General features: G+C 44.7%; 1 protein-coding gene, 1 long non-coding RNA gene and 1 pseudogene across 4 annotated transcripts; 1 reads left to right on the top strand and 2 right to left on the bottom strand.

The window, feature by feature from the left end:
• The first annotated feature begins 11829 nt into the window (after window positions 1-11829).
• Window positions 11830-13824, top strand: LOC308588403. The gene is made up of 2 exons (XR_014008715.1): window positions 11830-13301; window positions 13368-13824. It is a non-coding gene; the product is annotated as an uncharacterized lncRNA (long non-coding RNA).
• Window positions 13825-15874: 2050 nt separating this feature from the next.
• On the bottom strand, window positions 15875-108876 carry SRC (SRC proto-oncogene, non-receptor tyrosine kinase). 2 transcript variants are annotated; one of them, XM_081196330.1, is made up of 14 exons: window positions 105448-108876; window positions 56140-56215; window positions 47980-48225; window positions 47268-47367; window positions 44439-44456; window positions 32681-32779; window positions 30048-30151; window positions 26319-26468; window positions 24245-24400; window positions 23871-24050; window positions 22988-23064; window positions 21651-21804; window positions 21174-21305; window positions 15875-19114 (listed from the first exon to the last, which is right to left on the bottom strand). In XM_081196330.1, exons 3-14 carry the CDS (start codon window positions 48215-48217, stop codon window positions 18906-18908), a joined length of 1617 nt encoding a protein of 538 aa, XP_081052456.1. In that variant the 5' UTR covers window positions 48218-48225; window positions 56140-56215; window positions 105448-108876; the 3' UTR covers window positions 15875-18905. The 2 variants fall into 2 exon arrangements, with proteins under 2 accessions (XP_081052456.1, XP_081052457.1); XM_081196331.1 differs by lacking the exon at window positions 44439-44456 and having other exon boundaries at window positions 105448-108875.
• LOC308587733 lies at window positions 84356-91426 on the bottom strand (annotated as a pseudogene). Its single transcript has 2 exons — window positions 91410-91426; window positions 84356-85025 (listed from the first exon to the last, which is right to left on the bottom strand). The product of its transcript is annotated as an uncharacterized misc_RNA (transcript).
• Window positions 108877-115072: the final 6196 nt, after the last annotated feature.

A 115072-nucleotide genomic window follows, 5' to 3' on the forward strand; every position in this document is an offset into this window, starting at 1 on the left:
ATGAACAAATATTTTCATCAAGCCCCAAACTTGAAGGCTTAGTGGGCAGCAGAGTGGGGAGAATTAGCTGATTTCACTTGCATGTTTGGCAAAAACTCAGAGTGGTAGAGGAAAAGAAAAGAGGGGAGGTGTTAGAAAGTGGCAATAGGTGGTCAGCCATGTAAGACTGACAAACAAGCAATAACAAAATAGTTTGTAATGTAAGCTATTAGAGGCAAGTAGGTTTTGAGGCCTCATCTCAAAAATGATATTGTAGAATTGGAACAGGTTCAGAAAAGCACAACCAAAATAATAAATGGGATTTGATTGCTATGAGTAGGAGGTGACAAGAAAGAAGTGTATAAAATTATTACATTGTATAGGGATAGGGAAAGGCTTTTCTCCCTCTTACTAGAACTTCTGGACACTTGTGGAAGCTGAATGCTGGAATATTCAGGGAAGCAGGGAAATACTTATTCACATAGTGTAAAAACTCTGGGATTTTGCCCCCACAAGAGGCAGTGATGGCCACAAACCTGTATGGCTTTGAAAGAGGATTAGACAAATCCATTGAGGAGAAGACGACTATCAGTGGCTGCTAGCCATGGTGGCTATATTGTACTCTTGCCCATACTGTACTCTTGCATACGGCCGGAGCAGTATGCTTCTGAATACCAGTTTCTGGAAATCACAGGAGGAGAGAGTAATGTTGGGCTCAGGTCCTGCTTGTGTGGCCTCTGAGAACAGGATGCTGGAGCAGAAGGCCACTCACTGGCCTTGATCCAACAGGGCTATTCTTATCTTCTTAATTGCAACAAGGAAACTATGATGGTAAAATGGGAAAAGAGTCTCCCTACTGCTTAAGGACTTGCCTATCTATTGCTCCTGGGCTATGAGCCTTCTGTTCCAGTTAGGTTATGAATTCACCCCCCCATCCCTCACTGTCCTAAAAATGGCTAGATGACAGACCTGCTTCACAAAAAATGGTAGTGACCTGAAACTTCTCAGCATGTGAGGGGGGGAAATTGAAGAGCAAAAGGCTGTTGCTATTGTTCAACAGCGGGGCCTGGCCTGTGCACTTCACTCTCCTCCTTCCTTGCTTTTTCTCCAGCTTGTCACTTTCACTTTGTATTTGGAAACACTCCACTTGATGGCACAAGCTTGCCTGCTGCTCTGCAATTACACTGACAAGCTAATGTGCCCTTTGACTCAGCCTGTGGAGGACTCCCGTGAGGGGTGTGACAGGCAGCGATGCAGCCAAAAGCACAGCAGACACTTCAAGGCAGAATTTTTAAAAGCATGGGAGGGGGCACAGGAGCACGGAGGCACAACACTTCTGCTCTGCTGCTCTAGTCTCTGTCCTTGAACATTTCAGTTAAAAGGCAAGGCTTTCAGTGCAGCCCACTAAACCCTTCTGTAGACACTCACTAGCATCCAAAGAACTGTGAAACCAGTGTCCTAAGAGACTTTGGCTATTGGTTTTCCCATGCAGGAGCTTTCCACGGAATGCCGTAAAACAGTTATTGGACTGCATGGCTTTCAAAAGCAGCTTGCAGGATGGGAGTCAGCTGTTAAAAGAGAAGAAAAAAGGTCAACATGTTTCACTAGGTTAGTTGTTTTTTTGTTTAATTCTGGCCCACATTTTCACATATACTCCCTATCTTTGGCTCTGCAAGAACTAAATCATCCTAGGTCCCTTCCATCCCTAAACCTGCCACTTGTGCCTTCAGCTGCCCTTAATTTTGGAAGAGTTATTGCTGTTTTCACTCCTTCATAGCCGTTTCTTATTCCTGAGCTGTAAAGGTAAAGGTAAAGGGACTCCTGACCATAGGTCCAGTCGTGACCGACTCTGGGGTTGCAGCGCTCATCTCGCTTTATTGGCCAAGGGAGCCGGCGTACAGCTTCCGGGTCATGTGGCCAGCATGACTAAGCCACTTCTGGCAGACCAGAGCAGCGCACGGAAACGCCGTTTACCTTCCCGCCGGAGCAGTACCTATTTATCTACTTGCACTTCGAGGTGCTTTCGAACTGCTAGGTTGGCAGGAGCAGGGACCGAGCAACGGGAGCTCACCCCGTTGCAGGGATTCAAACTGCCAACCTTCTGATCGGCAAGTCCTAGGCTCTGTGGTTTAACCCATAGTGCCACCCACATCCTATATGTAAAAGTCATCCCATATGTAAAGCTGTAAAGGTAGGGAGGCACAATTTAGGTTTAGGGGTTTCTTGCCAGTCTTCAAGCACCAGTGGTAGCACCAGCTTTCCTCTTGTGTCTCTAGCTCCTAGCCATGCCAGGTCAGATTATTTGTCCATCTAGCCTAGTATTGTCTACTCTGACTGGCAGCGACTCTGCATGGTCTTGGGTAGAGCTCTTTCACAGCACTTCTTATCTACATTTGTTAATGCATGTTTCTGCATTCGATGGGACTGGTGAGGTTTATTTAGCTTTATCATAGGTAATGAAGGAGTGACTATTTTAATAGGGCAGCTCTTTACAAGATAGACCATATAGCTCAGGGATAGGCTTAGTATGCTGAAAGTCTTTGGTTGTGTCCCTGACGTCTCCAATTAAGAAAGAGTGTCTGTGAGTCCTGAACATCTGCTTGTAATTGGAGTACTGATAGGGTACTCTGTCCTCAATGGACAAGTAATTGGACCTGGTATAAGGCAGCTTCTTAGGTTCCTATGAGCAGATGTTCCTGTTCCAGGATGAGCTGCACAGTGCAGTACTACACATTATGCTTACTTCAGGAAATTTATGAAGTATGGAAATAAAGTATGTGTGTCTGTCAAACATCTATTTGTCTATACAGATCTGTGAAACCAAATTGACTGCTAGCTCTCACAGTTTGTGAAGAAACTATTGCTGAAGCAAACTGTATTAGAGGGACATCTGGTGGCAGAATATTGGTATTACAACAAACCATATGGAAGGGAGAAGTATGCCCCTTGTCTCATTTACGGTAAGTTTCACTTCTCTAGTGAGCTCAAATCACTTTATATGTGGATCCTAGGAGTGGGGGGGGGGGAGTTGTCTTGGAAAACCACAGAGCTAGACTTGTTTGGCTTCAGCAGCAGAGCTGTCTGATATTCTTTTGGACCTTCGTTGTGTTCTATTCCACAGGCTTTATACGACTTAACAAATATTTTATCCCTAGCACAGGTCCATATGCTGCTTAAGTTATCTCTCCCCACTGTGAGGCTGAGTAGCTCTGAAGGTAGCGCATGAGACTCTTAATGCCAAGGTTGTGGGTTTGAGCCCCACGTTGTGTGAAAGATTGGACTAGATGTCCCTTGTAGCCTCTTCCAACTCCTCAATTCTCTGATTCTATTATTTTAGTTGCTGGGGTGCTTATTTGAATGCTTGGTTTTATATCCCTTTTCTGTTAACTTTGCTTTCTTGCCATGCAAGAGAATGTAATGTAACTGAGGACAAGGACAAATAAAATCACAGTGTCTTCTGAGCTCTTAGATGCCTGCTTTCAGAAGTGGCCTTTGCAGCCACAGTAACACAGCTGATCAACTTCTTGTAGTGTTGCCTCTTGCTCACCTTAAGTATTAAATTAATTGGTATCATGACCTTCTGTGTCAGGACTGATAGCCTCATTAACACATCAGCAGCCTGACTAGTAAGCTTGAGTGAAATGAGGAACGATTCAACCTGAAGGACAGGACTGAGGAAGTTGTGGGGAGAAAGAGACTATTTCAAATGACTTTTGACTTGCAAGCCTATAAATGGGTCAGTAAATGAGAAGTCTTGGCGCTGTAAGCGAATCTGAAAAGGGGTGTAATTGCAAGTTCGTGTAATTTCCATTGAGTTTGACAATTTAAGACTGACAGCCAGGCTGCCTGTAATTGTAGGCCTAGTGTTGTGATCTCACAGATAGGAATCCTGGAGAATCGTAGTGAGATGGTAAACTTGTATCTTTCCTGTACTGCTGCAGGTGGATGCTCATATCACTGAAAGCTCCTCAGTATCAAAATCCCGTCAATGGAGAAAACTAGATCTCAGTGAAGGCTTGGAGAACACTGCTCTATATGGAAGATTTTAAATTTATTTATTTTGCATGGGGAAAACATGTTTTAGAACTACACTGGGGAACCACCAGTGTTCCTGGCTTACAACTCCCACCATCTTTGAGCATTGCCCATTCTCGCTGGAGCTGATGGGAGTTGTAGTTCAATGTCAACATGAGCTGGGAGCTACAGGTACCCACTCTGCACTCTGATGGGCTTCAGAAAGGGTTGGCACTATGCCCTTGTGCAGCACTGGCCTTGTTTACTGCAGTATCTTCTGGCCCTCTGTGAGTTCTTCCCACACGGCTGATATACAAATGGTTCCATCTACGCTTTGCAATTTCCCCTCTGTTGTCATGGCTCACTGCTGCTGACTAAGAGCATTCTCGTGTTCAGGTTCTCTCTTCAAGATACCTCCTCCCTTGCCATTTCTCAGAACTGTTCAGCAGACCATTAAGGCTCACTAGAGATCAGCATGCAAACTGACTTTCGAAAGAAAACAAAAGCCCTTCTAAAACAATTGTTTAAAGCTGTCATTGTCTTAAAAAAGGAGGGTGGGAGGAATTGTTCTCACGTAATTGGAATACTAAGTTATAGCCATGGAAACAGTATTTAAAAATCAGTAAGCAGGGTCAAAACAAATGCTACCCCCATTTCCATCATTAGAATATACCCACTCTTCAGGCCGGGACGCGGGTGGCACTGTGGGTTAAACCACAGAGCCTAGGGCTTGCCAATCAGAAGGCCGGCAGGTTTGAATCCCCGCGACGGGGTGAGCTCCCGTTGCTCGGTCCCTGCTCCTGCCAACCTAGCAGTTCGAAAGCACATAAAAGTGCAAGTAGATAAATAGGTACCGCTCCAGCGGGAAGGTAAATGGTGTTTCCGAGCGCTGCTCTGGTTCGCCAGAAGCGGCTTAGACATGCTGGCCACATGACTGTACTCCAGCTGTACGCCGGCTCCCTTGGCCAATAAAGTGAGATGAGCACCGCAACCCCAGAGTCGTCCGCGACTGGACCTAATGGTCAGGGGTCCCTTTACCTTTACTCTTCAGGCCACCTAATATAGGATGGCCCCTATTTTCTGAAAGGATATACTTGGGTGGTGGGGGTGGTTGCTGTTACTGCTTCTTTCCCTTAGAATCATAGAATTGTAGAGTTGGAAAGGGACCCCAATGGTAATATAGGTCCACCTCCCCTGCAATGGAGAAATCAGAGTTAAAGAATCCAATCCAACATCTGTTTAAAACTCTAATGGACCTCCACCACCTTCTAAGGTAGTTCATTGCACTGTTGCACAGCTCACACTACCAGATAGTTCTTCATTGGCGTATGGAGAATGCCACTTAGTTTGAGCATAGCAGCTCCTGGGAGACATTACCTGCTGCTGAGCCTGCATCTCTTTTCTCCCTCAATAAAGATCTTCTTACATTCAGATAAGAGTCTCTATCATCATAGGCTGGCCAGGAATCAGGACAGCCCCCTTCTTCAGTATAGAGCAGGGGTGGGAAACCGGCTGTGACTGGTGAACCAGATGGTTATCTTCCCCACCCTTTATGGACCAGGCCTGACAGGTGGGCAGAGCTTCTGGCAAGGCCAGAAGTAGGGCATGAACACAGTAGCCCTCTCCTGCTTTTGTTCCCTAGCAACTGGTATTCAGATTCTGGCTGCTTTTGATCCTTGAGGTACCTATAATAACTAGGGCTAAGAGCCTTATCCTCCATTTAGCTTAACCCCTTTTAAACACATTGACGCTAGTAGAAATAACAGGAGACATTCTTCCCCATAAGCAAAGTTCCCCACTCAACGTGTGTGTGCGCACGCGCACATGCATGCATGCACACAGACACATGCACACCTGTACAGTGCAGAAATTTATAATTGCATGTATCTGCAGAATCCCTACAGAAATAAATAATCCAACTCACTTGTTCATGTACAACATAAGGAGTTGGAGATCTGCTAGACACCTCTTTTGCTTCCGTGATCTCAGGCCAATAATTTTTATACCCTACCCCTAGATTCCAAAGTGATCAAATACTAACACAAACAGCAAGATTAGTTAGCCAATTAACATAATCCCCTAAAGGCACATCAGCCAGCTCAGATCTAGATTAGCAACTGTCCTGACCTGTGGCTGATATATTACTATGGTGCTATGTGAAATGAGGTCAGTAGGCTCTGGGGCTGGTGGGGAGTGCTTGGAGAGGGGAATATGCAGTAGAAGGTAAGATCTGAAAGTTGAATGTTTGGCCACTGAAAGAAATTCTACTGCTCCCATTTAGCGGAATGTACAATAATGCTTTTCACACTACAGAACCAATGTCGTATTCAGCAAACAACACCCATCTTCCAGCCAGAAGACAAAGGATGAAGATGTGAATTAGAAACTCCTTCTGTTCATGTGTTCCACTATTAGCACAGAGGTGTGGAGGTCTTGAATGTGTAGACTGCCCCATCCAGGTCGAAACAGGGAGCAGCAGATCCATTTCCTCCAAATAGATGAGGCCTTGGATGTGAGGCATTTCCACCTTTGTAGCAGCGCACTTAACATCCATATTAAGAAATTGGAGTGAGATGTTGCCATTGCACAGCATTATATTGTACGTATTTGCAGGGTGGCTGGGAATCAAGAGCCTTTCCAAATGATTTAAAATAAAAATAAAAATCCTCCATCAGTGAGATGTAGACGTTGGGCAGGACCTGTTCAGTACCAATACTGTAGTCCCATGCCCGCCAAAGAAATGATACAATTAAAGAAAACTTTTTTAAAAATGGTTCCTGAAGTGGCAGAGTGGTGCATGGTAAGGGTAATGGCTTTTTAGCTGAGATTTTCATATTTTAAAACTGGCACCAAGTGATTGGATGAGCACTTGTACTGTGCGACCTCAGCACAATAATAATAATAAGTGGACAGAAAAAACTAATGCAGACACGTGTATTTACTGCACTAAAACTGATGGTTCAGTGGAAGGTATTAGGAACAGGGATGGGAAACCTGTGGATCTCCAGACATGGGCCCCCCAAATCAATAAATATCAATAAAAAATACATAGCTAACTGAGGTTCTGCCGCCGCCCCCCAAACAAAAGGCCTACCCTCCCAACAAAAATCCTGGCTATGCCCATGCCTCTAGATGTTGTTGGACTACAACTCACATTGTGACCATTGACCATGCTGACTGGGGCTGTTGGGAACTGGAGTCCAACCTTTGTTTGGAGAATGCAGTTTCCGCATCCCTGAACTATAATATATTCCACACCACCCTCCCACAGTATAGTTTGCTACTGTCAAGAGCAACAACCGATAATTCCTAAGAAGCCTCTGAATTGCAAAGAGTTTCATGGTGGTTAAGGAAAACCTTCCTTATGACATCTCCTTTAAGAGACAGCTGTGCTCAGCATTGTGCCCTACTTTCTTCCCAGCCTCATGCTGCCTCAGTGTTTTTTAGATTTCAGAGGAATAATGGCTGGCAGAAATCTTCTTTTACCTTTTCCCCAGTAGAAATGGATGCACCAATTAAGCAATCAGTCCATGTGTCAGGGACTTGCAGGGAAGATGTTGCTGAAGAGAGAAATTCCCTTTCATTTTGTAAGCTGCTTTAAAGAGGGTGTGTAATACAAAATATTAAACATTTTAAAAAGGAGTATGACTCACTTACCAGCTTGGTAGATCAGAGGAACAGGGGGAAAGAAACAAGCTGGTGGAAGTTTGGAAATCAATGGTTGCAAACTGAGCAAGTAACAGGGCTCCGGGGCTTGGTGGCTTTTCAGAAGTGAAGCTTTGTACAGAGAATTATGTATGAAGTGCAGCATGAGCGAACGATGGCACATCATTTGGTGCCTTGATAACTATACGAATTTAAACAAGACAGAGCTGCCTCAAGGCCAATAGAAGTCAGTGCATTAGTGAAGTTGGCTAGAAATTTCCTAGGGGCCCAAGGAAATGTATGGGGGTTCTCTTGAACTCCTAAGCTGATTTGGGTGTGGTGGAGTAGAGGCAGGAGAGATGGAAAGCCCAATTGCATAGTGGAAGCCCTTGTGTGGGCTTCTAGTGGGACTGGTCTGATGAGATGAAATAACCCAGATGTATGCCACTCTTAACAAACCTAGACAATATCTTAAAAAGTAGAGACATCACCTTGCCAACAAAGGTTCGTATAGTAAAAGCTATGGTTTTCCCAGTAGTGATGTATGGAAGTGAAAGCTGGACCATAAAGAAGGCTGATCGCTGAAGAATTGATGCTTTTGAATTATGGTGCTGGAGGAGACTCTTGAGAGTCCCATGGACTGCAAGAAGATCAAACCTATCCATTCTGAAGGAAATCAGCCCTGAGTGCTCACTGGAAGGACAGATCGTGAAGCTGAGGCTCCAATACTTTGGCTACCTCATGAGAAGAGAAGACTCCCTGGGAAAGACCCTGATGCTGGGAAAGATGGAGGGCACAAGGAGAAGGGGAAGACAGAGGACGAGATGGTTGGATAGTGTTCTTGAAGCTACCAGCATGAGTTTGACCAAACTGCGGGAGGCAGTGGAAGACAGGAGTGCCTGGCGGGCTCTGGTCCATGGGGTCACGAAGAGTCGGACACGACTAAATGACTAAACAACAACAACATGCCACTCTTAGGGAAAGGATGCAGATATAAATGTGAGATATAATACAGTGGTACCTCGGTTTATGAACAGTCCTGTTTACAAACTATTCAGTTTATGAACGCCGCAAAACCAAAGTAGTGTTCCGGTTTGTGAACTTTAGCTCGGTCTACGAACGGAAGCCAAACAGTAGAAGGGCACCGGCGGCAGGAGGCCTCATTAGGGAAAGCGCACCTCGGTTTAAGAACAGATTTGGTTTAAGAATGGACTTCAGGAACGGATTAAGTTTGTAAACCGAGGTACCACTGTACAGGCAAGATTCTGGACACCTACATCTAACTGACCCTCTTTGGTTATCATGCTTAGCAAAAGGTTGACACTTTAGAGGATGAGGGATGTAATTGGGATTTTTTTTTTGCACTGTGACTGGGCACCAGGTGGCAGCAGGCAAATACAGAAGCAGAACTGCAGGGATCCAGAATCTGCATTTTTAAAAGAGACAGATAATCTCAAAAGAGCAGTTTGAACAGGTAAAAACTTAGTATCAAGGAAATTTCAAGTCAGGTTTCAGCCATATGGGGTTGTAGAACACAGTACAAAGGAGAGCGCCCTAAAACCACAACTTGCCAGATAAGGCAAATCACACCCGAAAGATTTGGTTAAGGATTGAAAACCTGTGGCCCTCTAGATGTCAGAACTCCAGCTCCCATCAGCCCCAGCCAACATGACCAATGGTCAGGAGTAATGGGAGTTGTAGTCCAGCACCATTAGGAGCTCCACAGGTTTCCCATCACTGGCTTAGGCTATTATTTTTGATGACTTGGAGGTTCTTGAAAGTGCCAGAAAAAACATCTGATCCAGCTTTTAAAAATCTGGCATGGCACTTATATTATGTTTCTCCGGGCCTGTCAATATAACACAGAAGCAAGCTCATAATTGTTTGCCTATATGCAGAAATCTCTGGCAGTGGATGAAGTTCACTGACTGATTGAGACAACCAAGCAAATGTCATTCTCTTCCCATGGATTCTGTTGCTGCAGGCTAACAGGGTTGCCTGCACTTTGCAGTCTTGATATATAAAGCAGATGTGAAAGGGTAGGCCAAGATAAGACAGAGCGAGCTTCTGGCCCCAAAGCAAATGAGACATGGTGATGAGAATTGAAACCAGCTCCAGCCACAAAATGTTGGTGTCCTGAAGAAGAATCTTTGCAAAGCCATTGCTCTTACACAGAGAAATGTTTCTGTACTCAGGCCCACCCGGCTTTGCTATGGAATGTGTGTGTTATATGTATTTTGCATGTTCACAATGACATTGTGCAAATGCAGCAATTGATACCTGGTAGTGACATAATTGATACCTGGTAGTGACATAATTGATACCTGGTAGTGACATAATCCTGAACAAATGAAAAGTAGTAGTTTTAAGTTACAGGAGGCAACAGGAAGCGAAACGAGACTTCCAGAGGCAAGGGAGGGAAACCTCAAGCTTGTTTCTTACCCACTACCAGAGGCGCACCTAAGCTCCCTTGCACTCTTGGCAAGGGGCTGTATCAGCGCCCCCTTGTCCCTTGCGCTCCTCCGCCAAGGTGCCCAGAGAAGCCCGTGTATCTCTCCCGGCTGCCCAGAGCAGTGGAGGAGCAGCCTGAGGAGCACATGGATGGGCCTCTAGCCAGAGTGGGTAAGTGCAATTTTTGCATCACATTGGGCCTGTGCCCTTGGAAGGGGCCAACCTAGCCAACCCCCAAGTACCCCCTTGCCCACTACCCAGAAGCAGATGTGCTTGTCTTGGCAGCTACTTAATGAAATATAGATACATTGGGCATGGAAGCACAGAAAATCTGAAAGTGCCTCGCTTGTTATGTACATACTTTTTGCACTCAGCACATAGCAAGTGATCTGTGAGATCACTTTTGTACTTCCACCACCTGCAGCAATACCAGCAGATGATCCTGTGTTTGACTTCCAGGTTGAAGTGTGCGCGTACATGCTTATATTAAGTTGTGAAGGCCAAAGCACACCACAGGTACATTGTGAGCAGTGCTACATTTGCCTAACCCCATAATGATTTATAATTTGTTTGGGGGCGGGGGAGGTAGTGTTTAAAACACCAGCAATGCTATGACTCCTGGTACCTTATACAGAATTCATCTAAATACATCCTATTATATACTGTGCACACCACAACCTCACCAGCTTTCCCCCTTTATCAACGAGTAGCAACAGTTCTCCTGGGCCTTTTGACTTTTCTCCTCCTGTTACTTCTTCCATCACCAATGATGATAAATGTGCAGCTAGCTTTCCCCAACATTGAGTATCCAGGCCAAACTTCAGCAGCAGCAGCACCTTCCTGCTTAGGGACCCAAAGTGATTGTTTAGATGCCCTACCAATGGTGGTGTTAGCCATGCAGAGGATTGCCATTTCAGTTTCCAGGACAGAGGAGAGAGCTACACATTTCAGCGAGCAGGAGCTTTTCAGCAAGTTTTAAAAGGCCCAGAGATTCAAGATTTAAAGTGCAATAAAGTGGTTTAGGTTGAGATCAGTTGTTGAGCTTATGATGCATATTACACACACGTGCACACACGCAGCAGAACTACATTGTAAGTACAGATCAATTAGTTATCCCTTTTTGAAGCAACATGATTTGTGTTTTTGGCATGTGTACTAAGTACATAAGTCCATTACGTTTGAGCTGCACTCCTCTACCTACTTTCCTAGGAGTAAGCCCCACTGAACTTAGTGAAACTTACTTTTAAGTACAGTGGTACTTCGGGTTACAGACGCTTCAGGTTACAGACTCCGCTAATCCAGAAATAGTACCTCGGGTTAAGAACTTTGCTTCAGGATGAGAACAGAAATCGCACGGCGGTGCAGCCACAGCTGGAGGCCCCATTAGCTAAAGTGGTGCTTCAGGTTAAGAACAGTTTCAGGTTAAGAACAGACCTCCGGAACGAATTAAGTACTTAACGCAAGGTACCACTGTATACACATATAGAATTGCACTGTTAATATTTTATAAACATTGTCACTCAGCATGTAGAAGCAGCAAGCTGAGGTGGCCAAAAACACAGATTCTCTTTCGAGCTTTACAAAATCGTATGTGGTCAGAAACGTCATGGGGGGTGGCATCCCAATGATGTCAATATGGACTTGCATGACATTTGATACGGCAGGTCATTTCTCTCTTTGAAAAGCAGGGGGTTGGATTAGATTACACATGAGGTCTCTTCTAACTCCACAATTCTATGATTCTCCCTCTCTCACCCACACCTGTGTACCATTTACTTGTATTTAACAAAACTGCAAAAAAAATGGAAAGGAAAAAAGACATACACCGCTGAATTAAAAAAAGGACTTTCATCTCCATACATTTAGCAATTTTATTTTTTTGATAACATTTTATTTTCAAAAAAAGAGTTAAGTAGTCTGACACTAAAAAGGGAGGGGCGGGAGAAAAGGACACAGAGAAAAAGTTGATTACATTCTCTGCATAGTTTTCTGGAGATTTTACAAAATGTGTGCAGTCCGTCCCCCCCAACACACACACACACAATTACATTAGCAGAAGAAATCCGTGTAAGGACTTGTTTAAACTTCATTCAGCCAGTGCCAGAGCCTCCCTCTGACAGATTCACACATTGTGGGCTTTAAAAAAAACGAAGACATGAATAAGGAAGAACAAGGCCAACACAAGAAGCTCTCTTAATGCTTCCTTCAGTTCATGAGTTCATTGCAAAGGTCAGGCTCTGATCTGAAGATGGACTCCAGTATACAAGCTTCCTTCCTGTGTACCAAAGTCGCCTATGCCATGCATGATGGGCGGGGGAAGACGGGGAAGTTCACACAAGGGAATCTTGACTCATTTTTCTTTGAAAAAATTGTGTGTGACAAAGAAGAAAAGTAAGATTAAGTACACTGTTCATTTAAATTAGTATTCATAATCATTATTGCTATACCAAAAGCAGAAGAGAAATCTGGTTTTAAACTGATCTACTTGTCTTGATTTTTTAATATAAAAAAAATGTACATACTTGGAAAAAAGGATTCTTTATACATTAATATCTATATATATTATATATACACACACGTACACATATGCACACAGAGACTGGTTTTAGCTCCTACACTGAAGCATTTCCCAGTTAGGTATATGTTTCGTTTTGTATTTGTCAAGAAGCTGTTTCTCCGTGGTGGCTGACATTTAAAAATAAAGTTATTCCTTCCTTCCATCTCATCAGAAGGGGTTTCTTGACATACTTGAACAGAAACAACAAATCTGGCATCTCCTTGGAGTGAAGGATGCCACACACCCCATCACTCCGGTAAAACAACTGTACCAGCTTGTACAAAAAAACAACCCTGGTCACATAATTTGAATACCCCAATGTAAGTCCGGCTCACAAATGAATGGTGCTAAAGAACCCCCCCCCCCCAAATACAGTAATATTACACCATGAGGAAATGGCTCGATCACAGATTTAAGAGACTGGATTTTTAGGTCTAGTTCTGAGAGGCAGAAAACTTGCATCTAGGCTGCACTTTGTAAATTGCAGGCGGGTCATACGGTCAACTCCCCCCTTGCACAGGGAATTAAATATCAGAAGGGATTTAGCCTACTCCCCACTTTAAAAGAGTTTTGTAGATGGATTATTTTTCTTTATTGTAGGGAAAACCTTGCAATCATATGAGCCCTTGCTGAGTTCAAAAGTGGCACAACCCAGGCATGATTTGCTCAGTTCAAAAGTGGCACAACACAATTTGCTCAGTTCAAAAGTGGCACAACGCAGGCACGATTTGCCGATTTGCCACCTCAGTTAGGATGGACTAGTATAGAAAGCGAACAAGACTAGAGGGAGCAGCATTTCACCAAAAAATAAAATACAAAACAAAAGGCTGTTTCCCATGCGGGCTAATTGTCAGCCCACATTGGTGTTCCAAATAACCATGCTTTAACAAAGGAAAGTTCTGATGTGAATTCAATATACACTGGCACACTGGAATACTAAAAAAAAAGGCTGAAGGGGCAAAGTCCTTCTCAGTCCTGGATGTGAAGGAGGTACAAGGGAATGTTCAGCTTGGCAAAGGAATAGAAAAGAGAACAGAATGTTTTGAGGTTTGGGAAGGCACAGTCTCCTGAATTCCCAGCTTAGTTCCTTTCTCATTTAATGTGGCATGTTGCTGAAGTGGTCCTCATAGGAGCAGAATTTGAATTCAATACATCTGAGAAAATTATTATTATTATTATTATTTAAAACCCAGCATATAGTCTTTTGAGTACATATGGAAAAAAGCACGCATAAGGCATATTATGAATAAGCAGTGTAGAAGAGATATAGAAAGGCAGGGGGTAAGTTGCTGCCCTTTATCTGTACCTCCTACAACGCATTGGAAAAAGGAAAGCAGACCCTGTTCCCAACACAATAAAAGTATGCATTTTACTAGAAGTTCTGCAGGAGGTGGGGGTTTTGGCATATAACAAAGCAATTGTTTGAAAGTACAGGCACCTAAGAGAACCCATGACTAAATTTTAAACACTATTGCTATGATGCACTGAGCATTTTGTGGTTCTGAGGTACACACACTTACTTGGCATAAGATGGAGATTTGGCTCAGTAACCTCAAAAAGATACTGAGGTCTGGTCTTCAGCATCATAAAAACTTGAATCTGGACTTTTTGGGAAAGGAGCTTGTGCAAAATATGGGAACTCAGCCCCATTCCATGTCCCTTCTCCTGCCAACAGGCAAGGGTGCAGGACTGAGTGGCGGGGAAGCACACAAAATCTTGTCATAACGTCATACCATTTTTGGTGCCTTCTCAGCTGTGCTCTATCTCTGGCAGAAATAATCTCTGGTTGAGTCAAGTTACCTTTGAGGTGGACAGAGGTCCTCCGTTCAAAAACTGTGGACCTTTCTCTTTGAATGAGATAAGAGGTATCAAATCTCCACTTTGGACCTTTCTGAGCAAAACCCCGCCCTCCAAAACCCCTTTCCCAGTCTAACACTGAGCTGATAACAGCAGCAAAAACATCCTGCTCAAATGAGATGGCAAAACAGAGAATGAATGAAGCAACAAGACACCTACTTGTCTAAAACAATTAAGTTCTTGGAAAGCCAGTCCTGCCAGAAATTGGTCCCGAATAAGGGAAAATCGGATAAATGGAGGGGGGACTCTGCCCTTGGAGGTTTTTTTGGGGGGGGTTTTTGGCACATTGGAGACCTTCCAAACTTTAGGCATGAAAAAGTAAGACGACCAAGTGATGGCACGGCGACAACAATGAATTCCAACTAAGTACAATTGCAACAAACATCCTTATCACTTTTAGGAGTCACATGCACTTAAATCAATATCCAAAGCCACTGAGCAACAACTCAGAGGACTCAAGAGCTATATACAAAGGGGGAAGGGGCTATTTTACAGCTGTTAAGAAATTCTCCTAATAAAAAGTGTGGTGCACTGCAGAAGGGTTTTCTGTAAATTAGAAGTAACCATTGCAACAGAAGGCAGATCTATTTGCATATCGCTTAGAAAGGGTTTTGTGGATGGTGGCAGGCCACATTGGAGAAAACTGCGGAACTGGCGTTCATTACACTTTCTCGCTCTGCAGTGTGACGATGGCAAGGTTCCACTCCAAACATGGGCCAAGGGCTGCTGTTCTCTGTAGGAATAGGGCTGTTTCATGGACTGTAGGCTTGAGACTTAGTGGCAACCATAGGCCTCAAGCCAGAGAGTGTCAGTCATACTTGTGGCTGAACAAGTTTAATTGGTTTTAATAGGACTTTAAAGGTGGGGAGGGACGGCTAGTTCTCTATAGATTTGGGATTTCCAGTAGAAGTGCTAGATATGGAATCATTCAGCTATCTGTCTTATGTCAAAGGAAGCAAGTTTAACTATTTGGGTTCAAACCTGGTCAAATGTTGCTGTATATATTTGCACAGAGGCACTTGGCTCTAGTCCATTAATGTTTTGGTAGAAATCATGGAATGCCCAAATATAAGGGTTGTAGCCAATGCTAGTCCTACTCACAGCAGACCCATTGAAATTAAGGAATATGACTAACTTAGGTTCATTTATTTCATGTTCCTTAATTTCAGTGGCTCTCCTCCAAGTAAGACTTAGTTGGATAGACAAGCACACTGCATTTTGTTGAGGGAGTGACAGCTGAAAGCTTACCTTGAGTGACCAGGAGACCCACCTTTCACTAGTGAGAATTTTCTGACAAGATGCTGCAGCAATCTTGTTGGTTTTAAAAAAGTTAAGATGCTGAAGCAATCTAGTTGGTTTTTTTTTAAAAAAAATTAATCAGCCTCAACTCACAGCCCACACAACAGGCACTTTGGAAAAATCGCCCTTTCAGTCCCTTTGAGGCTGTGAGTCTGGGATGCAGTGTGTTGTCTGTAGAATTGCCCTAGTTAACAAATCAACGTGGCTCCAAGTCTGAACTCTCATGCCAGCTCCTGGAGTGCATCTCAGGTCTCCCCTAGCGTGATGTGCACAATTACTCCATCTGCCCTTGGGGTGCAGATTCCTTGGCCTAACAAGCGCTAATGTAACAGGCATGCTCCAGCCAAGTCCATTGCAGCTTTATATATTTTGCTCCTCCGTGTGAGTGAAGGTCATGGAGTAAGGTCGCTGCAGCACCAGCTGCTGATGGGACTAGGTACTGGTGCCCAAGTCTCCATCTTGTTCGGTTCCTTGCTCTTTCCCAAGAAGGGGCTGATTCTGGCATCTTGCTGATTTTAAAACAGACTGATAGTTGATTCTAAAAGCTTCCCCCCTCCGACAGTGCAAAGATTGCCAAGTTGAATTCTGTTGCATATGCACAAGCTGAAATGTAAACTGCAACCAGCTGCTCAAATGCCAGCTGCTGTTAAAAACAGCTCCTGATGTGCAGCAGGATGGATATGAGTATGGAAAGCTCCGCAGGATATGTGGAAAGTGACAAGTGATCAAGGAAGAGACTGCACAGGGTGTGATCCAGCAGAAGTCTGAACATCCATTTTTAAGGACTTTTATGGCCAAACTATACACTGAATGTAGTTGCATATTTCTCTTCTCTGACATTTGCTTTTTTGAACTGAAAGCAGTTTATTGTGTTGTGAGTTTTTAAGAGAGTAACACCACATGATCTGTATCTACCTGCACTTCAGCTTAACCATTTTCCTCCCAGTCTCCCCTCCACTCCGAATCAGCTCGGGAAGGGGTAATTTTAACTGAAAGACAGCCAGAATGCACAAGTTTAAGCAGCCCTTCCCCCTAATGCTCCTTTGGTGAAACAAACAGCCTGGTGGTGACTGCCTTTAGTTTACTAGAGGAAAAAATACAGGCAGTGGAATGTAACATTCAGCTTGCTCATTAGTACTTCACAGGGTTCAGCTACTGTCCTCACTTTCCCCCACTGCTTCAGCCAGTAAGGCTTTAAAAGATGGAAGGAAGATAGAAGAGGCAAAACAAGGACATTTGGCATGATTTGTACCCTAGGAATAATTGGGACTAGTTTTAGGTCATAACCAAATCAGAAGCATAAACAGGGACTTGCATTTCTTAAAGGATTGCTCTGTAGAAGGGGCCTATGTGGAGATTGCAAGCTCTTATCAGTAGTTTTAGAACAGGGCTGGGTTAAACCCCTGCCCGAAAATTCTCTCCAGCAAGGGGTCGTCCTGGGGATCATATAGCGCTGGGAAGCAGGTTTAGTGAGGGAGGGTTTTGCAGGGTTCTATGTACTTTGCTACTTTCTTTGTTGGGTTTGTTCTTCCCCGTGTGCATCACTTGCTCACATACTGTATGGGAGAAGGGGGCTGCCCTCAGATGGCAGGGCAATGGAAGGCCTCTTTACCCTGCCTGAACCAGAAGTGCACCCACTGTGCTGATGCAGCACTGCAGAGCAACTTGTTCAGCTGAAGTTTGCCCAGCAGCAATATTGTGCCCCTGCGGGACCAAGGAGCCTTGGAAATGGTTAAGATTAAGATGCACTGATGTGGAAAAGAAAAGGAACCGTGTACTTGATGAATTCTTAAAATGCCACGTGGAAGACTTTTATTCCCTGGGCTAACAGCTGGCATTCAGGGGACTTACGACCCAGGTGGAGTATATCCCTTCTTGCCAGTCTAAGACATTTCTGTTCATAATTTCACTTTATTAGGGTTGAAAGGCTAGGCTGGAAGACAAGCCTGCAGTCCAAGAACAAACACAGCTCTAAAAAATGCGCAAGCCAACACTACCACAAGCATCAAAATTAAAATCCCTAATCAATTGCAGAGTATGACCTCCTCAAGAAGTTCCTTCAGTTCAACATCAAAGTAACCAATGTGGTGCCCTCCTAATATTGTTGGGCTACATCTCCCGTCAGTCCCAACCAATACAGTCAATGATCAGGCATGATGGGAATCGTAGTTCAATAAAATCTGGAGGGCACCATGTTTGCCATCGCTGTTCCAAGGCAAAGATGAACCAAACCCTACATCTGAACTGCAAACCCAGCACCCTGAGTCCTGTTTCTTCTATGGCTAAGAGCAAGTGCACCAGACACACACAAGACAAGACTGGGCGGACAGTGACACATCCTCAGTGGCCCAGAAGAGAACAGTGGCAGATTGTACATATATACACATATTAAAAAAAGAGGACCATAAGTACATGGAAATGTGACATGTTCCAAATATAAGCGGGCTGCCATTTTTTCCTGGAGTGAAGCAGTCAGTCCAACTCCACGCAGTGGGATTTGGATGGGACAAGGAAAGGGGAAACTGTGCTGGTTTCAGACATAAAGGAGAACAGAAGCCATATGAATTTGAAAAGGCATAATGCTGTAGCATCACCACTAAGTCAATCAGAGATGACCCAAGTGCTTTGAAGCCATGCAGCCATGAAGTAGCCCACATCATCACCATCAGACGCAGCATTGCCATGTTCTTGCTGATGGATGTGAAGGATGGTTTGGAGGGAGGGCAGACTCCAGAGGGCAGGCAGCCCACAGGAATAGGATCCCTGGTTTTTATTTGGCCTCTTCTCTTCTGGAAGAACTTGGCTTTTCTGAAACCCTGTTTTTCTGCACCATAGCCAACTTCATATCAAAAAGTAGAACCATGACACTGCTAATTTATGACCTATTGAGGCCTTAGGTAACCCATAACAGCCAAGGGCACCACATTTGTTTAACAAAGGGCCCCCCGTACCATCCTCAAAAGGAAGGGCAAATCAGCAGAACGAGGAAGAGACCCTGGCAGGTGCTCCAGACATGTTTCAAGTATGGCTCAAAGTCTCTCGCTTGAGCACATATGCAGTAGGAGCAGCATAGAGTCTTTGGCACTGAATTCTGTTCCCAGATCTATAGGTTCTCGCCTGGCTGATATTGAGGCTCTGTTGATGTGAAATAGTCCTCCAAGAAAGCTTGAAGGTACTCAAAGGTCGGCCTTTCCTCAGGATCCTTCCTCCAGCACTGACACATCAGATCATGCAGAGACTCTGGGCATTCTGGTGGGCAGGGCATCCGGTAGCCTCGCTCCACTTGATCAAGCACTTCCCGGTTCACCATACCTATTGGTAACAAAAGCAGACAGGTGTTCAGTAAACACTACTTGCATGTAAGTGTACATACATGCATACCACTCCTGGATCCCATACATTATCACTTCTCAGAAAAGGAGTATGCAACCTGGCTCTTCAGTAGAACAGTTTAGCCAAAATATACAGAAGTGTTGCTAACAACGTATGCTCCTGTTTACTAAGTACAGTTCAATTTGCATTACAGTGGAGCGATTTGCATTACAGATTTAATTTGCATTACAGTGGATGCATCAGAGCACTCCTGACCATATGTCAGGAGTGCTCTGATGGTGTTTCCTGCTTGGCAGGGGGTTGGACTCGATGGCCCTTGTGGTCTATTCCAACTCTATGATTCTATGATTTAAGTAGCGTTCCTAAAATCTGGCATCAAGCAGAGAGGGGGAGCCTGTGGCCCTCCAGATACTGGACTCTTAACTCCCATCAGCCCCAGCCGGCAAGGACAACGTCCAGGGATGATGCAAGCCCAATAACACCTGGAGGGTCACAAACTTCCCATCTCTCACACAAAGCCTGTTACCTTTCTTCTTCTCCTGCCAGCAAACAGAGAGCTAGGCACTAGCTGGGTATGGGACGCAGGGATTTTCCCCATAGCCCAATCTTGTAATGTGTTTGTAACATACGGATGTTTTTTATAGTCTGTAGAAACTAGTTTATTGTTTATCAAACTTCTCTTGTATTTATTGTCATTTTTCTCATGCTGTAGACCACTTCAGGGATTTGAGCCACCCATAATATTACTGATGTGGAACTGAACCATGAATAAAAGGGAGTGGTCCCCCCCCCCCCGGGTATCATTTTGCAACAGTAATATATGAATGGGGCTTCAGAAGGAAAGCAGAAGTCTACAGAGGAATTAAAACTCTGGAGAAATCCATTTCCCATGAGACACTTGCTGATTTTGTCTCCCATAATTGCAAAAGGTCTTATTGTTGGTGTATATCCTCCACAAATCATATATTAGCTTTCTTTTTCCAAAGCTATTAATTAATTAAAATCTATTCTACCTGACTAGTGTCCATGCACCACTCACAATGACGTACAACAATTAAAAATAAAAACACAACCAAAATATATTAAAAATGCAAAGAATAGGATAAACCAAGGTGGTTGGGCGAACCCACAAGTCCATGGGCTGCATCTACTCTACCAAACCACAGGATGCAACCTCACAACTTTTATTTCCTGATCTAAACAGCATTAAAATGCTCTGCTTCCTCTTTAAAGATCCTCTGTAAAGAACAGGCAGAGGGATTTTTTTATCTCTAGTTTTGGAGCTCAGCAACACACCACAAAGATCAGACATACATTTCCACAGAGTGTTGGAGGTGTGGGTGGGTAAATTGCTGACTTTCACTCTTAAAGAGCAGGCAGGCTTTATCTCTGATATTAGCACTGTAGGAGACAGTATTCTTCTGCCTTGGAGATCCTTGTCCCTTTCCAAGTGAATGAGTAGTTGGCTATAGCTGGTCTTGTGGCCCCTTTGAGCACCTGTAGAAAGACCTACCATATTTTTCACTCTATAAGACACACTTTTTCCCTCCTAAAAAGTAAGGGGAAATGTGTGTGCGTCTTATGGAGCGAATGCAGGCTGCGCAGCTATCCCAGAAGCCAGAACAGCAAGAGGGATCACTGTGCTCTCTCTTGCTGTTCTAGCTTCTGGCTTAGCTGCACTCTGTCCCTTCCCCACCTCCCACAAAAGCCAGCAAGAGCCGCGCTCCCTTTAAAGAGCCGCATGAAGCGTGTGTGCGGCTCTTGGGGGCTTTTCCCTGAGGAGGGAGAAGGGCAACCCGTCAGTGACGGGCTGCCCTTCTCCCTCCTCGGGGAAAAGCCCGCAAGTGCCGCACACACGCTCCATGCAGCTCGTGAAAGGGAGAGCTGAGCAGAGCCTGGGATGCATACAGGCTCTGATCAGCGCTCCCTTTAAAGAATTTTTTTTTTATTGCATTCCCTCTCTAAAAACTAGGTGCGTCTTATGGTCAAAGTGTGTCTTATGGAGCGAAAAAGACGGTATAGAAAAAAACACACTTACCTGGATATGGTACTCGGCCCTTTGTGGCCAGTTCAGTCAGCAGTATTCCAAAGGACCATACATCTGACTTGATGGTGAACCGGCCATAGAGAGCAGCTTCTGGGGCAGTCCACTTAATGGGGAATTTAGCACCTGAACAAGACAGACAAGCATATTGTAAAAAAAACCAAACATATATTATTCAGCACACACAAAAGGAAAAAATGAAGGATGTCGGCAACTAAGTCTTCCACTACTTCTGCATCATTCACCAGCAGTAGCAAAAGTGCAGGAATCCAGGACATAGAATCATAGAAATGTACTCAACAGTTTGTCATGTTGGCATGAAGGCTGCCTTTTCACGTTGTCTTGATAACGCTTCCTGCTTTTGGAATGCGGGGCTTTTACTCTGCATTGCTACCCAGACTTCTTCCAGCTCTGAAGCATTAACTAGTTTGCGGCTGCTTATTTCTTCCAAGTGGAAAGTGCAGCTCATACCTTGCCTTGCTGTGTATTCATTGTCCTCAATCAGCCGGGCCAGTCCAAAGTCAGCTACCTTGCACACCAGATTTTCCCCCACAAGGATGTTGGCAGCTCGGAGATCTCTGTGTACGTAGTTCATCCTCTCCACATAAGCCATGCCAGATGCAATCTGGAACAATCCCAAACACAAAAGAAAATCAGTGTGGTGGAATAGTTAAGGTAGAGCTTTCTAAACTGTGTTGTGACACATTAGTGTGTCGGCCGCAGTGTGTAGGTGTGTCGCACGAATGCTCCCCACACTCCTCCTGGGCTGGAAAGGGTTAGTTTAAAAGTTGGCTAGTAAAACTGAATTACCGAGTCACAAAATGATGCAAAACTGAATTACTGTGTCGTGAAAGGATCCATGTCCAAAAAGTGTGTCACCAACTTGAAAAGTTTGGAAAGCTCTGAGTTCAGGACTAGGACTTGGGACGCCAGGGTTCAAATCCCCACTCAGCTATGAAGCTCGCTGGGTGACCCTGGGCCAGTCACTGTCTCTCAGCCTAACATACCTCGCAGGGTTGTTCTGAGGATAAAACAGGGAGAAGGAAAACTATGTACACCAGTCTGAGGTCCTTGAAGTTCAGGTGGGATACAAATGTAGTAAAAAATATACATTATGAATTTGCTTGAATGATTATTATGATCTGTCAGAGCTTACCCATAAAGCATTAGTCAAATCAGCCAGCTCTATTCAGCCCAGGGTTACCAGGATTCAGGTAACTTATGAAGATATAGACTAATGTAGTAAAGCCGTGTGTGTGTGTGTGTGTGTGTTGTCAAACCAACCAGCAAAAGCAATGAACTTGGAGTCAAATGAGCCTACAGTTCTCTTGAAAGTAGAGGGACTGAATAAAGCTAAACCTATGAAAAATGAAGTATTTGTCAGTCAATATCATGTGGGCTGCCTATCCTGCATAGCTGCTAATGTGGCACTGGCTGAAACAGATGTTCACCAGCACTCTGTCTCAGCTGGCGCACACAGAAAATGAGATATGGGAAGAGGCTTGAATGCCACAAAGGGAGAGAGACATGGTCAGAGATCTTATATTGGTTTAAAGGAAACCAAAGGGCACTGGAAAATGCTTCCCCAGTAACACCCCCTCCAACAGAAAAGCAGCATGTCAGGGAGACAGATTTTACAACAGCTAGTTGTCTTGCTAAATATTTGTATGCAGGGAGATACTATTATAGGCAAACATGCAAAATAGGCAATCCTCCACCAGCAGCCTGGAGTCATACAGATCTGGAAAAGCAGCATCCTACAAGCCTACAGCATACGTAGATTGGCTCTTAAAGCATGCTACACTCACCTGAGCCGCCATATCTACCAGTTGGGGCAGCCTCAAGTACTTGCCCATCTCCCCTTTCAAGAAATCCAGGAGGCTCCCTAGAGCAGAACATACAATTGTCAGTGATTGAAGTTGGAGCAAGCCCTAAACCCTTGCAGATGTTTTCCCTCTGCAGAATTTGCAGCTGTTTCAATCTCACAGAGCAAACAACACAATTTAACTGAGCCAACGAGCTGTTTTTTAAAGAGTGTAGAAAGAATTTAAGCCTTAACAAAAACCCTTCATTAGTTTTTTCTCACATCTTGATTGAACTGTAATTTACACTCCTCAAATGTTGCAGCAACATGGGAAGCAAGGGCTGAATTGTAAGTCGGTGGTTTGCCAAACAATCACCAGGCCTCTTCAGTGCTTATTCTTATTTATTAAATTTGTTAAAGTCACTTTTATCTTGCCTAGAGCAACCCAAAGCAACTTACAAACAGATAATAAACCCCACACAGATACAATAAAGCCACACAAACAACTGCGTAAATCCATTCAGCCCACATCTGTAACACATCCATTTGGTTATGCCAGTCATGGCCAAACTTGGCCCTCCAGATGTTTTAGGTCTACAATTCCCATCATCCATGACCACTAGTCCTGTTGGCTAGGGATGATGGGAGCTGTAGTCCCAAAACATCTGGAGGGCCAAGTTTGGCCGTGCCTGGGTTATGTGAATCGGTGCTTAGATGATGCCTAATTGACAAACTCATTTTCCATATGCTGCCTGTTCTGAATGATGGGGTAAAATGTTTCTGCTCCCAACATTAGATTTCTAGCCCATTTAATTCTGCCCTTTCGGTCTGAGGGAGAGAACATCGAAACAAGGCATCCTGTACACTGCCCTTAATACATTGCTCACCTTTACACATGTATTCTGTTACAATATAAATGGGTTCCTCCGAAACCACAGCATAGAGCTGCACCAGCTTCTCATGGCGCAGCTTCTTCATGACCTGTGCCTCCTGCAGAAATGCCTCTGGAGACATTGTCCCAGGTTTCAGAGTCTTTATTGCCACCCTGGTGGTGCCATTCCAGGTCCCTGGAGTAGAAATATAAGTAGATTAACAAGGCATCTTTTTCACTAATGAACACTTAAGCTGGTAACATGCCTCCTACAGTTTGTGCAGCCAGGGGCCTTGCCTAATTTCCCCTTGCTGAAAGACATGGCCTGAAACATGCCCATCGGACTAGAAGGCGAATTTTGTGGCTCAGGTACCTGCTAGAAATCCTTACCCATCCACACTTCTCCAAAACAGCCTTGCCCAAGCTTCACCTCTAACCGCAGTGACTCCCGGGGGATTTCCCAAGCATCCTTTGCCAGACCTTGTGTTTGAGGCTTGCTGGTTGGGCAGACATTGGTGAGACGATGACACAAGCCATCTGCATGTTCTGGGGAAGAGGAACATAGATATCACAATAAGGCATAAGAAACATCACTTTAACTGAAACGTGTCTTAAGAATATGGAACTATTTATCTCCTTCTCAAACCCAGTTTAAATCTCCTTGAGTCTCTATTTCTTATACTCTCTCTGTGTGTGTGTGTGTGTGTGTGATTTTTCTATATAAAATGTTCTTCAAATCCCAAGGAAGCACTTAAATGGGACAAGCACGGGACAAGCACCAGAACACTTTCGAAGGTGTCTCAGACTGCATTTCCTATAAGGATTCATTGCCCTACTTAATTGTTCTACCTAACTCAGAGAAAAGAAATTGCAAAAAACAGTAATTTCCCCAAAAGAGCCTTCTTAGAACCAGGTTCCTAATGCCAGATACTGACTCCAGTGTAAGAGAAAGAAACTTATCACAACCTCAGAAGCACTATCTATGATTCATCAAACATCTTACCGTGCTAAGAAGTGAAAGATTTTAAAATCTTAAAATACAGTTATGAAAGGCCGATATCTATGCCTTGGTCTGATTTCATACTGATTGCCCACCAGAATTTCCAGGTTGCTGCCAGAATCTTATAACCATTTCATAATTGCCCACAATTCTACATTATCAGCTAGAAGTCCACATTGTTGGAAACAACTAATATCTTGCAGCTCTGAAGACAACTGAATGGATGTTCAGTTGCGACTCACTAAGTGGCAGGTCAGCTTAGGGCCAGTTCACAGCAAACAATAATCCCATAATTCAGTTAGGAACTGCATATTTTCTTGGATGCATGATCAGAACCATCTATGTCTGAAGACAGAACATCATCCATAAAGCTGCCCAGCTTCTTTTCCCTACCATCTCGATTACCAAATGTAAACCGACTTTCTTTTTTCATCCCATCTCTCTCACTATTTACCATTCTTCACCGTCACCTGACAATCACTTCCTGTCTCTAACACTGTGCCAGTATCTACCCAAGTCAGAAGTATCCAGAAAATATGTATCTTTCCAACTTATTGTCTTCTCCAGCAGAAACCTCTTGAAAGGGCGCACCTTGTTCAGTCTTGCAATCCTGCTTGATGCCAGGCAAACTGAGATTTGTGGCTTTGTGGTGCAGTGGCAGCTTGACTATAATACCATTGCAACCTTTTGATTTCATGAAATCATAGAACTCTAGAGTTGGAAGGGTCCTCAGGGTCATCTAGTCCAACCCCCTGCAATGCAGGAAATTCTGCCCACAGCCGTCCCTGGGTGGGCTCGAACCACCAACCTTCTGGTTACAAGCCAGACACACTGATGCTCAAGATCATGATGGATCAGTCTGTTTAATTATCATGGAATACAGGGAGCCAATATAAGGAGCCAATATGCTGTTTTATGGTAGTGGGTGGCAATCTCTGTAAGTACATATGGTGCCCATAAGATGCTGTCCAAGCATGTTCACTTTTGCATTTTAGTGCAAGGTACCTTAGACCAGCGGCGTAGCATGGGTTGTCAGCACCCGGGGCAAGGCAAGTAATTTGCGCCCCCTAATCCCTAACCTGCTGCCGCTGCCAGCTTCTTCTTGCTGCTGCCTGGTCTGGTCTGGTGTGGTTCTCTCCTGCTCTCAGCGCTGCACTGGGCGGCCGCTGCACTGTCCCTCCCCCAGATAGTCCCTCGCTCTCTCTCCGCACCGCACGCCTGGCACCCACCCCCTCCACAGTGGGCGGCGACCCAGCGGCTCGGATCGGATTCGCACAGCCAGCACTGCAGTGAGAGAGAGTGAGTGAGCCAGGTAGGGGCAGAGAGCTGCGAGTGCGCCCCCCCCAGATGTTGCGCCCGGTGCGGCCGGCCCCCTGCACCCCCCACGCTACGCCACTGCCTTAGACAGAGCCTCTGTATTCTGCAAAGAAATCCTGCATTATTAGAAGCCGAAATGGCACTTACTGGAGTAATAGGCCACCAGTTGCTGAAGACTGCTGAACTGTGTGCGGGAAGTGATGTAGAAGCCACCGTTGTCCAGCTTGCGGATCTTGTAATGCTTCACGTTGAGTCCCTTGGCATTGTCAAAATCTGAGACAGAGAGGCAGTAGGCACCTACCAAGAAAAAGCGGACACAGTTTAGGATTGGGTTTAAGAGATACTTTGTAGCCACTGCTTAGCAGAACTGACTACCAAGAGGATAGCGTCATTCATTATTTCAAAGGTTAGAATAAAATATTAACAGTGCTGCAGAAGTTTAGATCAATGTTTCCCAAACATCAACGTCTCCACTTGTTTTTGGATGACAACTCCCATCATCCCTAGCTAGCAGGATCAGTGGTCAGAGATGATGGGAGTTGTAGTCCAAAAACAGTTAGAGACCCAAGTTTGGAAAACCCTGGTTTAGATGCCCAAGGAACAAAGAAGAAGTGAAGGACTGTAGCTCAGTGGTAGAGTCCCTAATAATAATAATAATAATAATAATAATAATAATAATAATAATAATAATAATAATAATAATAATATATTTATACCCTGCCCATCTGGCTGGGTTTCTCCAGCCACTCTGGGCAGCTTCCAACAAAAAGACAAAAAATACATTAAGACACCAGTCATTAAAAACTTCCCTAAACAGGGCTGCCTTCAGGTGTCTTCTTTGCAAACCAAAGGTCCCAGACTCAAACGCTGGCATCACCAGGTAGGTCTGGGAGAGACCCGCCTGAGATTCTGGAAGTACGTTGTCTATTAACATTGACAGTACTCAGCTAGATGGACCTATCGTCCGGCTCAATAAAAAGCAGCTTCCCATGTTCCTGTGTAGCATATGCATATACCCTGATTCAGCCAGCACGGATGCGATATGGTCCACCTTGTAAAAAATGAGAACAAAGTACAGTACAGGAAAACTAATATATTAAAAACCTTATCTATTCATCATTTCCTTGTGGCGCTTTAGGATGGGGAAAATGTTGGAACACACAGGTTTTCAAGGAAGCCTCTCACATGTCTTCATGACATGTCCATGAAAGGGAGCTGGTGCTGCCGTCAGCAGGTTAGTAACATCACAGCAGAATTCACACGAAGGGAGGGGGGCAGGATGCAGAGTAGATACCTTTGAAGAACAAAAGCAGCTGGCAAGGCCAGGTCTGTCTAATTATGGCCTCCAGCTGGCTCAGCCTCCACTCTGATCCTGTCAAACTTCAGCAGCTAATTTGTGCAGGGTTAACGTAAAGCTCAGAGACCTTTGCTGCAGCACCTCAAGGGGAGGGAAATAGGTACTGGCAGCAAATCTATAGGGAACTGTGCTTTCTTCCTGTATTGCTAATGCTATGCACCAATTATATGGGGAAACTGCTATTGCATTAACACCCAAAAGCTGACACAAGTTCTGTGGAAGCTAGGATTACTGGGCAAAGGTTTTCAAAACACAGGACAGCAGCATTTTTGAAACTGGCTTTTAAAAAGAGCTCAGTCCTCAATTTCTTGTGTGTTACCCGCAACACATTGACTGCAATTAATAATGTGAATGAACTATTTAGTACCTGAATGGGATATTAATGTTCTGTAAAGTTTAAGGCCATTAGTAAAGCATAGTATTACGATATTAACTCTTCCTCTCCTTTGGCTTCTAGTATGCTCCTAACATCTGGTCCAGAGGGTTGGGGGGGGGCCTCCAGAGCAGATGGGAACCCCCTCTGGAGGCTGGGGGGAGGGAGAAAAGAAACTGAAGCTTCTGTTGTGCAAATGAGTTTCCTTAGAGAGTGATCCCTGTTAGGAAGACAAATACCTAGCTAGGTACCAAAGACATCCTGGCCACATTGGCTGCTGCTTTTGTCCTCAATGGAATCACCACCATCCCATTCCTTCTGCTCTGTGGCTAGCCACAGAGTGTCTCGCACATCACACATTATTTGTATGTCAGCTCCCAACTTTAGTTACAGGCAAAAACATCTACAACATAATAAACCACCAGGTTACAGAGGTTGCATGAGCAAAACTTTCTATGCAGAGATAATTGGCAACAGCACCAGATACCCAGATTCTGAAGTGAGAAAAAGCTGAACTCTGCAACCTGCATGAATTATTCAAATTAAGCATGCTTTCCCTTATTTTGTTTAGGTTTTTATGCTTCTACTAGTCATGAGGAGGAGCTAGGGATCATGCACAGCACCAAGGCCTTCCTCCAACACCTGGAAATCTTATTTAGCCATTTCTCCAGCTTACACAACTGAAGAGGCGCTGCTTGCCCGTTCTCAAATCTATTCTCACATCCATGAGAACTAGAAGTTAGTTTCCTGGGCTGATCGCACACAAGGATTTTGTATATATGGCACTGGAGATAATTTCAGAGAAGAGCAGAGAAATCTTGAGTGGAATATATTGAACAGAATGTGGCTGGCAGACATTCTGTCACTGCTGAAGTAACCATGCCTACTATATCTCCAGTGCCTCTCTCCTCACTCTAATAAATATCTGACCTGTTCACAGCAATGATGCTTGATCCCTCCATGTGCTTATGCCCATCTTGACATGCCAGTCACATAGGACAGAAATGGGAAGAGCAGGGCAAAGGACATCCACAGCTAAACTCTGCTCGCATGGCTTTTATTTCTGGCACGCGTGTGTTGCTACCACCAACTGGTTCCTACAATGCCACTCACACCCAAGCACAAACTTCATTAAACCGCTCCTATAAACGCAACAACAAACTGCCCCTGGCAGCAAGGATAGGAGGGAACTGCAGAGTTCCTTGTTGCCATTGGTTACCCAGCTATTCCCAGCTCAGTGACCCAGTTTCAGCACCATTCCTTTGTAAAGAGGACAGGCACAGGACCAGAATCTCTGTTTACGTTAGATATTTAAATCCCATCCAGTTCTCCACCAATCAAAACAGAACAGGGCAGGAGTCAGAGAGAGCACTGCTTGGCTGATAGAACAGACTATGGATAGCATACAAGGAGAGAGGGTGAGGGTGAGGAGGGGAACATGGACATAGCAATAACACACACTCTTGGGTTAAGATACCTGATATTAAGAGTCTTGGGCCAGAACGAAAGAGGACCAGGGGACTGTACAAGCTCTAGGGCTCCGGAATTGAAAACTTCCAATGCTGTAAACTTCCAATCCATAATTAAAAGTGAGTCCATGCACATTTGTGGCAGCTATAACGTTGAACTGCCAGCGTTACTCACCAATTATTATTGCTTGTTCTTATCATAGTTAAGTATCTCAAGATAAGAGCCCAGCTGGGGCAAGTTCATACTAGCACTCTGAACTTTCCCCAAGTAGTTTCAGCAGCCCAAGGCCGTCCATATCCTTGTGTCTGTAGGCCCCTCCTCGCCCTCCCTTTGCAGCAGAAATACCTGCACTTGGAAGCAGTTCTTTAGTGCATCTCTGATTGAGTCAAGACGCACACCCAGAATGGCGACTCGCCCAGAAACACACTTCATTGATCATCTGAAGCCACCTAATTCTTACACCTGCTAAAGTAAGTCTTTTGGGCTTTACTTCCCAATTTAAATTCGGAAAGAAAGAATGCACTTCGGCTGTCAGAAGTTTAGGAAGCGGTCTTTTAAGAACATGGAAAACCCAATACTGTCCCGGATGCAAGGGAAGTGAGCTCTGAACACCAGCTTGTTCTCATAGAAACTGCTATTTCAAGAGATGTTAACTTTCTTAATATATTGCCATTACCTTTTGTTGTCTCACTTTCTCTTGCCAAGAATGTCCCCCGGGGATTCTCTGGATTGAGTAGTAACCGTTCTGACTCTCGGCGGGTTATCTTGCCAAAATACCACCTACAATAGTGGAATACACATGAGCATGGGAGAGATCCCATTTTCCCAAGTTCTTCCAGTCACTGTTAACTTTTTTAAATACTGAAGGATCAATCTTCTTATTAGCGCACAGCTTCTACATGGCAAGTGCCTGGGCCAAGGGTTTTTGACCAACAGGAAGCAACACTACACACTTTTCTTCTGAATGTTCGAACTGAAGTGCTAAGCCCTCATACTTTGGGTCAAGAGCTTGAAAGTAGGGCTCTATAAAATATAAGAATAATTATGACCTCCCCAGGAATACCTTGCAACTCTGAAATTAATTAGTAGGTTCAGGACAGACAAAAAAAAAAAAAAAGTGCAACAATGCATAACCCATATGTGAAAAATCACGGTCATAAGATGTGATGAAAACCATTGACTCACTTGGCTTTAAAAGAGGATTTTAGACAAATTCATGGAGTATAAAGGCTACAATTCCTATTTCCAATGTTCAAGTATGAATGTCATTGCTTATGTTACCAAAATACCACTGCCCACAAACAAAAGAGGTATTGTTAGGCTTGGGGAAAGGTTTGTAGAAGTAACATATCATTGGGGGCGGGGGGGGGAGAAACTAAATGGGGGAACCAAAAATGTGCAAATAAGGACGCGGGTGGTGCTGTGGGTTAAACCACAGAGCCTAGGACTTGCCGATCAGAAGGTCAGCGGTTCGAATCCCCGCAACGGGGTGAGCTCCAATTGCTCAGTCTCTGCTCCTGCCAACCTAGCAGTTCGAAAGCACGTCAAAGTGCAAGTAGATAAATAGGTACCACTCCGGCGGGAAGGTAAACGGCGTTTCCGTGCACTGCTCTGGTTCGCCAGAAGCGGCTTAGTCATGCTGACCACATGACCATGAAGCTGTACGCCGGCTCCCTTGGCCAATAAAGCGAGATGAGCACCGCAACCCCAGAGTCGGCCACGACTGGACCTAATGGTCAGGGGTCCCTTTACCCTTTACAGTCAATATAAAATGCTGACTGACTGTTGGGGGAAAACTGGAAAATGCAAGTTGTGGGAGAATAAGATTGCAGTTTTCTGGAGGAAGGCACTGCATAGGAACACTCCACACACTGCTTGTGGGTTTCCCAGAGGCATCTGACTAGCCTCTTCCAAAAAAACAGTACTAAAATAGATGGACATTTGTTCTGATCCAGCAGAGCTCTTTTTACGTTCTTACATAAATCACTTATCCTAGGATAAAAGATGACATTCTGAAATGCACTAAATTTTGCCAAGGGCTGCTAGATTCTTAACTCCTTAAAGCCTGATAAATATGTAAACGCCAAGGCTGAAGGAAGCTCATATGTTTTCATGCCAGGAAAACATTGTCCTGATCCATGGTTCTGTGAGAGGCATCTATGGGCCAGACAAGGCCTCAGAAGTGTTAAATACTCATTCTACAGTGTTTCTCCAAGAAGGGCCTGATCATCTGCAGCTCCTTTTGTACACACTGTTTCTTACACGGGGGTAATATCAGTGGGGGGGGGGAGCATTTTGTATGAAGGAGTTTTCATTTACAGACTTTTATTCCATCTACAGATATTAAGCTAGATCACTGGAAAGTCGGGGGTTCATCACCACAGTTTTCTAGATTCTCCTTGCCACAAAAGCTGCAATGTGAAAAACAAAACCTGTTCCAAGCAGACACTTCACCAAAATGTCATCCGAGGATTGGAGAAATAGGCCACAAAGTCGGGAGGTGTTTCAAAATCCTGTGAAATTTTCCTGGACGGTGTGCAAAAATGTTGAAGATTCTGAACCCATTTTAAGAAGCACACCGGTATCATGGTAGCACTAATACATAAATGCTTATTCCACTCTAATGATAAATGGTAACCTCCATGTATAAATGAGTCTTTATAGCTAACAAACCATAGAGCAAGCTCATATTTTTTTTATGGTCATAAACATTTCTGTCAAATGCTAAACTGCCCAGAAGTTCAAAAATTTAGTACCTACTAGTAAAGTGGAAATATCCAGTAGTGCACTATCCAAAAGTGACTTAGTTGGAAAGCAAACTTCAGTATTAAATAAACTGAATAGCTTCAGTAGGTACATGCAGGACATTAGGAACTGTACATCATAAACAGAACTGAATGGTACGAAAGATTCATTGAGGGCAAAAATGGCGCTGAACATCTAATAGGAAGGCAAGACTAATCATATCTTAAAGGCCAGCAAGTTAGCAATACACATCACTCAATTACTCCACTCTTGACCACTGAAGTTGGCTTAAAGCTGTATGAGTGAACTGATTCAACCTCAGAGCATTGTGTCCAAAGTGATACGAGAATTCTAGATACAGTGTTCAGTCTGAGACCACTCTTCCACACAGCAACTAAAGGATAAATACATGTGTGAACTATCCTACTGACACAAAGTCAGGAATTATCTGGGGAAATGAGGGGTGCCCCTGACCGTTACGGCTAGAAGGCTTGGGTTAGAAGCTAGAAGGCTTGGCAGAAGCATTGCACTGTTTATCAAAACTATCTGAAATATTTCAATTACTCTTCAGCCTGGATGGAGTCTGAGGGTGCAACATAGTTACTGGGGATGTAGCCTTTCTGGCCAGTTGTGAGCGAGTGAGCCAGCCACCAGTCTCCTTCCCTGCAAAACACAAAACAAAGGAATATATCAGTGAAGACAAAATAGGTCAAATTACCTTCCCAACTCACTGGCATCCCCAGACTTCTCCGTTGATTCCAATCCAGCTCCTCTTGACCCCACTGCTTAGCCTAGGGCTAGTCAAACTATATACTTGTGGCTAGTCAAACTGTATACTTGTGGTATACTATGTTTCCTTGTGGGTCAGAATTCTGCAACCCATTTGGGGATGTTGAAACTCAACAAAGAAGTTGGTGGTAACCAACAGTTTTGTGTGTGTGTGTGTGTGTGTGTGTGTGTACACATGAACGTACTTCCTGAACAATCTTGTCCCTCCCCTCGAAGCTAATCAGTAGGTAATCCCTTTGCTTTTCCAAAAGGTATAAGAGAAAGCAACATTAAATGTACAGAAAATACATACAGTTTATGAAATGTTGTTATTATTTATGTTATTTATGTTAAGGCATTTATATCCCACCTTTCTGAATAAAAATTCTGCCAAGGTGGCTTAAGCATAAATTGATTCAAATTTGGTAGGGCTGCTGGGAGCCAAATCTGATTTGCACTAGAGATGCTTGAGGAATTCAGCCTTTGCGAATTCCTGCACAAATAACTTGGGGTCAATCTGCAGGTTGGAATTTTGCTATTCGTTGTATTTTGCACTGCTCCAAAAGTTGCAACACTGTTCTTGGACATGTAAATGTCTCAAAATACACTTTTAAATATCTATATTCTTTCAAAATACATTTACATACGTATTAAAATGCATACTTAAATAAATATTGAGAGGATTTTTTAAAAATAAAAAATAAAAATCAGATTAATGTGGAAATGAATCAGAATGGAATTACAGGTGGAAACCATGCAAAAGGGACACAGACCAAAATAGACAGAAGTGCCCATTCCTAGCTTGCAGAACATGGATTGGCCATCCTGGCTTAGACAAAAAGAAGAGGATGTTGATTAAATAAAAACCTATTCACCCAACAAAAACAGTTTTGCATGATTTATGTGATATATTCCAATCAAACAATGCAGGATTTCTTTGCAGCGAGCTCTTCAACCCATGACTGGAGTGCTGGTAATGAGGATAAGTCAAGCAAATAAGGTGGTCTCCATAGCAACTGAACTGTGTCATTATCTGAGATTCCACAGCTGGCACCTTATTAGTTTGGTTAAATGACAAATAACACAAGATCCTTTTAAATAAGGAATTTCCTTACTTAAAAAGGCATGTCAAGTACCCATTGAAAATACCTTTGGAGCCATTTGAATCTGAACCAAATCTGGCTGCTGTATGAAGCATTGGAAGTCCAAGAAAGCAGGGTTGGGAATGGGGAGGAAATAGGCACACAAAAACAAAACAAAACAAAAAAAGAAAAATTGTGATAATAAAAAGGGAACACATAGCTCAAAAGCAAAAGTTTTTTAAAAAACGCACAGAGCATAAAGCAATACTAGGAACATAACATTAGAGTACATACATGCAGCCCAGGGTTGGTGGTGGGAGAGAATAAGAAATGAAGGAGAAACCATATCCTAGAAAAGGACACAAACATGCTGCATCTGAAGTCGGTAGACAAAATGCTACTTGGTTGGATAAGCTAAACTATGCAGTATAGGTAAGGCAATGTAGTCTGAGGATTATGCAACCTTCTGAGTTGCACAGAACTCCTCCATCAAGCAGAAATGTAAAGGCAAAGAAATGTGAAACACACATTTAACAAACTTAGCTTTAGTCGCTCTCAGTAGCTTTAGTCATGGGCATAGTCAAGGGGAGGGAGGGGGAGGCAGCCGCTCCCCAATCAAATAAATAAATAAAAATACTTAACTAACTGACCAATTGTGTTGCAGATAGCTTGGTTCTGCATCCCCCCCCCAACATTGATTCTGCTTCCCCCTTCCCATCCAACATAAATCCTGGCTATGACCACGGGTTTAGCACAGGCATAATGGGCTGCTCTCTTAACAGTTTGGAGATCAGAAGCCACTTGTGATCTCCTGCCCTCCCCTCACCACAGGCAAATTGCACCCCTCCTACCTAAAATATCAACAGCAACATTAACTAACATTAAGGTATGTGTCTTCCAAGGGTTCAGTCCTCCCTACGAGGCTGAGACCACTTTATAGGGAATTAATAAATTTCTTATTTCACAAGAAAGGGTGGAGTCAATGCACAATTCTACAGCCTGCTCCAAATTTTTTAACCATGGTTGTAAGATTGGGGCCATTATGTCTATTAACCAACTGCTTATTGGAAAAGGATATAGAAGAGATCAGAACCGAGTAAAACATGATGTAAGGAAATGTATCTTAGAAGAAGAAGAAGAAGAGTTTGGATTTGATATCCCGCCTTTCACTCCCCTTCAGGAGTCTCAAAGCGGCTAACATTCTCCTTTCCCTTCCTCCCCCCACAACAAACACTCTGTGAGGTGAGTGGGGCTGAGAGACTTCACAGAAGTGTGACTGGCCCAAGGTCACCCAGCAGCTGCATGTGGAGGAGCGGAGACACGAACTCGGTTTCCCAGATTACGTGACTACCGCTCTTAACCACTACACCACACTGGCTCTCATCTTACTTTGCAATTCTACTTGCAGCCTAGGATTCGCTGGGCACACATGTTCATACCATGCTGGGTTTTATCCAACTACATTATACTTGCAGTAAGCAAGTATAGAAATCAATGGACCTAAGTAAGTCATATCTGTTCTGAGCAATGGCTACAACCCAGTGACTTCAGAAGCAGCGAGCTCAGGCTCTTACAGAAATTGTAGCTAGCAAGACTTGATTGAGAGGATGTTCAAAGCCACACTCCATCACTCTACCAAATTATGTAAAGCTGCTGTCTCTCCTAGAAGAAACTAAGTCATGCCAAACTGCAGAAGTGCTGAATTCTGAATGGTTTATTGTGGATTTAGGAAAGCAGAATAAGTGCAATACCCACACAGGAATTTAATACACCAAATATGTTCTGGGCCCAGTAGTGTCAGGTAAGAAATCTGAGTCTCTATCTGCACCCCACACAGGACATAGCACTGTAAATGCAATATATCCTGGGGCAAAGAAGGTCAGAGGGTGAAGAATGCAGGCAGGACTACTCCCCCCCCCCATCCCAATCCCCAGGCCTGCATTCTTCTTTTCTGTGCTAAAATGACTAAGCCCCAAAGCACTCCTGGAATGTCCAGGTGGCTTGGAATGTCTTTATCTTGCAGAATTACACAGAGACTGCCACTGGCAAGGAGGCAGCGGGTGGGAAATAGTTAGTCTAACTCTCCAAAATGCCTGGGAACGGATAAAACTGTACTCTCCAGTCAAGTGCCAACCTAATGTTTCTTCCTCCATAGGTTTCTGGATTTTACTGACTCTCCTGTCACGGAATTAACTTTCTAAACAAAAGGAAAAATCTTCCCCACATCCTGGGAAGGTATAGGAAGGATTATATATAACCTTGAAAACAAGCCACATTATGCATCACCATCAAAAGACAATCAAATGCTATTCCTCACATTCTCTCACAGGTTTTTAAGAAGCACGAAGGAAGCTCCGCAAAGTGAGCAACCTCTGAAACTTGGACACATCATATGACACTGAGTCGGACCACTGACCTATCTAGTAGCCAGCAACTGGCAGCAGCTTTCTCAAGGTCTAGTGGACAACTCCAGAAAAACTAGTTTGGGGGAGCCAAGTGGTGGCAAAGACAATTTTTATGCTAGCTATTTTATCACACTTTAATGGCCACCTGCAGTTCACTGCAGGTTTGTTATATCTGCAAAGTGATATGCAACTGCCATGAGTTTGCCTGGCATCATCCATACTCAGGGGCATGTGGAATTGTACTGGTGCAGGATCCTTGACACAGTGCTCATGTTTACCTAGTTGAATAGGAACAAATTTCTAGCTTCCAGTGTCCGTGTCTGCAGGGACAGTCAACCAGAAACTCATGCAGATTGGAAATTATAAAGGAACCTATCCCCCCCCCCCAATACCTATATATTGGATTAATGCAATTGAAAATCAGACTGGTGAAATCATGGCACCAGCCTGGCCAACACAGGTACCATGAGGAAATGGGACAACAATACTCATTGCAACATGCACAGGTGACATCACCACTTCATTATCATAGGGGGAGGATGTGTGAAATAGTTCCTCTCCTCTGCAAAAACATAAAATTGCCCCATCACAGAAAACAAAATTGGTTCACATGATGACGCCAACCTTAAGCAATAAGGCAGCAGGTGACTGATTAAAGTGTAGCAAATAGTTTAGTATTTATTATCTCTGTATGGGCTCTTGGATACCCCACAAGGGGAAAAGGGCAGATTTTTGTTTTCAACACTATAAAACACTGTTTGTGTTTTATATATGGGGCTAGCATTTGGTTTTTCTGCCTCTGGCACTAAAAGCCATCTTTTTCATGCAAACACCCTGCCCCACCCACATGTGCAAATGAGTTGGTAAAGCCAGATGTGCATGCCGCAGAGAACTGCAAGGATCAATGCACATCAATGCTGTTTTAAATGATTCCCTGCAGAATCATATACCACAGAGTGGTGTACACAGAAGTAACCAACAAGGGGAGCTATTTAAAATGCTGCCTACACAGTGGGTGCACACCAACTTAATGTCTCAGTTCAGCAGGTTGTTTGATGGGAGATTCACAGTACTACAGATAGAAGCACAGTATGTAATCTGTGTATCAGGAAGATACCTCACCATGGAGAAGTTATATAAAACAATGGATTCAAGGTTACATCAATGCCCAAATGTTTGTTTGTTTGGGTTGGTAAATCCTGCATGCGATAAACTTTCCCACCTACGTTGGGAGCCTGGGTTGATAGCAGGCTTTTAGACAGAGGAGTCTTCTAAACCTCAGGCATGTTCCATCAGCACACCTGACACCTGCAGTCCCAACATGAACTGAACAGAAGCTAGTCCCTGGTGCAGATTTATACTAAATGGAGAAAGTGACAATATTCCCCCCAATATATATATATATATCAGAGACCAAGGGCACATTCTAGCCAGGCAGAAACACTCAATGATCATGCAAAGTAGGAATGGTGAAAGATGGCCTGGGCAAACAGGTGTGGCTGGTGAGGGTTTGTGTCTTGGAGAGGCTCAGACAGATAAGCCCGGGGATTGCATTTTGGCCTTAAGGTTCCCCATCTCTCTGCTACCTGAAGGGTTGGAGGGGAAAACTCCTTATTCCTAGTGATTACATATTTTCTCACAATAGATTACCCAGCTATTGCCCAGAATGCAGACCATTATGTAAAAAAAGGGGGGGGGAGCCTTATGTTGATATTGTTTATGTAACTTGTCCAAATTTTATTTGCTGTTAACAAACTGATTTATTAATTGTGACAATGCTTCAGTTACTGTTTTTGGCCTTATCGTGCCAGCACACTGAAACTGGATCCATTCCTATGGGAAGGAATACTTGGTTTGGAATGACAGGCAAAATAAGACAGTATGCCAGCCCATTAAAAAGGGCTCCAAGATATCCCCCACACACACATGGCTGTTACCCAAGAGAATTATTGTAATTGGGGCAGAAGTGGGAAGAATGCCAGAGAACAGTGAGAATGTTATTCACTCAAGAAAGAGGCTGTAAGAGGCAGCCTGAATATTAGAAATGAGTGATGCTCCCTTCTGTCCTGTGATATTTTGCTGTCCCTGTTTAATTTGCTGTGACCACAAGGGAAAACTGAGCTTTTCGTTCTTAACCCCTGCAATTTCTTCCAAGGCAGTCCTGAGAGAGATTTTCTGAAGATTATAAACTTTTCAGAACAACCTTTCAGACGAGTGAATAACTAAGCAGAGACACAAATTGTGAAGGATAAATCTTCCTGGTTTGGAGCCTGGCAAGACTTGGGTTCAAAGCTCTGTTCAGCCCCTATGAAAAGCGAGTGGCTCTCAACAAGCTGGTCTCCCTCTCAGCTTAACCTACCTATACGAGAGGCTGCCTCAACCCCTGCCTTCACAGCTGGGGAATCTTTGCTTGGGATCGATTTTACTGTACACCACTTAAATAAATGGTTTGAAGCGGCCTAAGCATACAGAGTTGTTGGGAGGATAAAAGGAGTAAGATAAAAATAGGAAGATATGCCACATTGCCCTGAGCTGATTGGAGGAAGAGTAAATAAGTGTGGAAGGAGTGGGGGGTTTACAAGGCTACAAAGCAAACCCTTTCAGTGCAAAAACTCTCTCCTCATCACTGGCGACTCCACCTTGGATTCCTCAACACTCCCAGGGGCAGAGCTTTCTCTGAGTGGTGCCTTCCCCAAAGAATGCTCTGCCAACTGAAGTCTATTTAATGTTTCCAGAGGCTAGTAACATGATAACACTGTACATGAAGGGCTATCACAAAGAAGAGAGCAGAGGCTTGTTCTCTGTTGCTTCAGAGGGCAGGAGTAGACCCAGTGGGCTTAAGTTAGAGAGGGGTAGAATTTGACTGAAAAGTAAAGGGAAAGGACAAGCAGTCTGGCAAGGGAACTACCGTATTTTTTGCTCTATAAGACGCACCCGACCATAACACGCACGTAGTTTTTAGAGGAGGAAAATCCGTAGGCATGCCACCCATAGGCATTCCCTCCATAACACGCACAGACATTTCCCCCTACTTTCTAGGAGGAAAAAAGTGAGTGTTATGGCGCAAAAAATACGGTAATTACCCAAGGGGTCGGTGGGCTCTCCCACGCTGGAGGTCTTCAAGCAGAGCCTGTCAACTGTCTGCTGAAGGTGCTCTAAGGTAGCCTTTGCCAAGCTGGGGTCCCCCAGATGTTTTTAGCTACAACTCCCATCAGCCCCAGCCAGGACTCATAGGCAAAGGGCACAAAGTTGGCTAATACTGCTCTGTCCACCCCTGCATAAAGGAGGGGGTTGACTTGATGGCTTATGAGACTGCCCTGCTGTTCTTGAAGGGAAGGTGGCTTCTGCAAGCAGTGCAACGCTTAAGCAGATTCTCCCCTCACCACTGCCTCCCCCCGACAGAACCGTAACAGCAAAGAGGGTGAAGTGTAAAGAATGTGCATTTAGACCCATTCTATTCCTGAAGTGTCCCAGTTAAAAATACAAACATTGGATGTATGGCCATAACCTAGGGTTGCCATATTTCAAAAAGTGAAAATCCGGGTTTCCCCAGACATTCCCCAGGAAATGTCGCTTGGATGCCATTTCCAACAGCCGAATCCCGGCTATGTCTGGGAAATTCGAGACGTATGGCAACTCTACCATAACCCCCACAACTAGGTTTATAGAGCCACACAGGCTAATGAAGTCCAAAAACAGTGAGTTCTGGGCATGTTTGGGGCATGTTTGAATACCAACATTCCTAAGTGCATAGTAGTATATCAGGTGAGTGGAACTAATATCAGGCTGGCCTTGACAGAGGGACAATTTATTATACAGTGGTACCTCTGGATATGAACGGGATCCGTTCCGGAGCCCTGTTCACATTCAGAAGCAAACATATCTAGCGATGACATGTCTGGGCACGCACGCGTCGCTTTTCACCGCTTCTGCGCATGTGCGTGATGTCATTTTTGAGCATCTGCGCATGCGCAAGCGGCAAAACCCAGAAGCAATGCACTCCATTACTTCCAGGTTGCCGCAGAGCGCAACTCGAATGCGCTCAACCTGAAGCACATTCAACCCGAGGTATGACTGTACTAGATCTGCAGGCTAAAGTCACCAGAAGTATGCCTGGCTAGCTGTTAATATGGCACTATTTCCACATAGTGCACAGCCAGAAAGCATCTAAACGCTGCTATGCAGTGATGCACGACCACTTCTAAAATAACAGGTACTCCTCACCCAGGCTCTGTTTCTTAAACTGTGTAAAACAGAAGGAAGATAATGAGGTGCAAATGAGGAAGAGGAAGCTGCAAAAGGAAAAATCCAAGCAGAAGGAAAGCCCCAAGTTCCCTGTCCTGATTAATGTCACAGGGAAGTACAGCACATGCCAGGAAAATCCATTGTAAGTAGGGAGATCATGCTATCTTCTCATCTTTGGGTGTCGGAATACTAATAACCACTCCCAATCTGGTGACTGCTTCAGAAGTTCCCCAGGGTATATGTGGTTCCCCATCTACTTCAGAGGAAGGACATGCCAGCTCCTATGAAAGGGCTACAGATAGACCTCTCCATTGGAATGAATGGGGAAACCCAGAGTCAACTTCTGCCTGGGTCAATTTAATCCACACACTGCAAATCCATTGCTTGGGAAACCTCAATGAATTTTAAGACAGAATGTTTATTAAGATAAAACTTTTTTCCAGAGCCAAGCTGCTAGGTCAAGGCACTGCATGAGGCTGCTTTCTTTTGAAAGACATAAGCAACAAATTGAACGATTAGAACTTCTGAATCTATCTTGTACGGTACTAAGCGATTATCTATGTTCATCTCTCTTTCAAGTAAAGGTATCCACTTCTACTAAAGGCAGTCAAAAATGGCTTCCTCTCCTCTGCATACCTCTGACTCAGGTGGGGCGGGCAACTACAGCCACAGTTATGGAATTACATGGCTGGGTCAGCACAACCTGCAAAATGCAGTGTGTATCTCTCAGAAACTTCCTCCCCTCGCAACATGTTGCTAGGCAGAAGGCCAGGCACCTTAGCTATTCAAAAGATTGCAGTACATTACTGCTACAGTATCTCTGTGAGAAACACGCTCTTATCCTAAACTCCAACAGGGAAGCGATATTGGATATTGTGAAATACATAGCTTGAGACTCATTTCTCCTCTACATGCTTCAGTACAAAGCCTTTAAAAAACCCCACCTCATCTTCCTATGAGGGCCATTCTGTTCTCGGTGTTATTTATACCAGAGGCAGCTGTGAAGCTGCCAGCGTTTACAATATTGTATTTAGTTCATTTGAAGCGAAAGAATGCACACTTGCTTTGTACCTGGAAAGTATGCCAAATAGCCAAAGACCAGAGCTTTCAGTATTCAAAAATGTCTATATTTGTTTCTGCTGTTTAAAAAATAAGGAAAATATTTAGGTTATAAATACTTACCAGCAGAATTTAAGTTTGGATATCAGCAATACTTACGTTTTTTATAGTGAGAAGTTCAAGGAAGCAAACCTGTTCAAGGATAGTTCTACAACAATGGGCAGGCAAGCGGTTGCCATTTTGGCAGAGCTGGCCAAGACATCATGATAATTGGGCCATACCAAGTGGCACTCCTCTTTTTAGCACAGTTCACAGTCCACCCAGATGCTATCCAGTGGAAGACTCATTTTTGTGATAGGGAGAGCTAGGCAACAGCACTAATGTGCTTTCGTGTAACTCCTTTTGGCAGGTTTTGGTGGACAGATCCGCCTCTCTCACTCTGCCAGCCTAAATGGTGCTTTAAAAGCTGCCATCTGGTTTTGCCACATGGAAGTTCTATTCTTGCAATCTGAATGAAACGACTGATGCCCCACATGCATAAGCTGAGCCACTTCTGACCACTGTGCCGAAACAGTAGGAGTGGCTGTAAGCCACCATAACATGGAGGACCTCTATTGGGATACTTCCATTCATAAGCTGCAGGGGTTCATTATATCACCATGTGCAAGCACCTGACTCTATACTATCTGATGTATCCCTGAAATGTGGAGGCTAGTGGTGGTTGCTCGGTGGTACCAAGAAGAACATTTTCTAAAACTCTGCACACACTCAAACAATTTTTTGCTACTTCATATATTCAAAGCCTAAGCCCTTGACAATGAAAATAAGTTCCAGCACTCTGACCTGGTCCAAATAAAAGTCCTCAAGTCAGGGCTCCAAAGAAGAAGAACATCATGCAGAGCTTCATTTCCTTTGCACCATCACAGGATTGTTTTAAAAGCCACAAATAGATTATTAAAACATTAATATTGCAATAGAAACTTTAGCTCCAAACGTTTACTGGCCTGACCTTGACTAAGAAAACTACTTGCCTTAGAACTTAAGAAACGTTGTAGAGGAAAACAAGGGAGAAGTCAGAACTACTTGACTTGTGCAGAGCATATATTTTGGCCGGGCCAAACAGCAAGGTCTCAGGAAAAGCAGCTGTTTAATTTCTAGGTATTAAGATTCAACAGGTATATAATGCTTGCTGGCTACCCCTGCATGGGTAAATGTGTTTAGACCAAATATAAAATCCTTCTGCTGCAGCATTTTCTCACCTCCTGTCATGAACTTCACGAATGCATATTGCATTCAGAGGCTAGTAACATGAAGTTGGGTCAGTGAAAAGAATCTCAACAGCAGATGTGCAGAACAGAAAGAGGAATACACCCTTTGTCACCTTCATTTCCCCATGAGATAGAGAGAGAGAGAAAAAAAACTTGCAGACTTATCTGCCTATATCCCATTACAGTTGATTTAAACAGACTAGGTATGTGTAGGATTATAGCCCTAGGCAAGTAAGCAATGAATGAATGGGAGAAGAGATAAATGAAATCATATAAGAGCTGGAATAATAAGCTTAAATGAATGGTGCTTTCACACTCATAATCTTTGCTAGCTGGATGCAGCCAGCTCAGTTGACAACACAGGCAGTTCCTTCCCTGTAACACCACAATTCAACCAATAGTCCATAGTGCACCATTATTTTTCTCAAAGTCATCTGAATCTGAGTTATTTGGACATCTAGGGGGCCACAGGCATCCCACTCCTCTTCCAGTTCCTCCATGGTTTATTGTGCATTCAACTGGAGTGACATCTACGCGTCTCCTTCCCAAGTTGCATTTGTCCCTCACAGGAAGAATGTCTACCCACATGGTTACAAGCAGAACAATAAGAAGTCTGGGATATACCTACATGATTTTAATGTTCTTCAGAGGAGGCAGAGCCAGCTTTATGTACTCAGTTCTTATTAAAGCATATGCAAACTTTACTCAAGTAAGGCATATGGTGCTACTAGTGGGCCCCATTTCCCCCTGTGAATTGAAAATTGCTGATGGTCTTGTTGAACCACTTAACTGTTTTGTTTGCCTGTTGTAGCAATTGTCATCTGCTGTGCAACATGCCGTATGATTTTTAATTGTCTTTTTACTGCTTCTTTTATTTCTTATGTTGTATTTTATCGTATTTATTGAATTTGCATTCCAATGTAAAATGCAATATAATAAAAGAGGCAGTCAAAACGCAATCAAAAATCAAAATCAATATGTAATGTGGACATGTAACAGACCCCCTGAATGAAGCTCATGGACTGCTGGTAGTGCACAGACTGCAGTCTGGAAACCCCTGAGCTACTGGACAACTTATACAAAGGTACTTAATGATGCCTGTTTATATTGCCCAGAACTCTGATTTTTCTCTTGTTAGAAGGTTGATCACCATGACTAAGAATTTATCTAACTCAGACACCTCCACTCCCCACATTCCAGTTGGAAACAAAAAATAATAATGCATACATAACACTCCAAAATCTAAAATTCAGTTGAAACAACACTTCTAGAATATATCATCTGCTTGGTTACAAAAGTAAAAATGCTCAAAACCAATGTTAAAACCCCTGAGTCTGCAAATGAGAAGAAACATAAGGACTTTAAACTTAATGCATAACATTGCTCTCCCTCCCAGCCCCAAAGTGCAACCCACCCAATCCTTTCCCCCATAGTTTAGACATCAAAGATCAGGTTAGCTTTTATAGCTTATGCCAATCAAATAGAAGATACACACCTGACATCCACCTTTCTCCTAAATGAAAGCATGAGGAGCAGGATATAAGAGAGAAAGAGACAGGGCTTAGATTAAAAGAAATGCAGTTTTGAGATGCTTTTCAAAATGGGAAAGATGCATACACAAGTGCTAATAGCCATAATACTGTGGTGTTCAAAATGTATTCCCAGGACCTCTGGTGTTCCTAAAAAGCTTATCAGTGGTTCCCCAATAAGAACATATATTGAGGTAGAAAACTAGCCAGTGACCTGCATGAACTAACAACCTCAAGTTTCTCTGAATACACAGAGGTTTCTTGGTGCACAAATGGATATGGGAATCAATGTAGAACATTTCTATCTGCCACCCTTTCCAGTGATTCTGTGATAGTAACAGGACAGCCAACAGCTTCTATTCCTCAAGACGCGTTTTTCCACTGAATGTGAAACAGTGAACTTGCAACATTACATTCGCCAAGCCACAAACATTTCAAGTTGTGATTTGAAGAGTGCAGGAACTCAATTCTGCTCACTCTAGAAGACTCCAGTCATCTCTTTAACTGAGGGAACAACTACAGGTGTCAAAATGACTTGTAGCTTTAGGTTGGCTAGGACTTGCCGATCAGAAGGTTGGCGGTTCGAATCCCTGCAACAGGGTGAGCTCCCGTTGCTCGGTCCCTGCTCCTGCCAACCTAGCAGTTCGAAAGCACATCAAAGTGAAAGTAGATAAATAGGTACCGCTCTGGCGGGAAGGTAAACGGTGTTTCCGTGCGCTGCTCTGGTTCGCCAGAAATGGCTTAGTCATGCTGGCCACATGACCCGAAAGCTGTACACCGGCTCCCTCGGCCAATAAAGCGAGATGAGCGCCGCAACCCTAGAGTTGGCCACGACTGGGGTCCCTTTACCTTTACTTTTACTCCTCTCCATATGAAAACTGCTGTATTGGAACAACCCAAAAGGTCCAGACCTATGTCTCTTAATGGGTTCCACAGGAAAGTTCAGAAGTAGTTTATGATGATGAACCATCTCCCACATACTGTTTGTCCCCAGCATCTTGCACCAAGACACCCATTGCCTGCTACAGGAAAGGGCAGCAGTTTAAATAAACATACCTTTAAAAGGAATAAAATAAAATTAACTAATCACAACCTTTTCTAAAGGTCTCCCATTGTTCTGGGAAACTTTAAGGCAGGAGTGGGAGGACTCCAGAAGGCCAGAGATGCCCAGACAGCCCACAGGGCAGAAGCAATATTTAGACAGCAGAGCAATGAGTGGAAAATGCGTTTGCTGGAAGGACGCAGGGGGAGGGCCCAACATCTGCTATGAAGAGGCCACTTCCATCTGCCCAGTCATATGGCAATAATATCATTAATTGTTTACAATGTGCTTTTAATGTGCTAAGTGCTCTATTGTCTTCATCCCGTTTCCCTCCACAATGATCCTACGATGTAGGACAATACTGTCTCTCACCACCTAGGACAGAATGCAACAATTTACTCTCTTCTTTCATTAGACTGCTAAATGCTCCCAGGAAATATCCCCCCCCCCCCCAGCTGGGTAAAAATATCTCATTGCCATGTTTGCCAGGTATCCTATGAGCTGAATCTGGACTGCTGAAAAGTTACACTTCACAATATCCCAACTGCATAAATGACCCATGGCAGCAAGATGTAGGTGCATACACACATATGAGAATCACTCCGGAAGCCATCCCATAGATGCTCCCTCTCCTCCTTCCATGCCGCAGAAGGATGCTGCAGTCCACAGCAAAAATGCCATAGGAGTTACATGAGGAAATCAAGCAGACGTTTTACGTTTGAAATCACAGTGGGATCTTAGCTGAGAATTCTGGTGCAGCCATTGTACCAACCTTGGAAATTGGGACTTGTGACTTCCTGTTACAACCCCAAACAGGCTTTGCTGTTGACTGATTGGACCTCCATGGCTTCCCAGGCATTTGCCCTCTTATCTCTATCTTTCGGTAGAAACTCAAGCTTATTCCACATGCTTAACATGCTGATCAAAGCACAAGGCTTGACCCATTTGGCGCGTGTGCCTTAGTGTGGTACACGTTGTTTCCTCCTGCCTTGTTTGATGATGTTGAATAAGTGGGTCAAGGCCTAATTACACGTTACAGGGGACATGTGGCTGCCACCTCCCCTCCCCCGCTCCCCTAGCCTCCCTGGTATTATTTTGTTAAATAAGGCACGCGACCACATTAGGCACAGCATTCTCCCCACTCCCACAAGCAGCAGCCAAAGAAGCAGAGTTTATATATGGAAAGAAAGAATGGAGGAGGAAATGTGGAGTGTGGGCAGCCACGTAATGCCCTGAAACACATAGTTGGGCTCTCAGTCCAGTGAGGACTGCTATATGGAGAGTCCTTTCTGGAGGCTGAACCCTAAAGTCATTCTGGGGCAGCACTGAAAGCAAGAAAGAAAAGGATGCAAGTTTTCATTTACAGTGACTGTATGACAGTCAGTGATTCCCTGCATGTACTGGGGAATCGAGCTGGAAGCTTATTTGAAGGGCAGAAGAGGAAATCAATATAAACCTAGGATCAGCACGGGGTGCAACTTGGAACATCAGACGGTAGGACATCAAAACATGGATTTTGTCCCCCAAATGGTACCCCCTGCTATCTAAGCCCAGGCATTTAAACTGACCCAACTTATCCTATTAACATCTAACAGAAAGAGCTGGAAACAAGAAAGCAAGAAAGGAGAAGGAAGAATTTGTCCTTTCTTATTTCCCAGCATGGGCATAGACGCTGTGCAGCACGATGGAATAATATGTTTACTACAACATTAAATGCATCCCTTAGCTCAGCACCTGGGCAAAAGGTACTTACGTGTTGTTGAGGATTTGGAGGCGTTCCCCTTTCTTGAAAGAAAGGTCTGATTCTGTTCGTGATTCATAGTCATAGAGGGCCACAAAGGTGGTGACTCCACCTGCAACAAGACAAGTTCAAGACTATAGCTGAACACCATTGCATATCAAATTTAGTCAGGGCTCTTGTTGTAAGAGCAACGTGTGTTGGGGAAATTAATATGTTGAAGACCCTGATGTGTACTTTTTACACCACGTACAATTACATGTAGGAAGGCGGGTAGCGCTGTGGGTTAAACCACAGAGCCTAGGGCTTGCCAATCAGAACGGCGTTTCTGTGCACTGCTCTGGTTCACCAGAAGTGGCTTAGTCATGCTGGCCACATGACCCGGAAGTTGTACGCCGGCTCCCTTGGCCAATAAAGAGAGGTGAGCACCGCAACCCCAGAGTCGTCCGCGACTGGACATAATGGTCAGGGGTCCCTTTACCTTTACAATTACATGTAAGTAGGAAGGGCAGCACTGAGGTCAATGGCCCCATCATGGAATATGAAAGTCTTAAAAAGATCCCTGTGCAAAGAGTTGTGCGTGTAATGGGACTGAAGACCCTGTATTTCTAGACACACATCTACTTTGGGGAACAGAGCCTTCTTGCCACAACTCCAAAAGCATGTTCATTATACGCGCTATAAAAAAGTCTGAAAAAGTTCTACTCATGGTAGGAATCATACTGACCAGTCAGAGGCCCGCAGCGCTGAGGAGAGGTAACCATATCAGATGTATTTGAGCCACCAAAGAGTTTTGGTTCTGTGGTAGTTGTTCCAAATACACGACTGGGAGTCCGATGAGTATCTGACACTGTGGTTTTGCTGGGTGTCTGGGAGGCAGAGCAACCACCATGGATATTTTCTGTGGATTCCAGACTGCGCCTCCGTTGACTGGGGTCTTTGGGTTTGCTCTTACTGCTCCCCATGATTCAAGCTACAGGAGAAGAGGACAGCAAACATGAAGCTACGGCCTGCTCTGAATGAACAAGTTCTTGGATTCAGGAAGACACAAAACATTATCTCACTTTGTAGGATTGCAAGATCAAAAACTGAACAATTAAGATTAGGCAGCTGCATTTGGAGAGGCGCACTCTGCTCCGTCAACACTGTTTCAAAACAATTAAATCTCACAACTGGCATGAGAAGGTTTTCTTTGGTTGCAAACCCCACCTCTGGCACTACCCACGATGCTTTTTCTTTTTTAAAAAAGTTCGTTAACTCACTCCTTTCTAAATTTGTTGGAAGATCATTGGCGTGGAAGTTAAAAATTTTGTGGAATAAATAAGAATCCTTGGAAACAGATTGTGGAGGGGTAGACATGTTAGTCAGATGCAGCAATAACGACAGGGTCCTCCTGGTACACCTTAGTCATCACCATTATCATTACCAGATTTGTATACTGCCTTTCCATAGTTAAAACCATGATCAAGGCAGCTTACAAGATGAAAAGATCCACAGAATTGCAAACATGACAAAAGTAGTAATAAACAATAAGTAAAACACACCAAAAAGTGCACAACCAAATTTAACAATTTCCAAACTAAAAATTAAGAAAAGAATTTAAAGAGGAAGAAAAAAGAATATCAGTAACACAACAAGACCCCCTAAACAATACTCCACCCAAGTTAATCATTTTATTGTGGCAGGAGCTTTTTTGGGGGGGACTAGTCCACTCACTGAAGAAGACCAAGGTCAAAATGTGTTTTAGTTCTGTGATACTTTGTGAGTTACATCTGTTCAGTTTCTTGAAACTTTGGCAGCATACATTGTTGCTGTTTGCATTCTTTTGCTACTGGATCTTGGAAGATACATATTGTTTGCTTTTAATTGCAATCAGAATTCATAAAATATATTTTTATTTACCATACACATTCACACTAGTTTGTGACATTTTTTGCTCCCATTTTTTTTAAATCACATCTACAGTTGGTTGGGATTCATTTCCCTTTTTGTACAGCTCAATACAATAAACCATGTAATACACAAACATTAAATGGAGAGGGGGAATTCTGATCTTGCTCTCCACCCTCAAAGGCCTGTGCAAAGCAGTGTATCTTGACCCAGCACTGAAATGTATACAATGGCTTGGCCAGATGCATCGGTGTGTGTGTGTGTGTGTGTGTGTGTGTGTGTGTGTGTGTATGTGCGTGCATGCGCCTAGAAAAGCCCTCTCAAACACAGGATTTACACAGGGCAAATTTCCCATGGTGGTATGACAGCCAACAGGACCGTCCTTGCAGTTCACAAAACCTAGACAGCTCTATAAAGAAGGATTTTTAAAAAGAAGTACAGTGGTACCTCAGGTTAAGTACTTAATTCGTTCTGGAGGTCCGCACTTAACCTGAAACTGTTCTTAACCTGAAGCACCACTTTAGCTAATGGGGCCTCCTGCTGCCGCCAGAGCACGATTTCTGTTCTCATCCTGAAGCAAAGTTCTTAACCTGAAGCACTATCTCTGGGTTAGCGGAGTCTGTAACCTGAAGCATATGTAACCTGAGGTACCACTGTATTCCTCTTAGTTTATTTTAAAAGGAACAGTGAATACAAACTGGGGGTGGTGACAGAAACAAATGTTATGGTGAGCGTAACGTTTTCAAACTTGGTTGCAGAATTCTTTTTTGCCAAAGAACTCTGAGGTCAATGTGAGAGAGATAAGTTATAAGACCAATGAACCCAGCTAGACAGAGAAGACAGTTCTGTCTGGAGGATTTCAGTCAATAGAGAATGTGAGGCTCTTGATGCTTCATTACTTACACACTAGTTGGGCCGGGATCTCACTTGCTGAGTGACATGACTACATGCCAGCCCGACTGAAGTAAGAGGGAGGAATTCTCACAGCAAGATTCAAAAAGATTAGACCACTTCCCTGTGTGTGAAGCGATCATCAGGAACGGATGGCAGACATTTTCCCACTTCGAGATATTAAGGTATCATGTAGCTATTGCTAACCTATTGTGAGATTTGGGAACTTTGACTTGAAAAGACACTGTCATTTTCATTTAAGCTTTTCTTACGCAGAAATAAAGGCTTCCGTAAGCTCAGCATACACCACAATGATCACTTTTGTTTGATTAATCTTGGGGCAAGAAGGAGCGAGTCTAGCAAACGGTCTAAATGTACAATCCTACACACACTTCTCTGGGAATAAGCTCTGCTGAACGTAGTGGGGCAAATGTTGAATGAACACATTTGAGCTCCTTGGAGCAAGCAATTAAGTTCAACCCTCACCTCAGCCATTATCTCACTAGAGTAATCGTCTCAGATTCCCCTTCACACATTCAGTTAATGCGTGCAGAAGAGGAAAAACTGCAAAGTATAGCACAACCACGAAGAATGTAAGAAGAGCCTGCTGGATCAGGCCAATGGCTCATGTAGTCCAACATCCTGTTCCCACAGTGGCTGACTAGATGCCTGTGAGAAACCAGCAAGTGGGATTTGAGCACGAGACCCTTCTCCCCTCCTGTGATTTCCAGCAACTGGTACAACATCACTCAGCAACAGAGAACATACAAAGGGAGGACCCATGTTCAATTCAATAATAATAATAATAATAATAATAATAATAATAATAATAATAATAATAATAATTTATTATTTATACCCCACCCATCTGGCTGGGTTTCGCCACTCTGGGCGGCTTCTAACAAAACACTAAAATACAATAACCTATTAAACATTAAAGCTTCCCCAAACAGCAGTAAATAATCTCAGGCAAAAGGGCTAAGAGAGACCTTCTGTGCAAGACCCCAGTGAACTGCCAGAGTAGTGACTAAGATGGACCAATGGTCAGGTGTGGTACAATATGTTCATACAGGTGGAATGCCAGACCTCTATGCATACCCATGTAGCAATGTAGTCGTGCCTTTCTCATGTTCTGTACAGTCCAGGAGCAGGGTTGGCAGCTGCAAACTCACTCTCCACAAAGCACTGATTGGATGTTTGGAGGGGTGTGTGGTAGCCGGCCTTATTTTATGTATTTATTTATCCAGAATTTCTCACTCTTCAACCAGAAAGGCTCCCAGGCACTGGTGGAGGAAGAGGTGTGCGGGGGGAGCGCACCGCCCCTGGCAGCGCGATCCCGGCGGGGAGCCATCGCAGCTGCCCCCCACCCATGCTGGGCGCCACGCCCCCACGGGCGGCACACCACGCCCCTGGGATGTGCGCCAGCCCCGCCTGCTCTCCACCCCCCCCCCCGTGCCAGAGCATGAAGCTCCACCACTGCTCCCAGGGCAGCTGACCTTTCAATAAAAACAATACAGCCCTTGCATTCAGAATTACAATCTAAAATGATCAGTAAAGCAAAAGGACTAGCCGATGGGGATGGGGGGGGATTCTTGGATTACCAAGATAACGTGAAGTGTTTTGAACACTTGCAGATTGCTGTTGTTTGAGATTGAAGAAGAATAAACACAGCACTTTCTGCACTGTAAGCAAATTACGGAGCATTCAATGAATGCTCCTGGCTCCTCCAGTGCGTAACAGCCATCAATAGAGTTGTGATTTATTTCATGATTTTGAAAGGCACCTAAGCTAGGAGCTGCTTTTCATATCATGTGACAATTGGGGCTCCTGTGGTGAGCATATTTTAGGTTTTAAATCTGAAGGCACCAACTCATTGAAGGCGAGGGAAAGCTCTTGTCTTGAGGAGAAGAAAAAACACAGTGTTTTCAGTCACAAAGATTGTACTCACACAGGGCCTTTTTCTACAGTCTATTCAACACATGAAGGCTAGGGCAGGCCTTCCACTGTGATCCTGTCCTCACTCCTCATCCCTCAGCAAAATGTGTCCAGCCAGTGTCATTTGCAATTAACGGCTTGAGACTCTGGAAAGCCATTGCCAGTCAGAGTCGATAATCCTGGGCTAAAAGGACAATAAGACCTGGTAGCGTCTTATGATCCTTGCAAAATGTCAACTCCCTTACAAAGTAAACTTTGATTAAAACTATGGTTCTTTGAGGCAACCCAAGGTATTGATGGCCTTAGGCTCTGCGTACGCTATATCTTTAAAGGACATTTGAAACCCATTCTTTCCCTCAAATAATTGTGTGCTGGGAATTGTAACTATGTGAGGGGTAAACTACACTACCCAGAATTCTTTGCAGGAAAGACTGTGCTTTGTATGGAGCATCTCCACCCCCATGTTCAGCCCAGACACTGAAGTCCAGCTCCAAGGGCCTTCTGGCGGTTCCCTCACTGCGAGAAGCGAAGTTACAGGGAACCAGGCAGAGGGCCTTCTCGGTTGTGGCTCCCGCCCTGTGGAACGCGCTCCCATCAGATGTCAAGGAAATAAACAGCTACCTGACTTTTAAAAGACATCTGAAGGCAGTCCTGTTTAGGGAAGTTTTTAATGTTTGATGTTTTATTGTATTTTTAACATTTTGTAGGAAGCCACCCAGAATGGCTGGGGAAACCCAGCCAGATGGGCGGGGTATAAATTATATCTTTGATGCAGTTGTACAAAGTCTTGCTGCTGAGCTTTGAATCATAGTAAAGCGCCTTAATACTGATTTTTTAAAAAATGTGCATTTAAGGATATGATCTGGAGGAATATTTTTTTTTTCTCTCTCTCTGTCCCTGGTTTTGGTTTTCTTGGATTTATTTCCAGCTGAAGAAACAGACATAGGTGAGAGAAGAGGCTTCAAGGTCAGAGGAAACAACTTAAAGCTCGTTCCCTCAGATTTTCAAAACCTGTTCTGTTTAGCTCAATAATCAGTATATCTAGAATATCAGTCACTTTGGGTAAATGCCAATAGCGGGTTCAGACTTATGCATGACTGAGCATCTTGTACTAAGCTTCTTTCTCAGATGGGTTATTGCCAAGCCACAGTTGAAAATGCACTGCTCTGAGAAGACTGAACTCAGCCTTTTCCTCGCTCATATTTTCAGGGCTCTGGGTGCAAAAAATAGGATAAAGGAACTGAAAATGAAGCACCGTAGGAATCAAGGAACAAAAATGGAATCAAGGAACAAAGAATGCAAACTGTAAGAATAGCTCTGCTAGGTTACACCAAAGGCACAAACAGCCTAGCATCCTAGTCTCACAGTGGCCAACCAAATTTTATGAACAGTAACGTAACTACTATAACTCACAGCAGTGGTGTGGTGGTAAATTATAAAGTGCAGGAACTCATCATGATGGTTTCCAATGCTATACCCTCTGTTTGTCCCCCACCCCACCCCAATATATTCTCAAGGTATGTGTTATAAAAACAGTTTTAAAAATCCCCCTTCATTTTGTTTAACATGCCTGCAATTGATTTCACACCTAGTTTGCCAGTGATGTGGATCAAACAAGACTATTAGGGTTTTTTTTACACTCTCTCTCGCCATCGTCCCTGCATCTTTATGCCAAGGTGAAGTGGAGTGTAATTGGAAGCAGCCAGCATTCTCAAAAGGCTCGTTTCTGACTGATTAGACATGGCATAATAAGGGAGGCTTTCCTGCAACTGGATTAGTAATGAAGGCGAGCCCAGACTGGCAGAGGCCTCAGGGAAGAAAACTGCAAAGGGACAGAACACTTTTGAGGCTATTGCTGGAATGGACTCTGAATTTTCTGCTCTGTGCCCTGATAAGCATGGAAATAGGGAGAGTACTAAAAGGCTGCCTAGTATAATCTCCTTCCATGGAGGCATGGCAAGTTATCCACCACCAACTGACCAATGCTATCCAGGCCACAATATGTCATAAAGGCAGTGCGGGTATCATCGGGAAAAGTGCCTGAAGAAGAAAACATCCCAAAGGAACAAGGCTACATTCTACAGCAGGGTAGGCAATCTAAGGCCCAGGGGTCGGATCACCTTCTCAATCTGGCCCACGGACGGTCCGGGAATCAGTGTGTTTTCACATGAGTAGAATGTGTGCTTTTGTTTAAAATGCATCTCTGGGTTATTTGTGGGGCATAGGAATTCGTTCCTCCCCGCCCCCCGCAACATATAGTCCAGACCACCACATGGTGTGAGGAATGGTGGACCGGCCCACGTTTGAAACCTCTAACCAATCTGACCTGGGGGGAAATTCATTCCTAGCCTCAAATATGATAATTTAAGCTCAGAGTATGGACAAAACACTTCCTGTCTGAAGACACAGCAAGTAGAAGTTGGGCTGTTTTCTGGCGCTCTGTCTCTCTCTCTCTCTCTGCAAACACCCACTATCCTTTCCCTAATTATGGAAATAAAACTAAAGATCATGCAGGTGTGGGAAAGAAATGTTTCCTGGTCCCAATAAGCCTAAAATTAATAATAATAATAATAATAATAATAATAATAATAATAATAATAATAATTTATTTATACCCCGCCCATCTGGCTGAGTTTCCCCAGCTACTCTGGGCGGCTCCCAATCAAATGTTAAAAACAGTACAGCATTAAATATTAAAAACTTCCCTAAACAGGGCTGCCTTCAGATGTCTTTTAAAGATATAATAGCTGCTTATTTCCTTCACATCTGAAGGGAGGGTGTTCCACAGGGTGGGCGCCACTACCTAGAAGGCCCTCTGTCTGGTTCCCTGTAACCTCTGGTTCCCTGTAAAATGCAAGACCCTTCACTTCCTATCAAGTTTTCAACATCTTTTTAAGTGTCAGAGACTGGCTGGACAATGAGGAGTGGTGGCTGGATACTTCTGAATGGGCACCAGGAGAAGGGGGGTTGGCGACTGACTTGGAAGAAGGGATCCAGCGATGAGGAGAAGCCTGAAACAGCTCGGAGTCAGAGGAAGGAGAAGCTGCAGGACTGGACAGTGAAGGACAGTTACCGGAGGGAGGGAGACAGAGAGGTCAGGCTGGTGTAGAGTCAACGGCTTCCACATCTCCTCCTCCTGCCCCTACCTCTCCTGCTCCACTGACTCCCAGGACCAAGAGAGGACTGAAGAGGGAGGAGCAGAAGCAGGTTAGACGCTGACGGATTCTTTGCCTGCTTGCATGCAGCTTAGGTGGGCAAGATACATAAGCTGAGGTCGGGGCCTCTCTGTTGCTGCAACTGCCTCATCAGGTGCACGCCTGGGTGCCACATAATGTTCATTCCACACTTGCAAGGAATCAATCCTTCAATGTGGCGGCACATTTACTTTCTCGAACTCACTGCCTCTCGAACTCACAGGTGCCTGTGTTGCATTGCTTTTGGCACCTGCTAAAAACTTAGGCAAATCTTCTCAGACATGCATTTTTATTACCTTTTCTTGTTTTTCGTTGATTAAGAGCTATATAAATCTTGTTAAATAAATAATACACAAAACAAGCAACTTCCAATACAAAGTATGCCTCAGGCTTTGTCACATCTACCTGTGTTTAAAGTTGGATTCTTGACCTGTAAGCTTCAGTCAGGTCTCTCTGATCTAAGAACTGCTGCACAATGTTACATTTTCAACATGCGTCAGTATTTGTACATGCTAAAAATTATATGTTTGATCAGTGCTATTTTTCTAGGAAAAGAGGTGCTTGAACTCACTGTGAATGCCTCCCTTGTTCTCTTAGAACAGCAATGGTGTCCACCTGAGAGGCGCCAGAACTGAGTTCCGGCTGAAAAAAAGGCCTGTGTTTGGTGCTCCAAAATGCATGTCATTTAGTATGTAATAGTATGTAATTCTGAGTAATACCCCTCCCCACCTTCTCACTATATAGAAGGATCTGGCAACTTCTGTTTCAGTGTATCTGAAGAAGTGTGCATGCACACGAAAGCTTATACCAAGAACTAACTTAGTTGGTCTTTAAGGTGCTACTGCAAGGAATTTTTTTATTTAGCATGTAAGCAACTCAAGGCTGCTTTTTAAAAGCCATCATTATCACCATTTTTTAGAGGAGGGTCTCCATATTTCTGAATTGGCAGTATGAATTTAGAGAGAGAAATTACTCACATACGCTGTCACCTGACAGAGCTTTCTGTGGCGGACAGGGTGGCAGACAAATCAATCAGCGCAGCTCTTCTGGAATCTACAAAAGAGAAAAGCATGGAATGTTAGCTAAGAATTCACAAAAAACAAACAACACCTGACTACATGACTTACAGCACCACCCTGAGCGTGTGAGGTTGAAATTAAGTCAGAGTTATTTCAATGGGACTTACTTCCAAGCAAGTGTGCAACACTGTGTGTTGAAAGCAACCCCCACTTGTCCAATGGGGGATTACTCCCTAGTAAATGTACTTATTTATTTAATCAATTTATATAGTGCTTACTGAAACAAAATATCTCTAAGACGTTTGCAAAAGACAATCTAAAATATTCACTAAAAACACACACACAATAAAAGCAAATGTTAAAAAGCAAGGCTTGCATCTAAACCACGTTTCATTAATAGCTTGTTGAAAGTAGTGTGCTTATGATTGGATACATACTTTTCTTAATGCCAAGAAGCTGTGGGGGAGCAATGCAACTCACTGTATCTTAAGGTCCCTAAATTCACTGATTCCAATGAGCCTACTCAGAAGTATGATTAATTTTATATGTCATCCATTAAAACATGGTGAAATAAGTTGTTGTTTTTTAAAGTGCACAAAATAATGATGGGGGAAAGACTTCTGCCACTCATCAGGAGTGTTATCACTGCTATCATCCATTAAGATCCCCATGACACTCACACAACCTTGTTTCATTCAACGTTCATGACAGCAATAAAAATTATTCTCCTGTTTTATTTCAAATGTTTCTTAGCAGCCATACAGGTCCCATTCAGAATGGAAAGGCAGGAAATGTTTTAGTCAAAAATATCTGGGAGTGATAGAAGCAATTTTTACTGGAGAAACATCGTGTCCACACATGAGCAGAACTATATGGAGGAAATACTTTGGGATGTCACACTATAAAATATCGCACTATTATTGCTCTCAATGTATCAAATAAATAGTCTTGAAAGCCACCCCCATACCCAAATGGTTCCCAAATTGGCCTAAATCTGCAATTTATATCAGTTTTAAAACAGCTGCCTGACACATTCCACTTTAAAGCAACCTATTTATTGAACATTCAACCTGATTTGCTTGCACAAAGCTTACACAGAGGTTAGATTATATCCAGTCTCCGAGCATTTGTTCTGATTTATTTGTGGCGCAGTTGTAGGACAATGAGCATTTATCCTGATTTGCTTTTGGGATGGTTTCCCATTAATCATTTGTTGATCCCACACTTTTCAATGCATGTGGCTTTTTAAAAGTGGATTTGTTGCACCAGGGTGATAGAGCGCATTAATTCACTTTAATGGCAACAAACCTAAATCCCTCCTGCAAAACAAGGACAGTCTGGAGGCACCCTTAAAGGAAATCAGCATAGTACTAAATCTGGCACAAAAGCACAACACAGGCTCCTTGTGAGCCTTCTTTTGTAGATCGTTGAAAATGGGTGGAGGCAGCAGATTGCCTTTCTGATCTGTCATGTGTGAAGAAGGGACAATTCTCTGCTCCACTTCACCAAGTCAACAGGGCAAGAAAAAAGAGGTGGTGGCTGCTGGCAGCCCAAGGCTATCAACCAAGCTTATACTGCAGAGCATTTGTTGAGGAAAGAATCCTATGTTTATCCAGAGCCCAGAGGGTATCCAGACAGACAGACAGACAAAATACACAGTTATAAAATATGGATACTAGCCAGGGCAACATTCTTAAAGTGCTTTTGCTGCATGTAATGGGTCTTCCTTGTACATATCTACCTGCACCTGGGAATCAGAGTGTGTGCTTCTTGAACTGAAGAGTCCCCATCACACTCGTCAAACCCATCAAACCCCCTTACCCAGCCTGATAGCAAGAGTAAGGAACAGGGGAGATCTTTTGTCTTCATGCCCTCTTGTGGGATTTCTAAAACCATCTGGCTGGCCACCATCTAAAGAACAACAGGATTACTGCACATGTTTTTATTAGTTACATACCTCACCATTTGCTAGATGGCATCTGCTAATCCTGTTTTTATTTTAAAATGGACTGTATGTTTGAAACCTTTTTTGTCTTGCCCTGTCTGGAAAGTTATAATTGTTTGATTAACACTAATCTGACTTCTCAAAAAGTACCGTATTTTTCGCTCCATAAGATGCACTTTTTTCTTCCTAAAAAGTAAGGGGAAATGTCTGTGCATCTTATGGAGCGAATGAGTGGTCCCTGGAGCCAAATTGCCCAGGGGCGAAAAGCAGATCATGCTTTTTTGTTTAAAAAGAGGGAAGTGTGTGTTGAAAAAAATCCGCAGGCGATCGGGAGTGAGATAAGGGACGCTAGCAATAAAGGAGGCTGCCTGGGAGGGGGGAGGTAAAGACAGCAAACTTGCAAGGAGAGGAGACAGGAATACTAAAACAAGCAATGAGGAGAGAAATTAGAAGAAAAGGAAGAGCAAAAAACTGCTCCAGCTAAGGAAAAGACATTAAGGCAAACAAGAGGGAAGGGGGTGTTGAAAGGAAGCAGCTGATCGGGAGGGAGATAAGGGACGTTGGCGATAAAGGAGGCTGCCTGGGAGGGGGAAGATAAAAGCCCATGGATCCTCAGGATTTTTGCATTGGGTCACCCCAAATTCACCATCAGATCACATAGCAAGTCCATGACTATAGCCTGCACCAAAAAAACCCGCATCCACTGTTTCGTGGGGCTGCAATGGCGCAAAAAAGTGGTTACAAAGCATGGATCCACATGGATTCTCAGGATTTTTGCATTGGGCTACCCCAAATTCACCGTCACAGCATGAACCACAAAAATCATACACCCACAGTTTCGTCCAGAATATTTCTTTTCTTGTTTTCCTCCTCTAAAAACCAGATCTGTCTTATGGTCAGGTGCATCTTATGGAGCAAAAAATACGGCAACTAACATTGATCACTATCTTGACTGTATCAGCCACCTGAAGTTAACAGAGCTTTTTTTTTTACCCCACAAACCTTTAATATGAAGAGATGAGATGTTAGAATTAGAAAAATTGCATCTTTTTTGGAATATATAAAGCATAGTACCTAAAAAGACCGACCTATATATCACAACAACTCTGGTTTGAATTTCGCCTCCATCATGAATTTACCACTTCTTAGTCCCCCACCTGCAACAATATCTGCCTACGTTACAGAGCTATTATAATTTTACTACAAGTTTACGGTGTGCTTTGAACACCCATGAGTATTGTTAAAGCAGAAAGTTTCATTCCATGGCACAGGCCTTGTCTTCACAGCACAAATAGTACCAAGTTTGTCTCTTCCGACTATCTTCCTAGGGATATTCATGGAGGAGAGTCCGTGCCCCTCAAAGTGGTGGCTGCTGGCCCTCCTAATAAGCTCTGCCCTCAAACCTCCTTCTTAAGTCACCTTTCCCTCAGGATGGCACACTGATTTTGCAAGGCCATAGGCCTAGAAGTGCAAAGAGAATGCAGAAGGGTTGCTAGGCAACTGCCCAGCTTAAAATTTCATCCCTTTCCTGGGCCTAAAGTCAGGCTTCATACTGGACTGAAGACTTTGGCAGCCTTTTTCTTCCTAGATAGAATAGCAGGGAAGAAGGAAAGCATTTATTACAGTGCCTTCCTGCCTGTCCAAACATGTCAAGGAAAACGGCAAAAAGACAGAGCACGAGGATAAGGAGAGGAAAGAAGGGAAAGCCTTATCTGGGGCTGGGCTGCAAGCCCATTACCTTGAAGGGGGGAGGGGAATGAAGGTAAATTGAAGGTGGTTATGCAATCTTATTTCTCATATCTGTATGGAGTATCTAGATCTTGAGAAATTTGTTGAAGCCAGTCAGCCACAGAGCAGAACAAGCAACCTTCTGCAGTTGCTACCATAGGCAGCCCCTGAGGAAAAGAAAGCAGGAACCAATGCTTATACAGGAATTGTGGTTCTACCTCCTTCTGCAGAGTGCTCTCAAGACACCGCCAGCTTTTTTTGTTCCTGTCCCTGTTGTGGGAGATTAGAGCCAAATCTAACAAATGCATATTCTTGCTAGTTAGCATGAGAAGGGGTTAATACCACAGAGCTGTACTGCTGATAGGCAGGTACTCAGGCCATAGAATTACAATTGGTAGAGAGGGTTCTGTGTGGTGTCATTTCCCCTCCTCTTCTGGAAAGCAAGGAGCATATAGTACTTCCTTTTCTCTCTCTTCCTTTGACCATCGTTGGATGCAGACATGCCTCTGTTCACTCCATCTTTAGGTACATGCCTGTAGCTGGTTATAATTAAATATAAGTATTGCTTATATTTGCTTATATATATCATTGTTGAGAACCAATGCATGATTATAAAGTTAGTAAATCTTACTTTTAAACTTACTTTAGAAGCTGTTGCCTGATTCTTTCTTAAGCAGGGTAAGAACAGGGAGGCCAGCTTACTTTACAGCTGGACTTACTCAAAACAAGGCTTTTCAGCCTAATTCTTATGTTTTAAATTTTGCTGCTAATGATAATATTTTAAAACTCTGTTCAGCACACACAGGTGGGGGAATGAGTGCTGCTGGTGGGATTTGCATGCCCCCAAACACATGGGAATAAATGAGTTTGGTCTCCCGAGTGCCTAAAACAGAGGTGGGGAACTACATCTGGCTGAATCCTCAATTCCGTCTTTCCCCACAGGTCACGTTTGACAGGCGGCTGGGGCTGCTCACCTATCAATCCCCTCACAGTGGTGTCAGGTGACCTATTTTGGCCCTGTGTAGTGTGCAGTGCTTTGAAGCCCCGACAGTCGGGGCTTCAAAGCACTGTGCAGCACTTTTTGTGAGCACTGCTGATCAGCTGATTGTCAGTACTTGGAAAGTACTGTGGGGTGCTGTGCACACAGCCTTGGAGGCACCACCAATTAGCAAATCCACAATTTTACCTGACCCACAACTGATGTCAGGTATAGGGCAGGGTGGCCTGGCCTGGCCTAAACAGCCTCATGGGCCAAAAATAGATGCCTGATGAGCCTAATTATGCCCCACCCTTGGCATAGAAGAACTGGCACTCGATTCTAAGGCAGGGAACAGTGACTACAGAGTATTTGTATTCACACTTGTTAACAATTAATATACATACCTGCCAAACTACCACATTTAGCTATAAAAATCACATTAGGCAGCTGGAATACTTTTAGTTTTTTCAGGCCCCTGTTTATAAGCTCTTTACATTTCTAATTTTTCAGAACAGATAACACCTTTATCTGGGGGAAGCGGAGGAAAATGAATTTGTACCAAGGCCAGATATTAAGTTTGTATTTTGGCAGGAGAAACAAGTACCCTTTTAATGAAATGCCCTCCTATTAAAAACAACAATGGTGCAAATTATGAAGTGATACAGTATCCCAATAAAGGGCACTAATGAGATGGGCTACACTTTGCACAAATTGTTCCCAGGACACACACACACAGCTGAATACCCCCATGGGGAGCAAATAGCTAATATATTATACCCATTAGATGTGTCCTGGTGGGGAAAAAGAAATACTACACTCAGACATTTGTTTAAAACTGGTAACCTTGCACAATGATTATACACTGCAGTACTGCTTTAGTTTGCGATGTCAATCCTTCTTCCACCAGTGATTCCCTGCAATTTTAAAAGTGTGCTTGATTAGGAAAATAAGCAGTGTTTGACTGACAGCACTTTAAGAGGATGGTTTATAATTTGTACTTGACTAATATTTCCCTAGAAATAATTGTACTGCATAAAGACAGGCATTTGAATTAAGTGTTTCCACTAAGGGCTGCAGTACATACAAATGAGGCCTTCCCTGTCCCCTTTTGTGCTATTGCAATTGACTTTTGAATAAAGGTCATGTCTTAAATATTTGGAGCTGGGTTTTTTTTTTACCTGTGGTGGTGGCGGGAGGGCTGTGTTATACAACGTCAACTCCTATTTTCATCTGTATCACTGGCAAGATAGTTTGATTTTGAGTATCTAGAAAGTGGGACAATTTTTATGGATATTTAACCCCCAAAATGGTAAGACATGAGACTCCAACTCCCAGCTCTAGCCAGCAAAGTCCAACAATGTAGTATGGAGGGGACTACATTGGCCACCCCTTGCTTAGAATGTCGGACTAAGACTGGGGAGACCCCAATTCAAATCCTCATGAAGCCATGAAGCTCATTAGGGTGACCTTGGGCCAGTCACCAACTCTCAATTGGAGGAAAGGATAACTATTGTTCAAATAAATAAATAAACATAAAGTTTTAGTATTATGCCACTCTAAGGAACAGTGTGGACAAATGGATTTCCATCTTTTCATACTCTACATGGTTTATAATTGTATAAATCTCTATTACAATTTCATCAGCACCAGAAAATACTAGCAGCAAGGAGGTGGGATTGTAAAACACGGTAAGCCTAGCACCACTTTATTTTTAATGGGGAAGAGAGTGATTTCCTGCTTCTGCACCCTCCTGTTCTGATACTGAATAGCCAAGGATTTATTATGAATGTCCCAGTAAACTCTTTATTTGAATTTTTAGAGCACAGCTGACCAGCTTACAGAAAGAGAGTTTGTGCTTGGAAAGCCTAGGAGCTAACTATTTCCCCTCCCTATGATGGTTTGTAAGCAGTGGGGGATGTTCTGCATAAGCTGAGACATGCATTTTCTCTCTCTCTGAAGACAAAATAACAAGGCAGACCTTTGCAATTGGTGTCTCACTGCTCTCTGCTACCCACCCTCTACCAAAGCAGTTAAAAACAAGACAGTCAGCTGTAAAATGCAGCTTAGACAGTATCAGAGCACAGACAATATCTCTTTCTCCCCCTCCTAACAATATCCTGGTTTGATCCAGGATAAGTCTTTGAAAGCTTCAGCACTCTTAATTTGGATGAGCCAATGGATGAGCAAACAGAGCACCAACATGGTGCCTGAAAGGGTCCAAGAAGTCTGTTCACATTCTGCTTATCATTATTGCGACAGTTCTCCCCAACCTGGAACCTTCCAGATGCTTTGGACTACATCTCCCATCAACCACAGCCACCATGAGATCTCCCTGAGATGATGGGAGTTGTAGTCCAAAACATCTGAAGGATTGAGGATGGCTGTTCTGTAGGAACTGTGTTGGGATCAAACCTGCAACCTTGCCATTATCAGCACCATGCTCTAACCACCTGAGCTGCTTTTCACGGGCAAACCAAGGAAATTGCTCCCAGGTTTCTTTTTCTGTTCTCTCTATGAAAATGGCTGGTTTCACCTCCTCTTTTCTCACACGACTGCAGGTCCAGCTGCCAAAAAGAGAAGAAGGTAGTGGGGGAAAGCCAAGGTGGTGCTTTCCTTGTTTGCTCTGACATGAAACAGGTGGTTATGATGAAGTTAGCTGGGTGAGTGAAACTGCAGGAATAGTTTCTCCTCGCCCAGAGCACTGGTCAAAGCCAGGGCTGCAAGGGGAATGTTCCACTCCAAGTAACTTACAGTTGCAGTCAGAACTGGAGTCCACTACAGATGCAAAGCGGACTCAGCCCATACCTCTTTCAGGAAAAAAAGTACAAAAGCTAAAGAACTCAAAGGATTCATTAAACCAGTGATTTGCTAAACTGAGAGGCAGATCCCCATTGGAGGCACAGTCGTATTTTGGTTCTCGAATGGAATCTGTTCTGGAAGGCTGTTTGACTTCTGAAAACATTTGAAAACCAAGGTGCGGCTTCCAATTGACTGCAGGAGCTTCCTGCACTCAATTGGAAGCCGCGGAAGCTGCGTCGGATGTTCGTGTTCCAAAGAACATTCACAAACTAGAACATTCACTTCTGGGTTTGCGGCGTTCGAGAGCCAAAGCGTTCCGAGTAGCAAGGCGTTTGACAACCAAGGTACGACTGTACACACAACCTGAAGTGGGGGCACAAAGTTCAAAAGAGGAAGAGCGTTCTAGAAGGGAGAGTATCTCTTCTTAAACCAAGGCATGAATGGATTGAATGCCATTTGGCAGAGGATCTCGTTGACCACCATGAAGACAGAATGCTGGAGTGGACGGGCCTTTGGTGTAATCCAGCAAAGCTCTTCTTATGTTCTTATCCTTGTTGATTCACATTGGATTTCTGGCAGGGGCTGCCTCCCACTTTTGACCCCATCTCCCAACCTGATTTGGGCAATTGTTCCAATAGCATTTCCCCTGTGTCTCACTGAGCTCTTTATATAGGCCAGCTTCCCCCAGCCTGGTAGTCCTCCATATTCTGTTTGACTATGGCTCCCATCACCGCCAACCATTGGCCATGTTGGCTGGGACTGAGTTCAACAATGTCTCAAGGGAGCCACATTGGGGAAGGTTTTTCAAGGTTGGAGGAGTTCCCCAGTCCACAAGATTTATGTGCATACAGCACACAAGCTTCATGTACAATCTAAGTGCTTGCACTGTGGAAGAAAAAGCCCTTGATGAAATCCAAAGCCAGTTCCAGGTTTCTGAAGGTTCTTCGGCAAGACAGCCTCAATGGGCCATGTTCCCTTAGTAAGTCTACCTCCTCACAAGCTGCTGCTCCTACTTTTCCTTATCACAGTTTAATAATAAATAACAATAATAATAATAATAATAATAATAATAATAATAATAATAATAATAATAATACCCCACCCATCTGGCTTGGTTTCCCCAGACACTCTGGGCAGCTTCCAGCAAAATATAAAAAATAATAAAAATGTCAAACATTAAAAACTTCCCGATACAGGGTTGCTCTCAGGTGTCTTCTAAAAGTTGTGTAAGTCTTTATCTCCTTGGCATCTGGTGGGAGGGCGTTCCTGGTTTCCTGTAACTTCACTTCCTGCAGTGAGGGAACCGTCAGAAGACCAAGCTTCCTTGTCAAGCAGAGAGTCAGCGAGCAAGCAGTAGCATCTACTGTGCCTCCTCCTCACTCTCCGAGCTAGAGCGAGAGGCAGGGTGAAAACGTAGGGTGCAATGGTGAAGAGGAGCAGGAAATACAGGAAGATCTTCCAAGTGGGCCCCTTGTTGGGCATGTGGACCCCCGGCAGATGCCTGACAGTGCTGACCTTTGGCATTAGCCCTGATGAAATCTACTATTTCCATCTACTCATGACCCTCACTTTTATCCAAAATGTGGTTCCTGGAACCTTCTCAAAACACTAGCTAATGGGCCATCAAAAAAGTAGAGGGCTGAGACTCCCTAGCTCCCCCTAGGGTGGCTACACACTGTGGAACAGGTGGTGGGTCCTGGCTAGAGGACCCTCCCCCCCAAAAAAAATAAACAAGAATTCTGAGAAACCCTGGCTAAACTGATACAGTGGTACCTCAGGTTACAGATGCTTCAGGTTACAGACGCTTCAGATTACAGACTCCGATAACCCAGAAATAGTACCTCGGGTTAAGAACTTTGCTTCAGGATGAGAACAGGAATCGTGTGGCGGCAGCAGCGGGAGGCCCCATTAGCTAAAATGGTACCTCAGGTTAAGGACAGTTTCAGGTTAAGAACAGACCTCCAGAACGAATTAAGTTCTTAACCCGAGGTACCACTGTATCTTAAACTGCTTGTGTTACCATTTTAAATGGGGTTATATGCAAATACTATCAAACGGCATTCAAAGAAAAACCATGACATGATAATATTCTTCCTCCCATGCGGAAAGCTGAGCTAGCGCATTGCCTGCAATAAGGCTGGAAGATCACCTTCCCGCAATTTGTACATCTTACCACAATTTCCTGCCCTGGCCTTCCCGTGGGATACAAACCAAGAGAGCTGGTGAGAGGAGCAGAAAGCCAGCCCAGTCACTTAGCACCTCCCTTGATGCAGACAGACCACATCAATGGCTGCAGCCCAAGGACACCCAGCTGCAGTGAAGTGTTCATTCAGTTCTGTCTGGGAGACGCTCTTGATTGACTGTCGTCTGCTGCTCGCACATAAGAGAATGCTTGTTGCGCCCAAATATCTCAAGGCTAGATCGATATCAATGCAGTTTTAACAGTATGAGTTTATTTTTATTTTTTAAGCACACACACACACCATGGAAGGGAGGAAGGGAAATAAAGCTAGCTTTTCATCTGTGTTTCACAATGGGAGACAGTGGTGGAAGGAGGAAGATACAAAAAGGGGGGGGACACACCACACCAAAAATATGAGTTATTTGCACAAAGTCTTTGAGGAAATAAAGTCTAAAAGGAAGATTAATCAGTGGTCAGGAAGTCTGGCTCGTAACATAGCATAATTATCTTCACGGTGCTCTGAATTTTATAACATAATCCTCTGCCCCACGAAAACAATAAGGAACCCAAAATGCATTTTTAAATGTGTGAAAGCTAAAATTCAGCGCCCCCCCACCTCTCATGCCCTGTTCTACAGCATTTTTGTGGTGGCGCACAGTGTGACTGGACCGGTCATGCTACCCTAAAACGGCCTGTGCCCCACCTCCCATGTGTGCCCCATGGCCTCTGCAAATCTGGAGGGAACCCCAGTACAGTGGTACCTCGGGTTAAATACGCTTCAGGTTACAGACTCCGCTAACCCACAAATATTACCTCGGGTTAAGAACTTTGCTTCAGGATGAGAACAGAAATCGTGCTCCGGCGGTGTGGCGGCAGCGGGAGGCCCCATTAGCTAAAGTGCTGCTTCAGGTTGAGAACAGTTTCAGGTTAAGAATGGACCTCTGGAACGAATTAAGTACTTAATCCGAGGTACCACTGTACAGATTTAGGGGACACACAAGGGGAGGAGGGTGATAGTCCCTTTGCACTAGTGATAGTCCTTGCACTGACAGGACCCTGACTTACTTCTGCATTGAATACAATCCATAGTCCATAATAGTGCTTTTAATGTGTGAATGCACCTAACTGGAGCCTATTTCATGATATTTGCAGGCCAATTCTTCAATTCTGCCTGTAGACAGACAGCCAACCTTGTCATCCTATAGAAGAAAGCACCATGATATACCTCTGCCAGAAAGTTTAAGATCACGGATGGCATTTGTTCAAGCACACGCAAGCATATTTCCATCCCCGTCCAAATCTCAGCAGCTTCATTTGAAGCGAGACCTTGCAGGTCAAAGATTACAGAGAGAAAGAATGGGTGATTTAAAACAAATATCAGAGCATTGACTCCCTTACCACAGAGAGGAAAAAGACAAAAAAAGGAAAGGAAAAGGCTTTTTTACTAGGAAAAAGACAGCAGACAGCCTTTGAAAAGAGCAAATCAACTTAGTCTGGCCAGGAAAGCCTTGAAGAAACAAACATCTTGAGGCCTGTCTCTACGATTAGATGGCAAACAGGAGTTTTGGATGTTACTGTACAAACCACCCGTGGTCATCAGAGAAACAATCCTGCCGTCACTACCGGTTGTATTTTGACTTGCTAAGACAGGAAACATTCCTTGCAAGAGATCTGTAAACACACACACACACACACACACACACACACACACACACACACACTGGTACCTCAGTTTAAGAACAGCCCTGTTTACGAACGATTCGGGTTACGAACCTCCGCAAAACCAGAAGTTTACCTCAGTCTACGAACTTTACCTCAGTCTAAGGATGGAAACCCAATGGTGGAAGGGCACCAGTGGTGGGAGGCCTCATTAGGGAACGCCATCTCAGTTTAAGAACGGTTTTGGTTTAAGAATGGACTTCCGGAACGGATTAAGTTCGTAAACCGAGGTACCACTGTATATAAAAAATAAAATAAAAAACTAGGCCAGGACAGGACTATGAAAATAGGAGCAGAAGAAGGTAGAACTGAAACCGATCTCCCCTCTAGAAAATATCAATATTGGGCATTCTATAACTGGAGTCCCTGTGAGCACCATGGCACCCTCAGACACCTCCTTTGGTCAGCCCTATGTCTCCCACAGAAGCCAGCCAAATGGCCTTGGAAAACTGAACAGCAGGGCATGAGGTACACTGCTTTTGAACATGGAGGTTTTGATTCAGCTATCCCAGCTGACAGGAAGAGTTTCCGCACAGGCAGAGGTCCCAGTGAGTACAGCTCAGGGAAGAAGCGGCTGGAGCAGCTTTGTGGGGAGAGTGGGACTTTCCAAAAGCAGCAAATTTCCCCACCTCTGCCCTCGGAAACTCAGCGTTCCCTATTTTAACCCACAAGTCAACTCCATGTTGGTGACATAACCTTGAGTGATCGAAAAATACCTGATCCTCATCTCAGCCGCCAGCCTCACCTGCTTTCTAATCCGGCACTGTCTAGACATGTTACTTCCTTCTTCAATTCCATGCTGTCATCAACAGCTGTGTGCGTATGTATATGCTTGGAGTTTGTGTTTTTCCTTCATTAAGGGTTTGTGCCACAGAAAGCTGCTTCTCTTTAATTATCTTTAGCACCCTACTGACCCATTCCTGACCCCCTACGCAGAGCAGCAGCTTAAGTTTTGGGTAGAACCAATTACATTAAAAAAATAAATAACCTACCAATGACAATGGCTGTCAAGCTCCACATTCCAACTCCCTAGTTCCCTACTGCGTGGGCATGAACACCCGTCCCCACACTTCTGAGCCACAGTAAAAAACAGATACCACATTTTCTGCCTGCAGAAACTGCTGCACACGAGGCAATAGCTTGCAACACCAGAGGAAGTGAGGAGATGGGGCAGGTGGCAGAAGGGAAGGAATAAGGGAAGAACCCTTTCTTTCAGAGGAACTGCTTACCGGTATATATTAACTTTCATTTGTGCCCTTCAGATAAATCACTGAAACACAGTGAAGCTGCCTGACTCCAAGGGCCTTTCCTGATCGTCACTGTTTTCAAGCGGAATTCGAACATAGGCTTGCCATATTTCACAAAGTGAAAATCCAGACACAAAAGTTGTTGAGCTTTGCTTTAAGGTGGGCAAAGTTGTTGAGCTTTTTCTGCAAAATCTTGAGCTATTTTTAAGGAAATTTGCCCCCCAAAATCAACACTTCCGACATAGGTTGCCATACACCCGGGTTTCCCCAGACATTTTTTTCAATTTTTGGAAATTCTGCCCAGATGCTATTTCCAATGGACAAATCCCAGATATGTCTGGGAAATCCCATACATATGGCAGACCTATTCAAACTCCAGCAAATTCAGGTTGCACAATTGTAGATGATAGGGTGGTCCTGGGCAGAAATCCACCTTCCCCAAAGATCGTGGTGTCGTTGTTTTTTTGTAATAAGGAAAGTGACAGGGAAATGCAATGGATAGTGTGGGAGAACACTAGCTTTGATGCAACTGTCGTCTAACCTCCCCACAAACAAAGCAAAAGGAATGCTCATTAAAGTGCCAACATTGCCTACAAACAAATCAGGATGAATAATAGACAAGTTGTCTGGAAGCGCTCCCAAGTCAAACTAATTGCCTACCTAGCACAGATATTCACTGCATACACACAGTACATTTAAAGTCCACTGGTTCCCCAAAATAATTACAGGAAATGTAGTTTGTTAATGGTGCTGGAAACTGTAGCTGCACAAGTGTAAATTACAGCTCTCAGTTGTCTTTGGAGAAAGTAATTTGCTTCACAGCCATTGCCTACTCTGACTGAAAGCAGTTCTCCAAGGTCTCAGGCAGAAAGGTTTTGCCAGAATGTTCTTTTTTACTGAAGATGGCAGGGTTTGACCCCAATATCTTCTACAATTAAAACTTGTGTCCTCCAACTGGATAGCAGTCCCTTCTCCAACAAAGATTTTGAGAGACAAGGAGCACATTTTTTAAAAGGGGGATGCATTCATTGCTGCGCTCAGGAATCAGTGACCAAAAGCTAGGGGAACGGACAATATTTCTATCAGCTGAGCTGTGAGAATCATGCACAGGTTGGCGTCTCTCAGACCACCTTGCACATGACAAGAAGCATTTACCAATAGAGGACTTCCAAGCACACAAAGAGTGCATGCACTGAGCCACATGGAAGATTCATGTGCAAGGAACAAATATTTCCTGGAATCAAGAACCACAAAAGCAAACATTTTGCTTAAGACAGCACATCAGGGAGAAGGTCAACTTTTTGTGTTCAGGGAGTTGTTTTGTTTTTCCCTGTGCACAAGGGAGCGGTTCAAGACGTGAGCTTTCTACCTGCTCTTTGAAGTGGTACAAGTCAAAAGAAACTGCAGCGTGCTGATCTGTGTCTGAACCTGCTCCTGGGATTGCTGCATTTTTCAGCTGAAGAGGAATCAAGCAAATTTTAAGAAATTGCTTCTTGACTAACAATGATGCGGAAAATTCTGTGCCAGTTTACATACCAGGCAGGATGTAAGCTTGTGAAGCAGTGTTTTTCCCCTTTTCTTGACACATTTCTGAAGCTGGAAAACAAGGACTATGTATTGGGGAAAACATTTTGGTTTAAGGTAGAAAGGCTCAGTCCCAACCGCCTAAAACGAACATGACACAGAGTTATAAATGTTTGCATTCTCTGGGCAGAGTGGAATTTGTAGGAACCAGAAAATAAGGAAACGTGAACTGCAGCTGCAATATAAATTTGAGGAACATTAATATCCCCTACCACATACAAGCACTTAAGCAAGAAGAATCCTTCAGAACATCTGCATTTTTTAGAGTCACCGGTGACACAAGGTATCAAATCTACTCGGTTTATTTATATAAATGCAAAATAAGAACTTTCACTGGACAGTGGACAAGCTCCCCCTCTTTGAAACGCTTCATGGGTACAATCTGCCAGTTTCCTACATGCTACATTTTCCAATTGTGTAGTTTTGGTCTTGCGATGCAAGTTTTTATCACCCTTCTTCTTTTCTGGGCTGTCTGCCAAGCAAGAGGCCTACATTTCCAATGTGGCAAGACAGCTGCCTGTATTACCAAACAACCTGCCCTCAAATTATGGCCTCTGACTTTTATACTATGATTAGGTGGCCATAGAGCTTGGACCTAACAAGCTTCTCTGGACTGGTGGTGTTTGCACATAATGCTAAAACCATAGTTTGGTGTTACAAGGACTAACAGCGCAAGAAGCCTTGGGGCTCATGTACACCCTGCTTTTCCTTCCTCCTGCCAAATCTACTACGGTAAGTTGGGGGGAACCTTCTGAACAGATTCAGGGTGCATGGAGGGTGAGGAGAACGTTGCATTGCAGAAGCAGAAATCCCTGCGCTGACGGAACATTCACAGAGTGCAAAATTGGATGCAACCCAAAGTTCCAAATCTGAGTGTGCCAACATAGCAGATCTTCTTTCTTCCTTCCCTCCACTTCTGCAGCATATTCACAGCAATGAGGTGAGGTACTCATGTACCCAAGTTAGTTGGTAACATGTAACTCAATGCCAAATATTCATGCATAACTTACATGCATGTGAGGCATTATGCATCCTTTCCACACTTACTCAGAGAGCTAACTTCTAGAGAACAAGGGGCAGGAAGGCGGGTGGGGTCAATCCACAGTTAGGCATCAGGACAGCCAAAAATATCACAAAAAATTGAGACAGATCTGGGGGACTGCTGGGTTTTTATATTTTCAGAAATGGCAGATCAGCCATTGTATGCTTCTTTGTTCCATCCAGCCTAAAGACGATGTGTGTCCCATCTAGCCTTTCTGAAGAAAGTTAGCTCCTTATTTTGCCTTGTGTTTGTTAGTTATCATAGAAAGGTATTGCCCAACTGGATTTTGAGGGATTTCCTTCTGGAGCAACACAGTTTGCTTTCTCAGAGAGGAAAGAAACTCCACAGCAGTTTTAGCAAGTCACACTTCTGAAAACTGTGTTGGCAAGAAAAAGAAAACAGTAACCTAACAGGTTTCCTTAAAAAAAAATAATGGGAGAAGGAAAAGCAGGCACAAAATAGGTAACAGATTATTAGGATTATACCTTGCTAATAGGGAACTGGGTAATTCCAGTGGAGGAGACAGGGAGAGGAGGAGGAACAGCAGTCTGTAACTGCCCTGATGGAGGTACAAAAAGATGGTTTGAGCACATTAAAGGGGGTAACTGATATTTTGCGAGCCATCTTGTATATGAGCTCTGGAAGACAATCAAGTCACCTGACAGCACACTGGCCTTATTCCGACTCTTTGGCGCTGCTCAGATTCACTCCCCTTGATACAGGGTGTCTCCAATTCAAATGATTAAAGCCCCCTTTTATATCCTCCACTCCCCTTTCATTTTAGTCTGAAGCAGAGCTTTGTCAGTAGAATGTGCTTCAAACCCATGGGGGGAGGGAGAGAAAAACTCCCTTCATAGCTGCACTTGGGGGCCCTCACTCATGCAAAGCCAAGAATTCCTGCTGTGAGAAATCAAAGCAGCTCCTGTAGCTAAAGCACCGAACAATGCAGCTTTCTTGGCCCCTGTTTACTGCCAGAGCTGAAGAGAAGAGGCAACTATAGCCTTCCGATCTTCTTCCGCATTCCCTCCTCCCCTGAGCACACATACTTTGATCTCCAAGCCAGAAAAAAGGGTCTGCAAGCTATATTAATTGGAAAGATTTTATTTTATTTTTAGATATTCCATTTTAGAGAAAAACTTCCCCCATTTCTCCCATAACTTACAATGATCCCCAGATAGAGCAGGATTCCCTGTCTATCACACAGCAGCTTTGTTCCCTGCGCCAAGTAGACTTCAATAAATTCCCAAGTGTTGAGCTAGTCTAGTGAATGGCAGGCACCTGTGAGTGGATTGTGCCTTTACCAAGCCTTGGAAAATATTTCGGGGAAACGTTAGCCAAATCCAGTGTGTTCAAGCACACCATTTCACCCATCAGTTCAACCATCAAAAATCCAAAGTAGTCATTCTTAATCTATATATCGTACCAGGAACCCCCCCCCAATTATTATTATTTTGATTAATTTTCTTTGGTGACCTGATTCTGAATCTCAAGTAGTTATGAAATTCCTGAGACTACAAAGGGATTTTTAAAAAAATACTTCAAGAGTTTTTAAAAATGATCTATTATTCAATTAAATCTAGCATCATTAACAACAATAACAGATCCTTGCTAGGTCAGGCCACATATCCATCTAGAATAGGGGTAGGCAACCTAAGGCCCGGGGGCCGGATGTGGCCCAATCACCTTCTCAAACTGGCCCACAGACGGTCCGGGAATCAGCATGCTTTTACATGAGTAGAATGTGTGCTTTTATTTAAAATGCATCTCTGGGTTATTTGTGGGGCATAGGAATTCATTCATTTCCTGCCCAAAAAATATAGACCAGCGCACCATATGATCTGAGGGATGGTGGACTGACCCCCTGCTGAAAAAGGTTGCTGGCCCCTGATCTAGAAAGACCACTTGCTCATCACCAAATAAAGGAAAGGATGGAAGTAAACATAAAATTGTATAAAATTTGCATATGCTGATTTATATGTACATCTGAATTCTGTAGTTTAAAATAAAAAAAATTGCAAGACATCTGACCACAGTGAGGAGGGCTGTGACCAGGTTAACTTTGTGCCAGCTCAGTCTGCAGCCCAGATGTTAACTGTGGATATGCAACTTCAAAGCCTCTGTTCTCCTGTCTTCTGGTTCATTATATTTAACCTGGACTTGGATCAGACACTCCATCAAACTGAGGATGCATTCCTTTAAAGTAAGACACATGGGCACTCTAATCTAGTCCAGCATCCCATTTCAAAGAATTGGTCCGCTAAAGTACTATAGGAGCCATACATGCTGTTTATCTATTTAACAACATGCAGGACATAAACTAACAGCCCTCTCTTATTCAGAGAACGAGAGATCTCATATCTGGATAGTTATATCCAGTGCTTTTTTCTAAAAGAAATGTTTAGGGGTATTCTCATTTTCCTGCTCATATTGAAATACTGCCCCTCAGTGAGGCTAAACTTAGATTCACAAAATGTTTAGGGGTATGCGTCCCCCTGCGTCCCCCCAGGAAAAAAGCACTGATTATATCTCAGCTTAATCAGGCAAGATATGAATGAGCCCTGTGCTTTTAGACATAGCCTTTTACATGATTGCACAACTCTTCCATTAACTACTGTTTCCCATTTGTTTAAACCTGGAAACTATGGTTTACAGTTGCGTTCACTTTTCCCACAGCTAACATGATACGTGGTTGGATCAGCTGCATACAGATAGCTGGACTGAATTCCATGTGCGTGAACCGAGTACAATCTAGTTCAGTTCTCCGCAGCACGGTTTGAAATTAGAAGGACGCCAGGAGCATTTTGCGCCTAAAGATTCTCCATTTGCGAGCACCTCAAGAAGTCTAGGTGCCATTTTTGTGTGCCTGGCTGACTCTCAAGGATTACTGAAATGTATGTGCTTTGAAGCCTCAAAGTATACATTAAGGATAGACAATATGTTAGGAGTTTAACAATAAAGGATAGTGTGTTTTGAAAACTGAAGTATGGCACTAATATTTTTTATCGTGAACACCAAATTAAACATGCATTAACAATTTCCGTTAAAATGTGATATTAACCATGTGTCACATGTGAATTGTGTATTATTATTATCAAAATAATAAATAAAAAGTGTTGCTGACCGCTCCTCAATGGTGACTAGACATTCTATTTTGGCACCCACAACCCAGGTCCCAGGAGCCATTTGGCTCCTAGCTTTTCTATCTCAGTTTCTAACACTGCTCCACAGCATACATTCATTTTATGCAGATCTTCTGTCTCTCGCCTTACTCCCTGTTTTTTCCCCTGGCCTAAAAAGCCCTAAACCTTGTAACCTTTCCACCTAAGGGAGTTACTCAACCCCTTGATTATTTTGCCCAGAAACACACCACAATTTTTAGAAATGAACTTCTGCACCTGGTTAAGAAAAGCCTACAGCGCTTAAAAACAAACAAACAAAAAACAACAACTTGCCAATTTAATAAAAGAAATATGAAAGCTATGTGGGGTCAAACAGAGAACTTCATTGTCTTAAAAGAGAAAAAGGATCCTTCTGTTCCTGAAAGCTGCTGTTTTAGCACCAACCATTTCCTCAAATAAAATGCAAAGTTCGCTTTCTGCCGCTGTACTTTGGAAACACCTCTACAAGGAAGGTTGATTGGGTCCACATACCCACAAAGTGAGCCGACTAAGTAAGCAGAATCTTAGTAATGATGAGCAGATTGCTCTGAGTTCATGTTTATTCCAAAAGCCCTTCTACCATCCACTGACTCACAGGCTGTTGGGAGAAGATCTACTTTTTAGGGCATGATCACAAAGCTCTAACCCCTTTGATTGCTGGTTAGCCTCAAGGGAGGAAAGAAACAAAAAACAGATCATGGATTCAGAGATGATGGCTGGAAAGCCAAGCAAATCCAAGGATGAGGCGACACAGAAGAATAAATTGTGGGTGATACCGTTAAAAAAATAAATTTAAAAATCCTGAACTAACAGCTAAGAACAGTAGCCACTAGCCACACATTCACATGTTGCAAATCTAGTAGAAAAACCAAATAATTTCTCCCCCTGGGACACAAAGCCCTCCCTTTCTGATCCACAACACTAAACACAACTGGCTCCTACTCCCAGTCCCCTTTATTTGGTGTTCTGGTTATGGAATTTCTTTCCTTTCCCAAATTTGTCTGGCACTACCATCATCATTTTTTTGTATGCCAATTTCAGTTTCTCGTTTGCTAGAGCTTTTAGAAGCAATTATGGTTTACTGCCTGCAGTTGCTCCCTTTTCCCCTGGCTGCATTGGTTTTTGTATGGTGTTTTAATTATTACTGTTGGGAGTTTTACATTCCTTTTATTGGTTTTTTTAAGCTGCCTTGAGGGTTGGCTCTTTTCGTGTGTGTGTGTGTGTGTGTGTGTGTGTGTGTGTGTGTGTGTGTTTTAATAGAGGAAAGGTGGGGTAGACAGTATTTTAATAAATAAAATGCCTATGGCAAGGCCGCTGAAACCCTCTTTTACCACAAATTACGTCCAAATGGCACATAAGCCAAGGACAGAAGATATAAGGAATATTGATTTATCAAAATATTTATAAATCTGAGAGCAGCATTGCCACGTGAGTAACCTTCCAGCGGTCACTTGCCAGCGAGGGCAGAGGCAAAAGAAACAGATATGATTCTTATCTTTGTACAGTACTCTACATTTTAGACACTCAAAGGTCCGGTTTGCACCCACCCACCCACCCCTCTTCATCCAGGCAAGCAGTGTGGTGTTATCACTACTCAAGGATACATTCCAAAAGCACTCAAGGAGGCTGTGAAGCAGAGCCAGCAAACACATGTTCCCAGATGCATTGTAATTTCTAAGAGTGTGTTTTGACGAAACTTGGCAGATCTCAGGGAGCAGAGGTGCTTTCAGTTGCGGCTGGCTCAAGACCTTTTACAGTCTGAAACGGAACAGGGAGAAAAGCAAAAGGGAACCTTCCCCCTAGTCGAAGAACGTACCACTCAAGGCCAGTCAAATTATTTTGGCACCTGGTGCAAAAAATACCATAAACACTCTTCCCTGGCAGTAAAAAAATAAAACAATAATAGTAAAAGGTAACACTTGGCTGCATGAGGTGCCTGCCTCACCCTGTCTAATGGTAGGGCCGGGCCAGCATCTAGTCTTCTTTAAAGAAAATAACGGGACACAATAAGCTGCCTTATGCAATTTCAGGCCATTGGTCCATCTAGCGCAGTACTGTTTGCACTGACTGGCAACAGCTCTCCAGGGTTTCAAGCCAGAGTCTTTCGGAGCTCTACCTGAAGACTGAACCATGGTCTTTCTGTGGAGAAGTGACAGGGCATAAGAGGGAGGAAGGTAAAATTAGAGGTGGAGTTTACAGAGCAGACATTCATATCTCAGGTTCATAGTGCTTCATTTCAGCAAAGAAATATTCTCACACAACACAGCAAAGGTGTGTCATAAAATGAGTATTTTAGCCTATTGATCAATTCAGAACTATCCCTGGAAAAAAAATCAGAGAGACACCTAAATGTCACCCCCTCGTACTTTGTTAGGGGACATGTAATTGGCGAGGTAAATCAGGATCCATTTGTCTGAGACATACAGGTGGGGTTAAAGTTTTGACACAGATAAAAGAGGGGAAACACTGCAATGGCCAGATGCAGGCCATGATGGTGGGATCCTGTCCTTCTGGTAGTAGCGAAATTGGGAATCCGATGCTGGATCTGAAGTAATCAAACCAGGAGGCTTGTGCAGATGTTCTCAAAGCACAAATAGTCAACATGGGGGGGGGAGAGATCAAGATCATGTCAGTCCCAATCTCTACCACTTGATGAGACCTTGGACACAGAACCTTGCATTTGTAAGCATGAAATGTACCCTGCACAAAAGCACACACTCATGTGCCAATGCAACATTGTCTGAGAGATCCAAACGTTCCTCATTCTTTGTTTGCCTCAGGCAAACCTTTTAAGTAGCTTCATTAAATGAGGGCCAATGGAAAAGCAGAGTGGTACCGGGTCATTTTTGCTTTAATATTTCAGACTTTGCACTTCATCCCAGGGAACTCTGGGCAGGGTCCTCCTTAAGGGAGCGACTATAACTGACTTGTTATGCACTGGGATAGCTCAGTAGAGCCCGAGACTCTTAATCTCAGGGTTGTGGGTTCAAGCCCCATGATGGACAAAAGATTCTTGAAATGCAGGGGGTTCAACTACTAGATGATGCTCAGGATCCCTTCCAACACTACAGTTCTGTGATTTGCTTGCAGAAGGTTTCCGAATCAATCCCTGGTCTCTCCAGTTAAAAGGATTAGATGTGAATGGTCTCTGCCTGTGACGCTGGAGAGCTGCTGTCAGTCAGAGCAAACAGACAACAGCGGTGGGCTAGACTGACAGGTATTCTGACCTGATACAAGGCAGCTTCCTATGTGCAAGGGTGCAGGAGGTTACCTGGGACAGCTCCACACTATAAAGCTAAAGCACACCCAACACACATTTACTGTAAACCACATGACTTCCCCCAATGAATCCTGGGAACTGCAGTTCCCTTCCACAGACCTATCGTTTCCAGCACCTTTAACAAACTGCAGTTCCCAGGATTCTTGGGGGAGAGGGGTGCCATGTGCTTTAAATGTGCATTAAATGGTGCGGAACTGCCCTATTAAATTCTGAATAAATGCTCAAGCACTCTGAGAACGAGGCAATAAAACTGAAGCCTCTTTTTCAGAGGAGGAAAGCTTTCAAGAAAACAGAGGACAAATTTTGGCAGTGTTCAAGCCCAGTTCAAGGGTGCTGCTGGCTTGGTAGATCCGTTGCTTGATGGATAGATAAGAAGGCATAACCTGTTTGTAGAATTTGCTACCGTAAGATGTGACGATAGCTTAGACGGCTTTGAGAAAGATGAACGGAGCAAATTCATGGAGAACGTCTAGTAATTGCCACTAGACAGCATCTTAAAAAGCAGAGACATCACCTTGCCAACAAAGGTCTGTATAGTTAAAGCTATGGTTTTCCCAGTAGTGATGTATGGAAGTGAGAGCTGGACCATAAAGAAGGCTGATTGCCGAAGAATTGATGCTTTTGAATTATGGTGCTGGAGGAGACTCTTGAGAGTCCCATGGACTGCAAGAAGTTCAAACCTATTCATTCTGAAGGAAATCAGCCCTGAGTGCTCACTGGAAGGACAGATCGTGAAGCTGAGGCTCCTCATGAGAAGAGATGACTTCCTGGAAAAGACCCTGGTGTTGGGAAAGATGGAGGGCACAAGGAGAAGGGGACGACAGAGGATGAGATGGTTGGACAGTGTTCTCGAAGCCACAAACATGAGTCTGACCAAACTGCGGGAGGCAGTGGAAGACAGGAGTGCCTGGCGTGCTCTGGTCCAGGGGGTCACGAAGAGTTGGACATGACTAAATGACTAAACAACAACAACGACAACAAGAAGGCTAGATTGAAAAGATTCCAGCATTCACAGACTGGCTTCTTGTGAGGCAGCCAACACACTTTGCCTCTTGGTAGGGCCTGGTTAATACAGGATGCCTCAGAATATCACTTGCTAGAGACAAACAACCAAGAAGGAGAGATTGCCTTCACGTTCTGTTTGTGTGCTTCCCAAAGGCATTTGGCTGAGGAGCGAATAAATATATAAAGTGTGCAGAAATTATGATAAGAAAACACAGCCTACATATGCTTATCGGAGAGAAATGTTTACCGTATTTTTCGCCCCATAAGACGCACCGGCCCATAAGACGCACCTAGATTTTAGGGGGGGAAATAAAGGAAAAAAAATTTATTTCCCCCCCAGGTGCGCTGCGCTAATCCAGAAGCTTGGGGCAAGCTGAGGTCAGCGCGCCCCAAGCTTCTGCGTGCCGGCAAGCAGTCCGCTGCCGCCCCAAGCCTCCCGCACCCGGCAGGAGGTCCCGCCGGGTGCGCAAGGCTTGGGGCGGCAGCGGACTGCTTGCGCGCACCTAGAAGCTTGGGGCCAGCTGAGCTCAGCACGCCCCAAGCTTCTGCATGCCGGCAAGCAGTCCGCTGCTGCCCCAAGCCTCCCGCACCCGGCAGGAGGTCCCGCTGGGTGCGCAAGGCTTGGGGCGGCAGCGGACTGCTTGCGCGCACCTAGAAGCTTGGGGCGGGCTGAGCTCAGCACGCCCCAAGCTTCTGCATGCCGGCAAGCAGTCCGCTGCCGCCCCAAGCCTCCCGCACCCGGCAGGAGGTCCCGCTGGGTGCGCAAGGCTTGGGGCGGCAGCGGACTGCTTGCGCGCACCGAGAAGCTTGGGGCGGGCTGAGCTCAGCACGCCCCAAGCTTCTGCATGCCGGCAAGCAGTCCGCTGCCGCCCCAAGCCTCCCGCACCCGGCAGGAGGTCCCGCTGGGTGCGCAAGGCTTGGGGCGGCAGCGGACTGCTTGCGCGCACCTAGAAGCTTGGGGCCAGCTGAGCTCAGCACGCCCCAAGCTTCTGCATGCCGGCAAGCAGTCCGCTGCTGCCCCAAGCCTCCCGCACCCGGCAGGAGGTCCCGCCGGGTGCGCGAGGCTTGGGGCGGCAGCGGACTGCTTGCGCGCACCTAGAAGCTTGGGGCGGGCTGAGCTCAGCACGCCCCAAGCTTCTGCATGCCGGCAAGCAGTCCGCTGCCGCCCCAAGCCTCCCGCACCCGGCAGGAGGTCCCGCCGGGTGCGCAAGGCTTGGCGCGGCAGCGGACTGCTTGCGTGCACCGAGAAGCTTGGGGCGGGCTGAGCTCAGCACGCCCCAAGCTTCTGCATGCCGGCAAGCAGTCCGCTGCCGCCCCAAGCCTCCCGCACCCGGCAGGAGGTCCCGCCGGGTGCGCGAGGCTTGGGGCGGCAGCGGACTGCTTGCGCGCACCTAGAAGCTTGGGGCGGGCTGAGCTCAGCTGGCCCCAAGCTTCTAGGTGCGCGCAAGCAGTCCGCTGCCGCCCCAAGCCTCGCGCACCCGGTGGGACCTCCTGCCGGGTGCGCGAGGCTTGCAGACACTCGCCCGAAGCAGGGGGAGCCCTCCAGAGGGCTCCCCGTGCTTCGGGCGACAGGCTGCCGCCCCAAGCCTCGCGCACCCGGTCGGACCTCCTGCCGGGCGCGCGAGGCTTGCAGGCATTCGCCCCATAAGACGCACCCCGATTTCCCCTTCATTTTTGGAGGGGAAAAAGTGCGTCTTATGGGGCGAAAAATACGGTAATTGGACTTGGGTTTTGTTTTTCTAGTGCAACACCATGTAAGAGAGAATAGAGATGCCAACATTCTGCTAGCTTTCCATGCACGCCTGAGGACCAGCTGTTCACTTTTCAAGACCATGTGGCAATCAGATTAGGGTGCAGCCGACACACAAACACACACAAACTCATTACAGATTGTCATAAGAAACTGATTTTCATAATCATCCAATATGTCAATCTGCTGTGTTCTGTACTACCAACCTTCCTGCTTTTTTATATATTTCAGCACGAGTAAGCATTTTATTAAATTTTGCACCCACAAAAGATCAGCGCAGAAAAATATTTCTGGTTCCTAAGCAGAGTTGCCACCCAGCAGCCTCAAAATCGTCTCACCAAGGATGTACACTGAGTATTTCTCTTTATGTATGAATGCACACGCATTTGAATCCACAGATAAAATAAAAAGAAACTCAGGCAGCTGGCAACAGTTCTAGGCAATGGCCAGTTTAAAATTTGCATTTTTAAAAATATTGAAATACATCCATTATTATTTCTGCCACCCTATATAAAAGATACTACATAATTAATCAGTTTTAAATATTTTCTTTTTTTTTATTTTAGCAGCTGCTCAGGAGTTACATGCTAAATATTGGAAGCAACTAAAAATACCAAAGATGAATAGATGGGGGCGGATTAATAAAATATAGGAGCAAGCTGTAATGGCTAAATTGGCAAACCATATAAGGCTGAGGAAAATGCACCAAACATTAGATATATTTATAAATAAGTCAAAACCATGCAAAGGATTTTGTACCCAGAATGCTTTATTTCCAAGAAGGCAATATTGCTTTGATTTAATATGAGGAAACACAATGGTGATAAGGTACAACCTGGATTAATTATAAATATGATGATTTCTAATAAATGCCCTAAGGCACATTTATTGTGGAATATAGAACTTTATGTATTTGTGCATAGTTTCTGAAATTTTATTTTGTTTTAAAAGTCACATATGGCTTTGCAAGTATTTAAAAATAATTAAATTTAAGAGATTACCCTGTCTGCAAGCAATGGACATTCTGAAGTATCTCAAGAAGCAAAGACCATCCTACATGCCACACATTCTGCCCTGGATTCCCCACTTTGGATTCCGCCCTCATCAATAAGCTGTAATGACAGCCGATCCGGCAAGCCCAAGAGTCTCCGTGGTTTAGACCACAGCGCCACCCGCATCCCTTTTACCTTTTAATGACAGCTCTTTGTTAACAGAAACAAGGCAGGGGGTACTTAATGCTGGTTTAATGTAGAACCCGCACAGACAAAGAGGGCTTACTGACCATGCTTCAGATCACTGTTTTAATTTAAAGAAAGGACAGAGAGCAAATGGTAAGATTAACCCTTGTGGGCAAAATCCTAGCTGAATGCAAATATTATCTTTCTGACAGCACCAACTTAACAGGGCGACTGCCTTCCTGAGGATTCCTGCTAGATGGTTTAGCCCCTCCCCCCCCGCTTTTGGCAATACCCTTATTGGGTTAATCCTTAGGATGCTCTGACCGACTCCCCCCCCCCAAACCCCCTTTAAAAGGAAAGGGATTAATCTGTTTCACGACATCTCCTATAAAAAGTGACTGGAAACAAATGCTGAAATACAACAGCTTGCACAGAATTTCAGCGGGGCGAAGGATGGAGATGTGTGTGTGTGTGTGTGTGTGTGTGTGTGTGTGGACTCCAGCACTTGCAAACAAGGGCACACCCACCTTTGTTACTCCAGCTGGAGAGAGATGCATGAAAAATGGCAACAGTGGTGAGAAAGGATGCGGTGGTCTTCTAGCACAGAGAACCTGTCCAGAGATAGAGAGAAAGATAGAAAGAGAAAGAGGGGGGAGAGAGATCTATAGGCTTAAATTCTCCCCTCACAGATAAAAGATGGATGCATGAACCCCATCCCCACACAGTTCCTTCATCCTTAAAAAGCAACAACAGGCTGTCCTTAGGGTGAGAGGCAGAAAATGAAGAGGACCACCAGACTCTCCCCTGCTCCACTGAATCCATTTGTTCTCCACCAGCAATCCTTCATAACAAGAGCCCCACCTCGATTCTCTCTTCATCTCTCCTTCTCTCCCCTACACATTAGTCACACCGCAGGGTAAGACCACAGGAAGTCAGGCCTGATTCTGACACAGAGGAGGCTGTCTGCAGCCTATTTGTCACAGCTCGGTCACGGAGAAAACAAACACACACGACGACAGAGCTCTACCTGAATCTTGCCACAGTTATCACCAGTCGGCACTCTGGTACAGAGAGACGTACTACCTCCAACACTGGAGGGTGAACACAGCCATTGGGACGAGTAGCACGGCCGGCCTACCCATGAGGCAAGGTGAGGAGAACGCCTCAGGCGGCAGAATCCGGAGGGGCAGCCAATCCAGCCTCCAAGGAATGCACTGTCCACTGCAGCACATTCCTTGGAGGCCGAATCTGCCCCCTCCTCAGCAGGTTCTCCTCCCACCCTTGTTCTCAATGTAGATAATTATTCCCCCCTCGTAGATCCTTTTTAGTATATATATATATTTCTTTAATCACTCCAGTTTTATTTATCTGTTTGTTTAAAAAACCACATATTTTCTTTTCAATGAAATAAATTTAAATGGTTTGCAAAAGCTTGGACATAACAGTAATAAAACATTATAAAACCAAAGTGGCAAAACGCTGAGTCATTAAAGAAGAGAAAGAAATCAGGTAGGCTATAGGTATAAAATGAGAGGGGAGGAAGGGGACTTTCCAGTTCCCAAACAGAACAAGTGGGGATGTAGAAGGCAAAATGATAAACTTTTGTTTACATTGCAGAAGCACTCAAATAGCCAAGGATCCAGACACGATATTGGTGGGGCTGATTATTCAGGTTTTGAAGTCCAGGAATTTTCTTTTTTTGGTTATGTACTCTGGCTAACAATATGTTGAATAAAAAGTAAAAGCAGCAATGTAGACCCATAAGAGACATTCCAAATTAGGCCAATGCCTTTATTGGTCCAAACTACATATCACGAAAGTCCTGTGAACTGTACACCGGATTCAGTGTCCAAGAAACAACAGCATGTGTGCCTTCTCCGAAATCCCATGGCAGCAGTTGGTAAACAGGATAGTGTTCCATTTAGACCTTGTGCAGTTGAAAAAACCTTGGCAAGGGCATCTCAGCCAGAACAAGCAAACAAGAAGCAGGATCTTGTGTCTTCCATGCAAGAATCCAAGAAATTGGGATGGACCACAAAGGTAACCTAGTCCAACCGCCTGAAGTGTAATCTTTTGCCCAATGTGGGGCTCAAACCCACAACCCTGAGAGTAAGAGTCTCATGCTCTACTACAGGGGCTGGCAAACTAAGGCCTGGGGGCCGGATGTGGCCCCCCAGGCTCGTAAATCTGGCCTATGGACCCTGCCGCCCGCTCGGTTAGTCCCCATGCACTGCGGATGCCTTGCCGCACGGGGACTGATTTCCATGACACTAGCACGGCTTCTGGGTGGGCGGTGACCCTGGCGCAGCTGAGGTAAACCTGGCGCGGCCATGGACGGAGAGGTCAGTGGGCGGGTGGCAGGTCTGGGCCGCGCCATGGGCATTGTGAAGGGCGTGTCACGGGGCTTCAGCCAGAGCTTTGTGCGCCTGCTGCCACCATGCCTGGCTTGGTGCTGCTGCTGCTGGCGAGCTTGGTGGCCACGCTGGAGCAGCTGGAGGGCAAGCTGTGTGCCACCTGCCCAGTGCTCCGCGTGCACGGCCTGCCCGCTGACCCGGCCTCGGACAATGGGTCGCAGCGCGTGGTGCACACCGCCTGGGAGCTATATTTTCAAAATATAGTCCGGCCCCCTGATGAAAAAGTTTGCTGACCCCTGCTCTGCTATGTCTATGGATCTTGATATGCCTCCCCAACTGACTTATGAGCCCTGGGCTTTGCAACACAGCTTGACCATCTCGGCCAACTTTCCCATTGCCTTGGAGATCCCTTCTCCGGTCAGGGCAGAGCAGCCCTGCACATGCCACCGGTGGCCTTGCAGTTTCCTCAGCCCCATTTCTCCTGCCACCTCCAGGGGGGCCACACTCTGGGCAAGTCTTGCTTGTTGGCCAGCAGCACCACGGGCACCTCGTGAAAGAGCTCATCACCCAACAAAGCTTCTAGCTCGGACCTGGCCTCCTCAAAGCGAACGTAATCCACGCTGTCCACCACGAATACCAGCCCGTCTGTGTTGGGCTGGTAATGCCTCCAGAATGGCCTGACCCGTTCTTGACCACACACATCCCACATGGTGAAAGAGACGTTGTTGATGGGCCTTATTGTTTCCACGTGGAAGCCAATGGTGGGAATGGTCATTATGGTTTCATTCAGCTTCAGCTTATAGAGGAGGGTTGTTTTGCCATCTGCATCTGGATCCCAGCAGGAGAATACGAGCCTCCGTCCCATGGAAACGCTCCAAAGCACTCTGAATCTGGCTGAGTCAAAGTCCCATGGTGAAATGCTGTTCTACCTCCAACGCAGCCTCTGTGTAGCCCCGGGAAGGCCTGCTTCCTGCATACATGTAGATAGCCGGGCGTTGTTCCATTGGCTCAGCCCTAGGGGGGGCCTGGTGTGGAACTGTCATTACTGGCTTGCTGGCAGCTGACACACTGGAAGTTTTGCAGACCAGCTCTCTGATGCAGGAAGTGTTGCTGGCTAAGAGGAGTGATTCAGCATTCTGACTGTACAAGTCATGGAGTGTGTTTTGCTGCTGCTTGAGATGCAAATAGTTTTTAATCCATATCAACAAATCTAGTTTGCTATGGTTATCTGTATTCACTGTGGAGCCTTTTGGCACTGTAATAATAATAGATGTTTTTCTTTTAATAATGAAAAAACACCATTGGCAGTTTTTCAACATCTGAAAAGCGGAGTTTCTTAAGACCCACTAAGTTCTGGTTTGATTGGTTGGTATCTGCACATCTTTTAAGAAGACGGGCAAAATCTGACAGATAAAAGCATTTAAAATACAGTCTTTTCTTTTTATGTAGGATACAACCCATCCTGATCTGGTGACAAACGATTTAGCAGGACGAATAAATACAGATAATTTAAAATAAATTGAAATTGTATTGTCAACTGCAGTTATATTGACTATTTGTGTTTCTGTTTAAGATTCAGTAGGACCTATTCATTTGGAAATATGTTTACAATTGCATCCTAAGATTATTTCTCTCTCTTTTAAAATAAAATATCTGTTTTTACTGATACTTGTCCTAAGACCTACCCAATACAATGTATCTTTTAAATAAAATATTTGTTTTTATTGATACTTCTCCAAAGACCTACCCAATACAAAGTATCTTTTAAATAAAATATCTGTTTTTGCTGATACTTCTCCAAAGACCTACCCAATACAAAGTATCTTTTCATAATACACCAGAATAAAAGAAATACTTTAAAAATGTAATCTAAAAAGGAACAGAGGCAAGAAAGAAAAAAAGAGAAATGAAAATGAAAAATGATTAAAAGACTGTCCTTCAGCTTAATATAGCATTTACTCATCATTAACATCCAACTATCCTATTTTCTACAAGCCAATATTTTTTTCAATCTTCAAATTCAGATATTAAAAGTTCCCTGACATGAAAAAGAGACCCCACGTGTTGCATACAGACTACAGAACAAGCCTGGTTGGAAAGTTTTATAGGAATCTCTCCTTGTCATGTGACCTTCTCTGTCCTTGCAGTATTCAATATGCTTGTGACCTGGCTAACCATGCTATAGTTTACCTTCTGGGCCAGTATTCAGTGGAGGTACACAGAAGAAAATTCTTGTCCGATGTCTCTAAGGCTCAAGACCCACAATAGGTTCAAACCCTGATGGAACAATGAGATGCTCACACCTTATTGCTACCAAGCTGTATGAGTTGACTGTAGCTTTTAAAAAATGGTTCCTAGAATTCCCCTGATAAGAATGCTAGTCATCATAAGATATTTTCCTAGTGCTGCATTTATTTTCCTGGCTGCTGGAAATTCTTGCTAGATCGCTTTCAGAGTCATTTACACGATATCTTAAAGACATCTTAGGTGTTACTGTTGAGCCCTCTAGACTTCATGTAATTGTGTTTCCCAGTAGGAAGCTTGCCATTTACCATTAGATCAAATGTCTAAGCAAGCACTAATTGGTCAATATCCAATCTGATATTATCAGGCCTTCCTGTGCTGCTCTCACAGCATCAGAAGAGATGGAACTGTCCTTTTATTTTGTCATTTTAAAGCTGTCAGTATCTGTGCTCAGTAATGATAGAGGGTAGGAAATCCCACCCCACTTGTCAAGGACCACATTGCTTGGAGATAATCTTTCAGAGGCCACATGCCATTGATGGCCAGGGCAGAGCCAAATGTGAGTGCAGTTTGCAGCACTGCGGGATTGCACAGCTCACTCTCTTCTGTGCCACCCTATTGTTCGATCACTTCCTCAGCTGTGTGCCACCCCCCCTCTATGTGCCACCATCAGGAGAATCACAAGAAATGAAGCCAGGGCCATGTCACCCACAGAGTGCAGGTTCCCAACCACTGGGCTAGTTTGACACTCATAAAATCAAGAGATGTCTGGGTGAGAGCTCCCTAGAGCAGGAGTGGGGAAACCCTTTTCCAGTTGGGGGGTTTGTGTGTGTGTCTTTTTCCTTCTAGGCAACCTTGCACAGGCCATATGCCAGCAGTGGATGGGGCCAGAGTCAAAAGTAGGCAGAACAATAGACATGAATTTTACCTTTGTACAGTAAGCTGGTTCCTTCCTTCCTTCCTTCCCTCCTCCATCATACAAACAAGGAAGCATTATCAGAACTCAAGGACACAGTCCAGCCAGGCCAAAAATAAAGTGCAGATCAGGGCAGGGGAAGGGGGTGGTTTGGGGTGACCTGGAATGAGTGCCAAGGGTCAGATAGATACAGTAGTACCTCGGGATGTGAACGGGATCCATTCCGGAGCCCTGTTAGCATCCGGAACAGAATGTAAGATGCGTCGGGGGGTCGCGTTTTGCCGCTTCCGCGCATGCACGTGATGTCATTTTGAGCGTCTGCGCATGCGTGAGCGGCAAAACCCAGAAGTAATGCGCTCCGTTACTTCCGGGTTGCCGCGGAGCACAACCCGAAAGCGCTCAACTGGAAGCACATTCAACCCGAGGTATGACTGTACGTACAGTGGTACCTTGGGTTAAGAACTTAATTCGTTCTGGAGGTCCGTTCTTAACCTGAAACTGTTCTTAACCTGAGGTACCACGTTAACTAATGGGGCCTCCCACTGCTGCCACGCCACCGCCGTCGATTTCTGTTCTCATCCTGAAGCAAAGTTCTTAACCTGAGGTACTATTTCTGGGTTAGAGGAGTCTGTAACCTGAAGTGTCTGAAGCGGTACCCAAGGTACCACTTTACTTCAATGGCTGCCTTTGGCCTATGGGCCTAAGGTTCCTGTTAAGTTCTTATTTAATATAAGTGAAAGCTACAGTGGTACCTCGGGTTAAGTAGTTAATTCGTTCCAGAGGTCCGTTCTTAACCTGAAGCAGTTCTTAACCTGAAGCACCACTTTAGCTAATGGGGCCTCCAGCTGCTACCGCCGCCACACGATTTCTGTTCTCACCCTGAAGCAAAGTTCTTAACCCGAGGTACTATTTCTGGGTTAGCGGAGTCTGTAACCTGAAGTGTCTGTAACCTGAAGCGTGTGTAACCCGAGGTACCACTGTATTCACTTTGTGGGCCTGGAACAAATTTATTGCTAAACAGGCTAATGCTCAGGTACATAAGAAATTGGAAGTAATCAAGAGAACAAACTAAAGGGTGGAGTTTTAGCTTCATCCCGTAACAACTGGATAAAATGCCATTACCCATTACTACGTTCCCCATCTCTAGGGGTAAAACATTGCACGCGTGAATGTTTTTCTTGGGGAAGAGAGCACCTCTCCTATCTACCAACAGAATTGTGAGCTTTCTGTGACTTAATAAGTCTTTGCTGAAGATATCTAGCATAGCTATTAATAGTCTACAGAAAGCAGTTGCTTTTATGCTCTGCTTTGTACGCCAAGGCTAGCTAGCTCGAGTCTTAAAAACAAACATCTTTGTTTAGGCTGAATATGTTTCCCCTGGACCTTCAAAGACTGCATGCATCGACACGAAACACATCTCTTTATTCCGTCATGCTGTTTGGCTCACGCTCTACAAAGGAGCTTCGGCCTAGCAATTGGGAGATCTAAAGAGCCCTGGTCTGAAAGGGGCACTTTGGGCTCAGGAAGATGAAACCTACCATTTTCTTTAAGGTGTTAGTTTCCCCTTGCTGTGAAAAACAACACACAACTGGTCATGCCGGCAAAGTCTTCAGTAATACTAACAGACTGAAATTCTCAGCTGGTTTGGGCAACAGCTTCTGTTTTCCAGATAAGGCAGGTAGGTATTCTGTAGAACAGAGATAAGCAACATGGTGCCCTCCACAAGTTGCTGATCCATGATGATTGACCATGCTGCCTGGTGCTGATGGGAGCTGTAGTCCAACAACCTTTGGAGGGTACCATATTGGCTACCATTAGATAGCTTGTTTGCTCTGCATGTTCTGAAAATGCTGGTGACTAATAGCATCATGCTGTACTATTAAAATCCTTATAAGTGCATTTGAGATCCAGGTAGATTATAATAGTGAGTGGACTGGGGCCCATGAATCACCCTCCCTCCCCCTCCCCACCAAAAAATATTTTCCTAGGAGTTTGCAACTAGTGGTGAGTAGGTCTGCTCTGGAGATAAACAGATGGCTGCTGAACAAAGAGGCCCAAAGCCAGTTGGGATGAGTTTCTTACCTAACAGCTGCCCCACATGTGCTCATTCTCTCACTTACCACCCACAAACATCTATCAAAATAGAACAGCCTTGTTCTTGCACATGCTGACTTCCTACTCACTGTGTGCTTTAAAACTCAATTGTCCATTATATTAATTAAAACATAGGAATAACATTTTTTAACACTGATTTCCTGTGTGGCATTCCTATGCACACTTCTCTGGGAGAAAGCCTCATTGAACACAGCAGGACCTACTTCCCAGTAAACATGCGCTGGATGCTCCAGCAGTCTCTCACAAGCTCCTACAAAGCTGCTTTATGACGAGTTAGACCATTGGTCCATCAAGCTCAGGATTGTTTACATGCTGTCTTACAATGACTCTCCAAGGTTTCACATAGGAGTCTTTCCCAGTCCTGTCTAAAGATGCTGGCAGTGCTCAAAATTAGCAAGGTCCCAGGCGCATTTAGCACCGGCTATCAGTCACTTACAAGGGACACGGGTGGCGCTGTGGGTTAAACCACAGAGCCTAGGACTTGCCAATCAGAAGGTTGGCGGTTCGAATCCCCGTGACGGGGTGAGCTCCCATTGCTCAGTCCCTGCTCCTACCAACCTAGCAGTTCAAAAGCACATCAAAGTGCAAGTAGATAAATAGGGACTGCTCCGGCGGGAAGGTAAACGGCGTTTCCGTGCACTGCTCTGGTTCGCCAGAAGCGACTTAGTCATGCTGGCCACATGACCCGGAAGCTGTACGCTGGCTCCCTCGGCCAATAAAGCGAAATGAGCGCCGCAACCCCAGAGTTGGCCACGACTAGACCTAATGGTCAGGGGTCCCTTTACCTTTACCTATCAGTCACTTACAGGTTTTAATATTTGGTTGGAAGTCGCCCAGAGTGGCTGGGGAAAGCCAGCCAGATGGGCGGGGCATAAATAACATTATTATTATTATTATTATTATTATTATTATTATTATTATTATTATTACTTAAAGTCTCACCCATGAAAGCTTACTCTACAGCACTACTGATTCACTGCTATGCCAAACTCTCCCCACTCAGCCATAGACCTGCAGCTTTTCAATTTCCAAACCAATCCCATCTTTGCAGCAAATCAATACGTTTGATAATTAGCTGCATATTGGACTTTTCCATCCTGTGTTGCAACTAACAAAGCAGAATTACTGATGGCACAGAGGACAACTCCCAAGGCGGTCATATTAAGGTTTCTTCATAATATAAATTTCCAATAAGAAGTGTATCAATCTGTCAAAATCACCAGCTGTGAATGAAATCTGCTCACTGGCATGGTTCATTGTGAAAAATGTAATCAAGAATAAGTTTATAAAACTTATCGTGGGTAAAAGCCTAACAGAAACAAAAGGCTCACTAAAGATCCAATGTACCTAACACAGTGGGGTAGATTCTCCATTAAATAGCAACTTAGTTATCCCACTATTTCAAGCATCCTGCATAAACACAGATACAAATTACCCCTTCATTGTTTCTGTCTTTGGTACTAGAAAGAGATTAGAAATCTCTCCCGGTTCTCACCTTTTACCTCCTTGATTGGTTGCTGAAATTTGCCAATGACCCATCTGTGTCTGAGTGCTTCCACCCTAGACTTTAGTGTGCAACAACCATGTTTTGCTTAGTTACCTATCACGAGGTATCCACACAATGCCATCACCAGGTCATTGTCATCCTGTATTATCTTAAGACAAATGCACAATGCGCCAATCTAACCCTGCTCAAATTTGATTGGCAGTATTACCCTCAAACAGACAAAAGTTAGCTAACCAAGGGAACCCCTTGGCCCTAAGCCACCAATTTAGAATCAAGGCTAATAGTTTCCATTTAGCATTGAATCTGTACTCACTGCTGTGTGGGTGGCACCACGATATTACCCTGTCGCACAATTAATTACATACAATACAAATTCTTACTGGCAACCATAACAAGTACTTGTTGATTAGCTCTAAATGCAGAGGTAGGAATTGCCAAGGTCACCCAGGAACCAATGACGAAACCAGAATCTACAGCTACAATCCTATGCACTTACCTTGGAGAAAGCTCCATTGAATATGTGATTTACTTCTGAGTAAACATGCAAAGGACTGTGTTGTAGGTCTTCCAAGCAGAGCCTTGATTTGCATGACTAAACATTTAATTAATAATAATAATAATAATAATAATATTTATTTATTTATTTATGTATTTATTTATTCATTCATTCATTCATTCATTCATTCCTTACTCATCTGGTTTGGTTTCCTCAGCCACTTTGGGCAGCTTCCAACAGAATATTAAAAACACGATAAAACATCAAACATTAAAAACTTCCCTAAACAGGGCTGCCTTCAGATGTCTTCTAAAAGTCAGACAATTGTTTATTTACTTGACATCTGATGGGAAGGCATTCCACAGGGCGGGTGCCACCACTGAGAAGGCCCTCTGCCTGGTTCCCTGTAACTTGGCTTCTCACAGTGAGGGAACCGCCAGAAGGCTCTCAGAGCTGGACCTCAGTGTCTGGGCAGAACGTTGGCAAATTCACTTAATTTATGCTGCTAAATGAGTTGTTGAAGAAACAGTGTTTCTTTACCTAATGAAGGGCCCGGATACAGAATGCCTAGCTGCCACTTGATCCAGTCAGCAGTTCTGTACAAGTTGCTTACTTGTAAGGGAGCAGCATAATATTTTTCCCTAGTTCTTGAATCAAACCTCTATCCTTGTAAAGCAAAAGATTTCTCCTTGCTTTTGTACCTCACAGGCTAAACACTCCAGAATGTTTAGTCTCAACTCTGAAGGGTAAATAGTGCAAGTCTGAAGTCAGAGCCAGACCAGTTTCCCCCACTGCAAGACAGCACAGCCAACCTTGATCCATGTTACACTCTTGAGCGCTCCTATTAACCCCTGAATAAAATTGTTCACAATATGGAAAAGTTCGGCTCACACCTTTGCTTTCCCCATATTAGCATCTGAATACTGTGCACAGGCGCCATCAACCCAGAAGTCGGTCCCCACACTGTGCCGGTAAGAGTGGGCGGCAGCAGGGGTGGGCTGCTACCGGCCCATGGGCCTTAGGTTGCCGACCCCTGGTTTAGACTAGGGACTTCCCACTCTGTAGCTGAGATGCTAGCCCTACTCAGAACAGACCCATTGAAATTAATAGACACAACTAACTTATGGTACATTAACTTCATCTGGTGTAGTCTGAGTAGGACTAGCATTAGATGAGACGACCCTCAGGCTCTTAGCCATTATGCTGAGAATCAGGTCCCACAGGCACTCAAGATTTTGCTGCCCTGCTGCCGCCTCCCAGCAAGTGCACAGTGTTGCACACAAAAGCTGGTGCTCAAGGAATATCCTTTCCCAGGTTTTCCTCGCAACTTCACCCCGTCTCCCTTGCCTCCCCACAATTCATCTGACTGGGGTGCCTCTCAAGCAATCCTGGCAGCAGCTTCCCAAGACCCGAGAGGCCACCCACTGAGCACATGATGACTGCAGAAGCAATCTGAAGGCACCTGAAGCCTATGCACAATCTGGAAGACAGAAATGCAGAACAGAACTTCTCCAGGCGGTGATTAGAATGCATGCTGTTCTTTTCATTTGCAACTCCCTTCCAGCGTCACACCTAAAGCAGCCCAGATGGCTCTGATAAGAAATTTATACGCCTCTCCTTTGGGTTCTGCAACTCTTAAGGACATCCGTGTGCCATGCCCAAGGAAGGAAAGTGAGAGATTTAGGACTCCCACTGCTTCTGATATCCAGCAACTCTGGCGTAATAACATAAGGAAAGTCTGCAGGATTAGGCCAATGGCCCATCTAGCCCAACATTTTGTTCTCATAGTAGCCAACGAGATGAAAAAAGGTGGACTGAACCTCAACATCAGAATGACTAGCCCAAAGCAAACATTATTTGTATTTCATGAGTTAGCAACGTAGTGGGGGGAAGTAGTTTGTCATGAGCAACATGGTGAGGCATAAGCCAGGCATGGCCTTGCCTATTACTGGCATGCGCTACTGACAATGCACGATAGGAATGGTTCAAACCACCATGAGGGCAAGGCTATAGCTGCAGGACCATAGTGGTGCAGATTCACCTAATGACTTGTGTAATCTGGTGATGAAGCTGGGTTTTTGATGCAAGTTCACCTGGTTAAGAACTGGAGAGGGGGAGAGAGAGAGAGAGAAAGTAAGAGGAAAGGGCTGCAGCTCATTTTCAGAGCATCTGCTTTGCACAGAGAAGGGCTTGGGTTCAACCCTCACCTTCGCCAGGTAGGGCTAGGAGAAACCATTGCCTGAAATCCTAGAGAGCCACTGCCAGTCATTGTGGACCTGGAGTAGCAGCACGATGCTCTTCAGAGGTTGTTGGGTCTCCAGCTCCTATAATTCCTGGCCATTGGCCGCACTGGCTGGGGTGAAGGGTGTTAGAAGTCCAACATCATCTGTAGGGCATCTTGTTGGCTAGCCCTGGTGTAGACAGTAGGGAGTTAGATGGACCAACTGTCTGGCTATGTATAAGGCTGCTGCTCCAATGTTCCTAAGAGTTTGATTACAATTTAGTACTCTGAAGACAGAAGATGAGAAAACTTTCCTTCAAAGTGTTATGAAATTAAGCTAATCTCAATCAGGCCTGACTTTCAAAAACCTGCTGCACTGCAACATTGTGCCCTTGAAATAATTTTGGTGGCCAGAGAATTACAGGAATCAATCCCTAAACACAGATACTTTTTTTTTTTGCAAACTTAGGGGAGGTCTGTGCAAGTATGTCCAGAAACTGGCCAATGAGCAAAAGATAGCATTTACATGTCTTGCTCCGCCCACCTTTGCCTCTGACCCCACCCACTACTTGAACATGGCCCTTGAAAGATTTTCCAGAAGGGAATGTGGCCCTTGGCTCCCCGACATTTTAAATGGCAATTTCCAATGAACAAAAACATTAAACTATCAGCCAAGGAGGCAGGATCAGCAATTAAAACTGGGGGGGGGGGGACATTATCCACCACATACGATGAGAACCTGCTGGAATATTGCAGTATTTGACAACCAGCAAAAAAGAGCACAAGAGCCAACTGTACTTTGTGGAGGAAGGTGTTCCATAATATAGGTGGAGCCACCAAGAAGGCTCACTCTCTCTTGTCTCATTCATATACGTTCTCATCCTAGGTAAGACAAGGAGAAGGACTTCTTCTGATCTTAGGGAGGAGGCAGGATGATCCCCAACGTATCCTGAGCCAAAGCTATTTAGGACTTCGATAAAAGATAGTCATCCAAACTTTGTGCCCAGAAGCAAACTGGTAATCAGTGCAGATGTTGGTGGAATGTGATAAGTGTGCATACCCAACAACGTCACTGTGGTTGCATTCTGCACCAGGTGAAACTTCCTAAGGTTTTCAAAAGTAGCCCCATGTTGGAGCATGTTGGAAGAACCCAGCTATGGCTTCCTTGTCTTGTTACCCAGGAGACTGTTGCTTGCTTCAGGTAACCAGGCAAATAGCTGTTTCCTAGTCTGGAAATAGTCCTACCAATAGCTGTACATTTGGAGCATCACAGACAGCACTCTCGGAAGCCAGTTTTTCAAAAACATTTCCTCAGATTGAGATACACTAAATCTCAACTTCATATTACTAAAGGGGAAGTTGATGACAACAGAGGTTTAAATAAATTTCCTAAGGGGAATGCACATCAGAGACAGAATTAGATCTCATAACTTCCCACATCCCAGTCTTATGCTATGATCACACTTCGGATCACATGACCACAGTTTGATTTGTTTTCAGTTTTCCTCAAGTACATACGGTACCTCATTTAGCAATGGATAGCAAGCACACTGGTGAGACTCTGAATGGCAACAATGGCATGATCTTTAAGGGTGCTAAGCAAAAATCTGAAGATTAGGGGACATTATGAGTCGGGTGGCTTGCCATATGGTGCCATAATGCTTCGAAATGCGAGGCAATAATTGTGTTTAGAGCCAAGATGAATATGGATCATTATATTAATCCTTCAAAACAAAAGGACATCCATTACAGAAATGGACTAGGCAGCAGTCGAGAGCAGACCATTTCAAGATGCTCCCACAGAGCTAAGCATAGGGTATGAATCTACAGTGGTATCTCGGGTTGAGTACTTAATTCATAACCTGAAACTGTTCTTAACCTGAAGCACCACTTTAGCTAATGGGGCCTCCTGCTGCCGCCACACCGCCAGAGCACTTATCCTGAAGCAAAGTTCTTAACCTGAAGCACTATTTCTGGGTTAGTGGAGTCTGTAACCTGAAGCGTATGTAACCTGAAGTGCATGTAACCCAAGGTACCACTGTATGCTCCTACATGGCAGGACCAGTTCAGCAAAGCATCTCCAAATCATCTGTGACATCCCAAATGGCGGACAACATTACATCACTTAGGCTAGGAAGTATTTGTGAACCAGCCGTAGAACCAGCCGTATGAATTAGCTCCTAGAACTACCCTCTGCCCCCCAGCAAAATCAATTGATTAGCAATGTGCATTTCAAGAGATGGAAGAAGCTAAAGCAGATCCTAATAGCTGGGGTCCCCCCTCCCTTGAAATGTTGCTTACAATTTAGGAGTGGCTTTTCAAGTTGCTTCACAGTGTTAAACAGATCTCCTTACACACACCTAGGGGACAGTACTTCCAAAAGGTACCCCTGACCGTTAGGTCCAGTTGCGGACAATTCTGGGGTTGCGCGCTCATCTCACTCTATAGGCCAAGGGAGCCGGTGTTTGTCCACAGATAGTGGGTCATGTGGCCAGCATGACTAAGCCGCTCCTGGCGAACCAGAGCAGCGCACGGAAATGCCGTTTACCTTCCCGCTGGAGTGGTACCTATTTATCTACTTGCACTTGATGTGCTTTCAAACTGCTAGGTGGGCAAGAGCTGGGACTGAACAACAGGAGCTCACCCCATCGCAGGGATTCGAACTGCTGATCTTCCGATCAGCAAGCCCTAGGCTCTGTGGTTTAGACCACAGCGCCACCCACGTCCCTCTTGTGGAGTTGCCATGGTGGGGTTGGAGTGGGGGGTCCAGTAGATTTCCAGTTCTTTGAAAGCTTTGAAGGTTGCATCATAGGGTTCCAAGTCTCCATTACCTGTAACTATGGAGTGGGGAACACACTGGTAGGAGTTGATGGGAGTTATAGCCCGAAACTTCTACAGAAGACCAGTTTAGAAAAGGCTGCTTTATTAATATCACTGACCATCAAATCATGAAAGGATGAGAAAAGAGTCACCTCTCCAGTCAGAAGCACCACCATATCTTCAGGTCTGAACATCGCCAAGACCAATTTATCAAACCAGCAACATAACATTGTGAATCTACACTGCACCAGTTTAAGATACAAGTGAAGCGCTGCATGTTTAAAGCTCCCCCAGTGCAAAACCCCCCTGCACGTAATAAAAACTGAGTGTCAGGGAGATGGCTTCACACCCACAAGCTGCTTCCAGAAGTTCCGGGAAAGGCTTTCTGACTAACTCATTCTAGCAAGCAGTTCCAAATAGCTCCTTTTAAATATACCCGCTGGACTACAGCCACTAGCTTAGAGGAATCAGAAGAGAGGTGCCCACTTTTCAAGGAAACTTGTGAAGGGTTTTAACACCAGCTGAAGGGAGAGATCACCAGGAGGCTTTCCAGCAAGGCTATGCAACAGGAGGCCAGAAGCATTGAGGAAGTGAGGTCACCTGAGATTCTCCACCAGATATAAAAGCGCCAGCTACAAACTGAGCTGTAAAGTAGGCAGCGCAGGAAACAATAGATCTTTAGATAGCCATTCAAATTTCCTAAATTCATGCCAGAAATAAAATTTGAAGTGTAGACATTAGTAGAAGAGGCTTAGTAGACATTAGTAGAAGAGGCTTTAAAAATAGTGTGTGTGTTCCTTTAGAAGTCTATCAAAGGAAAGAGAGGCAGCTGGATTAAATCAGGTCACTTCAGGGAACTCCGCTTGTGTACTCCTCCCAAAAAGACTGGTGCTCATTAGCAAACCAATAATAAGTACTCAACCTAGGGTTTCCTGAATGACCAAGAAAGCCAATCTAATCTCCTCACACGAAATGCACCAGGGCAGTTTCCCAGCACAAATGAATGGGCACTGCACAACAGCACTTACTCCTACAGATTGCAGAAACTCAGGCAGGCAGAACTCAGAATCACCTCTTTCTCTGATGAATCTAGTTAAAATCGCTGCAGTTCCAGATGTTCTCCCCTGCACTTCCTTCTCAGGCCCCTTCCCCCCCCCCAAAAAAAAAATTTGGCACAAATATATGGCATTGGCACAATAATAGCACATTAATGGTGGGTTTAGGTAAGGTAAAGGACCCCTGGATGGTTAAGTCCAGTCAAAAGTGACTATGGGGTTGCAGCGCTCATCTCGCTTTCAGACTGAGGGAGCAGGCTTTTGTCTACAGACAGCTTTCTGGGTCATGTGGCCAGCATGTGGCGCTCCTGGTGCACAGAGGACCATGACAAGTGCCAGAGTGCACGGAAACGCTGTTTACCTTCCTGCCACAGTGGTACCTATTTATCTACTTGCACTGGTGTGCTTTCGTACTGCTAGGTAGGCAGAAGCTGGGACAGAGCAACAGGAGATCACTCCATTGCGGGGATTTGAACCACCAACCTTCCAGTCAGCAAGCCCAAGAGTCTCAGTGGTTTAGTCCACAGTACCACCTGTGTCCCTATGGTGGGTTAATACTGGACCATCCACACATATTTCCTCTGTGTTAGTTGTTCTGCAGTGCTTTCCTAATTACTGCATCTGGAGGGGCACTCTTGCACTACGGTGCAACAAAAGCAGGACAAGAGAAAACCAGCACAAGATTTCAGCAGGAAGCTATTGAAAATATTTAGCTTATGAAATTTTCATGCAGAACTGTAAACTGTAGTCTGGAAATAAAACAGTTGTGACCACCCCAAAACCTTTGGAGTATGGAAAGTGGGATTGCACAGAACCACCCTGATGCCATCATGAATGCACAATAAAAAGGATGCCTGGAGGGGATCCCCAGACCCTTCTACCAGTAACAATAGGTGAGCATAAAACTGAAAGATAGGAAAGTTGATCAGCAGGCTGCATTCTGGTCCAAAAGGATGCACAACATCTGGACTGGGTCTGTTAGCTAGGAAGATGCTGAAAAGCTACATGTCAAACACAGCAAACTGCTCAGAGCCGCTCCCACACACAGAGACACCCATTTAGGACTGAAGCATCATTTCATACCTCATCTAGTCCTAGAACAGTAGAACACACAAGCTGTTCATTTCCTTCTTTATCTAGGGAAATGTGTGCATTCCTTTTTGTACCTGTTCTTTCGAGCTGTGTTAGAAACTGAGATATGAAAGCTGGGAGCTAAATGGCACCTTAAACCTAGGTTATGAACAACGGAATGTCTGGGCACGCTTTTTTATAATGAGAATACAAAGCTGAAAATGAATGAACTGCAGCTAAAATATTATGTTCATTTTTCACATGGTCTAGTCCTTCCCCTGCCTACCCCCCTAATATTCTTAAGAGAGAGACTTCTCCAGTCTTCAGTAGCTGGAAGTGGGAAGGCAGAAAAGGATCCTTCTTTCCTTCCACTCTGCAGTTTTAATCCAAAATCTTAGGTGCAGGACTGCATCCAGAGCTCAGGAACTGCTCACACTAATGAAATTCCACGTCGCAAAATGCGCCTAGAACAATGGGAGTTTTTAATGCTGCTTTTGAGCACCCAAATGATTTATATTTAATACCCAGTGGTGTGTATGTGTGTATGCCTTATCCCTTCCTGTTCAGGAGAAGATGTGAATAGTGATAACTAGGACATGTGATTCATTGTTTTCAATGGGTACCTCTAGGCAACTGCCAGGTCATCCCTTGATGGAGGGGAATTCCAGACTTCACCCATGAGCAAGTCACCAGTGACTTTCCAATGACCTATTACTTCCAAGTTCCATGTCAGAATTATATTTCACTGGGTTTTCAACCTCAATCAAGTGGTTTGCAACCTATTTTATCATTCCTAAACAGCACCCAACTTTGTTACTGAAGAAACCGATGTTTCTAGAATGCTCAGAATGAAAACTGTTTTGATTGGGACAATTAACTTCCTGTTCCGTGTGTTCCATGTTTGAAGAATCACTTTCACATCTATTCCAGACTGAAGATGCACCTAGGTGTGCACTCATCTCTGGGAAAGTATGGACCATGAAGCATGCAATTATGCCAACCACTATCCATCATTAACCCGGCTTTCAATTTACATGACAGTTTCATGGGTCTAAGATGTACAGCTAGGATTCAGACTACCAAAACAATAGTCAACATGCTTACAGAATTCTTCAGGGCAGAAAAAGTGAATCATTTCCCTGCTGTTAAGCCAGTTTCATTTCATATTAGATATCCATCTGTCTTCACTTCCCCCACCCAAAAATGGAAGAACTGATCTCTAGATCAAAAGAGGCCAACTAGTAATACTTTCTAACGAAAGCAGCAAACATTTTCTAATTCTAGCAATGATTTGTACTGCCTCTCAATCTAAGTTTCCCCCCTTTAAAACCAATCAGTTGAACAATGGAAGAGTTTACCTTGGAAGACGTTGATAAGCCTTATCCCACATGGTTTTGAAAGAAGAGAAATAATTCAAGTCAAGTGAAGAGTATCCTACCATAGCAGCACTTGCTCCAGATGAGGGTCTGGTGCTGATAATGCCAAGGTTGCAGGTTTGATCCTCCTAAGGAACAGCTGCATATTCCTGCATTGCAGGGGGTTGGACTAGATGATCTCTGGAGTCCCTTCAATCTATACAATTCTATGATTCTATGATCTGGAGGGCCACAAATTCCCCACTCCTGCTCTTGTCTACTGAAAAGCATGCTACTGTATATCACAATAGTGTGTATTAGGATTATTAGAATCTCAATAATAATAACAATAATAAATTTTATTTGTATCCTTCCCTCCCCAGCTAAAGCCGGGGTCAGAGCGGCTAACAACAGGTAAAAATAGCATAGTGTACTAAAAATTGCAGTGTCAATTAATTAAAATACATTCTAGAATCAATTCAGAATCAAATTAATGGCAACCATTGGGTTAGAGTTCTACGAAGATTACAGAAGGAGAGAGGGGGTCAGACTGTGTCAAAGGCCTGGTGGAACAGCTCCATCTTGCAGGCCCTGTGGAAAGATGTCAAGTCTCTTGTGACAGAGCGTTCCACCAGATTGGGGCCACAGCCGAAAAAGCCCTGGCTCTGGTTGAGGCCGGTCTAACCTCCCTGTGGCCCAGGATCTCCAAGATGTTTTCATTTGAAGACTGTAAGGTCCTCCGTGGGACATACACACTTTACTGTACAGTTTACACGCTTTACTGTATAGTTCCCTGCTGGCAACAGAATGGCCCTAAAAGGGCTATGAAAGAGCTAGCCTGGTTTAAAACTGAAAGGAAGGAACCAGCACTCCCTGACTTATTACAGCTGGAAGAGATGCTTCACCACAAGAGTCATTTTCACTTGGCTTTCAAGCGTCCTGGAAATCCAGCCGAGTAGCTGACCGATGCTGCTAATCGCTCATCTCATAATGGGACAGTTTTGGCCTATACTTTTTCCTCTTTCTTTTTAAGGGGGGGGGGAATCTTAAGGAGTTCACCAATACATACTCCTTGGCAACCAAGTCATGACTCCCATGCCCAAGAGAGCCCTCACTGATTAGACATGGCAGGGTTTTCAGCTTACTTGACAACAGTGACGGCTGGAACCCACCAGTGGTGCAAAAGGATGGGAGGTCAACAGTAGGTGGCGCCAAAGCCAATGAGAGACAGAACCAGCTAATTCTGGTATTATCCTCCTCCCTGCGGAGTTCTTCAAATGCAACATTGAGACTGAGGAGGAGGAGACTGGTAGAGGTGCCACCCCTGGATTGGTGGAAAGTAAGGAGGTAGACAGATGGGACACGGGTGGCGCTGTGGGTAAAACCTCAGTGCCTAGGACTTGCCGATCGTATGGTCGGCGGTTCGAATCCCCGCGGCAGGGTGAGCTCCCGTCTTTCGGTCCCAGCTCCTGCCCACCTAGCAGTTCGAAAGCACTCCTAAGTGCAAGTAGATAAATAGGGACCGCTTTATAGTGGGAAGGTAAATGGTGTTTCCGTGTGCGGCACTGGCGCTGGCTCGCCAGCTGCAGCTTCGTCACGCTGGCCACGTGACCCGGAAGTGTCTTCGGACGGCGCCGGCTCACGGCCTCTAGAGCGAGATGAGCACGCAACCCCAGAGTCGGACACGACTGGCCCGTACGGGCAGGGGTACCTTTACCTTTACTAAGGAGGTAGACAGCCGGGGGGGGGGGATAGATGAGGTTGGTGGGGCAATGTCCCATTCATCTTGATGGGCAAGCCGCCTCTGCTTAACAATTGCCGAATGGCGCTCCAGGATTCTGAAGACTCTCGGGCATGGCACCCTTAATGGGTCTCCCTAGCCTGGAAGAGGGAAGGCATACAAACTGAAAACGGTCATAGCTTTCCACATCCTGGATACTCTGAGTGAAGTAATCACATCCTGGATATCTGAAGAAGTGTGCATGCACACGAAAGCTTATACCAAGAACTAACTTAGTTGGTCTTTAAGGTGCTACAGGAAGGAATTTTTTTATTTTGAAGTAAAAATGGGAAGGGATGTGGAACCCCTTCTGGATCTTGCGCCCTGGCAAATGCCCAACCTTGCCAGCCTCTGAAACTAGGCCTACAGACTCATGAAGTGCAATGCTTATCAAAAAAGCCAACACACATACTCATCTGTGAGCCAGATTAAGAGCAGGATCAGACCCTGGCAGGTGTGTGCATGCATGTGAGTCAGTCCTTGGTGTTGGGAACTCTCATGTCTATCATGGAATGGCAGCAGCACAGGTAAGGAGGAGCCTGTGGCACCTTAAAAAGGGACTACAGATTCATTGCAATGTGCAGTGTAAAAATTATAGGGGGTTAGCCTTATGCCACCCAAAAATGTGGGAGTCTCCAAGGGGTCTTGTCACTCTAATTGTATGTTTATTCCTGTTCGTTTGTTTTAAAAAAGCACTCCTAGCTTTCAGTTCTTTCCCATATGCTGGATGTGGGGCAACTGACATTGCATCAGAAGTGGACTGGCAGCAAATTCAGGACAGGCAAAAAGGGAAAATATTCTACACACATTCCATAATTACCTTGTGGAATTCACTGACATGAATGATGGCCATGGCCCTTGGGGAATGCTGTGGTTCAGTAGTACAGCATCCGTTTTACATGCAGAAGGTCCCAGGTTCAATCCCTGGCAATTCCCAGTAGGACTGGGAATGTCCTGACTGATAACTCCATAGAGCGGCTGCCAATCAGTGCAGGCAATACTGATCAATGGTATAAGGCGGATAAGGGGATAAGGGAACCTGTGACCCTCCAGATGATGCCAGGAGCATCAATGAAAGTCTTAGGAGATGCCTTGGGCCCACGGGCACAGGGTTGGTGACCACAGATCTATATGGCACAGTATGTTACGCCGATCTAGGCCCCCAACAATGAGAGGAGAGGAGCAACAGCCAGAAAGACTGCAAAGCAGGCAAACTTTTGCCATCTCTCTGTATTTATTGCTGCTCTCCTTGCAAGGAAAGGAGAAGCACCAGATCATCCTTGGAGGACCCATACCCCACTCATTGGCAGCTGCTGAACTTGTGGCCAAGACTTCTGGCTGTAGGTAGGGAGATTTTAAATATCTATATCCTGGGCTGACATGGCTGCCTTCTGGGCTAGGGAAGGGTGCATATCAGTGTTTGAGTTTTGTTTTTTGTTTTTTTGTTTAGTGGGTGAGAATATCATTTTGTCTGGGTTTTTTGTTAGTGTGTTGTCTATGCTGTTATCCCTGTTATTGTGGCAGGGCTGCTTTTTTATAAGCTGTATGGAATGTCAATGATCTATATGATTTTTAAAAAAACTTTATAAAGTATTTCAATATATGTTCTTCAATGCTTAGTTACTTGGAGACCTTTCAGGTGACAAGTGACTACTAGGTTTAATAAATAACGATGATGATTAATAGCAATAATAGTATTAACAATATTATATACTACTGAATGCCAGAAGCTGCCAGGAGAGGGTCTGTTGCCTTCATGCTCTGCTTCTAAGCTTCCCAGGGACATCTGGCTGACTGTAGTTGGATGACCCTAATCAGAGCAGAGATCCATCAAGACATTCTTCCTCCTTCCTATTGTGTATTTCACATGCACACATCAAGTGCCAGCATGTAAGTCACCCAAAAATACTGGCTGGATTTGAGCTTGCTTGAGTGCATTTGCTTCCAACCAGATTTTGCTATTCCCCACCACTCTTTCCGCTGCAGTTCTTCCCCACATGCCATCTCACATGCCAGGGGTTCCCTGGCCTTCAGGTGAGGCTTTACATGGGTTCCCAGAGGCTGCAAAGAGGTGGAAGAGGTTGCACAAGACTTAATCCAAAGGACCCTTCATTATATTCACCCTTAGCATTTATGCAGCACATTCCACGGGTGTGAAGCACTTCCCGTAACATCATGTCACAGCAAGACTTCAAACAAACCCTGTAAAGCTTGGTCTAGGATCTTCTCCGTATGCCTGCTGAGACAAGCAAGGGACTTGACCAAGGCCACCAGGTGAGTTTGTGACACGAGATAAAACGGACAGAAATATGTCCTGATTTGCACTGGACACTCCGTGCATTGCACTCCAAGCAAGTTTGAAGGGAGAAGAAGATCCTGCAGTGGGAGAACACACAACTTTAAGGGACACAAGAGCCCCCAAGAGAACAATAAGGGCACCTGAAGCCTTGCTAGTGACAAAAAAAAGGCACTCCTACAGAGGACATCCTCGCTCCACTCGCACAGAACATACCAGTTTGCTCTTTTCTCTGGCAGCTACTAAGGAGTTAACTCTGCTCCCCTCTCGAATTCTTTGCAATTTTTCAGAGTAGCGCGCGCGCGCGCACACACACACCGTTTTGCCCTTCTCACTTAAAGGTCTTCGGGAAGATTGCCCAACCTCCGCTCCTGGAGAATGACGGACGTCGCCTTTATGTGACAATAAACTGGGTTGCCTCACATTGCATCCGCCGGCTTCACGCCGCGCGCGCGCGCGCACGCACACACAATAAAAACAGCAGCGAGAAGTTACGAGGCGGCGATCTCCCCATTTATTAGTTAATTAAGTAGCACCCCAATTTTGCACGAGATTAAATCCTGCCAGGCTGCCACCAGTTTTAAGGCGTGACCAGGTTAAAGAAAAGCGTTGTAGGCGTGCTCCTAGAACGATACTGCCACAACATAAACACAAACACTCGTACTCTCTCGCCCCCCTGAAAATGAATATTTTACCAATAGCAAATTAAAAAATAAAAGGAGCTGGACTGGAAAAACCACCGAAGCGGGCATGATAAATATTTCATATTTTGGCCTAGATACAGCTCCCAGATTACCCCTCTCCCCCACCTTATTCCTTTGCCCAAGAGATTGGGTTGAATATATACTACGAGAGTGGGAGTGTGTGGGAGTGGGCGGGGGGGGGGGAGAGAGAAAGTACAGTCCTAGATTAGGGAGCGAGCGGCGCATCATGCCCGCCGAAGCAGACGGAGAATCGTAACAAAAGAAAGTGTATCGGAACCAAGTCGCGCACAACACGACCCGGGGAAAGACTCTTCGCTTCCTTTCCGGGCGGTTTTGACCTTCCACGCGCCCCTCCCCAAACAAAAGCCCAAGCCCAGCAAGCAGAACCATCACAACAACTCGTATCAGGAGACACCTTTCGTTGCCTCCTTTAAAAAGCAAAAAAGACTCGGGACTTAACCCATCTGTGCCATTCGCAGGGAATGAATGCTGCCTTTATCAAAAGAAATTTTGGGGTTCAGGGGGAGCAGCAATAACGTTTGCTGGTCCTGCGGCTTTGATTTTCGCGTGCAGTCTCCCTCCTCCTCCTCCTCTCTCCAAGAACAGGATATTAACAAAGCTCGCTTAGTCAGTTGCAACCAAGGCTTAGTTAGTCAAGATCACGCCCGGCCGGAGACGCCGGGATATTAAGCCCAGCAGTCCAATCCCCTCCCCGCAGCACCCGGCAGACACTTACCTTCCTTTTATTTCCTCTCTCTTTCAAGTCTCCTGGTGGCAAGAGAGAATCGCGGGGGCCAGATGGAGACGCCTGGCTTCCTTCCTTCGCCCCGTCTCCTCCTCCTCCCAACCACGGGAACCGGCCAGATCTTCAGCGGGGCCAAGCAGGGAGCAAACAAATGAATCGATGGCTCCGATTAAAAAAAAAAAGGCGGGCGGGGGGCGGGATCGCAGAGAGGCGAGACGACGCGCAAAGGCAGGACCCGGAGAGCTCAGGCGCTGGCCAGCCGGCGCGTCCCGGAGTTCCTCTCGCACATATAGCTTGGAAAGAGCCGCGATGGAAGAGAAACCAAGGCGCTCGCTTTGTGTGGAGCGAGCCAGTGAATGGGAGGGAGGATGCGTGTGTGCGCGCGCCGGAAGCGCGCTCTCGCGCTCGCTCTCTCTTTCCAGAGAGGCGTGCGCCTTTACAGAGCCGGTCTCCTGATGCCTTTGCCCCACAGCAACCTTTCCCGGTGCGCAGAAGGCTGGAGATCAGCAACTGGCTGGAGAGGGATGGTGAACTTGGAGCGCTTTCGAGAAGTGAGGTCAGCAGCCGAGGTACACGCCCGCCTGCGCCTCCGACACCGTCTCCTCTCTCTCCGCCCCCACCTCGCTCCAGAGATCCCTCAAGCTCTTTTCCGGCAGAAGCATCCAGCAAGGAATCCAAAGCTTCGTCGCCACCAGCGCCACTCCTTAGGCCCGTCCCCGTGGCACCGGGCGCCCTGGCGTCGACGCGCTACGCTATGAGAGTCTCTGCAAACGCAGCGGCTGCCACCACCGTCAGCCTCGACTGCCTTGTTTTATACAGTATTTCATTTCTCTTTCTCTCGGTTTCTTTTTCCTCCTCCCCTTTCCAAAAAAGGAATATGGCAGCGGGGCCGGAAGCGGCTTTTAAGGAGGGAGGGGAACTCCCCCGCCTTCCTTCGCTAGCTGCCGCCTCCTCCTCGCCTCCACCTCCATCACCATCATCATCACCGGGGATCATGCACCCGCTTAGTTTTTCTAAAAGAGGCGACGGGAACAACAACAAAAAATGGAGCCCGCGGTGGCTCTGCCTGCCTGCCGGGGGAGTTGAGTTGGAGAGGGTATGGCGTAGTTGTGAGCAAAGGCGTGACGTCCGCAAGCAACGAACTGACGTCGTGGGTGTCTTTTTTCGGCTCGGCCCGCACTTGGAGAAGGCTTGGCTCGAGGGGGATGGTGGACTTTTAGGCAGGGATCTGAACAGGCATCGAGGTTCCGCAGCGCCAAGAATTACGCAGACAAGATCTCAGCTTGCCTTGTGGGGTGGTCGGCCCTGGTTCCCAGTTGTTCCCCCTTCTTGCGCAATGGGCTAAGCTGCAACCAAGCAGCCCAGGTCCGTTTACTCGGAAGTAAATCCCACTGATGGGTTTATTTCTAGGGAAGTATGCCTAGGATGGCAGCTGTGAAGCCTGACTCCCGCCCCATACTTGTTTATACTGAAGTCCCCATGCATGAGTGAAATAGAAGTTTTCTGCCAGTTAATGTGTGCATAGGACTCAGAGGTGTGGTGGTGAATTCATGCCTCCACAGCCACGCCTCTTTAGAAGTTCTCGAAGAGGTACAATATAGGCAACCTGGGAACTTCCAGGTGTGATTGGACTACAACTCCTATGATCCTTGACAGTTGCTGATGCTATTGGGGATGCTAGGAGTTGGAGTTTAACAACTTCTGGAGAGCCATAGGCTAGAATCATAGAATTGTAGAGTTGGAAGGGACCACAAGGTTCATTTAGTCCAACCCCCTGCAGTGCAGGAATGCTCAAACCCACCCTGAGATTAAGAATCTCATGCTCTACCAACGAAGCTGTTCCCCATTTGATTTTTATAGTTCTGTAACTCTATAACAAAAATGACCATTCTAAATTAAAAAACAAACAAACCAATGCAAACGTTATTGCTTCAATAGCAAGCCGCCTTGCATAACACCCAGCCTGATGAAGATCTCTGGTGGACTCAAATGCTTGCTCACTGTGTTGTGATATTTTGGCTGGTGATAATAAAGGGACTGTGGCAGTTTAGCCCTTAGCCATGCATACCAATGTAGTGTACCTTTTCCTTTGCTTAGCTTATGTGATGTGCTTCTCTCTGAGAAAAGTGATCTCAGTGGGACGTGTTTCAGAGATCTGGTATGACATTCACCCCAGAGACCAAACCACAAAGCTGCAAGTCTTCAGTTTGAATCATGAACTCACTAGAATGCCTTAGGCAGGTCACTTTTTCTTAGCCTTAAGCACCCCATCTGCGAGATAGGAATAATAATATTGACCCACCTTGCAGGGCTGTTGTGAGAATTGCAGCAGCTTAATATCTGTGAAGCAACTTGCTTTTGCATTCAGTATAAATACTAAGTATTCTTAATTATAACCACACGTAGCATTTATAATTCTGATAAGCCTGGCTCCTTGTAAGTAAATTCTACTGAGTTCAAAGGGACTTACACCAGGGTAAGTGTGCATAGAATTGCAGCTTTAGCTTTACCCAGAGCCTCCCTAGTACAAAGTGCAAATATGGCCTGGCCTCCTTGGTTTCAGCAGGGCTTGTACAAGAGGACTTCCTGATGGATTAGGACTAAAGTTGTTACGAAAGGAAAAGAGATTAAACATGGGGAACCACTTTACATGTGGGCACATAGTATGCAATGATTTTATTTTGGTTTGTTGGTTTTTAAGTATGTTGTAACTCACCCAGAGCCTTAAGGCTAATGCTGAATTGAAATCTAAACAGAGCACTTGCTCTTAGGTTTCACGGAATGCAACTGAGCTATTGAGGCAGATCACAACCTTGTGCGGAATATTATAAATGCATGTTTTTCCTTCCAGCAAAGCCTGAATAATCTGTTGTATTATTATTTATTAATCCACGGTTTAAGGAGTTTCCAGCTGTCTTCCCCAACCCCCTTTCCTCACTGTGACTAGAGCTGTTTGCCTGCCTCAAGGATTCACATTTCCTATGTTCATAATGACAGGGCTTTGTTTTAACAATCTCTCTCAGTATGGCATTACGTTGCCATTTGATTTCTGATCTAGTAACCTAGTTTGCATGTTGCCAGCATTAAATTCGTAAAAAATGAGATGATGGGACTCAAAGCCGCCTGGATTTAGAAGTCAAGCTTCCTGACCCAGAAACTGCGCCTTCTAATTCTAAGGTTAGACTCTGATGAATATTAACTTGGGAGAAATCGTCATTGAGCTCAGTGGGAGTTAATGTTCAAGTCAAGTAAGTGGCGCATAGGATAAGGCACTATCTGTGCACACCGGCAAAAGGAAACACACTCTTTGCATACTTTAAATGTTTTATTTTATTCTTCGCTGATCAGTTGGTGCTAACCCTGCAAATGGGATGTATTTCAGAATGGGTAGCTATATTAGTCTGTGACAGCAAAAAGCTATAAAAGGAGTTAAGAGACATTAAGATGATTCAATTTATTGTTGTGTGAGCTTCCATGGAGTCCATGCACCTGATGAAATGGGCTCTAGTCCATTAAAGCTACAATACATCTCTTAGGCTTTAAGAGAGGAGTGGGGAATCTTTTTCAGCTTGAGGGCTGTGTTTCCTTTTATTCAACCGGGGGCCACAGGCCAATGGTGAGCGGGGGCAGAGGCAAAAGTGTGCAGAGCAATGAATGTCAAGAAGACTTTGTGCTATCCTCATATGACAGATGCAGCCTTTCGGACCCCAAATTTAGTTCGAATCATAGAATGGTAGAGTTGGAAGGGATCCTAAGGGTCTTCTACTTCAACCCCCTGCAACGCAGGAATCTCAGCTAAAGCATCCATGACAGGTGGTCATCCAACCTCTGCTTAAAAACCTCCAAGGAAGGTTTTTAAGAAAGTCTGTCCCAAGAAAGACTGTTCCACTGCCGAAAAGCTGTTGCTGTCAGAAAGTTCTTCCTGATGTTTAGCTGGAATCTCCTTTCTTGTAACTTGAATCCATTGGTTTGAGACTTACCCTGCAGAGCAGGAGAGAACAGGTTTGCTCCATCTTTAGATATTTGAAGATGGTCATCATTTCTCCTCTCAGCCTCCTCTTTCCCATGTTGAACATACCCAGGTCCTTCAACCATTCCTCGTAAGACTTGGTTTTCAGTCCCTCAGTCATTTGGTCGCCCTCCTCTGCACACATTCCAGCTTGTCAATATCCTTCTAAAATTGTGGCACCCAGAACTGGACACACTATTCCAGGTGTTGTCTGACCAAGGCTGTGATGGCCTGGGACTCTGGTTCGGACTCGGAACCAGAGGAGTCTCAGTCTGCACCGGATCCTTTGCCTCAGGCAACATCTGAACCAAGTCTGGGGCCTGATTCTGAAGAGACCCAGTCTGCACAGGTGCCCCTGCAACAAGCACCAGCTGGGCCGAGTCAGGGGCCTGAGCCTGCCCTGGCTCCAGATGCAGGGATTACCTCGTTGCCTTCAGCTGGGCAATCACTTACAGCTGCTCCACTACCAGTTGGGTCAGGAGAGGCTGAGGCGGCCTCTGGGTCTAGTAACCCACCAACATCTCCCAAGCTGCAGAGACTAAGGTCTGAAAGAAGGAGAGACCTGAGTGCTTGCAGGAGGAATGCTCGCCTTCGGGTGAGACAGGGAGGTGAGTCACCGGGGGATCAGGACCGGCCATTACCCCGACAGAGATAAAAGGCTGTTGGACCCCGTCCCAGATTGTGGGAGCAACATTGCTGTGTGCTAGAACCTGCCTGAGACCCTGCACCTGACCTTGCCTGGTTTCCTGCCTTGGCCCTGTCAGACCAACTCCTCGCAGAATCCTTGGATTCAGGATCGGACCTGGACTGCATTGCTCGGGTTAACCCCCAGGCCCAGCACAAAGGCAGAATAGAACGGTGCTGTGCTTCAAGCAATGCTGTGATTCAAATCTATGTGGTTCATTTTTGCAGCAGCTCTAACTGGGGGCAGGAGCAGGAGGGCACTGAGTTACTGAGATAGTCTTCCTCCCACCTTGAATACTTTTGCTACTGCTCTTGTGGCAAGGCCTTAGGGCAGCATACAGACCCTCATTCCTCATGAGATATTGACCCATTGGCAGATATCCTCATTGCGTGTGCCCCCTGGTGATTTCAAAGATGAGAATACATCTAAGGTTAAGGCATCTAAGATCTACTGTCAATCATTAACAGACATTGTTCTTAATCGAACAGCATGAGAGCTGGAATAAGGGCGCTGTCAGAGCGTTACTATTTTTAAGTGGGATTTAATCACATGCCAGAAAATTCAGGTTGCACAATAATAGTTGATGGGGTCGGTCATCTTATGCAGAAACACTCCCCCCCCCAAGATTGGGGGAGGGGTTGATAGGAGAGTGCACTGAAAAGCATGGGGTAACACTTGCTTTGACACAATGTCATCTAACTTCCCTGCAAACAAATCAGAATAACATAAACAGGTCATATGGAAGTGCCCTAATTTGTAACGGCATCACACAGGAATGGGATTGCAAACCTATTTGTTTGCTGTTCACCATGACACAGAAGAAACAAAGATATCTTTCCCTGCACAGCAAATTTTATGCTGGGCACTGCTACACCTGTTTATCTGCTGTCTTTTGTGGATGATACCCAAGAGCCCTGGGGAAACAATGACAGCGATTTCTCAAAAGAACACTGGTCCCCATCCATCACTGATTCTGCAGGCCTGACGCCAGCAGGTGGCATCCACAGGCTGCAGCCCAGGACCCACACCTGCTGCTTCTGCTGTCCTGAGTCCTCTTTTGGGGGGCTCCGATGAGCACCAAATAGCCACGAGAGCACTTGTCCCACAATTTGGCAACCATTGTTGTTGTTGTTTAATTTATTACCATCCCTTCTCCCTAAAATCCCAGGGCAGGTTACAACACTGAAACACAACATGACAACACAATATTAAAAACAGCTTAAAGCAACTTACAATTGTCCCACAATGATCCACAGTGGGTCTTGCAAATCAGCCTACCTCTCCCTCCCTGATTTTTTGGCATGTATTGTCTGTTCATAGTTTCCCACCATCATTTCCAATTGTGGCTTCCTAGTTCTCTAGACATGGAGGCAGTGTGATGCAGAAAATGATGCATGATTTTTCCATTTCAGACCTGTCTTCCCTTTCTGGGGATTATATATTCCTGTTAGTGTGCCATGACCGGTGGTGGAGTAGAGGAGAGTCAATCATCGGGAACTCTTTATTGACTGTGTTAAATGTATTTAATTTTAGCCACCTTTCTTAAAGGCAAAACATGCTGTTATCAGAGGTAGGATGGAACTGACTGATAAATGAGCGCAGGATCTGGGCAAAACTTCACTTCTGGGTGGATAGTGCCATTACAAGCTTTAGTCACTAGGTGGCACTGAACTTAATTGCATTTAGGTGTATACAGGTGTTTCCTGTTCCTGTTGGAAAGTAATAATAATGTTCTTCTGCTTGTCTTCCACAGCAATCTTCCAACTCTGCCTAGTGGAATAGTGGCTCTGTAGATTCCCATTGTAGATTCCCTCTGCTGATTGATCCTTGAGTTGCACTAGCACAAGGGATTTTGAAGTAATTAATCCCTGACCAATGAGTGTAGAATGGTGATAGGATCAGATGAAGTGTGAAGCTAGGTTGTTGTGTATTTAGCTTTGCAGGCTATTCATCTGCTATACCATCAACTTGTACATCCATTTCTTTTTTAAAGAAGAAATTGGGTGAAGCAAGGAGTTATTAGATCCTCAGGATCCTTATTGGTTTTCTGTGAGCCATTACATCAGGTAATAAAAAACCCAATCTGCTAACTGTGTACCTAGAGAAAACAACACCTTACATAGAGGCTCTCTTGAACTGTATTTGAGAAACATGCTGTTTCACACAAGAACCTGCCTTGAGCAACAGAAGGAAAGAAAAAACATCCCCCCCGGTGAATGACGTTGCTTCTCAACCCAACTGCCTGTCCCTTTTCATTTCATAATTTCCCATGATCGTGCAGAAAGCCAACACAACTGTGAGTCATGGGGAGCAAAGGAGTCACAAAGAAACCCAATTCCACTCTTATTATCACTGCCTGTGCACCCAGAGTTGTTACGTTGCCTGCCCCTGTGATAGCAGTCTGTAGCTGTAGCTCTGTAGCCCAGAGACAGCACACTCCTTGCCAGGAACAGGTTAAAGCCCTGTCATCACCAGTTATAACAAGATCAGGTAGCAGGTGATGAAAATGACCTCCTCTTCAGACCCTGGAAAGCTGCTGCCAGATCAAGGGGACAATGCTCAGATGTCGGGATGTCATATAAGGCGGAATCCTATGTTCTCTACTAATCATTGCAGAAAGGAGAACCTTTTGTTCAATAACATTTCTGGGCTGGATTCAACTAAATAGTTGCACTAGCGGGAGTAATAAGTCCTGCTAGCGCAACAGCGTTTCCCCCCATCCTCCCCCATTTGCCTCTTAAATTGGCTGATGGGGGGAATGAGGAGAACTCCCCAAACTATGGTGGAATCTATACACATAAAAAACACTGTGAAAATGCTTTTAAAAAAAGTTTTGAAAAATGCATTGAATTTTGCATGACTCACTGTCACCATCTAGTGTCACATTTGCATATTGCACTTTACAACACATTTAAAACGTTTTATTTGCAGCTGTGCAGCTGAGTCCTAGAGATGCGGGTAGCACTGTGGGTTAAACCACAGAGCCTAGGACTTGCTGATCAGAAGGTCAGCGGTTCAAATCCCCGTGATGGAGTGAGCTCCCGTTGCTCGGTCCCTGCTCCTGCCAACCTAGCAGTTCAAAAGCATGTCAAAGTGCAAGTAGATAAATAGGTACCGCTCCGGTGGGAAGGTAAACGGCGTTTCCATGCGCTGCTCTGGTTCACCAGAAGCGGCTTAGTCATGCTGGCCACATGACCTGGAAGCTGTACGCCGGCTCCCTCGGCCAATAAAGAGAGATGAGCGACACAACTCCAGAGTTGGTCACGACTGGACCTAATGGTCAGGGGTCACTTTACCCTTTACCTTAGCTGAGTCCTATATGCAGGGAGAGGAAAGGAGAACTGAGAGCATTGCCTTTATATTGTAATCCGCTCTGTGGTCCTCAGATGAAGGGCGGTATAAAATTTTAAATAATAACTCAAGAAATGCTTGCACTTGACAGAACGATCGTAACAGTCCAACACTGAATTCCTCATGTCTGCAACTTCCCCCCAACCCGTCCCGCATGTTTAAATTGTTGAATTTCCCCCTGCATTTCCTGGGTAAATGGAATGAAAGAGGCTACCTTAGGTGTGCATTTGAGTTGGAAATTAATATCCTCTGCTCTCTGCCCCCACACTAACAACATTCACAAGTATGGCTCTTCAAGTCTAAAAGTTCTTCACTGGGAAAACAACAACAGATAAAAATGTATTTATTAGACTGGTTAGTCACTTGTTACTCAACAGTCTCCAAGTGACTTGCAGCATATTAAAAGCATAATTATAAATACATAATACCATAAAAACAGAGCAAGCAAGCCCCATAACAGCTGCTGGAAGCTTGCCAGCACACTAATAACAAAACAACATAATCTCTGTCTATCAAATGCTTGGGAAAAGCCTTTTGCCATGGGCGGACTTTGGTCATCTTTGGTAATATTACACCCTGAGTGAAGCCAAAATTTGGCACTCCCAAATGGATCTTCTCAATCATGGATCTTCTCAATTTTGTGCCTCTTCAGCTTAGCGCCTTGTGTAGAGGAACTGCTCACACTGCCCTAAATCTGACACTGCTCTATCTGGAATTGAAAAGATGTCAACAAACGTACCAGGCAACCCTTGCTAGGGAGTGCATCCCACAGCTGAAAAGGCCATCTCCCTCATCACTACCCTTTGAGCATCCCTCAGCGAAAGGGGCTGGAGAAGGGCCTCCAAAGAAGGTCTAATGGTCCACGTCAATTCATAGTGTGACCCAGAAGATACCAGGGTCCTGAGTGTTGAAGAGCTTTATAGTTCAAATCCAGCATTTTGAGTTGAATTCAGAAGCGTAATCTGTAGTTGTAACAGAACTGATGCTATATTATATGATGCCTGTCATCCATTGAGTATTCACATTCTGCACTAATTGAAACTTCCAAACCGTTTTCAAAGGCAGCCCAGTGTAAGGGGCATTGCAATAGCACAACCGTGAGGTTTCCAAAGCATGGATTAATGTATCCTCTGGCCTGCCCACTACTGGCAGTGTGGCTTTTGGGAGGTTTCCCATAAGGCAATGTGGCTCTCAGGCTAGAAAGCTCCCCTACCCCTGATGCATATAAATTTTGATGCAGTTTGGTTGCATACAGGACAGAACAACATGCCCCTTTAACATCTTCAATGTGTAAGCAGAGCAATGTATCACTGGAATCAGCTCTCTGAGGATACTGTCTCACCAAGCAAAGATAACCATCAACAAATATTCACACATACCCTGTTCCACTATGAATCAATAAACAGCAGAGTTCAGCTGAAAAGCCAGCCCCTCAAGGGAAACAAAATTTGCCCTAATTGGCTCCAGGAGGCATGACTCAGCTCCCAAGATTGTACCTACTGCTGTCGCTGCTGCAAAAACACTGCTAAAACAGCAGAGAATGTTCAGTGTTGGGACTTGAACATAGCTTT

This window comes from Podarcis bocagei, assembly GCF_964188305.1.
Source record: "Podarcis bocagei genome assembly, chromosome: 5".
Lineage (NCBI taxonomy): Eukaryota > Metazoa > Chordata > Lepidosauria > Squamata > Lacertidae > Podarcis > Podarcis bocagei.

Bases quoted from the DNA above. Each gene is read 5' to 3' on its own strand.
- SRC (XM_081196330.1), bottom strand. From the start codon at position 48,217: ATGGGGAGCAGTAAGAGCAAACCCAAAGACCCCAGTCAACGGAGGCGC. The intron at 24,401-26,318 runs GTAAGTGCCATT...CCTCTTCCCCAG, and splicing joins ACTGGTGGCCTATTACTCCA to AACATGCAGATGGCTTGTGT. The intron at 19,115-21,173 runs GTAAGTGTGTTT...TGTTACCAATAG, and splicing joins GGGCCGAGTACCATATCCAG to GTATGGTGAACCGGGAAGTG.